Here is a 144,179-nt window from a genome sequence, read left to right as displayed (position 1 = left end):
TGAAAAGAATGACAAGGAGCTGGAGGCAAAACTGAATACTGCATTTTCTAATGTTCTTGATTGGTGTTCTTCAAATTTTATTGCTTTGAATGTATCAAAAACTAATTTCATAATTTACGACAGAAAGTCAAATATCTGCCCTCATATTACCCGAGTTACTTCTTCAAAGTATCTATTATCAATATCTCGTGTGAAAATGATAAAGTACCTTGGACTTGTGATTGACAAAAGCTTATCTTTTAAAACACACATTCAAAATCTACGATTAAAGATTTCAAGGTATGTTGGTTTAATGCAAAGGTTGAAGCTTTGTTTGCCCTACTCTGCTTTACGAAGTATTTATTTTGCTCTGATTCAGACTAATATTAATTATTGTTCTCTAGTATAAAAGCCATATTAAAGCCATATTAAACCAATACAGATTTTACAAAATAAAGCCCTAAAAATCCTTAGACTGTTTATTCCATCACCTATTGAACTTCCAAATAAGTCTTCTACTGCATCTTTATATACTTATCTAGATATACTTCCAGTCTCTCAACAATTTGCTTTTGGAGCAATTCTTTTCAAAATCAATTATGACATTAAGAAATTACCGCCATATTACCTCCATCAAAGTTTGTTCTCCCAATCACAAGATTTAGATAATTATAACACTCGACAAAAAAAAAGGATATCTACATTGACAAGTATAATACTGAGAGATCTAAATTCACTCCGTTTGTGTCAATAGCTCGGTGCTGGGATGCTCACAAGACTCTTATTGATAATTTTTCCTCTATCCATTTAATAAAAAGGAAACTTAAATTTCATTTAGTTCAGGATTATTTTTAATTAAGTATCTTTTTAGTAAGGCAAAGTTTTTGTATGATTCGTTGCTCTGGGTGATTATGGGCCTCTCAGCTATCTTCCAGTATTAATTTATATTTAATAATATGGACATTTTTAATTTCTTCAATAGTATTGAATGATCCTGGGCTAGCTGCTACTTTCATATTATTGTTGTGTTATTGTATCTTTGCCGTCATGTTTATCTTTGTATTGTAGTGTGTTATTATTTTATCTTTGTCTAGGCCTAGTTTTTCAAGCTTGTCTCCCCATAGGCCTATGTCATTTATATATATGTATGTGCGATTAATAAATAAATGAGCTTGAACTTGTCTACAGACAAAAAAGGGATGATATTATGACACATACGCTCCTGAATTCTAACTCTTCCTTAAACAAGCCATTTCAACTTGACCAATCTACCAGAACTAGGGGGCATAGTTGGAAACTATATTAGAAGAGAGCTGCCACTACACTAAGCAGTAACTTCATCACTAATAGAATAGTGAGTTTGTAGAATTCCTCACCAAAGAAATGGTCACTACCCCCAGTACTGCTGCTTTTAGAAGAGCCATTGATGGAGAATGGTTATTGAAGCCATGGTGAACTGAGTGGTATGCCATTGAGATGTCTAATTATCATCATCACTAATAAGCAATTCTATAGGATTGAATCCTTATTTTATGGGACAAAACAATTTAAAGTATAAGGTAGTTGTCTAGAACTTTACCCATAGGATAAACAAATATACTACTAAGAGGAGGATAAGAACATAGGGTAGAATTCAACTTAGCTACTTTTGGCTATCTTGGAAATGGGTTAGGTTGGAAAAATATAACTTCCAGGAATGGGTTTACAGGCTAAAGTATGTCCCAGGAAGGTATTTTGAAGTACCTACTTCTACTTCTTCCCTTTCTAGAGGGTCCTGGCCTTTGGTGACCTATAAATATATGTTTGTTATAAAAGTAAAACCTTGCAAAATAGATCTTTTGCTTAAATAAAGTACAACAAATTGTTTTCAGCTACAATTTTGCTCAATCCCAACTTATGAGGTTTTAACAATATGCAAATACATTTTGAAAAAAAAACAACATTGATATGACTTAAAATTTTACCCAAATAACAGGAAATGCATTTCTAGAACTAAAGCCAGAGAAAAAGAAACTGATAACTGAAAATTAAGGTAAAATGTTGCTTTGTCAAAATTTTAATAGGCATAGACCTGTTATTTAGGTAAATTTCAGGACCCTCCAGAGGGAGAATGAGCAGAGGTAGATAGCCTACTTAAAAAGACCTTCCTAGGACACGCTTTACCCTGCAGACCCATCCCTGGAAGCTTCATTATCCTAACTTAACTCCTTTCCAAGATAGCCAAAAGTAGCAAAAATAGAATTTTACTGGCCATAGAATGTCTGGTAACCCTCATCTAACTGTATCCTAGTCTACTTTTCCTTGTTTTACGTATAAGCATATCCTTTAAAAGTGTCCAACCGTAATATTACCTTAAATTGCAGCTTGAGCAATCTAAGGATTTTTCCTTGTAGAAACTCCAAAGTTGATAATACATGACATATAGTTGAATATGTACACTTGATTAGTGGTTTGATGTTGCTGATTTGAGTGCTTCCCAGTTGTACTTCCATTCTTTTGTTGACTATTTGTTGTCAAGATTCTTCTTAAAGCTGTTTGTGGTTTGGACAGCAATGGTATCTGGCAGTTATTTGTTCTAGAGGTTGGCAACATGGTTGGTAAGAAAATAGGCACATTGCCACTTTGAGGAGAAATGCCTGGATAACTGTAACTCATGTCCCCTTGCATGAGATTCCTGAGATACCAGAGGAAGGAGATCAGGAAGTGCCTTTGAATTAATAAGTTTATGAACCAGAATGGTGGCATCACCCCATCTTTTTCTATAAACCAGAGTTGGGAGTTTCAGCTTGCATAGCCTTGTAGGGTAAGGGAGTTCATGCAGTCCACTCATGCTTATCTTTTGTTTTATTAAGATGTTTCTTTGAATTAATGTAATCTAAAGTATTACCTTGCCTTCTTCTATAGGCCTATATAATTTAGGTGAGCACTAGGTGGATGGACATCCACCATATGGCTAATATAGGGGTAAAGTTAATTTGTGATGCAAATGAATGATAGGCCTATATGTTGATTCAGGATGCAATTCTGGGTACAGCCTATACATACAAATCAGGGGGGGTGAGGGTATATACTCTGTAAATATAGGCTATAGGTTCTAAAAAATTAATGAATTTCTTAAAAAAAACTACAAAACCAGGAAGGAAGTGAAGATAAAGATCCTCCCCCTGCAAAATGTGTTAATTATAATTATTCTGCATATTATAGAGTAGGCCTAAGAATCTTTTTCTCAAGATTCTTTCTTATGTCCAGCTGGGCTTCTAGGCTAATACTGGTTGGCTAATTTAAATAACTGTATGTATATATATATATATATATATATATATATATATATATATATATATATATATATATATATATATATATATATATATATATATATATATATATATATGGTAAAATTCTATTTAATTGACTTCTTGCTATCTTAGAAAGGGTTTAGGTTAGGAAAATGAAACTTTCAGGGATGAATCTAAAGACTAAAGTATGTCCCAGGAAGGTATTTTGAAGCAACTACCTCCACTGCTTCTCCCTCTAGAGGGCCCTGACCTTTGATGACCTTTAAAAATATGTGTGATATAAAAGTGAAACCTTGCATAATAGATCTTGTGCTTAATTGAAGTACAGCAAAATTGTTTTCAGCTTCTTAACTTTGCTCAATCCCATTTTATAAGGTTTTAAAGATATGCAAATACATTTCCTAAATAAAAAAAAAACATTGATATGGCTCAAAATTCTACTCAAATAACAGGAATTGCATTTTCAGAACTAAAGGCAGAGAAAAAGCAGTAAAATTCTAGTTAATTGACTTCTTGTTATCTTGTAGAGGGTTTAGGTTAGGAAAGTGAAACTTTCAGGGATGCGTCTACAGGCTAAAGTATGTCCCGCAAAGGTATTCTAAAGTACCCACCTCTCCCCCTTCTCCCTCTAGAGGGCCCCAAAATTTCCCTACAGGACAGGTGAATACCTATTGAAAATTTGACAAAAGAATATTTTACCTTAATTTTCAGTTACTAGTTGCTTTTTCTCTGCCTTTAGTTCTGAAAATGCAATTCCTGTTATTTGAGTAGAATTTTGAGCCATATCAATGTGTTTTTTTCAAAATTTAGGAAATGTATTTGCATATCTTTAAAACCTTATAAAATGGAATTGAGCAAAGTTATGAAGCTGAAAACAATTTTGTTGTACTTAAATTAAGCAGAAGATCTATTTCGCAAGGTTTCACTTTTAAACGCACATATTTTAAAGGTCATCAAAGGTCAGGGCCCTCTAGAGGGAGAAGGAGTGGAGGTAGTTGCTTCAAAATACCTTCCCAGGACTCACTTTAGTCAGTAGATTCATTCCTGAAAGCTTCATTTTCCTAACCTAAACCCTTACTGAGATAGCAAGAAGTCAATTAACTAGAATTTTACCAAAAAAGCAACTAGTAACTGAAAATTAAGGTAAAATGTTGTTTTGTCAAAATTTTAATAGGTATAGACCTGTCATGTAGGCAAATTTCAAGACCCTTTTGAGGGAGAAGGAGTAGAGGTGGGTACTTTAAAATACCTTCCCATGACATACTTTAGCCTGTAGACCCATCCCTGAAAGTTTCATTTTCCTAACATAAACCCTTTCCGAGATAGCAAGAAGTCAATCAACTAGAATTTGTGGTAGCCTATAGTCTTACCATCTAGCATAGCCTAAACTGCCCTTCTGACTTTCCAGAAAGTAGGCCTAATTAGAGATTAGCCTACTTTTGATGCAGACTTTTCATTAGGCCAAGCCAAATTTAATTTCTTTAAACTTATGCTTACCTTTATTTTTGGACTTAAATCCTAAAAACGAGATAGTCCTCCATCCAAGACAACACTAATTTGAAATAATCCCATTCAAAATGCGATTTCGTTTATTTCTTCTAAAAAAGCATTACAGGAAGTTTTCTTGATTTTGATCTCAATGTCCTTGATCATTCAGGTTTTAGGAGTCAAAAAACTTTTAATAATGCAAATTGTGACGTTAATACAATTTAGAGTAGTTGTGAAATTGAAGCTTATAGCATAAATAAAATACAAGTTATTTAGTTGCTTAGTACGATATTGCGAATTTGGAATATTGGTGACATTGGAAAAATATCCACCCTTAACAAATACAAAGTTCTAAGATGAAAAAATCTATGTACTCCGCCACTTTTTGATCTGATCAGACTGAAAAAATCTGTGGGTGATCATATAAATTTTCCATATAGTAGAGGGATAGTCCTACAACAGTATTTCCAGGAGGTGAATATTCGGAAGCGTTATTTTTGCCGAAAAATCGCTACATTTTTTGTGAATGTTTGTCTTTTTATGTAACTTAGGCCTTTTATGGGAAAACCGTTATTCTGAGCAATAGCAGATCCAAAGTGGGGGTGGGGTTGCTCTCCCTCGGACCTAGGTGTATTTTGGTTTTGTTAAAGTATTGTACACCTTTTTGCGGAGCTATCAACTACCCGAGAGCACCCCCCCCCCTTGGATTTGACCATATTTCTTGCTTAAATTAATACAAGAGTGTCAAACGAAACAAAAGGTTTTTGAAACTCAGCTCTAGTACCTCTAGCTACAAAGATCTCATCAGAATTTTAACCTACGAAACTGTCGAGCGAAAATAATGTTATCAGATCTCTAGATTTTCCAGTTTTTTTACCTTAAATTTACCTTAAATCGCACTGGCCGGCGAATAAGGTTGGGTGAACATCCTGTAGATTCGCCGGTTGAGTGATGGAGGTGGAAGTGCGTTGTCTAGTTCCGTTGAGTAGATCCACTGGCCTCCCAGTGTAGTTTCCACTCCATAATATCGAGCTCCATGAAATTCACAGGGGGAGTAAAAAACTAAGCAACGACCAAAGCTTTAAAACTGTGAGACTTATTTTTGTGAAAGAGTGTGCACGGTAAAAACAAAATCAGTACAACGAAACTTGTGCTCTAAATATTCCTAAAAGCTAGAAAGTGACACCGCTCATTTTGAAAAGGTTTGAGATGTTAGCAAATGAGAAGCTGAAAAACACAGCAGAATAATCTATTTTGCTTACTCAGCATCAAAAGTGGGAGAGGGGCCGTGGATGGGATATGAATATCAATCTGACTTAAAATTAACTATTGCAGTTATTGTACTTCTCTGTAATAGACAGTTCTTCGTTACTGTGAACTGTTCTTTTTTGGTTATCGCGGGCTTCGGGCCCCTTACATCACCATTTGAAGTTAGAATTGTTGAGTTTTAGAGGCCAAAGAGCAGCTTTGTATACTATTTGGATTAGAATAGAAGCAAAAAAAACTTTTAGGGGTTTGGGGTGCAGGGCAAAAATTGAACAATATTTTGCCATAAATGTGTCATTCTTTTTAATTTTCCACGATTTTTCTCTTGTTATGGAGTTTTCTTTCTCCTTGTGAGAGAAGGTCACATACCCTAACAAAGACCCTATCCTCGTAAGCAGTTAAGTATAGGTACCAAAGACTCGTTAAGGAAACATTGAAATGGGCTCACTGAATTGGAAATTTAGCACTGTATTTGCCTTTCGGATGACCGAAAGTGATTCTTGGGCAACCAACCCCTCTGCCTCTGCCACTCCTTTTTCGTTTCTTTGTCACAATGACCCCCACCCCCTCAGCTACGGTATTTAAACTTTGAGATTGTCATTTTGTTCATAACAGTAGAAAGGTACAATAAATATACCTTGGGGGGTGACAACCCCCCCCCCAGCCCCTTGGTTAAAGGCAATAAATTATACAAATCGTCAGTTGTTTACAGATAGGTTTAATAGCGTGAAAAACAGAGCTTGATCTTTAGTGTCCGATCAGCTGAAGATTTTAGAGGTTGTTCCTTTGGCCAAGAGAACGCACAATCTAATGGGAGGAGGTGGATTTTAGGAGGACACGTAATTGGACCAAAAGTTTTCTAACCCTGATCAATTTGGAACTGGTCTTCGGGCAATGAGCAACTTTGTTTACGAGAAATGGTTTGGAGGCGCAAGCCCTAAACGTGGCCAAAAACTCCCTCTTCCCCCGCTATGGGACCAACATTTTCAGATGACCACTTTGTTCATAATAGTCGAAAGGAAAAAAATATACATTTATGTAATTACGCCTTTTGTGTTCTGATCATCTCCAAACTCACACCCTTAGACCCCTGGGCTAATGGCATTGAAATATAGATTCACCTGATAATGGGGCCTGAAATAGGGCACAATTTTTTTTCTGAACGGCTTGAAACTTAAGACTGTGAATTCCTGGACGTAGGGAGCCCTGATGTAAAAAAAAAATATTTAATATGGGGCACGGATCCCTAGAAAATCGGCGACTTGAACTAATAATCTTATTTATTAGGCCTTAGAGACTTAAGGGCCCCTAAGATGTGCCATGTGACGTGGAAATAGTCCAAAGCATTTTCTCTGATTTATTTAAAATTCCTTAGAGTCGTTGTCTCGGCAAAGGGAACCAAAGATTCTGTTAGAAGTGAGAACAGTGCTAGGGGCTCTTAAAATAGGCATACAATTTGAAATCCCTGGTCAGCTAGAAACTCGGAGTTGTCAGTCCCTGGCCGAAAGGATCCTAATCTTCTAGATAAAAACTGTTGGGGACATGACCCCTCAGAATTGCAGTAAAAAAAAAAGTTTTTTTATTGATGTGAAAGTTTCCAGGAATTTTGCCCACGCTTAGAAGACCACGTATTATCGTTCAAAGAGAGGAGGTTAGTGAACTCGAAAACATAAAATTAGCTTTGGCGGCTCCAATTAGTTAAAATTTGCAAATGTAAGGCATCGAACAAAAAGGAACCAAATACAAACAAATTTAACTTGGGGCGGTGCTTCCCCCAAAATGGGGTCCGAAAACCCAAAACTTTTTTCTCATCAATTCGAGCAAGAATACCGTAATGCACAAGAAATAGAAACAAAATATTTTTTTCCTCGAGGAAAGGACAAAGAACACTTGGAAAGCTTTAGGTTCTAGGACTATCTTAGCTCTATGACTATTTACCTTAGTTCTTTTGTCCTAGGAATGACGCATGGACGGATAATAGATAGATTTATCTATTAACAAATGAACTAACATCATTTTTTTTACAATCCTAATAAGGGGGTTAATGCCAGATTTGCCTCTCACTCAATTGGACTATCTGTCTTGGCTTCATTTGGCATCATTGGCTTCATAGATAATTCTATAGTTCATAGGTCGATGAGCCAGTCTCTGGCCAATAGGACCCTATTATTCAAGGGAAAAAATTGTTTTGGAGATGGCCCCTCAAAATTGCAGTCAAAAATAAACTTTTTTTTATTTATGTGAAAGTTTCCAGGAATTTTGCCCAGGCTTGGAAGACCACGCATTTTCTTTCGGAGAGAGGAGGTCTGTGGGCTTGAAAACGGTAAATAAGTTTTGGTGGCTCCGGTTAGTTAAAAATAGCAGCCGCTAGTCCTCGGACCAAAAGGAACCAAATATAAACAAATTTGACATGGGACAGTGCTTCCCCCGAAATGAGGTACGAAAAAAGCCAAAACTTTTTTCACCCGAGGAAAGGACAAAGAACTTTTTTTCGATGAAACTTACACCCTGAAGTTCCTCTGCCAAGTATACTTTAAAGCACAGAAGAATTTTCAAATGGGTGTATAAACCAAAAAAAAAATCGACCAAATCATGTTTTTCCATTGGTTTTAAGCTTATATCTGAAATTCTTGGGTCAAGGAGACTCCAATTCACACACAAAAAAAGAAAGAAAAAAAACTGTCTCATACGAGAATTGAGCCCCGGAGAGGGCCAACAAAGTCTTTCTTTTCTAAACCGAATAAAACTTGCACTTCGAAGAAGTTCAAGTTGGGACAAATTTATAAAGAAATTTTAACTTTGGGGGGGCAGTATCTCTTCTGAGATTGATTATTGAGGCGGAAAAAGGGCCAAAAAAGTTGTTCTAAGAGACCAAATGTTTTGTTGGGAGAAGAAGGTGCTAGGGGGGCGAAAAACGGACCGAAAATCTTATTATTATTTCCAAGTTTTAAATTTACAGGCGCAAGTCCCTAAGCCAACTGAAACATAAAATGTAAAACAAAGTTATTGGGCCAAATCAGCAAAAACGCAATAAAATTCTTCATTGGTGCATAATATAAATCCAAACTGCGATAACCTGTTTCTACTAGTGATGCAAACTGAACCTATTCCTGATTCATGGTCTGAAGTCTTATTGCTAAAAAACGTGATGCAGAAAGCACTTGAGACATAATTTTATTTAAATAAAGAAAACATCCTTTGCAAAGACAAAAATTTGAGACTAATTTTGGCTGTATCGATTCATAACCCCCTAAGATAGGCTTAAGATTTTTTTCGTCTCCGACAGGATTGAAACTTACAGGACAGGTAGATATGGCCAGACAGACCTCAATGAAGAAAGACCATCTGAAGTTTAGTTGGATCGATATGTGACACTTAAAACTGAGACATTTTTTTTTTTTTTATTCGATTTGCTCAAACTTGCAAGGCATGTATACAGGGACGAAGGTACCTTGACGAAGACTAAAACTTTTCAAAACAATTTGTTGTATAAATTTGTGATACTCCAAATAGGTCAAAATATCTTTTGTGTCCGATCGGCTTACAGCTTATTGGGGACATGCATTGGGCAAAACGAACCTAAGAAGGAGATATTGTGAAAGATTGACCGCATCGTCTCAGAGCATTTTGAAATGGGCTAAAGTTTCTTTTCCTCCATCAGTACGAAACTGTCAGGGAAAGTAGACTAGACCAAGGGGACCTTAGTGAGGACAACGAATTTCGGAAGACAATTGGATTGCATCCATTCTTAGCACAACAAAAAGTGCAATTTCAGGAATTTTAGGGCATTTATACAGAGCCAAGCTGACACCCAAAGGCAGAGCCAGAGAATCAGACAGAGAAAGAGCCCCAGATGAAGAATTACCTTTTCCATTGTTTTTTTTACGGCAAGTCGCGTGCCATTGCAAAGCTTTGGCGGGTTGATATTTCTTAACAATATTATTGGTACGCCTATTTTTAGTTGTAGCACGTGCGGTGGAAACCCTGAAAGATCCACAGAATTTAAAAATTAAGATGCATAATTAACCGCCTCATTTGGTTCCAAAACTGTGTCGACTGACTTGTAAAGGACTGCCTGGTCTCGAATCTTGGTCAAAACAATATTGTTGATTTCGTGGACGTCTATATTTTTGGGTGCAAGAATCGCTCTTTCACTTAGCCATTTATTATTTTTATAATTGTTTAGAATATTCGGAAATACTTTTTCAATCAATTCATTTTTGGACGTCACTAAATTACAGAATTCAGCAGGTAGTTGTATACGTCCTGAAATTGAGTTTACTGGGAGCTTTCCGTTTCCAATTGCCAGCAATTGATCTGAAAATTTTTGACCAGAGTCATCGTTTTGCAATCGGACACGCATATTTGTAGTTAATTTTAATGTTTTTACGTGTGCCCATAATTTAGAATTTTTCAGGCAAACACTCATTTCGTCTCCAGGGGTTGATCTAGGTATTATAGGTAATGTTTGCCTGAAATCTCCCGCAAGCAATATTAATGTGCTGCCAAAGGGTTTCGAATTCCCTCGCAAATCTTTCAAACATTGATCCAGAGCCTCGAGCGATTTTTTGTGTGCCATTGTGCACTCGTCCTAAATAATAAGTTTGCATTGCTGCAATACTTTACCCATCCCAGATGAATTGGAAATATTGCACGTGGGAGTTTCTGTAGAATGCCAATTCAGAGGCAATTTCAAAGCGGAATGAGCAGTTCTTCCACCAGGCAGTAACGTTGCGGCTATTCCGGACGACACAATTGCCAACGCTATATCATTTTTTGATCGAATTAATGCCAGAATCAGTTTTATCACAAACGTTTTACCAGTACGTCCTGGCGCATCCAAAAAGAAAATTTCTCCAACGTTGTTGTCGACACAATGCATTATCGTATCATTAATGTCTTTTTGTTCCGACGTTAACTTGGAAATGTTATTTTGTACATACGACAATAGATCACTCGTACTGTAACTTTGCTCACGATCCAATTCTGCACATGTCGAAACAGCAGCGGTACGATTAGGTGAAGGCATTCCCAAATCCTGAAGAGGTTTGTTTGCCATACATACGCACAAATCTTCTATAATAACTCAAGTGTAGTTATAAATTTCTGATGTAAAATCAAAAGTCATATCTGACGTCTCTAACCGTTTTCGATGGAGTATATCTTTGGACATTTTTGATTTATATTTTACCCATAACTCTGTAGGAGCTGATGGAGAGCAAGTTGTTAGTATGATGCCAAACAATGCTTGAATTTGACTTGGGGTTGACGTTTCGCAAGCGTCATTGATGCAGTTATCCCAGTGTTGATCATTCTCCAATAAATTCAGAACTTGGCATGCACTACGGTAAGTGTCATGTATAGTACCGTTTACAGTTCTCAAATACTCAAAGGATGTCGTACCGGGTACATTCACCAAAAGCAGGCGTAGAAAGAAGCATTCATGTTGATTGGGGTGAACGGTGTAGAGTCTTCCTATCGTGGTATCTTTGAAGATGGTAGGTTGGCCATCGACTGACTTATCCTGTTTTCGATGTTCAAATACTTTATTTTTAGTATTCCACGTGTAATACGAAGGCACTTCAGTATACAGCAGTTTTTTTGCAAAAGAATCATTTTTGCATAGCGAAAAGAAAGCAGTTAACTTTGTATCCGGTGGATTCAGGGCTCTTTGTTGCACGTTGGTGTCCGAGAAATAAACACGTTGACCATTCTGTAAATGTATCGCTAAGTGAACAACAGCTGGACTACGTTCATGTATCGGAATTGAAAGAATTCGCCAAACAGTTTCATTACTGCTTATGTATCTTCCAGCCTCATATTGTACGATTTCGTCGATATCTTTGATCTGATTCAGGCGGATATATAGCAAACGTTCTGAATCAATTTTTGCATAAATATCAACGACATATTGGTGGAACAATTGACGGCATTTTAAAATATAATTCTATTTGGAGCGCTGCCACAGGTAGATTTGAACTCAACTCTCGAGATTCGGAGGAGTTCAAACATATCCAATCAGTTGTGGTAACTAATATTATTTAATGTTTGAAAGGTTGTAAGATTGAAAAAAAAATTGAAAAATATGATTGAAAAATTTGTTTCTAAAAAAGAAAACAAATTAACAAAAAGAAAAAACTAAAAAAAAACCTTAAAAAAATAAGAAAAGAAAAAAAGAAAAAAAGAAAAAACTAAAAAAGAAACTATATCTACATACATAAAAATATGTTGTATGTATGTATGCGTGTTTGTTTGTTTGTGGGTTTGCATTTGACGTCGTTATCTATATATATTTATATATAAATAAGCTGTCTGTCCGTTACGCCAGATTATATCTTATCTATATATAAAAATGAAACTAAACTGAAAAGCAAACTGAAACTAGGCTGGATTCATCAATTTAATATTAAAGTGATAGCCGTCGTCTCCATCCCAAAAAATAATAATAAAAAAAAAATAAAAAAAATAATAATCCCAAAAGGTAAAAATTGTAGTTTTTACCTTTTTTTTTTAGTTTGTTTAGTTTTTTTTTACTTATGTCCTGGTCGTCATTTATACTCCCTGTGTCCCGGTCGTCATTTGTGTCCCGGTGCTTTGTTGATGGTGATTGCTAATCGAACACTCCTTGTGTCCCGGTCGCTTTCTCTTTGAGTGTCCCGGTCATCATTTATATTCCCTATGTGCCGGTGTCCCGGTCGTCATTTATGTCCCGATGTCAGGGTCTGTAATTTCGTCAGTCGAAAATATGACGTCAGTCAACACACAAACATGACGTCACCCGACAGACCCACACAAACACAGACAAATTATTTATATATATATATATATATATATATATATATATATATATATATATATATATATATATATATATATATATATATATATATATATATATATATATATATATATATATATATATATATATATATATATATATATATATATATATATATATATATATATATATATATATATATATATATATACTAGCTGTTGGGGTGGCGCTTCGCGCAACCCCAACACCTAGTTGGTGGGGGCGCTTCGCGCCCCCCCCAAGCCCCCCCGCGCGCGTAAGTCGTTACGCGCCATAATAGTTACGCGCCATTGTAGTTGTGTCCCTATGTCCCACCTGTGAATATAGATAGATATATATATATATATATATATATATATATATATATATATATATATGTATATATATATATATATATATATATATATATATATATATATATATATATATATATATATATATATACATATATATATATATATATATATATATATATATATATATATATATATATATATATATATATATATATATATATATATATATATATATATATATATATATATATATATATATATATATATGGTTTTAACTACGTAAAACTTGCGAATATACAACATTCTTTGCTGTCCCATTGTCTTTGGGTTGCCCTGGCCGAGTGGGTTGGTGCGCTGGATTCGGGATCCTGTGTCTGAGAGGACGTGGGTTCGAATCCCGGTGTACCCAATTCTTCAGTTTGGGACGGGGGTCAGTGGCGTGATCCTGTAAGCTTAGCCAGAGTCGACCCAGCTCTAAATGGGTACCTGGAGAAATCTGGGGAAGGTAAACAGGAAGGGTGTGCGAAAGCACAGGTTGGCTGGCCCCCAACCCCCCATTGCACTTCCTGGCTGAAGGGCCAAGAAACGGAGATCAGCACCGCCGGTACGGACTGTAAAGTCTAAATGCCGCATCCTTTACCTTTACCTTACCATTGTCTTTGCATATAAATAGATTGTCAGGTTTACCGACTCTTGAACATGCAACATATAATGGTCCATGGGAAAACAATCTGTATTCAGATCTATACCTCATGATTCTAATGATTGCCCTTGAGCTTTGTTGATGGTGATTGCTAATCGACCATTCCCTGTCCCGGTGTCCCGGTCGTCATTTATATCCCCCTGTTTCCCCCGGTGTCCCCGTTGTAGTTGTGTCCCTGTGTCCCGGTCGTCATTTATATTCCCTGTGTCCCGGTCGTCATTTGTATCCCGGTGTCCCGGTCTGTATATACATTCGTTTTTTAGTTTTGTTTTTCTCCTTTATTTTTTTCCTTTTTTTTCTTTTTTAGTTTATTTAGATTTTTAGATTTTTTAGTTTTTTTATTAGTTTTTAGTTTTTTTTCTTTTTTTTTGTAGTTTTTACCTTCTTTTTAGTTTTGTTAGTTTTTTTTTTACTTATGTCCTGGTCGTCATTTATACTCCCTGTGTCCCGGTGCTTTGTTGATTGCTAATCGAACATTCCTTTTGTCCTGGTCGCTTTCTCTTTGAGTGTCGTCATTTATTTTTTTCTTTTTTAGTTCTTTTAGTTTTTACCTTTTTTAGTTTTTTTAGTTTTTTAGATGAAAAATTTTTTTAGTTTTTTCCTTTTTTTCTTTTTAGTTTTTTATTGGTTTTTACCTTTATTTTAGCTTATTTTTCAGTTTTTTCCTTTTTTTTAGTTTTTTTTATTTTTTATTTTTTTTAGTTTTTTACCTTTTTTTAGTTTTTTTAGTTTTTTTAGTTTTTTAGCTTTTTTACTTTTTTTATTAGTTTTTAGTTTTTTTTGTAGTTTTTGCCTTTTTTTAGTTTTTTCAGTTTTTTTTTTAGTTTTTTATTGGTTTTTACCTTTATTTTAGCTTATTTTTCAGTTTTTTCCTTTTTTTAGTTTTTTTTTAGTTTTTAGTTTTTTTAGTTTTTTACCTTTTTTTAGTTTTTTTAGTTTTTTTAGTTTTTTAGCTTTTTTATTTTTTTTATTAGTTTTTAGTTTTTTTTGTAGTTTTTGCCTTTTTTTAGTTTTTTTAGTTTTTTAGCTTTTTTATTAGTTTTTAGTTTTTTTTGTAGTTTTTGCCTTTTTTTAGTTTTTTAGCTTTTTTATTTTTTTTATTAGTTTTTAGTTTTTTTTTGTAGTTTTTGCCTTTTTTTAGTTTTTTCAGTTTTCAGTTTTGTCACCTGATCCAGTTTTTTCAGGTGACGTCACCTGATCCACAGATCCACACACAGACAACTTATTTTTATATATATAGAAGATATATATATATATATATATATATATATATATATATAGATATATATATATATACTAGCTGTTGGGGTGGCGCTTCGCACCATCCCAACACCTAGTTGTTGGGGCGCTTCGCGCCCCCCCAAGCCCCCCCGCACGCGTAAGTCGTTACTTGCCATATTAGTTACGCGCCATTGTAGTTGTGTCCCTGTGTCCCACCTGTGAATAGAGATAGATATAAATATATGTTTTTAACTACGTAAAACATGCGAATATACAACATTCTTCGCTGTCCCATTGTCTGTGCATATAAAAAGATTGTCAGGTTTACTGACTCTTGAACATGCAACATATAATTGTCCATGGGAAAAACAATCCGTATTCAGATCTATACCTCATTATTCTAATGATGTGTCCCTGTGTCCCGGTCGTCATTTATATTCCCTGTGTCCCGGTCGTGATTTGTGTCCGGGTGTCCCAGTCTGTAATTTCTCTTTGAGGTTCCCGGTCGTCACTTATATTCCCTCTTTCTCGGTCGTCATTTGTGTCCCGGTCTGTAATTTCTTTTTGAGTGTTTTTTCTTTTTAGTTTTTTTTTTTAGTTTTTTACTTTTTTTCTTTTTTCAGTTTTCTTTTTCTTCTTTATTTTTCAGCGTCACTATGAAGTACATATCGACGAACCTTTGTATTTTTAACTTAAATCTGGTAGGCATTGATGACCTTATCCAAGTCAAAATCCCAAACCCAATCATCATCGCTATCATTTTCAGTTTTGATATGTTTTGACTCTCGCTGTCCAGGTGGATTTTCATCTAACTGCGCGGTTTTGCGTTCTTTAGCCGCAAGCCTGTTTTCTTGCTGTTCTTGTGATTCCCCGGCACGCTTTCCTTTCTTACTTTCTCTATCAGCTGCAAGCCTGTTTTCTTGCTGTTCTTGTGATTCCTCGGAACGCTTTCTTTTCTTACTTTCTCTATCAGCAGCAAGTTTTTTGGCATAAACTCTTTGAGCAGCTTCCTCGGCTGTTGCCATTGTAGGTTCTTCAGTCATTTTACAATTAAACATTTTTCCGTGAACAAATGTCTTAAAAACTGTTAATGACGTCACCGTCATAGCAAAAATGACGACAACTAACTTCATGACGTCAGTCGACACAGAAACATGACGTCACCTAACAGACAGACACACAGACAGACAACTTATTTATATATATACTAGCTGTTGGGGTGGCGCTTCGCGCCACCCCAAGCCCCCCCGCGCGCGTAAGTCGTTACGCGCCATATTAGTTACGCGCCATTGTAGTTGTGTCCCTGTGTCCCACCTGTGAATATAGATAGATTTATATATGTGTTTCAAACTACGTAAAAATTGCGAATATACAACATTTTTGGCTTTCCCACTACTGGAAGCTTTCCGTTTCCAATTGCCAGCAATTGATCTGAAAATGTTTGACCAGAATCATCGTTTTGCAATCGGACACGCATATTTGTAGTTAATTTTGATATTTTTACGTGTGCCCATCAATTAGAATTTTTCAGGCAAGCATTCATTTCGTCTGCAGGAGTTAAACTACGTAAAAATTGCGAATATACAACATTCTTGGCTTTCCCATTGTCTGTGCATATACAAAGCCGTATGCACTAATAATGACGTCATATGCAAACGCTCTTTTTACAAACAAACAAACATGCATACACACAACTCGTTTTTATATAGATAGATAGATAGATGGATACAATACAAATTAACTGCGTAAAACTTGCGAATATACAACATTCTTAGCTGTCCAATTGTCGCTGCATATAAATAGATTGTCAGGTTTACCGACCCTCGAACATGCAACGTACAATTGTCCATGGGAAAAACAATCAGTATTAAGATCTATACCACATTTTTCTAATGATTGACCTTGAGCTTTGTTAATGGTGATTGCAAATGCTAATCGAATTGGGAATTGCAATCTTTTAAATTGAAAAGGCAGATCCGTTGGAATCATGGGAATGCGAGGAATAAGAACAGCCTTACCCTCAAAATGCCCTGTCAAGATTGTCGCCTTTATTAGGCTTTCCATTGTTTTTTTTACGGCAAGTCATGTGCCATTGCAAAGCTTTGGTGGGTCGCCTATTTTTAGTTGTAGCACGTGTGGTGGAAACTCTGAAAGATATATGGAATTTAAAAATTCAGATGGATAATTAACCGCTTCATTTGGTTCCAAAACTGTGTCGACTGACTTGCAAAGGACTGCCTGGTCTCGAATCTTGGTCAAAACAATATTGTTGATTTCGTGGACGTCTATATTTTTGGGTGCGAGAATCGCTCTTTCACTTAGCCATTTATTATTTTTATAATTTTTTAGAATATTCGGAAATACTTTTTCAATCAATTCATTTTTGGACGTCACTAAACTACAGAAATCAGCAGGTAGTTGTATACGTCTTGAAATTGAGTCTATCGTATCATAAATGTCTTTTTGTTCCGACGTTAACTTTTAAATGTTATTTTGTGCATACGACAATAGATCACTCGTACTGTAACTTTGTTCACGATCCAATTCTACACATGTCGAAACAGCAGCGATACGGTTAGGTGAAGGCATTCCCAAATCCTGAAGAGGTTTGTTTGCCATACGTACGCACAAATCTTCTATAATAACTAAAAGCCATTTATTATTTTTATAATTTTTTAGAATATTCGGAAATACTTTTTCAATCAATTCATTTTTGGACGTCACTAAACTACAGAAATCAGCAGGTAGTTGTATACGTCCTGAAATTGAGTCTATCGTATCATAAATGTCTTTTTGTTCCGACGTTAACTTGTAAATGTTATTTTGTACATACGACAATAGATCACTCGTACTGTAACTTTGTTCACGATCCAATTCTACACATGTCGAAACAGCAGCGATACGGTTAGGTGAAGGCATTCCCAAATCCTGAAGAGGTTTGTTTGCCATACGTACGCACAAATCTTCTATAATAACTAAAGTGTCGTTATAAATTTCTGATGTAAAATCAAAAGTCATTTCTGACGTCTCTAACTGTTTTCGATGGAGTATATCTTCGGACATTTTTGACTTATATTTTTCCCATAACTCTGTAGGAGCTGATGGAGAGCAAGTGTACGAATTTGACTTGGGGTTGACGTTTCGCACGCGTCATTGATGCAGTTATCCCAGTGTTGGTCATTCTCCAATAAATTCAGAGCTTGGCATGCACTACGGTAAGTGTCATGTATAGTACCGTTTACAGTTCTCAAATACTCAAAGGATGTCGGACCGGGTACATTCACCAAAAGCAGGCGTAGAAAGAAGCATTCATGTTGATTGGGGTGAACGGTGTAGAGTCTTCCTATCGTGGTATCTTTGAAGATGGTAGGTTGGCCGTAAACCCACTGGTTATCTACTTCGATGGTGGTACCGTTGCCATTGTAGGTTTTTCAGTCATTTTACAATTAGAAATTTCTCTTTCAACGGTCTTCTTACAATTAAAAATTTGTCTTTGAACGATATTCTTAAATACCTGTGTCCTGGTCGTCATTTATATTCCCTGTGTCCCGGTCGTCATTTGTGTCCCGGTATCCCAGTCTGTAATTTCTCTTTTTTCTTTTTTCAGTTTTCTTTTTCTTCTTTATTTTTCAGCTTCACTATGAAATACATATCGCCGAACCTTTGTTTTTTTAACTAAAATCTGGTAGTCATTGATGACCTTTTCCAAGTCAAAATCCCAAACCCAATCATCATCGCTATCATTTTCAGTTTTAATATGTTTTGACTCTCGCTGTCCAGGTGGATCTTCATCTAACTGCGCGGTTTTGCGTCCTTTAGCCTCAAGCCTGTTTCCTTGCTGTTCTTTTGATTCCTCGGCACGCTTTCTTTTCTGACTTTCTCTATCACCAGCAAGTTTTTTGGCATAGACTCTTTGAGCATCTTCATCAGTCATTGTAAAGTTAAACATTAATAGAATTCTACGCGAACATATGTCTTATATAACTTGAATGACGTCACCTTCAAAGCAAAAATGATGGCAACTAATTTCATGACGTCAGCCGAAACATGACGTCACCTGATCCACAGATCCACACACAGACAACTTATTTTTATATATATAGATATATATGGATATATATATATATATATATATATATATATATATATATATATATATATATATATATATATATATATATATATATATATATATATATATATATATATATATATATATATATATATATATATGTATATATATATATATATATATATATATATATATATATATATATATATATATATATATATATATATATATATATATAATATATATATATATATATATATATATATATATATATATATATATATATATATATATATATATATATATATATATATATATATATATATATATATACTGCAAATGCTAATCGAATTGGGAATTGCAATCTTTTAAATTGAAAAGGCAGATCCGTTGAATCATCCGTTGAATTCTACGCCAAGCAGGCGTAGAAAGAAGCATTCATGTTGATTGGGTGAACGGTGTAGAGTCTTCCTATCGTGGTATCTTTGAAGATGGTAGGTTCGCCGTCAACTGACTTACCCTGTTTTCGACGTTCAAATACTTTATTTTTAGTATTCCACGTGTAATACGAAGGCAAAACAGTATACAGCAGTTTTTTGCAGAAGAATCATTTTTGCATAGCAAAAAGAAAGCAGTTAATTTTGTATCCGGTGGATTCAGTGCTCTTTGTTGCACGTTGGTGTCCGAGACATAAACACGTTGAACATTCAGTAAATGTACCGCTAAGTGAACAAAAGCTGGACTACGTTCATGTATCCGAAATGAAAGAATTCGCCAAACAGCTTCATTACTGCTTATGTATCTTCCAGCCTGATATTGTACGATTTCGTCGATATCTTTGATCTGATTCAGGCGGATATATAGCAAACGTTCTGAATCAATTTTTGCATAAATATCAACGACATATTGGTGGAACAATTGACGGCATTTTAAAATATAATTCTATTTGGAGCGCTGCCACAGGTGGATTTGAACTCAACTCTCGAGATTCGGAGGAGTTCAAACATATCCAATCAGTTGTGGTAACTAATATTATTTAATGTTTGAAAGGTTGTAAGATTGAAAAAAAAAATTTGAAAAATATGATTGAAAAATTTGTTTCTAAAAAAGAAAACAAATTAACAAAAAGAAGAAACTAAAAAAAAAACCTTAAAAAATAAGAAAAGAAAAAAAGAAAAAAAGAAAAAACTAAAAAAGAAACTATATATACATACATAAAAATATGTTGTATGTATGCGTGTTTGTTTGTTTGTGGGTTTGCATTTGACGTCGTTATCTATAAATATATCTATATATATAAATAAGCTGTCTGTCCGTTACGCCAGATTATATCTTATCTATATATAAAAATGAAACTAAACTGAAAAGCAAACTGAAACTAGGCTGGATTCATCAATCTAATATTAAAGTGATAGCCGTCGGCTCCATCCCAAAAAATAATAATAATAAAAAAAAAAAAAATAATAATCCCAAAAGGTAAAAATTGTAGTTTTTACCTTTTTTTTAGTTTGTTTAGTTTTTTTTACTTATGTCCTGGTCGTCATTTATACTCCCTGTGTTCCGGTCGTCATTTGTGTCCCGGTGCTTTGTTGATGGTGATTGCTAATCGAACGCTCCTTGTGTCCCGGTCGCTTTCTCTTTGAGTGTCCCGGTCATCATTTATATTCCCTATGTGCCGGTGTCCCGGTCGTCATTTGTGTCCCGATGTCAGGGTCTGTAATTTCGTCAGTCGAAAATATGACGTCATTCAACACAAAAACATGTTACGTGCCATATTAGATACGCACCATTGTAGTTGTGTCCCTGTGTCCCACCTGTGAATAGAGATAGATATGAATATATGTTTTTAACTACGTAAAACATGCGAATATACAACATTCTTCGCTGTCCCATTGTCTGTGCATATAAATAGATTGTCAGGTTTACTGACTCTTGAACATGCAACAAATAATTTTCCATGGGAAAAACAATCCGTATTCAGATCTATACCTCATTATTCTAATGATGTGTCCCTGTGTCCCGGTCGTCATTTATATTCCCTGTGTCCCAGTCGTGATTTGTGTCCGGGTGTCCCAGTCTGTAATTTCTCTTTGAGGTTCCCGGTCGTCACTTATATTCCCTCTGTCTCGGTCGTCATTTGTGTCCCGGTCTGTAATTTCTCTTTGAGTGTTTTTTCTTTTTAGTATTTTTTAGTTTTTTACATTTTTTCTTTTTTCAGTTTTCTTTTTCTTCTTTATTTTTCAGCGTCACTATGAAGTACATATCGACGAACCTTTGTTTTTTTTAACTTAAATCTGGTAGGCATTGATGACCTTATCCAAGTCAAAATCCCAAAACCAATCATCATCGCTATCATTTTCAGTTTTGATATGTTTTGACTCTCGCTGTCCAGGTGGATTTTCATCTAACTGCGCGGTTTTGCGTTCTTTAGCCGCAAGCCTGTTTTCTTGCTGTTCTTGTGATTCCCCGGCACGCTTTCTTTTCTTACTTTCTCTATCAGCTGCAAGCCTGTTTTCTTGCTGTTCTTGTGATTCCTCGGAACGCTTTCTTTTCTTACTTTCTCTATCAGCAGCAAGTTTTTTGGCATAAACTCTTTGAGCAGCTTCCTCGGCTGTTGCCATTGTAGGTTCTTCAGTCATTTTACAATTAAACATTTTTCCGTGAACAAATGTCTTAAATACCGTTAATGACGTCACCGTCATAGCAAAAATGACGACAAATAACTTCATGACGTCAGTCGACACAGAAACATGACGTCACCTGACAGACAGACACACAGACAGACAACTTATTTATATATCTTCTATATCTATATATATAAAAATAAGTTGTTTGTGGGTTATGTCTGTCTGTCAGGTGACGTCATGTTTCTGTGTCGACTGACGTCATGAAGTTAGTTGTCGTCATTTTTGCTATGACGGTGACGTCATTAAAGATATTTAAGACATATATGTTCACGTAGAAATCTATTAATGTTTAAGTTTAAAATGACTGATGAACTTACAATGGCAAAAGCCGATGAAGATGCTCAAAGAGTCTATGCCAAAAAACTTGCTGCTGATAGAGAAAGTCAGAAAAGAAAGCGTGCCGAGGAATCAAAAGAACAGCAAGGAAACAGGCTTGAGGCTAAAGAACGCAAAACCGCGCAGTTAGATGAAGATCCACCTGGACAGCGAGAGTCAAAACATATGAAAACTGAAAATGATAGTGATGATGATTGGGTTTAGGATTTTGACTTGGATAAGGTCATCAATGCCTACCAGATTTTAGTTAAAAAAAAACAAAGGTTCGGCGATATGTATTTCATAGTGAAGCTGAAAAATAAAGAAGAAAAAGAAAACTGGAAAAAGAAAAATGTAAAAAACTAAAAAATACTAACAAGAAAAAACACTCAAAGAGAAATTACAGACCGGGACACAAATGACGACCGGGACAGAGGGAATATAAATAACGACCGGGACACTCAAAGAGAAATTACAGACTGGGACACCGGGACACAAATGACGACCGGGACACAGGCAATATAAATGACGACCAGGACACAGGTATTTAAGAATATCGTTCAAAGACAAATTTTTAATTGTAAGAAGACCGTTGAAAGAGAAATTTCTAATTGTAAAATGACTGAAGAACCAACAATGGCAACACCCGAGGAAGCTGCTCAAAACGAATGTATTCAAGCCGAATTAGCTGAGTTGGTAAAGCGTTATGTTTCAGGTTCTAGGTCCGAGAGGCTCCAGGTTTGAACCTTGGCTTTAGCATTAATACAAAAGAAGAAAAAACTAAAAAGAAAATATATATATTTATATATATATCTATACATATAAAAATAAGTTGTCTGTCTGTGGATCTGTCAGGTGACGTCATGTTTCTGTGTCGACTGACGTCATGTTTTCGAGTTGGTGGGGCGCTTCGCGCCCCCCCAAGCCCCCCCGCGCGGGTAAGTCGTTACGCGCCATATTAGTTACGCGCCATTGTAGTTGTGTCCCTGTGTCCCACCTGTGAATATAGATAGATTTATATATGTGTTTCAAACTACGTAAAAATTGCGAATATACAACAATCTTGGCTTTCCCATTGTCTGTCCATATACAAAGCCGTATGTACTAATAATGACGTCATATGCAAACGCTCTTTTTACAAACAAACAAACATGCATACACACAACTCGTTTTTATATAGATAGATAGATAGATAGATACAATACAAATTAACTGCGTAAAACTTGCGAATATACAACATTCTTTGCTGTCCAATTGTCGCTGCATATAAATAAATTGTCAGGTTTACTGACCCTCGAACATGCAACGTACAATTGTCCATGGGAAAAACAATCAGTATTGAGATCTATACCACATTTTTCTAATGATTGACCTTGAGCTTTGTTAATGGTGATTGCAAATGCTAATCGAATTGGGAAGTGCAATCTTTTAAATTGAAAAGGCAGATCCGTTGGAATCATGGGAATGCAAGGAATAAGAACAGCCTCACCCTCAAAAGGCCCTGTCAAGATCGTGGCCTCTATTAGGTTTTCCATTGTTTTTTTTACGGCAAGTCGCGTGCCATTGCAAAGCTTTGGTGGGTTGATATTTCTTAAAAGTATTATTGGTACGCCTATTTTTAGTTGTAGCACGTGTGGTGGAAACCCTGAAAGATCCACGGAATTTAAAAATTCAGATGGATAATTAACCGCTTCATTTGGTTCCAAAACTGTGTCGACTGACTTGTAAAGGACTGCCTGGTCTAGAATCTTGGTCAAAACAATATTGTTGATTTCGTGGACGTCTATATTTTTGGGTGCGAGAATCGCTCTTTCACTTAGCCATTTATTATTTTTATAATTTTTTAGAATATTCGGAAATACTTTTTCAATCAATTCATTTTTGGGCGTCACTAAATTACAGAAATCAGCAGGTAGTTGTATACGTCCTGAAATTGAGTCTACTGGGAGCCTTCCGTTTCCAATTGCCAGCAATTGATCTGAAAATGTTTGACCAGAGTCATCGTTTTGCAATCGGACACGCATATTTGTAGTTAATTTTAATGTTTTTACGTGTGCCCATAAATTAGAATTTTTCAGGCAAGCATTCATTTCGTCTGCAGGAGTTGATCTAGGTATTATAGGTAATGTTTGCCTGAAATCTCCCGCAAGCAATATTAATGTGCTGCCAAAGGGTTTCGACTTCCCTCGCAAATCTTTCAAGCATTGATCCAGAGCCTCGAGCGATTTTTGGTGTGCCATTGTGCACTCATCCCAAATAATAAGTTTGCATTGCTGCAATACTTTACCCATCCCAGATGATTTGGAAATATTGCACGTGGGAGTTTCTGTAGAATGCAAATTCAGAGGCAATTTCAAAGCGGAATGAGCAGTTCTTCCACCAGGCAGCAATGTTGCGGCTATTCCGGACGACGCAATTACCAACGCTATATCATTTTTTGATCGAATTGATGCCAGAATCAGTTTTATCACAAACGTTTTACCAGTACCTCCTGGCGCATCCAAAAAGAAAATTTCTCCAACGTTGTTATCTACACAATGCATTATCGTACCATAAATGTCTTTTTGTTCCGACGTTAACTTGGAAATGTTATTTTGTACATACGACAATAGATCACTCGTACTGTAACTTTGTTCACGATCCAATTCTACACATGTCGAAACAGCAGCGATACGGTTAGGTGAAGGCATTCCCAAATCCTGAAGAGGTTTGTTTGCCATACGTACGCACAAATCTTCTATAATAACTAAAGTGTAGTTATAAATTCCTGATGTAAAATCAAAAGTCATATCTGACGTCTCTAACTGTTTTCGATGGAGTATATCTTCGGACATTTTTGACTTATATTTTTCCCATAACTCTGTAGGAGCTGATGGAGAGCAAGTTGTTAAAATGATGCCAAACAATGCACGAATTTGACTTGGGTTTGACGTTTCGCACGCGTCATTGATGTAGTTATCCCAGTGTTGGTCATTCTCCAATAAATTCAGAGCTTGGCATGCACTACGGTAAGTGTCATGTATAGTACCGTTTACAGTCCTCAAATACTCAAAGGATGTCGGACCGGGCACATTCACCAAAAGCAGGCGTAGAAAGAAGCATTCATGTTGATTGGGGTGAACGGTGTAGAGTCTTCCTATCGTGGTATCTTTGAAGATGGTAGGTTGGCCGTCGACTGACTTACCCTGTTTTCGACGTTCAAATACTTTATTTTTAGTATTCCACGTGTAATACGAAGGAACTTCAGTATACAGCAGCTTCTTTGCAAAAGAATCATTTTTGCAAAGCGAAAAGAAAGCGGTTAACTTTGTATCCGGTGGATTCAGGGCTCTTTGTTGCACGTTGGTTTCCGAGAAATAAACACGTTGACCATTCTGTAAATGTACCGCTAAGTGAACAACAGCTGGACTACGTTCATGTATCGGAAATGAAAGAATTCGCCAAACAGCTTCATTATTGCTTATGTATCTTCCAGCCTGATATTGTACGATTTCGTCGATATCTTTGATTTCGGGCTGCAAGCCAAAAACTGCCATGTCACTGCCTTTGTTGACGTATTTACATATATATTTGACTGCCTTTACGGAGTTACAGTATTCAACGTTTATGTGTGCACTAAATGTTTTTGATAATAATAGGGAATATGGAACAACCCACTGGTTATCTACTTCGATGGTGGTACCGTTACGCTTCTTTATTATTGCTGTTTTACCGCCATCTTCAGTAGATCTTCTTCTATATTGTGGGTAACCATCATTGCCAGTAATTGTGTTGGATACTAAAAGTCGAGGATATTGCTTTGTGCACCTTCCTTTGGCCATGCATGGTGAATTTTCGTTCAGTTCACCGCAAGGTCCATGTATCATATTTTTTACAATAATAGCATGTAACCCCTTATCGACATTTTCATCAGGTATTTCAGCGGAAATCACATCATCAATTTCTTTCTAAGTAATTTTTTTATGTAGCCAGATTAGTATATGTGCGTGTGGCAAACCTCGTTTTTGCCATTCCACTGAGTACATCCAGCATCGCACTGACCCAAACACTTCAAGTTTTACTATGTAGTTTATCAGTGATTTCAACTTTTGCCGGAAGACACGGGCCGTAATGTCATGTCTATGAACCGCCGATTGTCCTTGAAGTAAAAGCTGCAGTATCTCGTCCCAAGATTGATTACATGTAAATGTAATAAATAAATCTGGACGACCATAGAGACGAACATACGCAATAGCATCTTGAGCATATTCATGCATATGACGGGGACTGCCAGCATATGACGAAGGTAAAATTGTTAATCTTCCAACGTTTGTGATATTACCGTCATTTATAACTGCATCTCGCAAATGAATGTATTGTTCAGAGCGGAGCTTGGTCTGATTCAGGCGGATATATAGCAAACGTTCTGATTCAATTTTAGCATACATATCAACGACAAATTGGTGAAACAATTCACGGCATTTTAAGATATAATTTTCTTCATCCTGCCGAATCATTAGTCTATAGGAATAATAATGCATTGCACTGCATTTCTTATTCATTTCTTTGTTAGTGGCTGGATTCATCAATTTAATATTAAAGTGATAGCCGTCGGCTCCATCCCAAAAAATGATAGGATATTGTAGGGCATCGTAGCATCGATGAGTTTGTGATGAGTGATGAAGTACAATTGTAAAAATTTATGATTCTCGCCTGAGAATGGTAGAAGGGACCCTGCTTTATGATAAATTTGCCCTTTTACTTTGAAAGTAGGTATAAATTGATCTGGATTTTCGATTTGGGCTCCAAACGACGTCATTTGGAAACATGAGTTATATTTTCTGATTTGTGACAAAAAACGCTTAGATTCTGACGTAGTTCCAGTAAGGAAAGTCTTCAATGGCTCTGGTGGTGCAGCAAATAGAGGAAGTTTAACTTTTCCTGAGGCGCAACACATTCCCATTGTTTCACCATTGAATTTCAAGGCCTTGCAATAGGGACAAATTTTAGACATAGTCCCGATTTGAACACATCTACTCAAGCTATAATCATCGACTGGGCTGTACCTGAATGCCAGGCGATAATTTTCAGGTTGCTCTGATTCCTCGGCACGCTTTCTTTTGGCATTATCTTTTGAAGCCCCAAGCAGTGTTACGATATTGATTTTTTGAATTGTACTAGACATAGGTCTAAAAATGTACTTCCCGGGAAAAAATGTACCAGACGCAAAAATTTTTTTTTCGCGTGTTGCGCTTCACGCAACACGCGATCTTCTTTCGCGCTACTGTACGAATCTATACAATATCGTTCTTTTCGCTTATTTTTCTCTCTCTTCCCGATGGCTCCCATTTTCTTTTCTAACCTTATTTTTCCGCACCTTCGTGTTTTCTGGAATAGAGCTTGGCTCTAGAGCGTGCTCAGTAGCCAAAGAGCCAAAATGTGCCTATTGAGGTAAATTAGTTCTGCCAAATGAAGGTAACTCAGAGCTGGAAAGTCACGCAAAATCTGCCACAAAGGAAAAGCGGTTGAGTCGCGAAGAAATTCCACTGGATCCACGAACCACGGACCCAGAGATGTCTTTTCCGAAAATCCCTTATTCGTCTTATTTAACCAATTTGAACAACGCTTACGGAAAGCGGCAGTAGCCTAACCTAAGTGATAACCAAAAGGATAGCAATTTTAAGCAGAGTGAAGCGGAAGAAACCGCAGATAACCAAAACAAAAACTCCAAATATGCTTTGTCCATGGAGGACATATGTTATGTCTATGGGCCTGGCTCTAATCGAGAAAGGGGTTGTTGAGTTGTGGAGCTCGGAATGAGCTCAAATTAAAATTACGGCCCATTTTACGGCGTTATTTATCTTTCTTTATGTTAGATCATCGGATACAAAAGTAGGAATGAACAGAAAAACAAGATATTCACTTCTTTTAAAAACTAAAACTTCTTAGGAATTATCACGAGATCATCACGTCTTCAATATCTCTTAGCAGAGACTCAATTTCCTCCTGTTGATCATCTTCTACTTCAACAATTGCCTGTTCTTCAGACCCTTTCTTTTTTTCCCGAGGGTTCCAGGAGACACAAGTACCATGGTCGCGAATATGCTCCCTTGTCCGAATCAAGGAGTAAATGGTGTCAACTGCAAGGCGGTTTCGAGACTTCGTTTTAACCACCGACACTGCACTGAAAATACGTTCGACACAGGCCGATGAGTGTGGAAGGGACATGACAGAAAACATGAATGTACAAAGCTCTGCATACTTTGAAGAGCCAAGACCATTTTTAAGCTCGTTCAGTTTCCCCCAGAACACCTCTGGACTTTTCAAGTATTGGGGTGGCAAATGCTTTGATTCAGCAGGGATTGATCGCCACTGAGAGCTCAATTCTTCTAGAGATTGTCGGTTGACTAAGTTAGGAAACATGACTAGTAATGGTACTAAATCCTCTCGGCCAGAGGCAGCCACAACCGGGTCGATCACTTTCATTTTCTGCAGAACCTTAAAGGTTGAGTTGCAGTAAAAGCGGACATAAAACTCCTTTGCCAACTTCACATAAAACTTCAGACACACTAGTTTGAACGCATGCACTGTTGGGGCAGGAATATTTTTCTCGATAACCTCAGCTTCCACGTTTGCTCCCACATAGATTCGTTCGAGAGGCAAGAAATACTCTCGGTTGGACGGATCATAGGTCCCTAACGGCTTGTTTTCAACTACTTCCGGACGTAGGAAGTTCCTTAGGGTAGTCCCAAATACCGTAGAGACCTCGTTGCAAAGGCAGTGCAGCCTAACCCCCTCAGCTTGAAACAATATGTTCAGCTTGTTGACTTGCGGCAAAATGAAGCCCAGGAACTGCAAGTACAGTTTCGTGTACACATTTTCCATCATTTTCAGGACCTTTTCAGCAGAGGCCGACTTGATGGCCTTGAATTCCTCGTAAAAGTACACTTTCAGAGATCTCCACTGTTCTAAAATTCGCATAACCACGGACTCGAGAGACAGCCAACGGACGTCACAGACTTTCAGCAGTCTATGGTTTTTCGTATCTGTTATCCCCTGAAACTCTGCATATGCTGCAATACGCTTTGGTGAATGCTGTATATAGTTATATACATCACGGACAAACTCATCAAATTCTAGAAGCGAGCAACAACAGCCATAGATTTAACAACAGATTTGTCTGTCGATTCATCCAACAAGATTGAAAACTTGCATTTCTGCAATTTCTCTGAGAGAGCCTGGTCTGCATCAGGTGCCAACTTTTTCACAATGATATTTCGTGTTTTGTCACGGCCGCACGTAATCTTACCTGCGATCACGGAATCAGGGAACACATTTTTTAGGATTTCTGGCAGATGTTCCATAACCCAAAATGGCAGGTTGTGTTCAGCAATAAAGCCGCTGAGCTTCAGCTCTGCATTCTCAACACTCTTCTGCAACATCACACTTTTCTTAAATTCAACGTTACTGGAGCACAAGTTTGCTAGATCAGTTGTATGCTGCTTTGCCTCAAAGTTCTTTACATGGAATTTATTTTTGGAATGTCGAAGAGCATGGGTTTTTCCTCCAATGTAACTTTTGTTGCAAACCAGGCACATAAATCTCGTACTTTCCTTCTCATCCTTCCGAATCCATTTCTGCAGGTCTTTGTCAGAAAGCCAGTCACTGTTAAATTTGTGCTTGTAATGTGTCTTTTTCTTTTTTGGCTTTGCCTTGATATTCATTCTCTCATCAACACATTCGTCATCAGAGTCAGACTCTTCAGATTCACTAGATTCAGTACTGCTGCCGCTTTCTTCACCTAGTGATATCATATCCTGGTCACAGTTTTTGCTGTTCTTATCACTGCCCAAGTTTGCTCGGCTATCAGGGTTTATTCCAGTCTGTACTTCTGTCACCTCGTGCAATTCTTCAGTGGGTTTGTTCGGATTTTCTTGTCTCTTATCTGTCTCATCTGGAGGTCCTGGCTTTTTGAAAAACTGTTGAAGTTTTGATTGCTTCATTTTGTCCTTAAAAACGATATATAGCATACAATTCCGTGTATCTACTAGCTACTCTCTACTACGTATGGTAAATCAAAAAAGAGGATTAAAACTAGCTTTTTTCACGGTAAGAATGACAAGCATACTAGGCTAGATAGTAATTTTACTTTGGGATTTTTTTGTTAGCTTTACCCTTGATCAGGTAAACAGATGCTGACAAAAAACCAGAGATTCCCTTCTACAATCACACAACACAGAAGTACGGATTTCCTAAAGAGATTTCCCTGAAAAACTGTGTTATGTGATAGCAGTAAATAATGCATGGGTGATCGAAATATGTACTGATATTCCAATAAACACGGTGAAAAAGACAGTGAAAACTCTGATCACAAAGATGTGTGCGCCTGTCATCTCTTTAAGAAGAGTAACCATCTGGTAAGCTACTACAAAATTACCCATGGCCATGATAGATATAAAGGAACGCTTATCCTCCACAGAATTTCAGGCTGTGGGATACTTGTCACTGACTTTGTCAGGTACTACCCATGTCAGTAATTATCCTGATTTTGGTAGAGTAGCCTACAGGTTAAAAAAAAATACAATAAAGGTTCCTGCTTTTTTTATTCCAAAACTAGCAATGGTACAGTAGAGGTATGCTTATTTAAACAGTTACCATACTTAAATATAAACAGTGCAGTTTTGGGCTAAATGGTAGAATAAAGATCCAAAATACCTATTCAGGTAGACTATTTTCAGAGACCCCTAATTGCCTACTTTAGCTAATTGATAGTTAACTTTAGTCACAGCAAGTGCATGAAAATGGCAAAGTTCAAAGTCAACAAACATTCAAATAAGTATACCTCTACCCAAGTATGCTGCACATGAAAGGTTCATGAAGGTAGATTTCACCATGGCATATGTCTAGCCGATATGCTCTCCACTACACTCCTAGTCACTCCTACTCTAAGCCTCTTCTATCTGCTTTTCCACAAGTGATCAGTTTAAGAAACATGGGGGCTAATCGCATACAGGTATGGCTCACATAAAACCTATTGTCATTCATACTATAACTGATAGATATTTTGAACAGTCTGAACTTGTAGGTTTGAATGTGCATTTTGTTAGATCACTAAGTTAGTGATCGAGCCTGTAGCAATGTGGATTGCAAGAAGGACTTGTTGCACAAATACCGTACATAATCAATCATCTGAATAAGCCACTACACTACATACTTAGCGTTACTGACATGGCAAATCTGAAGAAGACTTCAGCAGGCTTACCTCACAACTGGAGTTCAGATGATAGCATTTTTAGTTTTTGAAAATCCGCGGCAACTTTCCGTTTTCCGTAACGACTCCAAATTTACCATAGAGTTAACCTCTAAATAAAAGCAGACAGACAAGTCGCGAGAGAATTTGCCATAGCAATGAATGGTAAAGGTTCCGTTTACAAGTAAAAATCGTTCTTTTTTTTAGTTTTGGAGAAAATGTACATAATTTGTACCAGTTCGACGTAAATGTACTGATTTTCTGACTTTAAAAAAAAGTTGTACAGATGTGCAGGTCAGAGAAAAAAGTACTGAATCTGGTACAATTGTACCACCCATCGCAACACTGGCCCCAAGCCTGTTTTCACGTTGCTCTTGTGATTCCTCGTCACGCCTTCTTTTTTCACTTTCTCTTTTAGCAGCAAGTCTGGTTTCGCGTTGCTCTGGTAGTTCCTCGACACGCCTTCGTTGACGGAAATTGAACATTCCTAATGTGGCATTATCTCTTGAAGCCGCAAGCCTGTTTTCACGTTGCTCTTGTGATTCCTCGGCACGCTTTCTGTTCTTACCTTCTCTATCAGCCGCAAGCCTGTTTTCTTGCTGTTCTTGTGATTCCTCGGCACGCTTTCTTCTCTTACTTTCTCTATCAGCCGCAAGCCTGTTTTCTTGCTGTACTTGAGATTCCTCGGCACGCTTTCTTTTCTTACTTTCTCTATCAGCCGCAAGTTTTTTGGCATAGACTCTTTGAGCAGCTCTTTGAGCACTTTCAACATAATTATTCCAAGTAGACATCTTATAATTTTCACTAATTCGAGACGAGTTGAAGTCACGCGGGCTCTTCAGTCATTTTACAATTAAACATTTTTCCGTCCACGATCTTCTTACAATTAAGAATTTGTCTAAGAACGATTTTCTTAAATACTTTTAATGACCTCATCGTCATAACGAACATGACGACAACTAACTTCATTACGACATGACGACACGATGACATGACGTAACACGAAAGTTGTGTGTCTGTTGCCCTTGTAGGTTCTTCAGTCATTTTACGATTAAATATTTTCCGTCCACGATCTTCTTACAATTAAAAATTTGTCTTTGACGATTTTTTTAAATACTTTTAATGACGTCATCGTCATAACAAACATGACAACAACTAACTTTATGACAACATGACGACATGATGACATGACGTCACTCGACAGACAGACATAACCCACAAACAACTTATTTATATATATATATATATATATATATATATATATATATATATATATATATATATATATATATATATATATATATATATATATATATATATATACTAGCTGTTGGGGTGGCGCTTCGCGCCACCCCAACACCTAGTTGGTGGGGGCGCTTCGCGCCCCCCCCCAAGCCCCCCCGCGCGCGTAAGTCGTTACGCGCCATATTAGTTACGCGCCATTGTAGTTGTGTCCCTATGTCCCACCTGTGAATATAGATAGATAGATATATATATATATATATATATATATATATATATATATATATATATATATATATATATATATATATATATATATATATATATATATATATATATATATATATATATATATATGTTTTTAACTACGTAAAACTTGCGAATATACAACATTCTTTGCTGTCCCATTGTCTGTGCATATAAATAGATTGTCAGGTTTACCGACTCTTGAACATGCAACATATAATGGTCCATGGAAAAAATAATCCGTATTCAGATCTATACCTCATGATTCTAATGATTGCCCTTGAGCTTTGTTGATGGTGATTGCTAATCGACCATTCCCTGAGTCGCCATCGTCATTTATATATCCCCCTGTGCACCCCGGCGTCCCCTTTGTAGTTATGTCCCTGTGTCCCGGTCGTCATTTATATTCCCTGTGTCCCGGTCGTCATTTGTGTCCCGGTGTTCCAGTCTGTGATTTCTCTTTGAGTGTCCCGGGCGTCATTTATATTCCTTGTGTCCCCCGGCGTCCCCATTGTAGTTGTGTCCCTGTGTCCCGGTCGTCATTTATATTCCCTGTGTCCCGGTCTGTGCCCCCGGCGTCCCCGTTGTAGTTGTGTCCCTGTGTCCCGGTCGTCATTTATATTCCCTGTGTCCCGGTCGTGATTTGTGTCCGGGTGTCCCAGTCTGTAATTTCTCTTTGAGGTTCCCGGTCGTCACTTATATTCCCTCTGTTTCGGTCGTCATTTGTGTCCCGGTCTGTAATTTCTCTTTGAGTGTTTTTTCTTTTTAGTTTTTTTTTTAGTTTTTTACCTTTTTTCTTTTTTCAGTTTTCTTTTTCTTCTTTATTTTTCAGCGTCACTATGAAGTATATATCGACGATCCTTTGTTTTTTTAACTTAAATCTGGTAGGCATTGATGACCTTATCCAAGTCAAAATCCCAAACCCAATCATCATCGCTATCATTTTCAGTTTTGATATGTTTTGACTCTCGCTGTCCAGGTGGATTTTCATCTAACTGCGCGGTTTTGCGTTCTTTAGCCGCAAGCCTGTTTTCTTGCTGTTCTTGTGATTCCTCGGAGCGCTTTCTTTTCTTACTTATTTCATGACGTCAGTCAACAAAGAAACATGACGTCACCTGATCCACAGACAGACAGACAGACAACTTATTTTTATATATATAGATATATATATATATATATATATATATATATATATATATATATATATATATATATATATATATATATATATATATATATGTTTTTAACTACGTAAAACTTGCGAATATACAACATTCTTTGCTGTCCCATCGTCTGTGCATATAAATAGATTGTCAGGTTTACCGACTCTTGAACATGCAACGCATAATGGTCCATGGGAAAACAATCCGTATTCAGATCTATACCTCATGATTCTATTGATTGCCCTTGAGCTTTGTTGATGGTGATTGCTAATCGACCATTTCCTTTGTTGCCGTCGTCATTTATATATCCCCCTGTGCCCCCCGGCGTCCCCGTTGTAATTGTGTCCCTGTGTCCGGGTCGTCATTTATATTCCCTGTGTCCCCGTCGTCATTTGTGTCCCGGTGTCCCAGTCTGTGATTTCTATTTGAGTGTCCCGGGCGTCATTTATATTCGTCAGGATATTGTAGGGCATCGTAGCATCGATGAGTTTAAGCAATTCTTGTCAACTGATTGTTTCGCCTATAAAGAATATTATCTCGAGGTAAGAACTGATCACCGACCACAACGATTGCCACTTTGTTGATAGTTGCGTATCAGGAGGCATCAATTCGATTGCTGTTTTTAAGCAGAAGCACTAAATTATTATTTTTGTGGAAAAGATGATATATATAAATATATATATATATTTTCTTTTTAGTTTTTTCGTAGTTTTTACCTTTTTTAGTTTTTTTCTTCTTTTGTATTAATGCTAAAGCCAAGGTTCAAACCTGGAGCCTCTCGGACCTAGAACCTGAAACATAACGCTTTACCAACTCAGCTACTTCGGCGTGAATACATTCGTTTTGAGCAGCTTCCTCGGGTGTTGCCATTGTACTGACATAGATCTGAATACGGAATGTTTTCCCATGGACCATTATATGTTTCATGTTCAAGAGTCGGTAAACCTCACAATCTATTTATATGCACAGACAATGGGACAGCAAAGAATGTTGTATATTCACAAGTTTTACGTAGTTAAAAACATATATATATATATATATATATATATATATATATATATATATATATATATATATATATATATATATATATATATATATATATATATATATATATATATATATATATATATATATATATATATATATATATATATATATATATATATCTATATTCACAGGTGGGACATAGGGACACAACTACAATGGCGCGTAACTAATATGGCGCGTAACGACTTACGCGAGCGGGGGGGCTTGGGGGGGGGCGCAAAGTGCCCCCAACAGCTAGGTGTATGGGTGTCTAGGTATATATATATATATATATATATATATATATATATATATATATATATATATATATATATATATATATATATAAATAAGTTGTCTGTCTGTGTCTGTCTGTGGATCAGGTGACGTCATGTTTCTGTTTCGGCTGACGTCATGAAGTTAGTTGTCGTCATTTTTGCTATGACGGTGACGTCATTAAAGATATTTAAGACATATATGTTCACGTAGAAATCTATTAATGTTTAAGTTTAAAATGACTGATGAACTTACAATGGCAAAAGCCGATGAAGATGCTCAAAGAGTCTATGCCAAAAAACTTGCTGCTGATAGAGAAAGTCAGAAAAGAAAGCGTGCCGAGGAATCAAAAGAACAGCAAGGAAACAGGCTTGAGGCTAAAGAACGCAAAACCGCGCAGTTAGATGAAGATCCACCTGGACAGCGAGAGTCAAAACATATCAAAACTGAAAATGATAGCGATGATGATTGGGTTTGGGATTTTGACTCGGATAAGGTCATCAATGCCTACCAGATTTTAGTTAAAAAACAAAGGTTCGGCGATATATATTTCATAGTGAAGCTGAAAAATAAAGAAGAAAAAGAAAACTGAAAAAAGAAAAAATGTAAAAAACTAAAAAATACTAAAAAGAAAAAACACTCAAAGAGAAATTACAGACTGGGACACAAATGACGACCGGGACAGAGGGAATATAAATAACGACCGGGACACTCAAAGAGAAATTACAGACTGGGATACCGGGACACAAATGACGACCGGGACACAGGGAATATAAATGACGACCAGGACACAGGTATTTAAGAATATCGTTCAAAGACAAATTTTTAATTGTAAGAAGACCGTTGAAAGAGAAATTTCTAATTGTAAAATGACTGAAGAACCTACAATGGCAACGGTACCACCATCGAAGTAGATAACCAGTGGGTTGTTCCATATTCCCCATTAGTGCGAAACGTCAACTCCAAGTCAAATTCGTGCATTGTTTGGCATCATTTTAACAACTTGCTCTCCATCAGCTCCTATAGAGTTATGGGAAAAATATAAGTCAAAAATGTCCGAAGATATACTCCATCGAAAACAGTTAGAGACGTCAGATATGACTTTTGATTTTACATCAGAAATTTATAACTACACTTTAGTTATTATAGAAGATTTGTGCGTACGTATGGCAAACAAACCTCTTCAAGATTTGGGAATGCCTTCACCAAACCGTATCGCTGCTGTTTCGACATGTGTAGAATTGGATCGTGAAAAAAGTTACAGTACGAATGATCTATTGTCGTATGTACAAAATAACATTTCCAAGTTAACATCGGAACAAAAAGACATTTATGATACGATAGACTAAATTTCAGGACGTATACAACTACCTGCTGATTTCTGTAATTTAGTGACGTCCAAAAATGAATTGATTGAAAAAGTATTTCCGAATATTCTAAAAAATTATAAAAATAATAAATGGCTAAGTGAAAGAGCGATTCTCGCACCCAAAAATATAGACGTCCACGAAATCAACAATATTGTTTTGACCAAGATTCGAGACCAGGCAGTCCTTTACAAGTCAGTCGACACAGTTTTGGAACCAAATGAAGCGGTTAATTATCCATCTGAATTTTTAAATTCCATAGATCTTTCAGGGTTTCCACCACACGTGCTACAACTAAAAATAGGCGTACCAATAATACTTTTAAGAAATATCAACCCACCAAAGCTTTGCAATGGCACGCGACTTGCCGTAAAAAAAAACAATGGAAAACCTAATAGAGGCCACAATCTTGATAGGGCCTTTTGAGAGTGAGGCTGTTCTTATTCCTCGCATTCCCATGATTCCAACGGATCTGCCTTTTCAATTTAAAAGATTGCAATTCCCAATTCGATTAGCATTTGCAATCACCAGCTCAAGGTCAATCATTAGAAAAATGTGGTATAGATCTTAATACTGATTGTTTTTCCCATGGACAATTGTGCGTTGCATGTTCGGGGGTCGGTAAACCAAAAAATACTAAAAAGAAAAAACACTCAAAGAGAAATTACAGACCGGGACACAAATGACGACCGGGACAGAGGGAATATAAATAACGACCGGGACACTCAAGGAGAAATTACAGACTGGGATACCGGGACACAAATGACGACCGGGACACAGGCAATATAAATGACGACCAGGACAACAATGGCAACACCCGAGGAAGCTGCTCAAAACGAATGTATTCACGCCGAAGTAGCTGAGTTGGTAAAGCGTTATGTTTCAGGTTCTAGTTCCGAGAGGCTCCAGGTTTGAACCTTGGCTTTAGCATTAATACAAAAGAAGAAAAAAAAACTAAAAAAGGTAAAAACTACAAAAAAACTAAAAAGAAAATATATATATATATATTTATATATATCATCTTTTCCACAAAAATAATAATTTAGTGCTTCTGCTTAAAAACAGCAATCGAATTGATGCCTCCTGATACGCAACTATCAACAAAGTGGCAATCGTTGTGGTCGGTGATCAGTTCTTACCTCGAGATAATATTCTTTATAGGCGAAACTGATGACACAAATGACGACGGGGACACAGGGAATATAAATGACGACCCGGACACAGGGACACAACTACAACGGGGACGCCGGGGGGCACAGGGGGATATATAAATGACGACGGCAACAAAGGAAATGGTCGATTAGCAATCACCATCAACAAAGCTCAAGGGCAATCAATAGAATCATGAGGTATAGATCTGAATACGGATTGTTTTCCCATGGACCATTATGCGTTGCATGTTCAAGAGTCGGTAAACCTGACAATCTATTTATATGCACAGACGATGGGACAGCAAAGAATGTTGTATATTCGCAAGTTTTACGTAGTTAAAAACATATATATATATATATATATATATATATATATATATATATATATATATATATATATATATATATATATATATATATATATATATATATATATATATATATATATATATCTATGCCAAAAAACTTGCTGCTGATAGAGAAAGTCAGAAAGAAAGCGTGCCGAGGAATCAAAAGAACAGCAAGGAAACAGGCTTGAGGCTAAAGAACGCAAAACCGCACAGTTAGATGAAGATCCACCTGGACAGCGAGAGTCAAAACATATCAAAACTGAAAATGATAGCGATGATGATTGGGTTTGGGATCTTGACTTGGATAAGGTCATCAATGCCTACCAGATTTTAGTTAAAAAACCAAAGGTTCGGCGATATGTATTTCATAGTGAAGCTGAAAAATAAAGAAGAAAAAGAAAACTGAAAAAAGATAAAATGTAAAAAACTGAAAAATACTAAAAAGAAAAAACACTCAAAGAGAAATTACAGACCGGGACACAAATGACGACCGGGACAGAGGGAATATAAATAACGACCGGGACACTCAAGGAGAAATTACAGACTGGGATACCGGGACACAGGCAATATAAATGACGACCAGGACACAGGTATTTAAGAATATCGTTCAAAGACAAATTTTTAATTGTAAGAAGACCGTTGAAAGAGAAATTTCTAATTGCAAAATGACTGAAGAACCTACAATGGCAACACCCGAGGAAGCTGCTCAAAACGAATGTATTCACGCCGAGGTAGCTGAGTTGGTAAAGCGTTATGTTTCAGGTTCTAGGTCCGAGAGGCTCCAGGTTTGAACCTTGGCTTTAGCATTAATACAAAAGAAGAAAAAAACTAAAAAAGGTAAAAACTACAAAAAAACTAAAAAGAAAATATATATATATATATATATATATATATATATATTTATATATATCATCTTTTCCACAAAAGATGTGGAATTATTGATTTTATATAGCCTATAAAATCAATAAATATATATATATATATATATATATATATATATATATATATATATATATATATAATATATATATATATATATATATATATATTCACAGGTGGGACATAGGGACACAACTACAATGGCGCGTAACTAATATGGCGCGTAACGACTTACGCACGCGGGGGGGGGGGCTTGGAGGGGGGCGCGAAGCGCCCCCACCAACTAGGTGTTGGGGTGGCGCGAAGCGCCACCCCAGCAGCTAGTATATATATATATATATATATATATATATATATATATATATATATATATATATATATATATATATATATATATATATATATATATATATATATATATATATATATATATATATATATATATATATATATATGTATATATATATATATATATATATATATATATATATGGTTTCTTTTTTAGTTTTTCTTTTTTTAGTTTTGCAGCTCTTTTAGTTTTGCAGCTTTATTAGTTTTTTTAGCTTTTTTTTTCTTTTTAGTTTTTTACCTTTTTATGGCACTTGGTATTAACCAAGTGACATATAGCAATCGCAAATTCTGTCGGTCTGTCGGTCAATGTTCATTCTAGCATTGACAGTTGGAAAAATCTTCACGTGCCAAGCATGCTAAAGCTCAACAATTTATGATAAATTTATCAAAAATTTAAATATCTGTTTTAAGGTTTTCGAATTACTTTAATCTATTGTCAAAATATTTTGAAATATTTATGCAATTCCCATTTTTTACATTTTTAGTTTCAGTTTTCTTTTTCTTCTTTATTTTTCAGACGTAAATAGATATCGCCGAACCTTTGTTTTTTTAACTAAAATCTGGTAGGCTTTGATGACCTTATCTAAGTCAAAATCCCAAACCCAATCATCATCACTATCATTTTCAGTTTTGACTCTCGTTGTCCAGGTTGGTCTTCATCTAACTGCGCGGTTTCGCGTTCTTTAGCCACAAGCCTTTTGGCATTAACTCTTCGAGCAGCTTCCTCGGCTGTTTCTTCTGCCATTGTAGGATTTGGTAACATTCTATCTTTTTCAATGTTTTTCAATTTGTTAATGTTCATTCTATAACATTATCCAGGTTGGTCTTCATCTAACTGCGTGGTTTTGCTTTCTTTAGCCGCAAGTCTTTTGTCATTAACCCTTTGAGCAGCTTCCTCGGCTGTTTCTTCTGCCATTGTAGGATTTATACTAAAATTTCTCTTTGAATTAACTATTTGAGCAGCTTCCTCGGCTGTTTCTTCTGTCATTTTAAGATCTATTTCTAAAAATTCCTCTTTACGTGCCAAGCTTGCTAAAGCTCAAAAATTTATAATAAACCTCAAAATTTTAAGTATTTGTTTTAAGGTTTTCGAATTACTTTAATCTATTGTCAAAATATTTCGAAATATTTATGCAATTCCCAGTTTTTACATTTTAGTTTGTTTTCTTTTTCTTCTTTATTTTTCATAATCTGGCGTAACGGACATAAGGAAAAATTCTGGTTGGATTGATTTTTTATTCATGAGCTTTTAAGACAGCAAAATCGACATTTTTTAAGGATTAATTAAAAAAAAGTATTTCAAAAAGGAGATTTTTGAAGAAAAGTAAAGAGCCACAGTCATAAGAACTATGAACTCTTCAGCCATAAGAACTAAAGAGGAACAGAAACAAAGTGATTCAATGATTCAAGCTTAACACGAACAAAAATTATTATCAATGATTAAATGAAACTCAAAACGACCAGAAATTAAAATAAAAAGAGTAAATTAAGCCTATAGCGAAAAAATTTAAAACGAACAACCAAGTCAACTAAAAAAAAAAAGCGAACGGATGATCCGGGCGGTAATCCTTAGTGCACTTGAATTATATGAAATTGAGCCTTCTAAGGACGGTCAGAGCATATAAGGAGGGGGGGGAGGGAAAGGATATTTCTAAAAAAAAAAAATTTTATACTGAAAATACTTTTTATGCTGGTAGTTCTGCTTTTTTCTCGATTTTTTTATGATGATACAAAAAAGGTATATCTCAAAATCAATGGGAAGGGGAGGGGGATGTTTTTCGACTTTTAAAGGAAAATATGAAAAAAGTATTTTTCACAATCTCAGAGAGGCAACTGGTATGCCACTCCTATTTTACCAATAGGAGTGGTAAAAAATGGGGCTGATTTTCATCGATAGAGTGCCTTTTATTTTTGATTTGATTACTCATCTTAATTTTTGTTGGTTTGAGTGTTTACTTTATTATTTCATAGTAGGCTCTGATGGTTTCAAATTTGAATCGTTATATGATTTTATTTATGCTCGTCCTAGGTTTGGATCTTACTGTTTACTTTTCGAAGAAAAACTTTATTTTTGAAAAACGTTATAATAATTCCTGTTCATTTTTAATGTACATGGGTTTTATTATCGGTCAATTTAGGAATTTTTGTGCTGTCCTTCAGTTTTTCTGCTTAAAAGCAAAATTTAGAATCATAATTTACAGGGACTGTTATTCACGTGTACTGTAAATCTGTCTATCTTTTGGTCTTCGACAGGGCCGAATCCGAAGCTATGCTGTTCCCCCTTCCTGTAGATATGCTCAAATGTGTAGGTATGTCAATTCACCATACCGTTAAAAAGGATTCTTATGTTACATAATTTGTAATAACTGTTTGTTTGTTCAAGTGAAGTTCAATTGTTGAATGTCTTTTCCTAAAATTTAGTTGAGTTGTCTACACGGTCCGACGTTTTAAAGCAGATTAGCGTAAATATAATTGAATATTTCGGGCTAACAGTCGCGAAATGGGGAGATGATACATTCTGGCCAGAAAAAGGCGGATGCTCTTGCAAAATCTTTTGAAGAGGTCTCTCAGCTTGATAGCATTCGACCCCCTCCCCCCTTTCCACAACGAATAGACGTGAAAAGCACTGGTGTGAGTACAACCAGTAGCAAGGTTTTTCGAATGCTCCCTCAACTGGGTGTCACCAAATCTTCAGTGCCTGATATGATATCCAATATCATCCTCAAAAGCTGTGCCCCTGAAGTCGATGGTCCTCCCGCCTCTCTGTTTCAAATTTCCTTTGCAGCAAAAAAAATCCGAAAGCCTGGAAAGTTGCTAATTCAATCCATGTCCCTAAGGAGGATGGTGACCCTAATAATGTAGGTTATTATCGGCCAATCAGTCTCCTGCCCTCTATAGGAAAAGTTTATGAGAGTATCATTAACAAGACCCTTTGTTAGTACCTTGAGCCAAACCTTGTTGGCTGATACACAATATGGTTTTCGTAGAAAACAGTCTACGTTAGACTGTCTAATTGCGCAGTACCAAGAGGGGGTCGAGTTCATTTCTTAGTGACATGAAATTCGCCTTCTCTGCTTTAACATTGCAAAAGCCTTTGATAGTGTATGGCACGGGGGCATTCTATGCAGATTAAAAGGCTATGGAGTTGATGGTCGTCTATTTTAGGTGTTTGCTGGTTTCCTTCGCCAGCGATTAACAAGGACCGTCCTTGACAACTTTATTTCAAAAGAATGCCCGGTTTTAGCTGGAGTATCCCAACGAAGTATCCTTAGACCGACTCTTTTCCTGGTGTTCATAAGTAATCACGGGGATAGCCTAGTGAAAAAAATCACACCACTTTGCTGATGACCATCGAAAGATCTCCATCGTGAAAGACGAAGATCCGAGAAATCCCCGTAAGGAGGCCGACCAAAAAAAATTTAGGACTTCGAAGGCACAGAGTGTGAAGGATTATCCCACTTTCATTTTCAAAGGAGAAGCAATAGCAATAGTTGATACACTACGCCTTCTTGGAGTTCATTTCTCGTTGGACCTCCTGTGGTCTGAACACCTCAGCAAATTGTGATTCTCCTGCTTCCGGAAACTTGAAATCACCCTAAGATACAAAAACCTCCCCTCTGACGAGTCCATTTTGACACTATTCACGTCATATTAGATCAGACATGAAACATGCATGTTTTCTCTTTGCTGGAGCCCCAATTAGCCACATTACTCCTTTTCAACGTGTCCAAGACCGAGCAGTTCGCGCAGCAATTTAAAGCAACTGTGATTCTGAAGCTCTGCAGTCAATCCAGGATCGATTTGACGAGGCTTCAATGCCGGCGGTCCACAAATACATGCATTACTCTCCATCTCAGGAGGTATCAAAACTCGTTCCAGATAAAATAGACTTTGCAATCAACTCAACATGACTACCTTGTGTAGGGCACACCCCGCCAAGAATACTTGAAGACAAGTTTCGCTCGATAATCTATCGACGGCCTCCCAGTAGGGGTAATCCCGGCAAATCCTTCTCTTGAGGTGTTCATTAAAAGGTATAATAGACACCCTAAAAGTAAATAGCGTGGTAATTACCAGTGCTAGCGGTATTTCATCACTTATGATGGAGCCGTGAAGCCTGTATAAGAAAAAGCCCTGTGAAAATTTACTGTTCACGTGAGGGTCCTGTTGGTCCATAGTCACATACCCATAGGAATAAATTAATGTTTTGCCTTTTTTACGTTTTCATTAGTACAACAATTTTTATCCAATAGCTTTTACCTTCTTTGAGGTCTCCGTCAGCATGACCTGTAAACCTAAGCTAATCTGAGAATACAAAACTTATTTGTCCAGTTCCCGCTGTAATATAACAACCGATCTTTGAGGTATTTTTTTTTTCCTTGATGTTTACCAGGCCCTTTCCACATGTCATGAAAGTTACAAACCTATCTAGGACGAAAACAATTTTGGGACCATTTTTGGCGACCACAAATCGTAGAGCTTAAATTAGTTTTCAATTTGCTTCCTGCATAGGGACCCATTTGGCCAAGTGATCTATGCATGTTATTCTAAAGCTGATAGGAGAGGAAACTTAAGGTTCTGGTTTTATACGTTCCAAATCTTCTAGTCTTATGATCTTAAGTGATAATAACCTTCAAAGTCAAGTACCTGGGCTAAACAAAAGATATCGAATCCTAGTTGATGGAAAAAAAGTTTTAGACCATTTTCTCACGAAACTGGCCGAAGAAAAATCACGCACAACTTCATCTGGGAAGCTGCCTGTATGCCCACAAGAATATCTCCTAGTTTTGATATCTCTTCTTTGAGTAGTGTGGGACGAAAGAAGATCGTTCATGATTATGTAAACAGCAGGCGAATTAGTGCTGCGACGAGTTAGTAGTAATAGTAGAAGTATTTTTTGCATATACAAAGCCACGAATTATTTGTGAAAGCTGATTATTTAAGGGGATTGTCTCACTTTCAGCTTAGTGACAGCAAGACAGTAAGAGCTATAACCTAGAACACTCACGTCTGGAATATTTTCCAGGACGGTGGAGGGTCCCGTTAAGAAAAAAGGATTTTGAGACAATTGTTATACATTTTTTTTCGAAGACTAGACAGTTTTGTACTTGTGTGTATTCTCAGTCTTCTGGTAGAGGAGGGCAGCATAAACTTTCTCCCATTGAGAACCGTTGGTTATCACCAAAAAGGTAGGTATTAATGACCTATGAGGGAGGCGAGGACTCATAAGAAATATAATAGGCTTTCTAGGACTCAAACAGGTTCTATATCTATGTAATAGCCTAGAAACTGCAAAATAAGGATGAAATACAATGATTAAAACGAAAAGTTTCCCGGCGAAGTTTTGATAATTATTTTAAATGATCTGAAAAAAAAATCCTAATTTGGGCATGAGTTTACGATTTTTATCTGTATATAGCTAACGCAGGAAAGAGGGGGCAGTGCCCGACACCAGAAAATACATTAGCCGCTTTAAGATATTAACAAGCGAGTTTACTCTTGTTTTTTGGTAGAGCAAGCCTTCCTAGTTCAGTTTTCTCTACCCTCCCCTATCAGCACAAAAATATACAAATGCACTTGTGGAGTTTGGTTACAAAGAGTGTGACTAAAGAATATATTAGCAAACAACTATTAGTTTCTAAATTCGTCAAATACCAATTCTAAAATAAAATATGATTATTCCTAAAATCAAAATTGTTTTAGATAAATTTGAGTTATAAACTTCTATTTTGACAGACCTTTCTTGAAAAAAACAAACAAACAAAACCCCACAAATTTAAGAATTAAATTAAGCGTGCTGACACACAATACAAAGGAAAAAAGGGAATAGATGTCCTCTTCATTTGTGTGTTGAAAAGACAGTGTTTAATACGACAGTAAAATTTAACATAGTACAGATCAAACTCTATTCACTATTTATTACCACAGACAAAATGTAAGTAATACATATACTTTTTGTCTGTGTTTATCACTCTGCCCGTACTCGGTGCATCGTTGCCCCCTAAAGATCCCTAATTCTTAGAGATAGAGCATGCTTAGAGAACGGCTAAAATGAGGAAAGAATTACTGCGGAAACAGACAAAAGTTCTAGAACTTATTTATTTTAAATAAGCTGAAGAGTCAGATACGAATCATTTATTTCTTCAATTAATCACTGTAAAAACAATCACATAACTCACTTTAAAATATCATCAAATCCAGATGAGATCTCACAAAAAAAATGCGTCAAGTAAGGTATTAAAGAAAACCCTAACCATCGATTAGTTACTGTACAGACATTTGGCCTACTATGCGATAATACTGTTACGCAAGGTCAAGGGGGCAGAGAGTACGTTACATCAAACGATAAAACAGTCTCAATAAAGGCAGCAGAATATATTTCTTTTGTTTAGTGGTATTGAACATTAATGTTCGTTATTAAATTGAAAGCATTGCTTACTGGATAAAATTGGCAGACAAAAAAAAAAAAAAAAAAAACTTTGTCAAAGTATTTTACAGTAGCGACAACTAACCTAAGTCCAACTTGCCCACAGGTTAGGTCACAGTAAACAAAAATCTGGGTATACTTGCGGGTATAATCAGGCCCAAAAAATTTGCAATCCTCGCAAGGATTTTTCAATATTTGTGTTTGTTCTGCCCATTTCTGGGTAATTTTTCAGCTTCAAAAGTAAATTATTTAAGAGAGAACAGCGTAACTGTTTAAAAACTAATTTTGCAGTGTCCGGACTACAGAGTACATATGATTTAGAACAAAAGCTGAAAATACCACAAAATATTTTGTTAGATTTGTACACCACTTATTTTTTTTTTTTTTTTTCATCCTTTAAAAGGTAAGAATGGACCGTATGATGATTCATGTCCCCCAATAACAATGGTTGTTACTAAATTAAGATTCTTCCAGGAAATTAGATTAGGACAAGATCAACTAGTTTTAAGATGGGTAGGTTGGGTTACTTCTCTAAAAATCAAAGAAATCTTTTTATCTTATCTTAATGTGAAATAAGAGTAGGTTCAGAGTTTAACAATAAATATCCCATCAGACTAAAAGCCCCCAAAGTAAAAAATGGTAAATAAATACAAAAATAAAATATACACCTAAAGTAAATAAATAAAAACTTTTTTATATTGGCCATGCATTCCCTCAAGAACCCAATGCCTACTGCGACCTTTCTTCCAAACGCCAATCGAACGGACTGAACCAATATATATTTCTCTACGTTGTCCGCGAAACCTGTTCCTAGTGTACCTTACAGTCGCAACTGCATGCTATGAACAATCTTACAATTTGTTGTCAAGGTGGAGTCACTTCAAAGAGACAAGGTTTTTATTGGTCAGTTCCATCATTCTAGGTTCCTATTCACTAATTTAATTACGACCAAAATGAAAACAGGCAGTTTTATCGAAAATATGTGGCGGGTAATCTGGACAATATGCTACTAACTGCGGTGATGAAGCATGGAACAAAGCCCTTTCTTATATAATTGAATTTGGAGGGACCACTCACGACAACTAACGGAAAACAGATACCTGTGGACAAGAGGTCTTAGGGTTTAGTCAGACGAATATTATACGAAAGTCCAATTACCTACAGTAAAGCTATTCCTCAGACTACCGGATTATGAACGTAGTCAGACTTATCTTAAGAAAATAATCTATATAAATAAGAAAAATCCGTTACAGAAAAAGTAGAATAGAAAATAGCAAGAATGCTATATTTTTGTCTTTTGGTTCCACCAGAAACTTCAAACACTACATTTAGTGAATGATGTTATCCGCGAAAAAGCGATCCTCCCTATTGGCATAGCCACAGGGATTTTGAGAGTAAGATCATTTTGGAAAAATAGAAATGTAAAGTCATTTCATCACTCTAATTTAGAATTCCTTATGAATATTTACGCCATTGATTTTTTGAAAGTCAACATCTAACTTCAGCACCCCTTCCCCTTCTCCAGTACTAAACTGAACTTATGCTTATGAACCTTACTTATTAGTCAGTCCTGGGTGTAACTATGATCTCGCAAGTTTGAAAAAGCATCTTCTGTTGCCCACTACTGCCCCCTCCCTTCTCATTCTTTTTCTTTGTTCTTTCTTTAAAACATTTATTAAAGCGTACTGTTATTATTAATGCACTTCTGCTTTTGAAAAAAAATATATTCTCTTCTTCGAACAAATTTTAAATGAAATAACGCCCTCTCAAAGCGGACTCAAACAAAATCATAAAAGAACGTATTGAAACAGCTGCTGAAATAAAGATAATACTTCTTTTTATTACGTTCAAACAGATTTTGCACTCCTAAATTAAAAAAATGACAATACGACAAAAAGAAAATAAAACTTTATTGGTCATATTTTTTGTTTGTCCTCTCAACTGATTGAAATTATGAGACTACCTTTAAACACAACTCCTTATTATTGAAATGATTTAACCCTGTTGACCATATGTACCATGAAAGTGCGTTAAAAGTATCTTGTGTGTGTTTCCTCTGTTTTTATTTAAATGATGAGTGTTTGCAAGTGTTTTGGACTCAGACAACTTAATGCCATGATAGAAGGCGGGGATACTATTCCATGGTGGAGGGGTGCAAAGGGAAACCATAATCTTGGGACAAGTATCCCTTGTTTTTTCCTTTCGGGTAATGGGGAATTTACGAGAAGTACACAATAATAACGCGAAACTGAATTGACTTGCAATTAGAGAAGGAGCAGACATAAGAGATTCAAACGCCTCCCCACAACCTAGTTCGGACTTTAAATTTATTCTTTGAGGTTCGATTTGCTTGGTACACAAATTTTACAAGTTTGTGAGAATTCACCATCCTGGTGTGAGACAAATTAGCACAGCGATTTTCCACATTAGCACAAAATAGATTCTAAAAATGGTTCATAAAACGAATTTATCAGCTGAATCACCCAGGTATGCCATTTCCCCCAGCACCATGATGTAGAAAAGGAGGAGGGATTAAACCTTGGCATGAAATCACCTCCTATCTCACTAAAACAACTCTTCTGAGGGTCTCTTTTCATCTATTGAAGAACAGAGAGAACAATGTTCTCCCTGTTCTTCTTCAGAACATTGTCCCAAATCACTTAATTACAAATCAAGGGAAAGTGTGATTAAATTACAAAAATTTCAAACCACATTAAGTACTTTTACACAAGTCAGAACATAAGCAAACATAATAAAAAAAAGTTAGTCATAACAACCTAAGATCTTAAATAAGAATTTTTGTTATCAGAAGTCATTTAAAGTATTATTTAAACATACATTCAAGTGAATGAATCTTATAGTTTAATTACGATTCGTTCGGAAGTCAAAATTCATTCAAGTCCTTTTTTTTAGGCTTTAGCATCCACGCAGCTGATAGATCTCATAATTGTGAAGTTTCACAAGGAAAATTCATAGACTTAATTACTAATGAGAGAAAATAATACTACTACTAATAATAAAGTGCTAAATAGGTTCTCTTTAAACCATGACAAACTTCATACAAAATTGCACTTTAGCAAAATCTCAACGCACGAAATCAGAAGTAAAAAAAAAAAAAAAAAAACACACAATTCCTGGTCTCATTTTCATCAAACTATTAGCACATTAAAATCGAATCTCATTTTTGCACTTTTTGTATTCTTCGTTTTAAAGACCTAATCAATTTGACTTCTAAACGGCTCATATAGAAGATGCAACATCTATAATCTTGGAGCATCAACAATGGGAAGTAACTGTTTAGGTTCTCTTAACAGTAAAAATACTTGTTTATGTCTAAAACCGAGCTCCAATTATTAGCTGATAGCTTTTCTTTTTTATAAATAGAATTGGTTCAGACATGGATGTTCCCTCTAAAACAAGTGATTTTGCGACAAGCCTGCAGCTGTAACTTGCACTGAAAAGGACAAGATACTTGTATTATGTATTCACTAGCCTGAAATATGTTCATTCATTGAGCCGGAATTACTATATTAGTTGGACTTTTTCTTAGAGAAAGACCTAAACTTGCTTAAAAATAGAAAAATTGTCCTTTCTTTCAGCGACTTACAACCAATTTTCGATGTATTTTTTATCTATAAAACCCCCAGGGTTCCGAATTTTAAAATTTGATTTGGTAGATGGATAGAACTGAACCATAGCTACAGATTATTGGGAAAAATTTCGTATTTCGTTGATTTATTAAAACCGTAGAGGAGCAGAAAAACAACATACCGAAACTTGCAAGGTAAAGGTAAAGAAAAGATAATGGGAAAGGTAACGATCCCTACTGACGGTTCTAATCTCCCTTTCATGGCCCTTCAGCCAGGAGGTGCAATAGGGGGGGAGGGGGCGCAGCCGTCTTGTGATTTCACACTCACCCTTCTGCTTACCTTCCCTAGCTTTCTCCAGATACCCATTTAGAGCTGGGTCGACTTTGGCTGGGCTTACAGAGTCACTCTACTGACTCTTGTTCAAACCAAATAACCAGTGACAAAGGGACTCAAACCTCTGTCTTCACGGACATAGGGCCTCAAGTCTAGCACAATGAAAATTGCAATAAAAATAATAAAAAAAGTCATCTTTTTAGACAAAACATTTTCAGTCCAAAGTTTTCTCATGATGCTGTGATAAATTTTGGATACAACCGACCGATGCAGGCGACAGGAGTAGAAACAATTGACATTGATTTATTGAAATTACTTGAAAACTTCAATTTAAACATGAATTAAAATTTGAACTTATACATTCATATAGTTTTTCCAGCAAAAAACAACAAAGTATTTAAAAAATAGTATTTCTTAAGCAACCAAGTATTTTGAGGACACAAACTATCGACAAGGTATTTAGAGGTTTTCTGAATTGTCTTGTTCCCAATTTCCATTAAAAACCACAGGTAATTTAAAACATGTTTAATAAAAGGAAAGACTCAGCTAATAACCTTTTTATCATGTTATATTTTATACCTTAACAAATTACTCATATAGCATAAACGTATCAAAAACCCAAGGGATTTAATTTTGGAGCTGCATTCTATGATCATAGCTTAGTCTGAAATGACAACTTTAAAAGTTCTTGTAAGTGACTATGATGCTTTTATTATACGATTAATACTTTTATTATATTAATTTATTAAATACGTTATTGAATTAAATAGTTTATTTTACATATTTTTTCTAATAAAATATTATATTACTTTATATTTATTTAAATTACTTCACTTTCATTACTTTATTATTACTTTACTTTATTGTTACTTTATACTTGTAAAATAAATTATTTTATATCAACTACTTTATCATTTAATTAATAAGGAAAATATTTAATATATCACTTTGTTGTATTAATTTATTTAATATTGTTTGGACTATAATACAAAGCTTCATTCTCTTAAGAACTAAAGTTAGATTTACACGAATCAAGCATTTGAAAAACATACGACCCTATCTTGGCTGAAAAACCTCTTCACCTATGAAAGTGGTCCTTTTGAAAAAGGACCACTTTCATAAGTGGGATGGTTTTCAATCATGGCATATGTCTTACCTAAACCTGAGATGTTTTCCCCTTTTGCACCCTTGAATCTACTCTTATTGCGAATCACGATCTATTTTGGTTGTTTTGGTGATTTTTACTGAGCAGAATGAATTTCAATTTTCAAAGTATTTGCTACTTTAATAATGAAGCTAGTAATTGGCAAAAAACTCCAGAAAAGTTTACGTTTGATTACAATTGGCGTACAAAACAATAGAAATTGCATCTCCACTTAATAGAGATTAAAGATATAAGACAAAGAAATATAACAATAAAGAGTCTCACCAGAAGAAAATGAAGATAAAAATGCACAAAATCTATAAAACGTGCTAAGTCCAGAGTTTCACTTATGTTTATTTTTTTATCACATTGAGGAAAATTCACAGACTACAACGTAATATTAAGCTCCTACAGAACTAAACTGTGGAAATTTCTTTTATTATTGCTAAGTATTTCTATCTTCTAGCATTTGAGCAACACAATTGGTTTATTTAATTGAAGTCTCCAACTAGGAATGGTCTGTATCACTTTCTATGTCTATCTTTTCCACTTTGCCTAGAAGTACTGGGTTGATTCCCTCCAGATATATGACCCAGTGATGGTGGCATCATTTCCATTAATATTTGTCGTTGTAATTCAGCAAGCGCTGCAGGATTCATACCTGGCATTTGTGGTTGATGACTACTTTTGGCACCTTGAACTTGATGGGCGGCACTGGCAGCTAATGCAAGTTGGTAGGGGTATAGTAGCGGATTGAAAGGATTGAGCAATGGGTTAGCGGCTGCCTGAGCTTGTAACTGCTGGGGAGAGCCTGGAAAAAGTACTAAATCATGGAACAGCAAGTATGAAATACATAGTGCACATAATATTTATATTTTAAGCTTAATATGTTGTCGTGTTTAGCATAAAAAGCGTAGTGTGATGATACAAATTCAGAAAAAAAACTTAATATAGGAAAAACGCAATATAAATTTAAATCTATTTTCTAAAGACACCTTAATCTAATATTTTTAAACCTTGGAATAAAAACTTGAATAAAAGAAACTTTTAGACTAATCTCTGGTCCCGCTTTCTGAAAGTTAAGAATACATTGATACAATCTAACAGATTGACAGAAAAAAAACATCAATCTTGTATTAGGCGCAAGGTATCATAGCCCATTTACTCGAACTTTCCAATAAATAAAATGATTCAGCAAAGTAGGAGGACTCTAACCAAGACTACATCTATAGGAGGGGAAGGGGTACCGGAATCCCCGGTAACCAAGTTTCTGTTCGAATCATAAAAACGTAACAAAATGCGTTAAAATTTTTTTGATGCGTTTTTTAAGGTTTTTCGTACCCCCCCCCCCCCCCGAAAAAATAGCCCCTTCTCCACAACAAACCCTAGATGCACCCTTGGCTCTGACCTCATGCGAAGCGCATTAACTAATAACTAAACTATCAACAGCTTATCAGATCTCATGACGGCCGGAGACCAGCATAGTTCAAACTGTCTCGAAAAAATGACAATATGCATGTCAAACGTTGTCACTCCTTGCGAGAGGATACTTTACATGAGTACTAAATTTCTAAAAATATGTTTGTTTATTTTAGAAAGACAGTATGGTCTACGGAGCCATTAATAATTTTGGTATTGTAAATCTTCCATCAACCATCTTCCTGAAATGGATTCTTATTTAGAAATAACGTAAAAAATACTATTAAAACAAGGCACATATCTTAATTACAGCCATAAACGATTTTTTGAAAATAAAAGACAAGATTTAGCTTTTTTGCTTAGCATAGCAAAAAAGGTGCATGTAACAGGTAGGAGAAACTTTGAGCCCGTCCTAACTACAAATCATTCAAGTTTTTACTATCCTCGCTTTAGTTTTCCACATTTGTCATGCAATTTGCCTTTAGTTTTTTTGGTTTTTTCACAATCGCCCTGGTGCGATGCTCATTATAACTTTCTGAATATATACTGCCATCAACATCATAAGAAACATATTTATTTTTTTTTTTCGTAAACAAAGTAGGAGAAAAATTTGCGGCTCTATAGTGCCCATATAAACTTTATCTTACCTAGTCCCATACCGGCTCTGAGTATCATCTGCTGTGCTGCTTGGAGGGCCGCCATAGTCTGATGGTTGAACATTTTCGTAGGATCTACTAGCTTGCTAAAGTCATTGGGACTCCCTAAGTGATGATCCATCATGCTTCGACTTCTTTCTCGAGACTCTCGCTCCCTGTAGTACACAGTGATAATAAATATATGCAATGTTGAGGCTAATTACATACAGCTAAAGGTATTAAGTAACATAATAAAAAAAGCGATCCAGGTATGGTTTTATATATTGATTAAAATCGATAATTTTTTCAGTCTCAGATTCCCTTAATTCATTGCGGCTATCGATTCTATTAACTGTTACTAATGGAAGCACTGGAAACAGTTCTAGGAAACACATGCAAACATTAAAACAGTAAAATTGGAATTTATTCAAAGATTCTGATTATAAAATTTACGATTAGAACTAAGACCAGCTGCGGTAAAAACAAAGATGACTAGAAATTTTTTTGTTTTAAACAAGGATTCATATCCTTGTTCTATCCATACAAATTGGATCCATACAAATCCATACAAATTGGACATACTGGATAGACTTAGCTTATCCGTAATGGCCTGTTTCATTAATTGTCCAAAATATTTAGAGATTTTTCCAAAATATACCATCTACCCTTTTTTGCTTGCAAAAATTTTGGAAAATGAACGTTTTGGCATGGCATAAGCCTTTTTGTCAGGATTCAAAAGCCATAAAAACCATTTTAAAACAAACATACTGCTTAAAAATTGATTCTTCGAGAATGGCTACATGGCCACGAGAATAGATTTTGGTCACGTTAGATACCTGACTAAGACTATTGCTTAAAATACCATCATAATTTGTTGACAATAGGAGATATTTAATAAAAGCGAGTAGAAAACAAAAATATTATTACATTCGAAGAGAAAAACGGTATAAACACCATGAAAGGACTGTCCACAAAACATGCATGCATGCACCAAAAATCAATGGACATATCTTATAGATCTTTAAAATAGGGGGCACGTGAAGTGAGGGGGAACGTACTCTCTGGATTGAAAAAATACATTTTTTTTTTGCGGTATTTCCATTGGAAAATCCCCTTTTTGCTATTTCTATTTTTTTTTCTAATGAAAGAGACAAATTAATCCCCTAGATTTTGAAACGTGCATCTTTCCCCCTTGCCTGCTGAATTTCCATGAATTGGCAGCATTGGCTCTTAGTGACCTTAATAATGGTCTTAGTCTAGTATAATGGTCATGTTTATATAGGAATGTTAACCTCATAAAAGGGTAAGTAATGTTAGGTCATTTTTAGTTAATTATTCAGTATGTATATACTTTTTTTATATTGGGCGAACTCTGACTGAAACCATCATCTCCATTGCTCTCGGGTAGCTGGAGAATTGATAGCTGGAGAATTGAAAGAAAATATTATTTCCTCAAAGGGAGCAAAATTCCGTCTGAAAAAAAAAAGCCCTGTGAAATTGAGAATTTTGTAAAAAGCATAAAGTCGTAACTTGTGCCGAAAGGAAACAGATACTTACATCACTGGATTCATTACTTTATGATCCGCAATTCTGATATTACTTCAACATTTTCTTAGAAAATTATATAAACTCGCGTAAAAATTAAGAAAAATAAACTATTTTTGCATGTGAAACATACCAAAATGACATACATAAGGCTTAATATAAAATAATAATATTCCGTAAAATTAGCTAGTGCGTCTTCATTACAGTCAGTAAAATGATGGTGGCAATACTACTGACCCCGTCAACACCTTTTCCATCTGAATAAAAATTCACACTTATGTAAATTGCAGATACTAGTGACTTTATCTTAATAAAAGTCACATATTGTGATCACATTGAGCAAGGAATTATAGTCATACGATAGATTTTCCCTAATGTTCTAAAACTGAACTTTAGACATCTTAGAAACTTAGGCTCGTAACAAGCTGTTGTCATTGTTGTCAACGGATGTTGTCATGGTTGTCAACAGACGGTTGTCATTGAGTTATCACTCAATGACAACCCCGCTGACATTTGCTGTTATGAAAATAAAGGCCATCGCCTCTTTAGTATATCTTATTTTAGAGCAATAGCCTTCTGAATTTGTCTAAAAATAAACTTTCCAATGTTTTTCAACAAGAATTTTATTGCCTAGGTAAGCAAAAAACATAAGGACAGAATAGTATTTTCTTAAAAGAGGTTTATTAGAAAACGCATTCACAACATAAATTTGCCACTCTAAAGCACATTGTTTGTCCAAAAACTAAAATGTGCATACACCGGAATTAGATATAAAAATCAACGCATGGGTGAAATCGATTGATGCCCTTTATCATCTTGCATCGGCGTATCCTTGTCAAACGGGACACACTTCTATCCGTAACGGTCTGGAGGTAGGCCAACTAGTTATTCTTTCTTTCTAGTTTTTCTAGGTATAGTTCCGACAGAGTAGTTTTTTATGGTATTCCGAACGGCGAATTCTCCAAGATCAAGAGTTGCGCAAAAGAACTTGAAGCAAACTTTCTGTTTCAGACCTTGGACATCTGGCAAATAATAATGAAGAGAATTTTTTCTTCTAGTTTCCTTGTTCTTCGTAAGCACCGCTACAGGTTCACTATGAGCATGCGCACGAAGCCAATCTCGTTGCTTTCCAGGATCACATAAGCCCCAGTACTGATCAAATATCTTTTTCCTTTGTTCGTCACTAAAATCCTTGCAGGACCTACAGCGTCTTGTAGCTTGAAGACAAGGGTTGGGTCCCATTAATCTTGCCCTAACAACTTGACCAGTATTTTTTTCATATTCTTTTCCGGAGCATCTAGCCATCTTCCTTTCAACCCTTTTACTCAGCTTCTTCGTGCTCTGGTACCCATTTGTCGTGCTATCTGACTCTCCATAATTGATTGTCGCTGATGAATCGTCGCTATTTTCTGCTAGTTCCTTAGTTTGCAGTAGAAAATGAAAAAGAGAATTATTTGAAACTGGAAGTTCTTGGTTGCTGCAATTTTTCATACAAATAACCTCGGGTATTTCTGTTGAGCCTCTTTCTGATAAGCCAAAGATAAAATCTGAGAGCATTAGAGGTTGCTTGTTTGGTATATCTTTTAAAAAGATACATTCTGTATGGGCTGGGGATTCTTTGCTCCGACTTTCTACAGAAGCATAGCCAAGGCTACATTTTGGTTCCCAGGTGGTTGGTACTTCACAATTGTTAAGTCCCAAAAATAGATCTGATGAGTTGGAATATCTGGGGGATTGCTCTTTAAAATCTCCACACGAGAAGTGTTGTCTTGATTGTATCGTTTTCCTAAAAAAGGAACGAATAAATAGAAAAGACATGTCTTGGGAAAAGCTGTTAAGCCTATAGTTTTTATAGCTAACCAGAGACGGTCCGGGTGGTTTTGATCTGTAAATATTAAGAATCTAATGTTTAAAATACACCTTGACGCTCTTATATTAAATGAGTCTATTTTAGAGAATAAATATACATCCTTTCAGCGATTTTGCAAATTATTGAGTTACATCTATTTATCAGAAAGTTTTGTTTTTGTTGCATAACTTGTTATAGCTTAAATCTATTCATTTAAAAAAAAAAAAAAACAACGCTAGATCAAAATTTCGATTTATTTCACGGCTTCTGAACAAATAAAACTAACAAGTTGACTTGAGAATATGGACCGTTTAAGCTTGTACATAATATTATTTCTTAATCATACATTTATTGCGTTAGTGAGTAATCTTTCCCATAATTATCGTTTTTGTCACAAAAAAGCATACCTCATTACGCATAGGCTAAAAGCTGATTAATAATAAACTTTATTTAGATTAAGCATTAACTTTGATTTTTTTTTTTTTAAAGTACTCAGTAGAATAAGGATATGGTATTAAACAGTCGTTTCTCGATTACAAAATTCCTAAATAACGACCTACAATAACATTTGCGCAGTTGAACCCCCCTTTTTTTTCCGTTCCAATCTTGGACACGGCCTTAGTGCCCTCTTCTCCAATAGAAATGCAAGATATTTTGGACTAGAATTTGACGCTTTTTTGCGAGCGATAATTTGGACCGATCTACATATCCCCACCCCACCCTCCTCTTGTAGGTACAAATTTAGATTATAGTGGAACCACACTTTTTACTTTAGTGAACAAACAGAATCATATTCATATGAATTCCGAGTATGATTAACAGTCTTAAAGCAAATTCACTTACTGAATACAGAATTGACCAGAAAAACTATAGTTTTTAGATTTTGACTAGCAAATTTGACCAATAGAGTCAATAATCAAATATCTTTGATAAGATTTCTGTATGAAAAGACATTAAATTGATTTAATATCAAAAAACTAGTAATTGCAAAAAATATTTATATATATTTTAACATGAGATGACAACAATTCAAAGGGCTTAAAAAAGAAAATCAGTAGTTCGAAGCTTAGTAGACGTATCTTTACAAGTAAGGATAGTTGTGTGCATATATGTATGTATGCATTTTTTTCTCGAAAACGGCTCCAAATTTTTTCGGAAAAATTTTCGGGAAACAACATAATTTTTAGTTTCAAAGTCAAAATGGATTTATGTAAAATTTCTACTGGATTAACTGTGTTACGACTACGTCACACCGTTAGATTTTCGATTTTTTCAGTTTTTCACTTCTGATTAAAATTTGGTTTATATAATAAACTCTGTTCGTATAAGCGCACATACGAACAAAAAATTCGTATAAATGCAATGGTTGAAGGGAACCAAATGATATTCTTTATTGGCACCAGCTTTAATTTGAGTGCCTACTAATATTTATGTGTGACTTTTCTTTCATTCCTTCGTATTTTCGATACTCCACTATTATCTTCTCTAGATGGCGGGTTATCAAATGACATTGTTATTATTAAACTATTTTACTATTTTAAGTAAAATACTACTTACTATTTACGATTTTAACTATTTTAAGACATTGTTATTATTACAGAGATCAATTGCATACAGATGACATTAACACTTCAGATTGGATTTAAATTTAGAATAGCTAGATCAGAATAAAAACAAACTGCAAATTATCAAGTGGATTTAACTCTCCTTACTAAATTAAGATACGTTCAGTATTAAATTGTCATTTATAATATTTAGAAGAAAGAAATTAGAAGATAGAATTTATATATAAATTGCACATAAATGTGTAACTTTCTTTCGTTTTAAGGTACTAACGTGAGTGTATTGAATTGGTTGAGTGGAAACTTACAGACCCATGCAAGCCTGAAAATAAAACTAAGAAGAACCGGCTGTTCATTTTTACTGGATAAGACCTCCATAAGCAGTTATAAAGTTTTTGGTAGTAGTCAGAGTCATACTTAAAAGAAAGATATGTAAAAAAATCAGCAAACGATAAGCTAAATATGGCACCAAGAGGTTTCGCAATTGTCTTCGGGGATCAGCATATTGTTCCAGTTGGAATTTTTATGGATGAAAAGTGTTGCCAAACTAAACTGACAAGTTTACTTATTTATTTTAACAGTTCAACATGGCGAAACAGACAAAAATGTAACATTGCTCTAAAAACATCCTAATTTTAAAACAACCAAAAGAAAAATCTAAGAAAATCACGGTCTTTACGCATGAATATATCTAAGATGGATAGTTCTAAGCTAAGCAAATGGACAGAGCCGTTCCTGGAGAGAAGGGCATCGGGAGCAGTTGCCACAAGCCCCGCGGCTGGGGAATTGCACACTTTGATCCAATTTTTCACTTTGATTTGACTTTTTTTGCTTATATTTGAGTCACGAGGAAAACGAAATAATAAATTTTGTCGTGGGCACCATTAGCCCTAGGCACGGCTCTGCAAATGAGTTAGAGAAGACTTTTCAGCATCTACTTGTATAAAAACATCTTTTCGTATTAGCTTCTCTGAGCTGTGTTAATAAGAAAGAAAAAGAAATCAAATCTTTGTTGCACAAATTAAGGACTTGGACACTTATCGCTTCTCATCCATCTTTCTTTTTAAGCCTTTTATCGGTTGGTAGAATTTTTTTTTTGTGGGTTTGGTTTGAGGGAAAATAAAAGGAGGAAAGAAAAACTTCTGTGTGTGTGTGTGTGTATTTTGGAACGAGGAATTATATCATTTCATAATTAAAAGTGGCGTTTGTTAGGTGGATATATGAAATGAGTTCCCTAACAAGCTTGTGCTTCAGAAGCAACTATTTTTATTTTTGTTTTGATTTTGTGTACCAATTTATGAGTAAAGAATAAAACATACCAGCTCAACAACACTACTCTAAACAAATTAATCTTTCCTTCCCTTTTTATTAGTAAGAGAATCGCGACGACGATTGGGAAATCCGTTGATAGTTTCAAATAGTAGCAAGGTTGTGAGATACAGAAAAACAAAGAAAAAAACAACCTTATTCCAGATTGCGATTTTTTTCGTACTTGTTTATTCTACATTACAAATTCATTTTTAAATTTGACCTCAAATAAAAATAAATATAGAGTTTTTAATTAAAGTGCAAGACAGTTTTGGTAAAATTAGCTAACCATTTTAAATTTGAAGTCAAATTTTGAACACTGGAAATCCCTTATGGTGACGATACAAGTAGTAATGTAATCAATCTGCAAAAGTATACCGACCTGTTATCATTTATTACTTTATGCTTTACAATCTTAAATGTTACACATTTGCTATTTTTGTGCAAATTTGACAATTCATTGTTCTATCAGAGTTTTTATGAGGCTGAACAAGTTACAAGAGTAAGACGCTAAGAATCAAAATTAAAAAACAAGAAACAAAATATTTGAATTCCACCATATAAACGTTTTTCAAATGTGAAATTCGTCCAAGAGAAAAATAAAAAATTGTGGTATGAAATATACATTTTCTTTTTTTTTTTTTAACCCTCCTCTCCATACAGAAAAAATTCAATAATACCACCTACGATTTGAACTTGTATGCATATATGCATAAAGCTTAAAGAATGTAACTAGATCCTTGGCCTCAAAGCCTAATTTACCTTCTTCTCCAGTGTTACTAGAATTGTTTACATGTTTAAATTTATTGTCGTAAGCACAATTAAAACGAAAACATACTAAAAACAGTAAAAAAATAGAATAATTTAGAATTCTTCAAAATTTTAAAGTTCTTTAAAATTTATTATTATCTGGTAAAATTTTACTCGTTTTAATATACGTCCAGTTGAATTGTAAATGAAAAGGGAGTGTGGTTTAAGAAAGTACTGATGTAAGAGCAAATTCAGTTTAAACAGCTTGTTAAAGGTATCTTGAGCAAATTTCATTTTAATTTCATTTCCAAAATTTCATATTGACAGACATCTTCAATTGGACACACTTTTTACCAAGTAATACTTGTACTGCAGTTAAATAATATTACATATTTTAACCACACAGAGAACACTACTTTGAATCGCACAAGCTTCAGAAAGTAAAAAAAAAAAACAACAAGAACAAAAAACAGCTGACAATGATACACCAGGGTTCGAAAATTCCTGTTAAAACACTCTACAAGAAAAACATAAGGGTCAAAGTCAACTGGGGGGGGGGGTCTAGGGTTGGAGCCATCTTGTCAAAATAGAAAAATATTGCTGATATTCCTTCGTTTAATACAGTTATTAACGAAAAGCTTTAGAGTAAGTATGATTTTTTTTAGGTAATGGCAGATAGGGATAAACCCCAGGCGATAATAATGTTATAATATTATGTTTGGCGAGATGTATAGGTTTTTGGTACCGATTAAAAATGATTCTGGTGACAACGATAAATCAGTGTCCGAACTGTGACTAGTTTTTTTCTTTTTTTTAGGATTGGGTAAATAAAATTGAGCCACAAAGGATGATTATAAAATTATACTAGAATAAATTGTTTAAATGTACGTTTCGTGATGGCGATTGGGAGATGTGATTTGGAGGGTTATATCGTTTTACTATACTAGCTTGTTTCGCCCCCCCCCCCTTTCTCGGAAAATTTATTTTTTACTTCTTGGGATACTCATTCAACTCGTCATTTTATTTTGTATTTAAAACATTTCTGTTTCAGTCTAAGCATTTTTTCAGTTTAGTAATTTTGTCAAGATTAGGGAAAGTATTTTTCAAAGAATTATTTGTATTAAAATGGAACATTACCACGGAGCTAAGTTTTGAAACGAATGAGATTAGAAAATCAACATACAAAACTTCCAACATAAAAAAACGTAACAAAAAAAACATTATCGTACACTATCAAGTAATTTATGTTTTTTACAATTTTCATTTTGATTATTTTTTTAATTAGGGATATAATTTTTGACAACACACCTGAAACGTGAAACGCTATCTCTAATGTTTAGATCATAGAAACTCAACGGTTTTCCATGAGGCATGATGTCTGTTATCCATTAATACTTCTTCAGTTATTACTCCTTTTTCTCTTTTACTAGTCCTTTTTCTGTTATTCATTAATTTTTACTTAAATTTGTTTACCATTTATGTTGCGAAATTTGCGCAATGGTAATGTACTGTGAACCCTTTGTTTCTTGAGTAGACCCTTGTTTTCCCTTGCACTATCAGTATCACTGGGTGTTTTAGTTCCCATTTTAAAGCACAAAAATCTCCTCCTATTCAGTTTTCACTGATGAATAGACTCTGGAAGACTGAGTCAACTCTACGTTTCCCAGTGGGGATTCCATTTACATCTGGATGCTGGATTAAGAATAAGCTAAGACATATAGAGGTCCTATGATCAGTTAGAAAAAGAAATTGAGTCATCTATCTTTTTTAATGATAGATGGCCTTCCTTCTTCACATATCAATTAAATCTGTTATGAAATTTGAAAGAAGCCAAATTCTTTAGATTTCGAGATTCTGCTGACTTTTCCATTTTCTAACAGAGGCAAAACTAAGTAATATATTTCTAATAGCTAGACTTTTTTTAATACTAAGACTGAAAAAGGATATTTAATTTGAAGTATCACCACTTCAATATAACCAAAGCTTAGGCCCTTATGCCTTTTACTAAAAGAATAAGAAAATATCAAAGAACTTGAAAAAAAACACAGGGTAAAAACTGGTCTATACAATTTCATAAAAAACATACAGTAACTTAAAATAAAGAACTCACCTGATATTCAGCACAAGCCTAAAGATCTTGTTGAAATCCTGCTTTAAAAAAAAAGGAGAAAAAAGTAGTCCTTAAAAACGGACAAGACGACCTAGTTGGCAGTTGCTGCCTCTTATGTAACAAAAATTGAAACACGAATTATGCAGAATTAAGTAATTTTACACGACAAGACTGCCTTATACAGGCTCCAGCACAACAGTCAACTGAATTCAATATTTGTCATTTAGATGTGCGTGAAATTCCTATTTTATACCTCAGCTGAGGTATCAGCGCTATGGATATGCCAGAGTATTGACTAGGTCCACTTTAAAACTGAGCCCTCGACATCAAGCTCATCATCATCGACATCATTTTCAACTACTTAGAAATTAATGCCGTGAATTTAATTTCTGATTTTCATAAGAAAAAAGAAGGTTAAAGTCCCCTATGTATAAATAAAAACAAACTATAATTCTCGACAACTGAAGTCCAAAATATAATCTGTTTCACTTTACAAAAATAAAGTAGGAAAAAACTAGCATACATTTTTTTGTAAGGACAAGAGAGAAAATACTTTGCACCTTTTTTTTTAAACACAAAATTATAGGTCTCTTTATCCTCCACAAAAAAAAATCAACTATTCCTGAAAGTTTCAACTCAATCCCTTCACACTAAGACAAAACATAGCATACTCTCTTCAGACGACTGGCGACCAACTGGAATTTGACTGTAAAAGTACTCTGTGTTGAAATGTCAGCTTCAACTACCCGTTCTAACCATAGTGACTAGCCAAGTACTACGGTTTCTTCCAAAATATATATATATATATATATATATATATATATATATATATATATATATATATATATATATATATATATGTATATGGAATTATTTCCATGTTTTGTTTTTGAAAATTGTCACCCTGGTATTTTCTGGCCTGAAAGAACTATCTAAAAAGGTCACGAGTTTGAAATAAAAGGCATGGAACAAGAAACAACAAAAATTACATTGAATTGGTAACGAAAATGTAGCACAATGAAATTTGTACTTAGAAGACAAAGCAAAATTACATGAAATGAAGGATGGTGTTAGTTCAGTATGTGTGTCTGTGAAGGATAAACAGGAAAGATCAATTGATTTATAGTATCTATGATCCATGGAAAATCACAAAATATGAGTCCGAACAGTTAAAGAAAAAGGCAAGGAACAAGAAACATCAAAAATCATATTGAATTGAAACCAAAAATATGACTTCAAAGCTAAAAAAAAATGAAACGATAATTATGCAATTGCGGAACTTTGGAATAATGTTCGAGGTAAAGATGCACGAAAACGAAGAGCAATGAGATATGTGATTAGATGACATGCGACAACATGCACCACAACGAATCGCAAAATGAAAATAACAGACAAAGAAATCTACGGCTAGAATATATCACAGGATGATCACATCGAACCGTAAATGAAATCTGCAGTTAGTAGAGAAGCCACAGTGAGAATAACAACGAGTCCCAAGAGAAAATAAATCCTATAAAATCACATAAAGTCCTATGAAATGATTTTTTGATTTTCTATGCAGTAACAGGAAGGAGGAATTCAATTCACGTCGTAATTTCTTAATACCAATTGAAATTGCTGCCGTGACACATCATGAGCTAGAACTAAGCAATAACGCGATGATTATGCTAATGATTATTCTATGATACGCATGATTATGCGTAAACAGAGGATCAAATATATAGAAGCCTGCCACAAGCCAAGTGTCGAGGCCTGGACTCCTGGTAATAGGTATTCCATACACCCGTTAACAAGTTTGACCTTCCTGCCCCCCCCCCACAAAAAAAAGAACAGCAAAATTCTCCAGCTCGCAAAAAGTAACAAAATGCGTATAACAAATTCTTGATACGTTTCGTGTTTTTTTAACAACGCTCCCCCCCCCCTGCCCAGCCAAAATCCTGGATACACCCTTCATCCCAGTTGTTCACGAGCGTGGCTGTATATACTAAGATGTCACAACGTCATGATTTTAAATATTTGCATTTTACATGGAAATGGATACGAGAGATAACTAGTTCGTCTTTGAAAAAATTGATGTTGTATAATATTACTAAACAGGATCATAGAACTACTTATAGCATATATACTTAAATGGAAATACTACCAAATTTCTTTTAATTGAAGACAAATTTCGACATTGCTAAAAGAAAACGTATGATTGTACATCTTTAAGTCGTGAAGTCCTTGAAAGACACAGAATTGAACCTTAGTCCACGGATACAGGAAATAGTTCGTCTCTGAGAAAAAAAAATACCGATGTTGCCTAATATTACCAAGCAATATCATAGAGTAAATATAGTATATACACGTAACGCCAATATTATCGATTTTTCCAAAGTACTACTATATTTGATATTTGAAAAAAAAATTGCCAATCAAATGCACCGAAGGTTTTTTCCTTGCGACACGGAGATTTGAACCTCAGTTCCGTTTGCTCCGGGATCTGGCTTTAACGATTCCGCTGTCACAAGGTAACTAATCAGATATTTAGATAATACATTAAATGGACACGGAAGATAAGCAGCTCATCTCTGAGTAAAAAATAAATATGTATATTATATAAGAAAAAGCGTTCTGCTTTTTCTTAAAAAAAATGTCTAGTAGCTAAAAATAAAGAGCGAAATAAAACCTGATAAAGAACTGAAAACAATCCTGTATACAAGGGGTGGGGCGGGATAGAATAAGATTCTTAGTGTGCATATAGTACTTCTAAAATTCCATTATTTAAAGTTTTGAATATTATTATCATGGGATGCCATGCATAGCTTGCTATCGCGAACTATTAATTCTAAACTCACCTGATTCTAAACTACCTGACTTCACTGGGGCAGTAACAGAATGGAACACAAAATATAATATGAAATAATGTGAAACGTAAGAGTTGGCACTAAATACTAAAAAAAATTTGGGGCCCTAACAACAGATTAATTGAATTGAATTTATTTATAACCCGTTATAATACACATGAAAAACGGAGTATAATGTGAATAAAAGAAAAGAGGAAAAAGAAAATGACCTAAAAAACTACACAAAAAACTTAGCAACACTTCACCTTACTTAAAAACAATTAAAACATGCAAAAGCCAAACATTCGTTGAATCAAAATAGCGCTCCATGAGTGCCGACCAATTCTACTATTATAAGCTTCTATGCTTTTTCTGATAGAAGCATTCGGGTCTATGATGCCGTATCTTTTAATGACCCAGGAGTTGCTTGACCATGGTGGAAGGGCAAGCAGGTATTTGGCATACCGGAAACAGATTCGCCGAAGCTCCTTCGTCTCGGTTATCGTAAACGTACGCCAAAAAGGTGCAAGGTATAGGAAATTCGGGAGTGCAGAAGCATTGTAAAGTTTCGCTAGCAGTTTGCGGTTGAGTCGAAGTTTGTTTGCTACCAAGCTTCCGTATGCAGTTGCTGTTCGACGTTGGAAATGAAGGATCAAGAGCCTTCTAGTTGCTTTAAGAGTGTCACCGATAGGAAGCCCTAAATATTTCATTTGTGATTTTGGGGAAACTGGCGCGCCGTCGAGATTAATAGTAAATCCTACTCGAGTTTCAACCCAGTTGAACAGAACCACGTCCGATTTTTCTCTATTGAATGTAAGGTTAATCTTAGCATATTCTTTACTTAAAATAGCAAAATTTCTTTCGAACGACTGTACTGTTCGGCTGGGGTTAAAAATATCATCTGCATACGCGATTAGTGACACATTAATCCTTTTTAAAATACACGAAGGAACTGCGCTGGATTGGGTGTTCAGGATACAGTTATTAAAGGGAACTGGAGAGGTAAGGGCACCCTGTCTGATGCCTCGACGGACTGGAATAACGAAACGTGTTATGGTCCCATCAGGTAGCTTGATTACAACAGCAAGACGGTTATACATATCGTACAAAGCACGAATGGCAGACGTGTCAACTCCCCGTTTATATAGCTCAAGGAGAATTTATGCGTGAATCAGAGAGTCGAAAGCATGGCTTACATCACGACTCCCTAGGACGAGCGAATCACCAGACTTATCAGCATCTATAAGTATTGACGATAGTGCAGTAAGCGCGTGGGCACACCCTAGGCCTTTTTGGAAGCCAAACTGATATGACGGCATGTAGCATTCATCTGTAAGTTCTGACTTTACGAGTGATTCAAAAATCTTGCAGAAAGTAGTAGCAACTGTAATAGTGCGATATGGAGAACACTCATTCAGCGATTTATTTTTTTTGGAACAGGAGTAAGACGACCAGAAGAGAACGAGGTTAGAACTATTCCAGTTGTGAACACCATTTGGAACATGAGATCAAGGTGACAAAGTAGTAGGGGACTTCCAAGAAGAATGTGTTTAGCACAAATATTATCTGTACCCCTCGAAAAAGGTTTCTTAATTTTTGGCGCAGAATTCATAATATCAGACAATGAAACAATAAACGTGGGTACAGTCTTTTTTTACAGTATCCGATTGAGATCACATTTAAGGGGATATTCTACTTTGGAATCAGGTTCTAAAAATTCTTTCAAAAAATGCTGTTGCCAGGCCTCAGCAGAGATATGAGCTGACGGAGCGTTTCTTTCACTCTGGTTGCGGGTCAAACTTTTCCACAGAAGCGTCGGATTACTCATTATCTTTTCTGAAAAATCAGAACGAATAGCGGCTCTATGTTTTTGCAGTTCTTTGGAAAAATGGCGCTTTGTGGAAATCCGTATTTGGTTCACTATGCCGTTCTTGGGTTTCCCGCATTCTATCCATATGCCTAGCCAAAATATTCTTTGAAATAATGACGCACTGGAAAATTTAACAAAATATGCTTCTGAGTTTATTTCCTGGCAACTGGGCCAACTTCAGACCCTTTGACACCCGGCTGATAAAATTACTGGATCTTCTGAATATAACCAGAATCTAGTTCACTCACACCCAACTTGGAAATAATTTTCACGATATCTTTTTGCAAAATATGCTTAGATTGGATTAGTTTTACAATGTCTCAAAAAATCCACTGTCGAAACAACACTGTCATTTTTACAACCCTTTACATCAAGTAACGGGGCTCAACCAAAAGGAGTAAAACTAGAAGCTGTTATCTCAAGTAAGCGTCGAGAGCAGGGGCCATTCCTTAAATCAAGCCCTACGTATCCAGGGAATCAAATTTTAAAATTACTTCTTTTTTTAGGTTAGTGAATTATTCAATGACTCAATGTATTATTTTATTATATTCAATTTACGAAAAAAAAAATAAAATCTAGGAGTAGGTCCCTTAAACACAGGCCCCTAGGCAGCAGCCAATACTAGCCTGCGGGGCAGGGGGCAATTTCCTCTCGATGGCAGCCCACCTCCGATTTTTTTTTGTATATCCTATACTAGATTTACATCTAGAAGCCTAGAATTAGCCATTCATACTATCAAAGCACAAACTCACATTAGCCAAATAAACACTGCTGTCTAAATCCCAAGTCAATATCCTGTCATTGGGTTCCATACCCAGAGGGGTTATCCTGAAGTCAAGAGCCACCACTTTAGGGCGAATCTTTATTCACACTGGGTGTAAATATGTCTAAAGTCAAACAAATTTCCCACGGAGTATCTAGAAGGGTTTCCTTTTACAGTATCATTCATCTAAAACAACACAGCTTCATTAACTTACCAGAAATTTTCGAACCCCAGTCCATTTCAGCTACAATTTAAGCTAAAAATGTCCGAGTGAAATGTACACAGCTCTTTTTTTACTTTTTTCCAATAATCTTTCTAACTGATGGCTGGCTTTGAGAAAAACGAAATAAAAAACTACTTACATTTTCTCTTTGTGGCGTTCTTCTCTTGCCTTTTCCCTCATTTCTCGCTCTCTCATTCTTTCTCGTTCTCTATTGACAGTGGCCACACTATGTGATGGTGAGGCCAATGGACTTGGCCTAGAGGGAGGTGGCAGGTGATGCTCCTTGACTGGAGGTGGAGGTGCAGGTGATGGTGCAGGGGGTTTCTCAGTTCGAGAAGAATGCTGCTCAAGTTCTTGTTCTTGCTGTAAAGCTCGCATGAAAGCAGACTTGAGTCTGGCAGTATGCTCTGCTCTTAGTGCTCGCTTTACTGTGGAACTCACGCATTGCTCACACATCACAGATTCTCGGCTGTCTAAAGCTGGAATAATAATAAAAAGAAAATACACATTTTGAAATGTAACTTCACTAGCGAAAGTATCTATAACATATAAGCAGTGTTTAATTTTCTTTCCTTTTTTTTAGTTAACAAAATAAGAGCATATAAGGCCGATTCGGGATCTATGTTTAGCAACTTGACAGTAACACATTCCAGAGAATAATAGGCTTGAGATTAACATTAAACCATATTTGTATACTTGAAAACAAAATGGAAAATAAATAATGGATGGAAGGAGAGAGAGGGGAAAGAACAGAGGAATAGAGATAGATAAAGAGAGAAGAGAAAATGAGAACAACAGAAGGGGGGAGGGAGAAGACAGGGAAAGAAGGAATAGGAGAGACATAATTACAAAGAGAAGTAAGAGAGAGAAAGAGAAGAGAAGGACGGAGAGGAAGAAACAGAATGTGCAGGAAACATATTTCCCGACAGCGAGACAGGTAAGGTAAAAAGTGATCGACTTTAGCAGACAATAGTTTAAGGCGGAATATAAGAGCCAATTTCTATCCAAAAGACCAATAAGACAGGAAATCCAACTTGAACAAAGGTAGAATAAAAACCAGTTTATACAAGTGATATAGGAATAAAGAATGTTATAAATGACAGAAAATTCAAGGAATAAGACTAGTATGTTTTTACAATTAATTCAATTTCATAATGTTATCAATTTATCACAAAACATGTCACACAAAAAGGCACAAAGAAATAGAATAAAACAAGAAAAAAAGACAACTGAAACAGAACACACGATATTAGTGACAATAGAAAATAAACTCAATAACGACTAAATCTGTTTGGCTGACCCAGAATCAATAAGCAAAAATGCTTGGCATCAGAACAGTTTCTAGTTTGAAGCCATATAATCTAAGACGGAGATGGAATATAGCATTTGTTAGGAAAGAGAAGCACAAACAGATTACAGAGTGAAGGCATGAATGTCATAGGTCAAAAACAGGTACACTAGGTTCAACCTTCCCCTTATTAAGGATGTTCTAATTTTATCATAAATCAAACTATGCGCAACTAAACATAAGGTCGGTTGAGAAGAGGATTGAAATAAAAGAGAAAAACTTGAAACGTTTGAAAAAATACATCTCTTTTTGACTACTGGCTGAGTTCCTCGCCATGAGGTAGCGTTAACGACAAATTTATACTTTATTGAATGATGTTGGAATTCCAAATCCCACCCAATCTTCTTTTCTTCTTTCTTTTTTTTTAGCTTTGTTTTGCAGCAAGTATTCTACCAGCAACCGCTCCTTAACAATAAAATACAGTGTTCAGTTCAAAAAGAAAGATAAAACTTGGATAAACCTATAGCAATATTTTTTGTTTTACCCTAACAAATGTTAAAAACAATAAGAAAGAAGTTTTTGAACTACTTAAGCCATGATTAAGCCATGAACTACTTAAGCCTTAAGCCCATAAATCAAAGTATAATTCCTTTCGACGTAAATAATAATTAAATTAAGTGTATATTTCGGTCTAGAGCCTCCGAAGTAGTGACTCCAGTCCCATTTTTTGGCCGTTCACTAAAATTTTTTTTACCCACAGATAAATCATGCATATTAAAAACTTCTATAGTAACCTAAGGTTTTTTCTGAAGCAGGATTCAACTTCTACATTACATACTCAACATCAATAAATCCACCAAGGGTAATGGCTAAGGAAATTTCCGCGAAGGAACTACTTCATTGTTCTATAAACGTCTTAAATATTTTCTTTCCCTTAGCTTTTATTTTGAAACAACTGAAACACCTTGATAGATAGTTTTGGTCGGTTCCACTGCTTTACTTTTTTTTTTATCGCGGTTCTTAATTTTTCCAAGTGAATTTTATTTTTGAGAGCCTAGTTTATTGAATTAACCCTAATAGCTGTCAAAGATCTAAAAAAATTTCCCAGGACAAAAAAAAAAAAAAAAAAAAAAAAAAAAAAAAAAAAAAAAAAAAAAAAAAAAAAAAAACGAAGATCAACTCACATGTCGCCTTTTTTTCCCATTTCCAGACAGGAGAGAAGTCCGTTTTACACTGTGAACAAATAAAAGGAGCCGGTGGAGGAGGTGGCTTATCCTGTTTCCGGTTTCCAGGGAGTAAGGAATCAACTACTGTTTCCAGACCAAGGAGGTACACAAATTCGGTGTTGTTTGGGTTCGGGATGAAGTGCATCTCAGGAGGGGGTGGCTTGGGTGGTGGAATCTGAAAAAAGAAACAATCCTTACTTGATCTGGAATAGAGTTATTGCAAAACATTAAATTTTATAATGACCCTTATTTTTATTATCATCCTAATATACATAGAGTAAGTTTTATCATCACCCTAGATACATAAACCTTTATATTACAATATTACACAGTAATTTGTGAATTGTAATCGACAATCCACAACGTCCTTCGATACAACTTGTAGTGGGAAAAGACGAATTAAGTAAGCAAAATTCAATTCAAACTTTATGCTACGAAGAATAACGAAAAGAAATAAAAGAAAAGAAGAATCCTTACGCTTACGCAACTTGTTAAATAATTGCTAATTATACAGGGACAAAAATAATAAATTAGATATGAAAGGTTAAAATTAAAAATAGGTAAAACATAGAAACAACCCCTCTCCCGCCAAAAAAATAAAATAAACCATCTTAATGAAAAGTACACCATCAAATTTAGCATACAGGAGACCCATGAAACAGACAATTCAAACCCCTATTTACAAATAGGAAATTTCCCAGTCAACACGCTAGCATGGACTAAGAAAAGAACGATGTGTTTTCAATGTGTTTTTCTTTCGGCCATTACTTGTAGAAATAGTGGTGGTAGAAATTTAGGAAGGGAATCAATTGATCAGAAATTAAAAGATCCAGGTGTCACTGATAATAATTGAATGTGATTGGAGAGCAACCAGTCCCCCGAGGGGCCGTTTTTGGGCACCATTTAAAAATGCACAAAAATACGTCTTAAAAAGCAATTCTTCATTACATTGAAAAATAAAAAATTACTGTAACTTCGAGAATTTTTTTTTAATGCACGATTAAATTTTAAACAATAAACCTAGTGTCATTGGGCATGTAGCAACACCTGTGGATTATTGTTTTCATTTTTTTGTATATTGACATGCTCCTGTTATCTTCAAGCTATTGAAGCGAATAAAGATATTTTATTATATATACAGACCATAAAAATGAACAGTTATCATAAACAATTATTTGAAGCTTTGTATGACTCAGTTGATTCATTTGAGCAATTAAGGCTTAGTAATGCATATTTATACACCGTCTATTTGGGGGTATACTGAGAGTGCAATATGTCTGCTGCAAAGGTAAAGCCCCCCCCCCCCTCACTTATATGGTGGATATTTTAATCTAAAACGAAATACTACATTCACAAGTTTACTCACAGAGATGTGGTACCACCTATCCCCTTCCTCTTCATTCTCATAAATTGGCGCCCCTGACCAGAGCAATTCGTCGTGACCTTGCTCACGCCAATTACCTTCAGCAAGATGAAAACTTCATCAAACTATATCGAGTGATCATCCAAGTGAAAACATCTCCTAGCAGAAATAATCCCCCAAGAGTCTTTCAGCACCTTCAAGAGGAGTTTCAATCGTTTTAAAAATGGTAACTGTCATGGTCAAGACTAGCATCAGTATAAAGTTATTGTTAGTGAAGAAAACATTTCAGCAAAAATTAACAAAAGAAAATAATAGCAAAAAAGCAAAATAAAAAACAACATCTGAAATGCAGCAACTAAAGCTCGCTTTTGAATCTACCTGAAGTAGTGTTTTCTCCAGTTGCTTCCTGAGTGCTAGTTTGGCGGCAGCTTGTCGCTGGGCGATTGATTGAGGGTCCTCAGCTTTGGGCACAGGGGACTGCTGCAAAGCAGGTGTTGAAAATTTGTTCAGCTTTTCCTCACTAGGTGTAACCGGTGGCGTAACACGAGCGCTTCTTGACCCACTACTAACAGCACTCGGACCTAAATGACAAATGTGCTTCTAAACATTCTGTTCTACAGGATACAACTATTCATAGTGGGGGTGACTGGAGCAGAAATTTGGTACGGAGAAATCACTAACTCAAATAAAAAAAAACAGTTTTTTCTTTAATTGGACACCTGTTTTTATGGCACTTGCTATCTACCAAGTGACATATAGCGATCGCAAATTCTGTCGGTCGATCTGTCGGTCCCGGTTTTACTAGTTTAGGCACTTCCAGGTAAGCTAGGACGATAAAACTTGGCAGGCGTATCTGGAACCAGACCAGATTAAATTAGAAGTTGTCGTATCCCCGATTCGACCATCTGGTGGGGAGTGGGGGACGGTTAAATCAGAAAAATTAAAAAAACTGAGGTATTTTTAACTTACGAACGGGCGATCAGATCTTAATGAAATTTGATATTTAGAAGAATATCGTGTCTCAGAGCTCATATTTTAAATCCCGACCAGATCCGGTTACACAGTTGGGGAGGGACCTAAAATCTTTGAAAAAGCTTAGAGTGGAGGGATCGGGATGAAACTTGGCGGGAAAAACAAGCACAAATTTCATATTTGGAAGGATCTCGTCAATCAGATCTCTTATTTTGAATCCTGACCAGATCCAGCGTCATTGGGGGGAGATAGAGGGGGAAACCGGAAATCTTGGAAAACGCTTAGAGCGAAGAAATCGGAATGAAACGTGTTGGTTAGAATAAGTAAATGTCGTAAATACGTGATTGGCGTAACCGTACTGAATCCGCTCTCTTTGGGGGAATTAGGGCGTGGGGTTCAGTTCGTTGGCGAGTTTGGTGCTTCTGGATGTGCTAGGACGATGAAAATTAGTAGGCGTGTCAGGGAGCTGCACAAATTGACTTGATAAAGCCGTTTTCCTCGATTCGACCATCTGGGGGCTGAAGGGAGAGGAACAATAAGAAAAAATGAGGTATTTATGACTTACGACTGGGTGATCGGATCTTAATGAAATCCCGACCGGCATTAAGCCTCTGATTTTCCTTTTAAATCAATTTATTGATTCTTAGAATTTTGCTAGAGCTCATACCATATGAGCTCTTGGCTCTTCTGGCCTTGTCACAAGTGCCATATGAGCTCTTAGCTCTTGTTTTTAAGTGGTACGTCTAGAAACCAACGTTTTTATTTATTTTATTATTATTATTATTATTATGCTGCTGATATTTTCAAACACTCATCTATTTTTTTCATCTAAAACAAATGAATAAATAAACGAAAAAAAAACTGGGTAAGGCACTGCATATTATTCTCGTAAAAAATTAGGTATATTGTTCGTTAATGAGCTATTTTAATCTCATCTTTCGTAAAATATAGTGGATGGCATTGAGCGGTTTATAGAAGGGGACAGCCCCCAATGCCAAAAATAGCCTCCAACTATCATCTTTTTGGTTACATAATGGCTAGAAAAGGACCTCTTCTATGGTTGGACCGCTTCCGGGACAAAATCTTGGCTCTACCCCAGGGAAGGTATCACACAAAGCTAGAAAACTTAAGGTTAATTGTTGACATATCTTTACCAACTATATGGGCACGGCTGGACAGAAACAACCGAAAAAAATTCAGGGGAGAGCTGAAAAAACGAGGAACACGAAACCAGTTATATGAAACGCATAAGAAATTAGAACAGATATCGCAATTATTGGGGAGATGTAGCATCTATGCGAAGGGTTGTGTGGGCGCAATTTCACAGTTTAGTATCCCAATAGGAAGAGTAAAGGCACGGGAAAGGGCTCAATTTCAATCATAAAGGGAGGGTGGAAATTCAAACCAGTTGATCAACTCTTTTCAAATGACTTAACATTACAACTAACATACATTTCGGTACTGTTCTGTGGATGCGAATAACTTATCCAATTAATCAGCGATACTTTGGAGTTTGTGGTCAGCAAACTTATCTAATCAAAAAATATCCTATCAAAGAGCATTTCTCTTCACTGCCTCTTTTAGAATGAATTCATACCAAAATTATAATTAAAAAATATAGCCACCATCACTGTAATGTCATATTGTAAGTATTGCACAGTAAAAATTTCGTAAAACTTGTATCAATTGCGTGCCGATTTTTTGACACAAATTTTGCTGATTTGTATGGTCGATTCAACTCAAATATTCTTTTTTTCTTGGTTACAAGGACTAACCACTAAAAACTAAAGCTTAACTGTATCATAGAGCATAAAGTAAGCATTGGTTGTTTTTGCAGCATTGGAACTAAAGTATCTAACAATACTCGAAGCTCGAATCACGCAAGATTGAGAATTGTCAAGGGTAGGGACAAGGGCATGTTAGATTTAAAATCCTTGGTTTGGGTAGCAAGGTTCTCAGCCCTCCTTACTCAGAAGACATCATGTATGCAATGCAGGTTGAAGTTCTTAGGTTACATGCGACATGAGAGTGAATATTAATATTTTTTGGACTTTACCAATCGAAGATCAGTATCGGTAGCATATAGAATGTGCACTTGTCCAAGTTTTTGTTTTATTATCATACAAAACATAGGGAGAGGTGTTCCAGCACTCAAAAGCCTTAATTTCCAAGTCAAGTCAATCAGCCTTCTGCAGAAACATGTCTAACTTTCTTGTTGAAGAATAATCGTCAATTAACGAGCTAATTACTTTTAAACTGAATAATCTTTAAATAAAGCTTGTTTAAAATCCAGCAACGCAACCAATTTATAATGCAATAGAATATTTCTCACGGCAACACATTCTCACCTTGAAAGCGTAATTAGTTTTTTTTAGTCATCAATAATAAATACCAAATGCAAAAGACAAGAATAAAAATACCGTTAGTCCTTCAATTCAACGTCGGATTCTAATTATAAATCGCAAAGTTAAATGTTTTTTTTCTTAATTCAAAGACACCTTCACATTTATACAAAAAGAAACAAAAATGAATATTTTCGATAAAATAGGAAGTACTCAAGTTGGAGGTATTCTCACCTGTGTGGGAAGGAGGGAACCAATCAGCCAGCACAAAAATAAAGAATTATAATATACGAAAAATGCAGACTAGAGGCTACAGGTCGATTTCGACGTAGGAAAGACTGATTAGTGGCACGATTACAAAGGAACAAATTAGGAATATTTAAAACCGTGAAAATAAGGAAGGATAGTAGCCTATGGGTATATTTCGAAAGAAACCTCTGCTCAATCCTTGAACAAAAGAACTTTCGGACTTATTGAAGACTTTTATCATGTACTCTCTAGTCATTATTTCCTTTTGCATTGAGGACGGTTGAGTAGATGTTCCACCGGAGTGTGTGCATACTATTCTTCTTTTTTCATTGGCTAAATTGTAAATTCTAGATTATAATTATAAATTGCAAAGTTAAATATGTTTTCTTTATTCATTTACACCTTCACATTGACACAAGGAGAAACAAAAATGAATATTTTCAGTAAAACTATGAGCATTCAAATTGAAGGTATTCTCACCTGTGTGGTAGGGGGAATCGATTCAATGTCACAGAACTGGAGAATTACAATATACAAAAAATGCAAATTAGAGTCAAAGCTAAGTGGTTTTGTTGTGGTATATAATACAAATGATTAAGTTAGGTGGTTTTTGATCACATAGGCATTTAAGCAGAAATTTAATTCGGGGTTTGGTCAACATTTTGGGGCTCTGAACTTGAAAAAAAAAAATCCAAGTGGTGAATTGCATAAAAAATATAAGATATTACTGAACATGCTGTAAATTTCTATATTTGGAGGCATATAAGCTCGAAAAAAAAAATACAACTGGCTAAGCAGTGTAAAACGAAAGAAATCTTGCAATGAAGCGAAAACATAGATATTTCTTGCTAGTGAAAAAAGAAGAATAGTCTTTGGTGGAAACCTCCACTTACTCAGTGCAAAAAAAGGCCTTTTGAACTTTTATCTATACTTTTTACTTTTATAAAAAAGAACTTTTATCCATACTTTTTACGCATTATTTCCTTTTATGTGTCGAGGACGGTTGAACTCAGATCTCTATCAAAATACAAACTCAATTTTCTTCTTTTTTCCACTGGTTACAATAAGCCTCCTTTTTTTCGTTAAGATTTTTTTTTTCAGTTAGAGAAAGAGAAATATAAATGAATATTCTTGATAAAACGGGAAGAACTTCAATTAAAAGTACTAAATTTCTTACTAGTCTCTCCTCTGTGGAGAAGGGGAAACGATTCATCAGTCCAAAATAAGAGCATTATAAAATATGACAAATACAAATTAGAAGCTAAACATCAATTTTTCACGTGAAAAGACATATTGTTGGCCTTTAAAGTTAAAATTCAAATTTACATACTAAGTCTAATAGGTGACCTGCCATACTTGCTATAGAGGGCAATATATTGTATTGCTCATTTCTCCTTCATACAAATTTAAGACACAAAGGTGGAAATTGATATTCTACTTCTTCAGAAAATATTCAACAGTTTGAGAAAATCAGACTACCTTTTGCGGTGATTGAAAGACCATGGGGTAAATCCTCTTTATATCCATAAGACGCCAAGGGAGATGGTATGCTTGGAGCCCTACTTGGTGGTGTTGACGACCTAACTGCTATTTTTGATAAATTAGTTGTCAAAGGAGACGGCATCGGCAATCCCGGCTTACCCAGGAAAGTAGAGTTTTTCATTGGGACGGGACTAATTTCAACAGATCCAATACGAGTGGTCCCTGAGACTCCCATTGAGCTTCCGCTTTGTTGATAACTCTGCGAACTGGGAACGGCAAAAGGGGCCTAAAATCAAAATAATTATAATAACAATAAGTGAAGTATTAGTGGCATCGGCTAGAGCAGTTCAGGGGGCGTTATTATACACACCATTATTTTCACACTTATATAAATTACAACTGAACTTGAGACACACTTACAACAAAAGAATGCCCTTTAGTTCCTACATATTTCTTTTATCGAAATTTGTACTTACTACTTACAACCTTGGTAACCCTCGACCATTCTGAGGAAATTGCTGGCTTTTAGTTTTTTTTTTTCTTGGTACTGCACAATCACGTAAGGATAAAAGGTAAAGGTAAAGAACATGGCTTTGGACATTAAGAGTCCCTACCGACGGTGCTGATGTCTGTTTCATAGTCCTTCAGCCAGGAAGTGCAATGGGGGATTGGTGGCCAGCCTTCCTGTCCTTTCGCACACCCTTCCTGTTTACCTTCCCTAGGTTTCTTCAGGTGCCCATTTACAGCTGGGTCAACTCTGACTAAGCTTGAGAGTATCACGCCACTGACCTCCGTTCCAAACCAAATAAACGGTAACACCAGTACTCGATCCCCCGTGGTCACGGACAAAGAATTTCAAATTTAGGATACAGGCCACTCGGCTAGGACGACCATATAAGGATAGGAACATATTAATGTATAGATTTGTTGCAATATCAATAAATGAATCACTTTTCTCTCCTTTTGGATTGTTCTTTACTTTATTTCTACAATTAGATTTGTTTTCTCTTATTTCCCTATTTTAGAATTAATTTTTGTTTCGTTTCTCCTCAGATCTTGGCAATCCCTGTCAAACAAAACAAAAATTAGGGACAAGGCACGAAACTCCTGATTAACACTTTACAAAGCAGGAGGCTATAATTTTTTATCTCTACATGCGCCCCATGTAATTCCCACATTTTCAAACATTAAAAATGAACAGAAGCTTTGTTGTGAATTTTTTTGCTAATGGGCTAATCTACTACTTGCAAAGACTTCGTTCAAGGCATGCGCTCTTTCTGTAAATTTTAGTATGTTACTTTCCTGCAATCCTACGGTATTAATGTTTCAACGAAAGACGACAATTTTGGTATCGTTTGATGACTCGGATCCATCTTTATTCGTGTAGTGAATTACATTTTTGAAATATGCTTTGTATTTCTGTGAATTCAAAGATATGTTGAAAACATGTGAAGCAAGTTTAGATCATTCTCTAAGAAGAAATCTCAGGAACATCAATAATTCCGACTCAGTCAATTGATAGATCTGAAATTAATGAATCCAGTGATACAAATATCATATCATATCGGTACAAAATTACAGCTGTAGGTTTGTCAAAAGTTTTAAAAGGGAACATTAACCTTAATAAAATCTGTGCCTATATAATACATTTGTACTGACCTTACAGTCTTTGCTAACAGGGACATCTTTTACAGTTTCTGTCGTGGAAGGTGGTACCGATTGAGATTTTTTGAGCATGTGCAACAGGTATAAAAGTACTTCTTCTTGTCTCAGCTCAGCTTTAAGTCTCCTCACTCGCCTTTCCCTCAAACGATATTCTTCAGGGGATAGTTCCTGAAAATACATTTCAAATCATTGGCCATCACATTTGAGCACAGTGCCATCTAGGTTACTGAAGATTAGACCCAGAAAGTATATATTTAAGATAAATTCAAACACTCTAGATAAAAGAGTCTCAAGGCCTTCAAAAGCGATACATGACCTGAAATAACTTTTCTGTTCATACTTTTTTTTTACGTAAATAAGTTTTGGAGACTAATTTTCAAGCCTTTTCTAAAATGAAGGAAGAAGTTTTTTCCATGCAGAAAACATAAAAATAACAAAACAAAAATAAGGTGGGGGCTACTGTTGTCATCCAAGATTCTAATGGACTTGTTTTACTAGCCTGCCTGAACCTTACCATTATTATTTGATGCAGCTATAGAATGTGTATTTTGGCTACACCATCTTCATTTTTGTGCCAATTTCGGTTCAGTGGCTCAATATTTGCAAGTTTTTCCCCTTTATAGTCTTTTCCAATATTATATTTGTTCACACAATTTTATGAGATAATGGCGACTTAGCAGAAGATGGGTTTTTAGCGTTATTAATGGGCCGACAGTAACTTTTGACTAGTGCTCTTTACAGAAAATGGATGGATCTGCCCTACCAAAGCAGATGTACTATCTTCTTATATGCAGAATATTCTGGGAGTTAAGACCATCTCCATCCTCATTCCAACTAGTTTACAAGATGTGTTTAACCGTTCAAAATAAATTAACTTATACTGTGAATTTACTTAATTACCAAATTCAGTATAAGAAGAAAATTAAACGAAAGTGTAATATTTTAAATTAACTATTCTAATAGTTAGGTTCCTTGTGTAGGTTTTTGATATGTTATCTTTCTGCAGCCTTACGGTGTTAATTTATCAATACAAGATGAAAATTTTTTAATCATTCTATAGCTGAGATACAGTCCAGGCAGGTCCACAGTATTTGTGTTCGGAGTGAGGGGCAGTAATAAAAACAAGAAGCGGGGGGGGGGGAATAAAAATTCTGTTTGGTAATTTGCATAAGAAGTACCTAAGAATTTAAGAAAAATATAGGATTTTAGGGGTGAAGTGGTGACTGGGCACCGAGGCTACTCTTCCCTGCTTACGTCCTTGATTCAGCTATGTCAATCTATCAAATCACATTTCTTAAATTTACTTTGAATTTTATTTTTCATGTTGAAAAACACGTTGAATAGATTTCAAAAACATGAAAAAATGGAGACTTCTTAGAGTTTCTAAGGAAACTAAATAATTCTCTAAGAAGAAATCTAAGTAAAATTACATCTCTGGCTCGGTGGAACTATTGAACCCAATTTTATATTTACATCCGTTTTTAATTGTGTCTTAAGTCTTGAAGCGTTACTTTCGTTTATAGAAGTACTTTGAGTTACTACACTAATTCACGACTGAATGGTCGCATTCAGCAAAAAGTGTCGCAACTTGAAACAAATATTCCCGTTGGGAACAGTGGATGTGATCAAATCACGGTGTAGGTGATCAAAGCACATGATACTACCCCACAAACACTGCGTTTCTTTAAAGATTACACATAGATACTAAGATCACATCGGCTAGACATGATAGACGAAAAAAAAAAACGTACAGAAGAAAATCCCAAACAAGGAAACTTTTCTTTTTCGGATTCAGTCACCTTTTTGCTTACAGTTAATAAGGTGGCTCGACTTTTCTTTGTGCTACTATTTCCGAGGGGTAGCCGACTTTCAAAAATGAAATACACCAGGTGGTACATTCCAAGCGTGGCAGAACTGTACCAGGTATTGCAAGGACTGTACCACGCGCGATGGAACTGTGTGGAACGCTTTGCTCACCGACAGGTGGCTGAAGTGGAAACCCCTTGACTATTTCAATATCTTCTCTTGGATGGTTAATCTTTTATTAGTATTAGCTCTGAGGATAGGTTACCGTAGTTTCTTGCCAAAATATCTGGTTTTTTTTCGGTCGCCTTACCATTTTATTGACTGAAGATTACCCTTGTTCGGCTTTCTTTTTCTTTTCTATGACATCTGTCAACCCAGTTTCAGCTTATTCGAAAAATGAAAAAAGCAAGCTTTTATCTTCGGAATTATCAGTCATATTTGATTTCACTTTTTTCTCTAGCATTAAAAAGAGTTTGTTTTCCTTTAAGACCGTAGCCAGAATTTTTGATTGGGGGTAGAAAATTTTTGGGGGCTGTGGGGGAGGGGTACAAAAAACTTTAAAAAACACATCGAAATTTGTTTATATCCTTTTTGTTATGTCTTTACGAGTCGGACAAACATTTCGGGGAGGGAGAGTTCAAACCCCCTACTCCCCATCCCCCTTTGATGCGGCCTTACTCATCGTTTTGTTTTCATTCTTTTCTTTGGAATACATGGCTGAAAGCCACTGCTGAATGTTCTACTGGATCCAGAATAACCGACTCGTGCGTCTTCAACATTAATTTAAATCAGCTATGTAGAACAACATCAGGCCAAAAATTAATCTCCAACCCCTGCCCCTGAAGTGATACCCGCAGGTATAAAGGTAATTGAAGCAGGAGGAGTTTGGTATGAAATTTTTAACAAAAGAGTTGTGATTGTTGTAGCATAAATGATCAATGCATATCTCAACGACTGAATACAAAGCAACCCGAAAACTTGTTCAACAAGTCCTATGTAAAGTACAAAGCATTTCATGAGTTTCTTCCGATTCCAGACTAGAAGCTACCTACTTATCATATAATGTCAAGAGTATCAATGATGCCTTAGTAACTACTTTCAATCTACATATCATTATGTCTGCTAGCGTAATCACAAGGAAAAAACACGAAGATAAAGGAGTCTTTGAGCACGGGCAAAATATATAACCGAAACATTAGTTTTTTCATTAACGAACTTGGGAGGCGCAAAAGAAGAATTTTTCTTGAATTTTCAAGAATTTCAGATAATATTAATTTACCCAAGTGTGAAAAGTGAAAAGATAAGAAACTTTAAAACGGCTATTACGGGAACCATTAAAGGTTTCCCGCAGGGTTACGAAGAGATTTGATGACATTCTACGAAAATCTAAGCTTGTAAGACAAACGTACCATTTGAGCAGCATTATTGAATTATAAAAGTTGACCCCAAATGCCTAGGCAAGACTGTAAATTTACCTAAACCAAAAAACAGTTCACTAAATTTTTTAGATTTAAAGCTAGGAAGAATCTCCCTTGAAGAAAAACTTTTTATTTTCTACGATTATGGTTTATTGAAATTTATTAGTTCCTGACTTACCTCTAAGGCCGTATCCATAGAGGATTGCCCTCCAAGTTTTTGTCCTACTCGAAAGAACGAAACAAAAATACATATACACAAGTTTTGAATGCGTTTTTTAAGGTTTTTGTAGCCCCCCAGAGCAAAAATTATGGATACGGTCTTGCTTACCTCTATTTAAAATTTGTCTATTGTTCATGACAATATCTTTTTTATTATCTTGAAGGGTGTTCGAGAAGACATGATCATTATTGATGTTTTTTCTCATTCTAATCTGCTTCTGCTTGCATTTTTTTTTCTATTTCATAATTTTATCTATATTTGTTTTTATCTGTCGTTTTTTTTATGATTTTGATAAGATTTAAAGCTGGTTTTTACTACTGTTAAACCAATTTCTATTTTGATTTAGTTTTATTAGTCTTGTTTGATGTATACAAAGTGAAAAAATATGTTTGATATATGTGAAAAAAAATATTACTACCCTGTAGTAGTACAGTGGATTAATACTCTGCGTGGCGATACTAGCAGGCCAGAATTTGCCAATAGGCCCAGTCCTAGGGGTGGACAATACCAGGGAGCGCAAAAAATTACCACTGAGTTTTCTTTTAACAAAAACTGGAGTGACTGATTGTCGAAGTGCCGGGTGAATTCCACCTATTCACAGAAAAGTGATTTTACAACAACACAGGAATTCCATGGTCACTTATAAACTGTCAGATGTCTCTCAGGAATGGCAGCTACGAGTTCAGTATCGCCTCTCTCTTTCATTACTTTTGGCTCATCAGTTGCGTTCGGTGCAGTGCTTCTACTATCCCCAAACTTTCGGGGATTTCCCCAAGAATCTCGCAAAAACGGAGCGGCAAAAACACTTGGGCATAGAAGCGGTGAAGTTTTAAATCCGGCTCTGGATATTGGACGGCCCAAGGTTGTATTTGAGCTGCTCTTAGGTTGGGACACAAACTTGCAAACTGTCCCTGTAAAAAGACGCAGCAACTGAAACGTCCATTCGAGAAGTTTTAAATCCGGCTCTGGATATTGGACGGCCCAAGGTTGTATTTGAGCTGCTCTTAGGTTGGGACACAATCTTGCAAACTGTCAATGTAAAAAGACGCAGCAACTGAAACGTCCATCCGAGAAGTTTTAAATCCGGCTCTGGATATTAGGCCCAAGGTTGAATTTGAGCTGCTCTCAGGTTGGGCAACAAACTTGCAAACTGTCCCTATAAGAAGACGCAGCAACTGAAACGCCCATTCGGTGCCCTACTAGAAATCGATGTCCCTCTAGGATCTGTAACTTTTTATTCCTATCTATTACTGCTACAATGGAATAAACTTTAATTTTTGAAAAAAAAACAAGCTGATACCCAATCTATCCCAAAATCTGCCTACCTCTAGCCCTGAAATAGGGTTTAGAGCCTGAATTGGCAGTTTAGTTGAGATTATGTCACAGCCAATTTGAAGTTTTTGATCTGATTTTAAAACAGCTCATCAGAAAACCAAGTTTTTTGGACACAGGAGAGTTTCATTCTATCGGGACGATATATCTTATTATCAAATAAGAATACACTAGTATTAGATATTCAGACACCTCTCAGCGGCTTGAAATATATCCTTGACAAATAAAGCCAAAAAAAAGGTTAGGTATTTCTACAAAAATACATACCTTCGGTAATGGTAATAGAGGCAATGGTTTTGAATCATCATCATCGCTGTCACTAGCAACACCGTTTGTATAGCCTCCGTTCAAAGCATACACTTCGTCAGGTAGTAAGGGAATGGGACTAACGTTATATTTGACCTCAGATCGAGGCCTAAGGGACCTTCGCCTTTCTGGAGAGTCCGGGTCATGAACAGGTACTCCAGATTTATATTCAAGTTCAGAGATAATAGGTTTCCGATCAGGTTCGGGAACAGACTTCTGGTCTAGATCAGAATCACTTAGTTTTCTATCGAAGTCCGAGGTAACACACTTTCGTTCGGATTCCGGTATACTGGACCTTCGCTCGGGTTTTTTTATAGTCCGGTCTCCATTCATAACAAGATGCATTGGTTTATCACAGTTTTTCATCATATTCAATCCAGCTAAATGAGCAGGAAATCCAAAATTGGGTAAACGGAGGGGATCAAAAGAAGGCATGAAATATGGGATTCCCCTCGAGCTTAAGTCTTGAGGAACTTCGTGACCAGGCAGGTTGATGTGTAAAGGAGGGCCATAAGAATTCGAAACTGGACTACGAGGCAAGTGTTTCCTAAAAAAGAAACGGAAAAAATAAACAGAGCTAATTAAAGAAACTGATTAAAAATCAATCTTACACACTTTAAATTTTCCTTCAAACTATGGAGCTGTAAAATAATGCTGCTGCAACGAAAATTATTACTTACTTTAGTTAAATATGCATGAAGTTCGATTTCCGAAAAGTATTTGAGAGCTTGGAACAAAACAAAAGGTTTTAGCTTTTGTCCCGTTTTTTTTTTTTTTTTCTATACCGCCGATGTCGGCTTATTCCTGGAAACTGGTAAGGGTCTAACCTGTGCGGTTTTTACAGAAAGTGTGGACCTCAGGCCGGATTGATGAATATGGCATTATATTTTGGAAAGCTCCGCAGAACTCTTGCCTGGGGCCAAAAAGGATGGTTTTTGCTTGTTTACGAGCCAGAGCCTATGGTATGTGAAGTGAAGTGGAGTTATGTAGTCTATGTAAGAGAGGAGTATCTGAAGTTGTGCAGTCAAGCTTTCGTTTCATCAAACCATGTTTCTGCTTTCGAGTGGAAAGCTCCGTTCTAGCAGGCAAGCAGGCAGGCACCACTTTCAAATTGAAGATGGACTAAAATCTATAAGTGTTAAATATATGCGGCAGTTACCCGGCCCTACAGCCAATATATCTTCTTTGAGTGATAAATAGAAAAATTTACAGAAGCAAAAAAAGCGGCATTTTCCCACGGATCCGAAAGTGCTGCCGTGATTTTCGCTGGGTTTATCATTTGTTTTTTCGGACTTGGGATTGAGGTAGAGAAATGTTATCAGACGTACCTCTAAAACTTCAAAAGTTCTGTCATTGCTAAACAAATTGGAGCTTATCCTTTGCTCCTTTCTAAGTGGTGACGTTAGAAAGCTGGCCTACGGCAAAAAAATCAACTTTTGAACTAAGACACATAAAGTTTCTTTTCGACGGCAATCCATAGCTCTTGATGAGCTGATCAAATTATATTTCATCCATTTTTTGATACAAAAATTCCTTCATGAGATATACTAGTTCGAAAGTTTCAAGGGGTTGACAACTTTAGTAGCAGGGTACGCACTGAAACCAAAAATAAGCCGATACCAATTGTGAGACATGTAGGAGACTTGTAAGGAAAGGTCAGCTGTTAGCTCATAATCATCTTCGGCGGTGAGGGGTTTGCAAATTTTGCTATTTGGTGTACCTATTATTTGTTTCCAGCGTATTTGATGATAAGACCGAGTTGGTTCCAGTGGTAAGACATGTAGGGGACTTGTAAGTAATAATCGTCAGTTAGACTACAATCATCTTTAGTGAAGAGGGGTTTGTAACTTTTGCTAGTTGGTGTAGCCTACCCATACTCACTGTAACCTAGAATTAAGTGTTTACGCAACGGGTACAAACGATAACGTAAAACAACGAGGCAGTTTCGTAATAATTAATAGAGTGTCATCTATGGTATTTTGATCCTGAAAAGTTACGGATAGCTTTATAATACCAACTAGATTATATAAGATATTGTTCCAAGTCTTGATCCGTCACGATGTCTACGATTGAAAAGGATAAAGTTCAACTGGCTGCAAAGTCAATTTAGTCCCTCCTTTCGATATTCTTTTGTTATTGTTGTTTTTTCAACGCTGAGGAATAGCCTTTGATCATGTGATTACCGATCGCGTTCTTCTTTGAACATAACGTTTTAAAAGCCTCGATAGGCTGACAACTTCAGCGTTTAACCGATAGCAAAGAAACAAAACCAAAGTATTGCTCTCGCAACACTTTATTCGGCGAAGCTGGACAAAAGTTGCCCCAACACTTTAGGTTGCTCGGGCACAGTAGGTCTAGTTTTTTTAAACCCATTTCTGAGATTTATAACCTAATGTAACATATCCTAACCTAACTTTAATTTTCACAGTCAAACTTTGCATAAGACTGACAAGGTTGACTGAGTCAAAGCAGGGAAAATGGGATTTCGGTCATTCACTGGCAAATGTCGACATTTACCAGATTTCAGTCTTTCACCGTACCATATACATAACAAACATGTGCAACATTTCGTCTTAGTGTCGGTAATGGGTAGTATTTGTCCCATTTGTCCAATAGTATTGGTAGTAATTGTCCGTAAAAGCGCAGTACATTGCAATAGAATACGCAATCGAATGAGCCTTTCCCTGATTTTCCGTGACAATCGGTTCAACACGACGATTCCTCGAGAAATAAATAATTACACTGGAGACATATCGTAATTTACTAGGAAACTATGACCAAAGCCGTTAGTAGGGATGGTGGCGCCCAAGGAAAAAATAATCAGGGAGCCCCACACTCGACTCAAATATAAGCAAAAAAACCAAATCAAGGTGAAAATTCTGATTAAGTGAACAATCTCCCAGCCGCGGCATCACGGCTGTTGCTCCCGGGGTAGCTGAACCAATCCCCCCCCTTGAACGGACGGCTCTGACTATGGCTTTTCAACCTATTCTAGGTCACTTTGTGGTTGATTCATTCCAATTTTGCGCACAAGTTTCAGCCTGGTAAAAGTATACTATAAAAAGAAAAAATTACAATCGAATCCTCTTACGGTTCTTTACGGTTCACACCCTTTAGGAAAGTGACAAATAAAATAACCCTGTTTGTCTCTGTGGTGATGAGTTTGACCAGCCAACCAGATTCGTGGACTCCAGAAGTAAATTCCTGTGTTCTTTAGAATTGAAAATACCAACTTTGAATTCGGTTCGTGCCTGTTTTCGGATTACTGCGACTAGGCCCATACGCTGGAACTTTTTTGAGGTCTACTGACCTGGTTAGACAAGGCATGCCACTGCCTCCTCCCTGTATAGATGGCCGGATGCAACGTTTCATGGAAGTAACTTGCTCTGGGCACTCTTCTGAGGGTATACAATGTTACGTACTAGCTGGTTGCAACCCCATCTTTCTTGCTTCCGCTTTTAATAGTCTGAGACACACATGCTAGACCAACCATTTTGAATCGTAATTAGAAAGCATTCTCCCCCTTACAGAGGAGAGATGACAAACAATAAGACAGCTGCGGTCGTTACACGCGATAAAAATGTCGCGATACGAGAAAGGTAAAAAGCCGCCCCTGTTTAGGGGTTTTCGGCAAGAAAGATTTACAAACATTTAAGTTGGAATTTACAATTCAGCGGTGATTTCTCTGGTGTTTTCCAGATAAGCTTTTTGAGCCTTTTGAAGCTAATAGTCAAACGACTGTTAGCCCTATAAAAGACTGAGCAACAGAAAAAGTTAAAACAAACTTAATCTCGTTGATTTAAAAATGGCAATTCGTAGCAATAATAGCCTACGTCGTTTCCTGTTTTAGGGCCACCAAGCTTTTGCAAATTTCGTAAATAACTTAGAGATAGGTACACCCATTTCAAACCCTTTGGTGGGGATGGGAGGAAGTGGATCTCGGATTTTGGGAAAGAGAGGGAAGGGGTATTAGCATAAATTTCAGACCTTCAGTTTTTGCTCGACTGATTCGAAGACTAAAATTTACTAAGTTTTCGCCTCAATTACGCAATAATTCAGTAAGATTTAATTTTTAAAGTATAACTAATCTGCTTTCGATGCATCTACTTTGGTAATTTCAGGCGATTTACTTGACTTGACGGAAAAAAGACATTTAATAAACGATTGATTGATCATTGCATCAACCCATATTAAACAAATGATATATCATCAAGGGTTTACCCAGGATTTTTTTCCGGGGGGGGGGCATAAAAATTTAAAAACGCACCAAAAATTGTCTAGAAGCATTTTGGTAACTTTAGCAGATCGGACAAAAATTTCGGGAGGGGAGAGGGAACAAACGCCGTACCCCCTGGATACGGCCCTAGCTGTGATAAATTTTTCTGCTTTTTCTTAAATTTCTTAAACTATTGTATTACCGTAAAGGATGCGCAAAATTTTATACCACTTGTTAAGTTTCCTATTTTGATCTTGGAGACAAAATAGCGGAACAGAGAACAAAACATCAAATCTCGTGGAACCAGAGACTCGAGAGCATACAAGAGCTAAGACTAGAGAAAAAAATAGAGCTAACTGAAGAGCGGTCCTAGTCACTTACTTGACAGACAAGTCGACGACAGGAGAATCATTTCTACAATCCATCTTTTGACTCACTGGAGGCCACCCTGTTGCAAAAACCTGAGAAAAAAGAGATACGATGATTATACTAAAAAGAAACTACTGACCAATACATCTGCTTAAAATCCCCCTTTTCGGATTATCAACACAGTCCATCTGCCAAGAGCTGGCACCTACAAGTTTTTCAATATTAGTCAACTCAGCGAACAGGAATTGTATTCCTATCGCTAAGCAGTTACGACTTGACATTGAGTTCATACCTTCTTCTAATTTTATTTTTTTCTTTCTTGCGCGGTACCAGTAAAAGAATGAGATTAAAAAAAAGAATCCTGTATAAAACATGAAACAGGAAGGAAAGTTCCTCTGAAGTTTAAAAAAGCTTTAGTAATTTTAATAATATACAATTTTTCAATGTTTAATGAAAAATATAGGTGGTTTAAAGGTTTATTTTCGACATAATCAAAATCGAGTTTTTTCAGCTTAAATATTTAGCGCGGTTAGTTTGTTATTTTTAATTTTTTTTTTTTTTCATTCGAAACATAAATTCAAGATTAATAAGTCTCTTTTTCTAGAGCTATTTTGTATAGCTAACAAACTGTTATTTCGACCCAGAGCAGAAATTACGCACAATAATAAAAACAATTTTGTTTTTTGTCATTACTTTGTAGTACGCTGAAACCTAATTAGCTAGACTTGACATTTGTTTGAGCCCTTAGATAAGACTAAACTTATCGATTGATTTGAATAAAATGCAAATCCAACTAATAGACAACAATTATAGAAATAAATGCATAGCTGAATAAAATAAAGTAATTTAAGAAACTGGATTAAGGTTGATATAACTTGTCTGATCAAAATATATCAGAATGCCAGTTTTTTTGTCGTCAGCTTTATTTATTTATACATATGGATTACATACACACTTACGGGTTGGTATTCAAGGGTCAACCCGGTCCCTCTCAATATCTGTAATTTAATGCACATTCTGGTAACTTAATGCCTAAAAAGGCCTTTACATAAAATTTATTCTTACAACTTATGGCCTGAGTAAAAATCTGAGGGAATGTATACTTTCTTGCATATACTATTGAACAAGCGATTGGTGATCGCATGAGACTGATCGTACGATAAAGGAGACTGAGATCATACACTGTACCAGGGAATAGCGGTGACACCCTTCCCGTGATGCCTCTAGATTATACACTTTACCAGCAGTGACAGCCTTCCCGTGATGACCCTATAAAAGTATTAGGCACAAGCAGGGGCCCAATACCGTTAATTCTCAGTCACCTCCAGCCCCCGAATGTCCTGCCCAGCGTCTGAACATGAAGCAGGTTATTTTTAAAATACACTACCACGATTGGATGGGTCAAAGGAGAAGTGGCTGCCAGAGTCCTAGCTGGGGGGGGGGGTCAATTCTGGTGGCAAGCTAGTGGTGGTTGACTCTTTCCTCTCTTTTGAGGGATGAGAGGCCGGTCTGAATCTGGCACAGGCGGGGGGGAGGAAAAACAAAAGGCCCTTCCACGAAGGAGAAAAAAGATATCAGCAAGCCCTATGACGAACTAAAACACCCGTGGGCCACCAATAGTCCAAAAACTATAGGTGCTATGCTTTTGGTGTGGCCTTTGTCGCAGGAACCATTTCTTAGTCTTGTGAATCTACATATAATGAAGCTAATATAGTGTACTACTAGATTCAAGATTTTTATTTAAACTAAATACAGAATTATTGCACAGCTAAGTCTTTAAGTTTTTCCAACTTCTTTAAAAACTCAAATAAGTTTTTCTTTAACAAATCTACGCTTTAGGATTGGCTGCAACAACCCAGATCTCAGTCATACCGTCTCCAAAGACGCTTTGAACATCTGAATGCCAACAAGATATCTAATCGTCACCTGACAGTGAAAGGCGAATATTCACGAGCAGGCAAGTGAAGCGAGCTTGGCATTCGTGACCTGGGTAGAATCAGCCAGAATTAGAAAGCGAATCCAGGCTACACGAGGAGAGTGTTTCTGGTTAATGGTTTTAGCACCAAATTCAAACTACTACCCTCAAGACTTTAAAACAACCTATGAATTTCACTATTTTCTTTATTTTATAACTCGCAAATTCATAATTGAATAGTATTTTTTTTAAACATGGAGAACCATAAATGAGATCCAATTACTCATGCCAGTTTATAGATAGTACCTGTAAAAGCACCTTAAATCCACATTAATTACTTTATTACTTTGTCCATATTAATTACTTTTTCCATAACATATAGGCCAGCATAAACAAAACGAGGATCACTTTGCCAATTCCAAGACAGCAAACGAGGAAACTTTCTTTTTTCTCTGCTTATTGATTCTGCACGGAGATTTAGACAAAAGAGTTTTGTATCAACTGGGAAGACTTTCGATTTCCAAGATGGGAGGAAACATCAACAAATTAAAATGAGATAGCTTTCCACTGGAAACAGGAGGCCCCAACTCAAGAAAATCAATCGATTTAAGTAACTCCATCCCACCCTCCCCTCATATCACCTATTCTCCATAGCTCGAAATATGGAATTTAGAGACAAAGAAATTGCCTCAGTGCTTTTGACAAACAATAATGAATCCCGGAGAATATGTCTATCTTGGTAAATGCAAAAGCCTTTATGGGAGTCAACGTCATTTCAACTGAATTTGATATACTTCAACAAAATTTAACAGTAAATTTACAGAAAACGCACAATAAAATGTTGGCTTTTAGAATCAAACAAAAGTTTAAGTAGATTTTAGGATTGGATCAGTTTCCACGCAACGAATGTCTTTTTTAACGATGTAAAATGAAGATGGCCCAAATACGTCTCACTAACAACTGTGGTCCGTGTAAATATTTTGGTTCATCTTTCTTTCCAACACAATTAATATATCCTGCCAAATAAATAATAAACATTCATAACGCTAATTAATGTCTTGCAGCTCTACGAGATGTTTTCTTATCGGAATATGGCTAGTCTTGATAAAGGATATATATGAATATTTCTAGACGTGGGTGTTTACGTAATTTCCAAGCTTCTAAAATCCCAGATCTTCCCTAAACCAGCTTTAGAACCGTGCAGGGATCAATACTTGCCTAAGGGTTGCTTTTATTACAACCACGTAGTGAATAAAATAGACAACATTGAATTAATCAGGTTGAACTATTTTAATTAAACTGAATTAATCAAGTTAAATTAATCATTGAACTATACATGAACGAGTTATTATAACTGCAACAAAACTACCGAAACACTTTCTTCTTACTAATTTTTAGCACCCTTTTTGAGACGTGTATGAGGTTATCAGAGGTAATCAGAGGTTGCCTCTGTTGACCTTCGACCTAGTCAATGTAGAAGCAAATACGACAGAAAAAAAACCAGGATCGGCTTTCCCTGGTATATGTGTAACTTAACCTACTGATTGTGGTCGCAATTATCATAACTCATTTGTTTCCAGCGGACATATAAAAAGCTCTAGGGTTCCAGGGACCCCCTTTTTATGAGAATTCTCGTGCTGAAAGAGATAGATTAACTGAGGAAGACAGATCGAAAAATAGAGGGAGGGAGGAAAGAATAGTTAACGAGGCTAGTGGAAAAGTAAAATTAAAATAAGAAAGAGGTTCTCCGAGACGAATTCCTCAAGACAGGATCTCTTCAGAAAGAGCCGAATTAAGATATGGATGCCTGAAGAGTCTTTTATATGGGACGGGGAACCTACACATTCCTCCCCACGAGGTAAGGAGGGGAGCAGGCACATTCTCCTCCGTGAGGCAGGGAGGGGGCAGATATTTGAAAATTTGTTTTCGTAAATGTTATACATGTATTTCTATTAAATTTTACAGAACGTCGAGCCTTTTATATGTCAATTTCTTCCGTAGTCAGTCAAATTCCCCCCTCCTTTCTAAACAGCATTACCATAAAAAATTGAGGAAGGAAAAGAAAGTAATGACAATAATGAATTCCATTTCTTTTCAAAGAAAAAACAAAATGTAAGATTTGTACCGAGTCAAGAACGAGTAACACCACATCAAAATCCCTTAGAACCCAAACCAATGTAGAAACTCATTAACACCCTGAAATTTCCACTATTAAACTTTTACTGGCTTTATTTTCGGTAAAATACTCATGACAATGGTTTTAATTAGATTAAAACAAGCAAATTAACATCAAACAATCAATCTTAAATTGTGTATTTTTTTTCACAAATAATGCTTATATCGATTATAAGGCTGCTTCATTTTCATTTAGGCTACCAATAAATAGGTTGGAGGAGGAACGTGCGTAGCTGTGTTGGTCTCAGGCGGCTTGATGCTGCAGTGAGTTATTAGTAGTAGTAGTAGTAGTATTCTCAGGCATCCAGTACCAAGCACGTACACAGCGTTGAAGGGGGAGGGGTCGCTCTATATCATTTATATGATCCCTGTTTTGTTTTGTTTGTTTATATTTCTTCTAACTTTGCCCCGTGACACCACTTCTTACGTAAATGCCGGGCGTTATCTGCAAGGGCGTTACCAAGTCTATAACAGTAGGGGAGGGGGATCTGGACCTAATTGAAAAAATCCAAATGGATAAATCATTCTGATCAAAATAACTAATATTCCTCATTACTGTCTGACTGGCGGCTTTTGAGAGCAAACATACGCTCTTGCAGAGCTTGCGTTTTTATGCAGCATTTTTATGTTTACGCTATACATGACTAACTTAATTTGTAGTTATTACAACCCCTTATCAGACCAAAATGAATTTGAGTTTATCATTCTTGGAATCTAAAAAAAATCATTTTTTTTTTCATTTTAAGAATATAAACAGAATGCTACTCCTTAAATAAGAGCTCTATGTGCATTTTAAGGTACTGGGACACGGATTTATTACATTTGATGTCCTGTTCTCGAAATTGTACGCCGTAACAAAATGACGAACTATTTTAGTCGAAATGAGGGTAGGTGCATCGATTGATGAGAAGATAATATCTCCTTTTGGTACTTATCGGTTATGTAATAGACACTATAAAATTTCGATTGGAAATGATGCGAGCATGACACAGGAAGCTGGTCAAGCAACTTCTTTATACCACAGAATTAGCTTTGGTCTGGTTGCAAATAAATTGTAGCTATATTTTATTCAAGTATTTAGTTTGTATTTTGGTTTGCCTTGGTTTTTGCAAATAAATTTGGGCTATATATTTGCACATTAGCGGGTGTGGGGGTAAAGCATAGCATATATTTAATACAGCAATGGTTAGTTTACGTATTTAATATATGTTCTGCTTTACCCCCCCCCCCTGATGTGCAAATATACAGCCCAAATTTGTTTCTAAACTATTATATATTCATCATATTTTGTTTCATTTCATCAGCATTAATCGAACTTCACTTCCCGAGTGTCTATTATATAGCATCTAAATACCCTCCTTTTTCTAAGCCAGCCTCAATCTCTCAAAAGAAGGTAAGTCAAGGTCCATTGACATTTCCAGGCTTCGATAATGAAATGTTTTTTTAAGGTCTATTTAATCATTAAGTACCGGAAAGAACCTATTCTAACAAATATTTCTCACTTGTAGAAGCAGATCCAAATGTCATACCCCCTATATATACCCTATACCCAAATGCTATACCCTATACCCCCTCCCTGATAGATGTTTTGCAAGATAGAAATAAAGGAGTAACACCACTTCCATTCTATATGTATATAAATTCCAGTCTCAAGCCCTGCCGTTGGTTATATATGCACCATATCCGGTACAAATAATACAACTTCGGCATTAAAAGAAATGCACTATTATCGGTTGGACTAATTGTCTTTTCCAATTAGCCTACTATTCTTTTTCTGTAAATTAACTACTTTCAAGTAAGAATGACATTTCTATATAGTGTAACAGAAAATGCGAAATCTGCAATATAGCAAATGAAAATAAACAAAAAGAATAAGCAGCTGAAAAACAATTTTGTTAAAAATACATGACACACAATACCCGTCTGATCCATACGTGTAATAATGACCCTTAGGAGAGTCCTACCCTCCGGCAATTTAGATAATTTAAATCTCCTATCCATCGTTTTGCGTGGTTTATTACTCGGCCATTTTGTATTAAACCCGAAAGAGATTTTAACTCGCCCGCAAATTCCGTCTCAAATGAGACTTGAATAACTAAGCTAAAACAGACATTATTATGACAGGCAATACTTTCTTTTTAAATGTCTTATATTTTGTTATAAGAATAAATTCCCAGTTGCTAAAGCTAGAATATAAACATAGCTTAATAAATTCTGACAAAAATACTATCTAAATTAGTTTAGAAAAACATAAGATTACAAAGGACACGCAGGTAATGACTGTATGTCTCGTAGGTAATGAAATGGGCATAAGGTGATAGAGAATATACATCCCTGCCAATAAGCGACAATCTCAACATGTCTGGTTATATTTTTTTTTTCAACTCGCCTTCCATATTCTGAGATGTCGCTCACGAAAAAAATAAGTTCCAAATAATGGCATAAATGCCTGAAAAATAAACGAATTCAGGAATAAATGCCTAAGTAAGAATTTATTAAAAATTTTAAAGTGGCGTTCAGATATAATACCTAGAGTTATTTTTTGAGAAACAGAATATAAATGATTCATTGCATTAGATTTATATTTAATTAAGATTATAGCATTCGCTTGTCCAAAACCAAAACAAATCATCTTCTTTTTTAGCAATTACTGTTTCAAGTTACGGGTTAGACAAAAAATGAACGTAATTAGAGACCTTCGAACAAGAGTAATTAAAGGAGATAATTTCATACGCGTCACCAATCGATACAGCATGGTTGACTGCTATAACATTGAATCTAACTTAAAACGACCCCTACATTTGGGTCTCTATGCTACTATCCCAGTCAAAACCTTGAGACCTTTGTGATTATCAAACAATTTCTGAATTTTTCTAATGTCATATTTGTTTACGAAAGCATTCTCCCTCCTCAAACAAATTCTCACGGATGTTCGATCCGGCATTTAGAAGATCCTAGTCAGCGCAATACCACTAACTTGGTAAAGATAATGTTTCTCCCATATATTATTTGTTTAATGATACGAGATCAGGGTTGTGCCCAGAAGAGCCTCTAACCCCCCCCCCCCCCCCAAGAAAAAAGAAAAAAATAAACAGAAAAAACTTAATGTCAGCAACGAGGGACTTCCCCATGAAAAACAAAATGCTAATTGGTTACTACAAAGCAAACATTGAAATGCATGCAATTTTGACAAAATAAACCCATAACAATATAGTTTTGGCTTCAATCCAAACCGTATGTTTGAGGAAGCTGATACTCAAGCACTTTTCTGGCAGTCCGGAACTGCACGGTAATTGCGATCTTAAGTTTGTACCAAGCATTTTATAAGTTGGTCATAATAATAATAAAAAATAAACAAAAGGGTTCAATTGTAACCAGATTCAGATACGGGGGAATTCGGTTTTCAAAAAATAATAGGATAAAAAAGGAATGAATTAAGTAGAAGAAGAAATGTCACGCTCCCCGCACCATTTTTTCTGATACGTTACGTTTTCTGGGATCTTCGGTCTTCAATATTTTAGGTCTTTAGTAAAGGGGGGGGGACTCCATCCTTTGACAGGTTGAAGATTCCTCCCGGAGACAATTTTTTGTTATGAAAGACTATGAGACTGTAGTTCAATGCCTTCCCTTTTTTTTACATTTATATAAAATATGGCTCAAGCTAAATAGAGATTTAAAATTTTATACGTATATTGGACTCGTGTCATGTTTGTTTTTTTTAGCAACGGAGGGCTTTTAACTATAAGAAGAAATTTTGTAAATAGTGATGATGGACTTTTGTTGGTGCTAAGTTCCATATCTTCGAAATACATTGCAGTTTTGGTGATTTCAAATGTAAGTGAACAAATTGGAAAATAAAAAATAAATATTAAATTGAATAGAAAAATTAAGTAATAATATCCAGTGTCTAGGTTTTGTTTATATTATGTTTGGTTCCAGCATCTTTTGTCTTGAATATCACTGATAAGCTTAAAAAAAAATAAAAAATAAATATTAAATTATATTTCAAGGTGATTGAGAATAATATTTAGGGAAACGAGAGGGTGGTGATGTTGTCAGGGGCAGCATTTAAGGGTCACTTGAGCCATTGCTCCATTCCATGTAAGGAAAAGGGATCTTATCCATTATACCTATACCACTGTTTACTCGTGCTTTAAGTTACAATCATTAAGTCGAAGCAAAAGAGTGACGAACGGCAAAATGCATGGGAAAAATATAATCTCGGCTATATATTTGCACAGATGGGGGAGGGTAATTTAAAGAGAGTCACTTTTAGGAATGATACAAGTAATCCTAAAAAAAAACAAAAAACTAAAATACTCACCAAGACTCAACAGTCTTGAATAAAGTCTGTTATATATATCTCAAAGGAATAAAATTTTGATGCTGAGTCAAAATTATATAAGCTTTATTAAGTTTAATGTTGCCCATCAAAAGTTACGAGCCAGAGAAAATTCTCTCAATTTTTGAAAAAGGGGATAGACACCCCCAAAACATCAAGTGATCTTAATGAAAATCACACCATCAGATTCAGTATATTAGAGAACCCTACTTGAAGATGTTTCAAGCTTCTATATACAGTTCTATTATCCTTTTTTCAGTGACCAAAAAGATTGGAGGGCTACTAGCCTCCTTACACGCCCAATTTTTCTCCAAAGTCGTCCGATCAAAATTTTGAGACAGCCATTTTGTTTAGCATAGTTGAAAAGTTTAATAATTATGCCTTTAGGGATAATATGACCCCCGCATCCCTAGGGGAAAGGGCTGTAAGTTACAAAATTTACCAATTGTTTAAGTAAATTTTTCAGCGATGATCGAACTGTCAGGGGTAAAATTTATGAGGGGAGAGGGATATTTTCCATGGAAGGAACTTTCCCTGGAGGAGTTCTCCGCGAAAGGAGGGAATTTTTCTTGAAGGGAGGAACTTGATGTACCAGCATTATTTTAAAAAGATCAGAAATTAAATTCAAAATATAAGTTTTTTCAACTGAAAGTAAGGAGTAACATTAAAACTCAAAATGAACAGAAATGATTCCGTAGGCTATATGAAAGGGTTGTCCCCTTCCTCAATACCCTGCTCCTTACGCTAAGTCTGTAATAGATAAATCAAATTCAGATATTGAGTCAAAATTATATAAACTTCACCAAGTTTAATTTTCCCCGTCAAAAGTTACGAGCCAGAGAAAATTCTTTCAATTTTTAAAAAAGAGGACAAACACCCCAAAACATCAATTGATCTTATTGAAAATCACACCATCAGATTCAACATATTAGAGAACCCTGCTGAAGATCAAGCTTCTATATACAGTTCTATTGCCCTTTTTCAGTGACCAAAAAGATAGGAGGGCAGCTAGCCCCTTCCCATGCCAATTTTTCCCTAAAGTCGTCCGATCAAAATTTTGAGACAAACATTTTTTTCAGCATAGTTGAAAGGTTCAATAGCTATGCCTTTGGAGATTTAATGACCCCCACATCACTGAAAGGACTGTAAGTTACACAATTTACCCACTGTTTAAGTATACTTTTTCAGCGGAGATAGGATTGTCAAGGAGGAATTTTACGGGAGGGGGCTATCTTCCATGGGATGAACTTTCCCGGAGGAGTTTCCCGCAAGCGGAGGGAATTTTTCATAAAGACGGGAGCCTGAAGTACCGGCATTACTTCAAAACGATCAGAAATTAAATTAAAAAAAACAACAAGTTTTTCCAACTGAAAGTAAAGAGTAACATTGAAAATAAAGGAACATAAACGATTCCGTAGGTTATATAAAGGGGTTGGCCTCTTCCTCAATACCTTGCTCCTTACGCTGAAGTTTGTCCCAATTTTTTAAGAATGACTTTTGAAGCACAAGGGCAGTTCAGCTAGAATAAGAAGCATTTTAAAAAGTGCTAGAAAAATTTAGCGTGAAGAGCAAGGTATTGAGTGGGAGGGCAGCCCCTTCATATGTGGAATCATTTTAGTTCGTTTTGAGTTTTAATGCTACACCTTACTTTGAGTTGAAAAAACTTTTTTATTGATTTAATCATTCCTAAAAGCACTTAATTTTACTTTAATCCCCCCCCTAATGTGCAAATATATAGCCAAAATTATGTATTTCCCAAGTACTTATATCATATATCACTTATGTTTGAACTTAATACCCGTATGGTATAACGGAAAAGATCCTAAATACAGTGGCCTGGAAGTCTGGAAAACATGCCAGATTTACAAAAAAATAAACAGCTTCAGGTCAAACCCTAGCCTTTTCCCTTCCTAGGCATTCGTGTTAAAATGCCCTTAAATAACATCACAGGTATGGTCAAGGTCACATGAAAACCCAAGAAAAAGATAAATGCTCAATATGCCTTGCACTTTACCGTTGATATTCTATAGTTATATTATTTATAAAAAGTCATGCCCGAAGTGACATTTAGATGCGGCCTCTTTTTTATGCGAAAGCCCGAGATTGGTGAATCCAATATTTCCTAATGGTGAATCCTAGAAAAGATCGAAACAAAAGTGGCAAAAGTCTGAAAAGCACAAATAAATGATTCCTTTCCAGGTTTTAATAAGTCCTTTATTAAATCCTAGCATTCACTAAGACTATGGACCACATAGACAGGGGGAATTATCCCCCCTTCTTCTGAGGAAGAAAAAGATATTGAGAGGTATAGCTAACTGAAATTTTTCAAAGTTGCATAAAAATAATTAATTTCACTCATTGGTGATAGTCTATCATCCATCCTAGGGCAAGGTACTAAGGTAGATAGACATAGAGTAAGAGTAATTCAAATAGTCTATCAGTTCGGAGAGGCATTTGGAGGCCTACCTACTTAGTAAACTGTATCCTTTCAACTTTGCATGAATAAAGAGAAAGTATGGCTATTGTGCCTTTAAATTAATTGCAAATTTTGAACTTTTAACCATATGAGTAAGCAAATGGTTTGGTGATACCCCAAAACATAATTACTTCCTAAATTTGTGGGGGTTAGCTTTATCCATGCTCATGTAAATCCTAGGATTTACTGGTTGAATTTAGGAATCAACAATCTTCTAGCTTTTTGCTAACAAATGATAATCAACAATAGTTTATCAGTATTAACCTTACTAAGTTCTAGTGATAACGTTTATTCTTTGGGCACTTTAACTACGTTCAAATCAAACATTTCGCATAACCATGTTCAGTATGACCACATGATCAGCAGACCATATTGCAACACCAGCAAAACCAGAACAAATGAAATAATAGATAGAGATTGGAAATGGCAACAAATGATTAAGTGTATATCAACAGCCTTATTGTGAAGGCTGACTATTTTAAGTTTTTCAATGAGAGGTTATCCAAGACCAGAGACTACTTAGGAAAGGCTTCCATGTCCCAAGAATCACAACATCTACCCAATTTTTCATAAAATTTATCTTTTTTTTTGAATCGATTCAAATTCGTCAAATCGTCAAAATAAAATTAAACGTACGCGCTTTAGACGAAAAATTGATGCATATGTAAATTTTAGTACTGTCATTTGCCTAAGTGATTAAAGGGATTGTGTTGTATTAAAGCACATTTGTCAAACCCCCATCGAAAGTGAGCACTATTGCATAAGTGCTGAAGTCTACATCTCGGATATTCGAAACGCTGAATTAAATTAAGAAGTTTTGGCTCCTACAAAATTGGGCCTCCAATGTAAAAAGTGAATAGCCGAGGGGTCATCGGCTTTCAGAAATCCCGTACACCAGGTAGCAGACTTCAAGCTCGGCGGAATTGTGCCAAGCATTGCGAGGACTTTGCAACGCGTGGCGGCAAATATGGCGCTGGAGATGTAGACTAGGTAAAGGAAAGTGGGTAAGCCCTCGCAAATAATTGTTCAGTCCATTCAATCTGCTACAGTACAGCGATATGTTCCTCTGTGTTAAGATAAAAACGAAAACATATCTCTGACCAGAACAGAAAGATCTCGGTATTCTGGCAGTAAAAAAAGCAAACTTTATTCGTCATCTTCTTACATGGAAAATATCAAAATACAATAGTAGCATATTGCCAAACATACTTGTCTTAACAGTTAAATCTATTTTACAATGACTAAAATGTTACTCAATACAAATAAAAATATTTAAAAATTGTAGTAATCAATGATAGTGAGAACATTACAATAGTAAAATGGTCCTTTTGGATTTTATATGTCTGTAACACCGATTTAATAATAACTCATCTTGGAATACAAAAATAAAAAATAAACGCTAGAAGCTTAGCCTACTACCTCTCGATCTGTGATAAAAGTAATTTAACGCTCCCAAAGTAAAAAGTACATTGTATATTGTGTCACAAAATACTCACTAAAGTGTAAAGTTCAGAAAGAAATATTGCAAGTTTTTTCTTGACGTTTGAATAAAAATTGCTTCGGCCTAAACCATATTGTGGTACATGTCTCTTTAAAAATTAGTAGAATAATAGGGTAGCTTTAAAATGAGAGGAATCTCAATTCAAGTGCCCTTTTCTAATCTTGAGCATATTCAATCATTTCTTGTTTTTTTTAAATTTGGATTCTCCAAAGGTACTCCAAGGAAATACAGTTAAGTCCGCAATTTTCCAGGGTCTCTTTTACATTTCAGAAGAATAAAGTATTTCACGACTTTAGCCTAGACCCTGCTTTCCTTGGACTTTAGGCGGTAAGGCGATTCTAAGGAGTTGAGCCGATTCAAACTTCCGATTTTATTAGAATTTTTCAAGCCTTGCACATGGGAAGAGAATATAGATATGAAGTTGAAAATACCTTTCCGATCTCATATTTCGGATCTCGAATTCTGAGTTTTATTGGCTCAGCGCAAAGCTCTTCCAAGTTGATGAAATTCAATACCTTGGAGGGGGGAAGGATTAACGTAGATATTTGAAAATCCCTTGCCAGACCATAATTTGAGCACTTAGCTCAAAAGTTTTCCAAAAAAGTACAAAACGGCTCAGCTAGTCTTACCAATTGCTTTCATATTAAAATTGTCCTTGTCATGACTTCTTTCATTCAAGATAAAAACATCTTTTAAAAACATCATCTTTTCAATCATTTTAGCTGATTGTGCCTATCCAAATTAAAAAAAAAAAAATAAAAATCAAGAAGCTGATAATGCGCGACGATAAAGGCTAAAAACATGGGCAAGATTATAATAAGAATAAAGAAAAATACTCGGCTCCCCGGAAACACACAACTTTTCAAGGATCGGTATTATTCTTGATCAAATTGAGCGATTGGCTGGAAACATCTGCCAAATATATAGATTCCCTCCTTTTACCACCCATCCCAGCGGACTCGCTTGAAAACAGTCTTTCCCTCAAATTTCTCATCATGTCACATACGCTAATCAACCCGTTTAAAAATCAAGCAACAAAAGAATGAGCTTCCACAATCTATAAACCAAATCCTCACTGTTAATATTGTTGTAAGTTACAGGGCGTTCCACGAAGAAAAAGAAGATTTCGAAAATTAATTTCTGAAATGAGTTTTTTATAACAATAGCTTGTCTTTATTATTGATAAAAGATAAGTTTTATTTTAAAAAATAATATTTAGTGGAAAAAAGCAACGTTTTTGATCACAATACCAAACACAGGCCCACATATTCCAGATTCCAAGCAAAAGTGGAGTTAGCGAAGAGTGTATGGGGGAGGAGGAGGAAGAGCCTGCTTAATATGAAAATCAGCTGAAAATACCCACTTGGTGTTTGCGCAACGGATATAAAGACGATTTTGCATACGACCGACTCCGGGGCCTGAATCCCCCTCCATCAAATCTTTACTCGACACGTAAAAACGTAATGAAAATGCATATAAAAAATTCTTGATTCTTTTTTAGGGTTTTTGCGACCCCACCCCCTAGAAAAAATCCTGGATGTGCCCTTGATTTGCATCGAACGCGATATTACATAGGTGGATCAAAATTTGATCGAAATCATAATTACAAGACTTTAACTAATTTAACAAAAAAATAATAAATAAAAGAAAACGCAACAACGAAGGAGATGGTTCCCGTAGGTTAATTATTATATACAGAGTCACAATCAAAATATATCTTAAAATCTTTAACAGGCAATTAGAAAGCATTACAAAACTTCCTTATCACCGACAACTAGGACTAATCAAAGAAGAACTATCTACAATCTAAACCTTTCTATTAGTTCTAAGATAAGCCATTCTAAAAAAAAAACAAACTGTTGCAATTTCTTTCAAAAGGGACTTAAGTTTACGATTCAGTGAATTTTTTTATATTGAAATAAAACATAATTACTGGAGATCTTGATTTCGCCACAGATTAAAATTTCTTTTATATTTAGAAAAGATAGTCTCGTCTATAGTTTTTAGCATCGTATCTTCAAAGTTCTGTAATTACGTCTAAAAACAAATCAAACATATATTTTTCAGATTCAATACTTGGAATCCATTGAAATAAAGGGTAATTTAAATAATGTGTTAAATTACTACGAAAGATAAATGAAGAAATGACAGTGGTTGTCAGACGTATTAGAAAATGGCAACATTCTCACACAAAATTCTTATATAAATGAAAATGTTTTTATATAGCCAATCCATTTTTCACGAGTCTAGTTTTTAGTTTTTGAGAAGATAAGTACCCTTTGGACCATAAAAAGAACTCCTACACCAAAACTAAATAAATGATTTTATAACCCCAAAAAACACTTAACCCTAATTGTAAACGAGCTCTTAGTTTTGCAGTCCCCATCCCATCCCACAAAGTAACAGCTAATATATACAATAATTCCTTGCATCGCAATATTCGAGACAAATATGACGCTTTTTCTGGCAAAATTTTTTTTCTTCCTTTTTAAACTTTTACCTCTCCAAAGAAATTTTTTAGAGGCTAGCTCCCAAACCCTGAATATGGGTGACCTTGCCTATTTGATCTATATCCATCAGTAATATTTTTTTTTCTCTCCTAGAATACACTTTCTACAGAATAGAAAACCTATCCGTAAAAAAAAGAAAAAATCAAACAGCAAAATATGAATTTCTACGGTTAGTAACTCTTGGACACAAACGATCAGCCAAAATGAATTTGAAGGTTTTAGTTCAGCCGTAAGGCATGTACAAGAGCCAGATTTGCAATGTAAATCACGCAAGGAGAACTGTTTTGCTAACCGAAAATAAACAGTAAGCTTTTCGTTGCAAAGTATTATTGCAATCGAACACGTGGCATGCAGGTGCGCTGAAGTCCCACAAAACTTGGGTTTTTATATAAACCCTTACTTTAGATATAAAAAGCATTTTCCATCACCCTTTAGATCCCACCCCAAACTTAAGGATTAGATTTGCAAAACCAAATTTTATTAGACTTATTTACAAGTGTTCGCAGAAGTTATAGTATAACTCCAGTCCTAACTAACGAAATTGTCTCCATAAATTCTCCAAATTCTTATAAATTTTTTTAATAATCATTTTTACGGAAACATAGTGTTTTATCCTCTGATAAGAACAGGTTTTTCTTACAGTAAAAATTACTTTTTATTCTTTCTTCGCTGTTTTCAATTGGCAATATCCCAATCCTTGTGCCAGAGATTCAAATTAAGATACTTGAGAAATCTGCAAATCACCTGCCAGTTACGCCACTGGTCTATTAAGATCATCCAGATTATAAAAAAAAAAAATGTTTAAAGTGTCCAAAAACTTATCTGATTCAATTTGGATTTCCTTATTTATTCATTCTGGCAAAATTTACAAATTCCAACAAGACCTAACCGAATTGTTACCGTATACAAAAGTTAAGTAAATAAATAGATATTAGGCAAAGTCAACATTATCCTGATCAACTGGATAATATCATAGGGTGCTGCTAAGGCAATTACAGATGGGATAATGGGTGTCCGGTGCCGCATACAACTCCTTTTTTCACTTTTTTAATCTACGGATCCCACATAAAAAAAAAATAATCATATCACATGGATGGAATTGGTATCGGACCTACCGGCCGCACAACGCCTCCAACCATCCAGATGTAAAAGTAGATATATAGGAATATTGCTATTTTTAGACATATTAGAATTGCTATACTAAAAGAATAGGATGAACCGAATGATATGTGAATGGATTCTAGCCTGGTTACGAACAGATTAATATATATATATATATATATATATATATATATATATATATATATATATATATATATATATATATATATATATATATATATATATATATATATATATATATATATATACAATTTGTGAAGTTGCTGATGGTGTCCTAGGGAAGAGTGCTAAGACTACAATTAGGAATATTTATACAACTAGTGAAAATAATATATTATGAAATATATTTTCATAATAATATAATATTATGATTATGATATATTATGTTATGATATTACATATATTATATTATATGATATTTATATTATGATATTACATAGAAAATAATATAAATAATATATTTAGAAAATAATATAATATTATGCAACTAGTGGAAAAGCTTTTGGTTTAATAGAGAGTAGAAAGGGTTTGTATAAGAATTATCTGAGTGATAGGTCGTATGAAAACAAAAGGAATGTAAAGAAAGTGGAGAAAGCATTAAAATATGAACTAAGGAGATGTGAAGTGGAGGCGATGGATAAAATTGCTGAGGATCTAGAAGATGCGGCTAGACGGCATAATAGTAAAATATTATACTGGCATGTTAATAAATTGAAAGGGAGTAGCCAATCCGGACTAGTCCCGGTTAAAGATAGAAATGGGGCCACAATTAGTGATAAGGAAAAAGTTAAAGAAAGATGGGTGGAACATTTTGAGAATGTGCTAAACCGAGATACAGTTGCAGGAAAAGATATAGATGAAAATGAAAAAGTTCGTGATACCTTGGATGTGAAGGGAGATTTGTTTAGTGAGGAAGAATTAGCGACAGTACTAAAAGGATTAAAAAATAATAAGACCCCAGGTGCTGATAGTATGATTAATGAGTTTCTTAAATATGGAGGTTAGGAATAAGCTACTGAAGATTATGAACATGATTTTTGAAAAAGGGGAAGTACCCAATGATTTTAGGAAAACCTTAATTAAACCACTGTATAAGAAAGGTGACAAGAGTGAGTGTCGTAATTATCGAGGCATTAGTCTGGTCTCTGTAGGTAGCAAATTACTGAGTAATATGATACTTTTTAGACTGAGACATGCTGTAGACAAAGTTTTAAGGGAAGAACAATGCGGTTTTAGAAAAGGTAGAGGATGTGTCGACCATGTTTTCACTCTTAGGTTAATAATTGAGAAGTCCCTTCGTTATCAAACACCTTTGGTCCTTAGTTTTATCGATTATGAGCAAGCTTTCGATTCTGTTGATAGAACAGCGTTAACAAAGATCTTATCGTTACATGGTATACCAGAAAAATACATTAAAGTGATTTGCGCTATTTACGAGAATAATACTGCTGCGGTTAAGGTAGGAAATGAGGTTAGCAACTGGTTTTGTATTAAATCAGGAGTTAAGCAGGGTTGTGTTCTATCCCCCTTTATATGGATCATTTTGATGGACTTCGTCTTAAGGAGCACAGGAAAGGCAATTGGAGACCATGGAATCAAATGGGGAGGAAGAACGCTCCTGGACTTAGATTATGCTGATGATTTAAGCATATTAGATGAAAGTGTGAGCAAAATGAATGAATTTTTAGAGGTTTTACGAGTTCAGGGTGCTAAAATAGGCTTGAAAATTAATGTTAAGAAGACTAAGTCACTAAGGCTAGGAATAAGTGAAGATGAACAGGTGACATTAGGCAACGAAAAGATTGATCAGGTTGGGAGCTTCAGTTACCTTGGTAGTATTATTAGTAAAGATGGTGGGAGCAGTGAAGATGTTAAAAGTAGAATAGCTAAAGCTCAGGGTGTTTTTTCACAGTTAAAAAAAGTTTGGAAGAATAGAAAGATAAGTCTACATACCAAGATTAGAATATGGAAGCTACAGTGATGACAGTGGTCAAATATGGCTCTGAAGCACGGGCACTCCGAAAAGCAGATGAAAATTTACTAGATGTTTTCCAGAGAAATTGCCTACGGATTGTTCTGGGTACCCGGCTGACTGACCGTATTTCAAATAGTAGGTTGTACGAAAAGTGTGGTTCAATCCCGCTTTCTGGGGCTATAATGAAAGAAAGGTTGAGATGGATAGGCCACGTTCTATGGATGAAGGATGACAGATTACCGAAGATTGTCCTTTTTGGCCAACCGTCTAGGGCTACACGGAAAGCAGGTCGTCCTTGTCTGGGTTGGGAGGATGTCATAAATAAAGATTTAAAGGAAATGGGAACTTCCTGGGAGGGTGTAAAGAGGGAGGCTTTAAATAGATTAGGTTGGAGGAGGAGCGTGCGTGGCTGTGTTGGCCTCAGGCGGCTTGGTGCTGCAGTGAGTTATTAGTAGTAGTAGTAGTAGTAGTAGTAGTAGTAGTAGTAGTAGTAGTAGTAGTAGTAGTAGTAGTAGTAGTAGTAGTAGTAGTAGTAGTAGTAGTAGTAGTAGTAGTAGTAGTAGTAGTAGTAGTAGTAGTAGTAGTAGTAGTAGTAGTAGTAGTAGTAGTAGTAGTAGTAGTAGTAGTAGTAGTAGTATATATATATATATATATATATATATATATATATATATATATATATATATATATATATATATATATATATATATATATATACAGAGCAAGGTTGAAAGTTGTAACAAGCAAACATAATTGTTTCGCAGATTGCGCAAGACATATACTACAAAACAAGCTAAATAAAGTAACTCGTGATATTTCCCAACATTTCTAGAATTCTAAGAGCAAGCACTTTAAAGTATACATCTGATCAACTCGTTTGATTGAAGAATAAATTCAGAATAATACATTTCATTTCTGCTAAATCAAATAGGGGGTGCCACTTCATGACGTTATGCACATAGGAACTTACTTGAAGGGGGGGGGGAGTATAAAATTTGACAAAAACTCAAGCGACAGAAGTAACAAATAAAATTTAACGGAGAATTGCAGGATAAATAGAAGAAAATGAAGATTTCTAGGGTGCACGGGCCAAACACCTCCCTCCCTCTCTACGTTCGACCACGATTGTCCGCAGGAGTCGATTTCAGGAAGGGAAAAACGGATAAAATAAACAAAAAATACAGTGAATTATTTGAAAAATCTTGATACCATTGAAAAATCTAGGTAGACTCCCCTAAACAAACACAACTTAGGAAAAATAGGGAAATTTTTTTATGACAATGGAATTCAATTCTGTGAAAATTTCAGCCCTATGTCCAAAGGCCGTCTTCAGCACAACACCAGAAATATATATATATATATATATATATATATATATATATATATATATATATATATATATATATATATATATATATATATATATATATATATATATATATATATGTGTATATATATATATATATATATATATATATATATATATATATATATATATATATATATATATATATATATATATATATATATATATATATATATATATATACATTCTGGAGTTGTGCTGAAGACGGCCCTTCGACATAGGGCTGAAATATTCACTGAATTCAATTCCTCTGTCTTGAAAATTTTTCCTATTGTTTCTAAGTTGTGTTTGTTTGATATGGAAAGGTAGTGTGGTCTTCGTCGCTATTTACGTCTATCCTATGGGGAGAATTGACTTATGATTTATTTTATTAGTTTAGGTAAAAAAAAAAAATAATAAAAAAAAGTCCTGGTTGAACTTCGTGGAAGTAAGGATGCTATTGTTCCCAAGTTGTGTTTGTTAGATATGGAAAGGCAGTGTGGTCTTCGTCGCTATTTAAGACTCCCCCCCCCCAGACAGTTCGTGGTCTCCTTTTACGTCAACTCTGATTTTTAGAAATCAGGCGGAAGCTTTAACTGGCGGAAACTGGCGGAAGCTTTAGCCATGATTTGTACGATTGGGAATAAACTTGACTTCACCATTGGAAAGCTGCTATCTAGCCGAAACCTAGCCGTTTCTTTCTCTAGTTTTTTTTTCTTTTATTTGTTTTTTCTTTATTTGCCTTTCTTGTAGTCAATTTCTGTTTCGTATTAGAAATCTGATCATTTAACTGGCGTGTTCCGAAGAATGTTAACATGAATAAAAACACGTGATAAAAAGCAGAGACACAAAAGGTTTATTTGAAGTTTGCCAACGTCTCAAAAGTAAAATTTCTACACACCATATTTTTCACGCTGATCACCCCTAAAAGTAAACTGTCAGGCCTGAAAAGCCTTGGGCTGCAGCCTAATATATTTTTCATAAAGCAGCAAAAAAAAATCCAGAGTTAATTTTAGTTGAAAGTATTTTTTATGTGTAGGGAGAAATCACAAATAACTTTTCTCATCCACTAGACCTATAGCCAGTATTTTTCTATGGGGACGGGGACAGTAGCGTCAGTTTGCGAAAATTTAGCAGGGGAGGTGAAGTTTTCGAAATCTAGAGGTGGCAAATTTGTGAATATTTTCAATGAAAGTACCAAAAAAAACACATTGTTCAATGAAAACAACCCCCAAAAAAGGCATTTTTCAGAATTCAGAGGGCGAAAAATGAATGGGGCACATGACCTCTCAACTGACGCCACTGGAGGGGGGTCATCTTCAGTAAATATATTTTCTATGGCTTATTTATCCATTAAATGATAGAAGTGTGTATTTTTAAGCAGGGTAATTACTTTTCATTTCAAAGGAGGGCAGCTCAAATCGAGAAATAAGTACGGAACTACAGGTGTTCTTAGGCTCAGTCCAAAAGAAAGAGAGAGATTATCTATCATTTATTTCCATGTTAAAGTGCTTTAATTTCATTGGCTTATTTCTGAGACGGATTTTCATAGGCCAATCCCATTGTTCTTTATTTTCAGAAAGACATATAAGTGATAGTTGGACTGAGCTCTGTTAGAAGCCAGCAAAAAAAAATCACAAAACGAAAGATATCGGAATTAGTAACCAAAGGAAAACTGTTCTTACTAGATTTGGTTAGATTATACCAATGTTCGCTATTTGTACTCTTTGTGCAAGATACCTCGTCTGGACTAGCAACAACACCAATAAAAGAGAAAAACCATTTAAAGTTATTCCTAAATATAATATTTGGCACCGCAGCACTTACGTCCCTACCATAATCCCCATCTATATAGCCCCAATTATAGTTCTCGGCTACATAGCCTTCAAAAGTATACTAGTTTCTTTGTTAATTTTTTTTTTTTAATTACATTGTGATCAAAGAATTTAAACATGTTACAGATTGCAGGCAATACTAAGATCTATCCGCAAGTTAGATTAGTTTATAAAAAACAGAGAAAATAATTGAAACGTGTGTGTAGCCTAACTCATCCCCGGTTTAACTGAACCACCACATTTCACCCAAACTATTTAGCTTAACCCTCGTTTGACTCAACCCCCAGGCAACTCATACCGCGTTTAACTCAACCCCATTCAAGCTAATATAACCTAACCTAGTGTGTTGCCGGGATGAAATGAATTGGGGGTGAGGTTAGTGGGATGGTATGAGGGGTAGAATAGGGGCTGAGCTAAACGGGGGTGTAGTTAAATGGATTTGACTTGAATAAGGGTTGTATTTAACAAGGAGGTTGACTTAAATGGAAGTTGAATTAAACGGGGTTTTAGTTGAATGAGTGTTTTGTTTAACAGGACTGCGTTGAGTTACATAGAAACCAATACTATAGACTAAGGGAATCAAATTCCTTGTGACAAAGGCTAGGCTGGAATAAAACATTCTGGAACAAGTTTAATGCTATTGCCTAAGGAATGTCTAACCTACACAGACATAAGGTATGCCTATTACCGGTAAAATTCTAGTTGATTGACTTTTGGCTATCTCGGAAAGGGGTTAGTTTAGGAAACTGAAGCTTTCAGGGATGGGTCTAAAGGCTAAAGTATGTTCCGGGAAGGTATTTTGAAGTACCCACCTCTACCCCTTCCCCCTCAAGAGGGTCTGAAATTCGCTTACATGAAAGGTCTGCACCTATTGAAATTTTGACAAAACATCATTTTACCTTAATTTTTAGTTACCATTTGCCTTTTCTCTTCCTATAGTTCTGAAAATGCAATTCCTGTCATTTGAATAGAATTCTGAGCCATATCAATGTTTTGTTGTTTTTTTCAAAATTTAGGAAATGTATTTGCATATCTTTAAAACCTTATAAATTAGGATTGAGCAAAGTTGTGAAGCTGAAAACAATTTTGTTGTACTTCATTCAAGCAGAAGATCTATTTTGCATGGTTTCACTTTTATAACACACATATTTTTAAGGGTCATCAAAGGTCAGGGCCCTCTAGAGGGAGAAGGAGTGGAGGTAGGTATTTCAAAATACCTTCCCGGGACATACTTTAGCCTGTAGACTCATCCCTGAAAGTTTCATTTTCCTAACCTAACCCCTTTCTGAGATAGTAAGAAGTCCTTCAACTAGAATTTTACCATATTTAAGTAGACAATGCCTTGTCGTCCAGATAATAGATCAATGCCTAAAAAATGTTTTGATCCGATTAAGATCCATTTAAATATCCAGGGTTACTCGCTGATTGAAAACATACGAAGTAAAATAAAACTTTTCTCACACAAAATGCCCAAGAGTAGCCTATACTCAGTCTACAAGAAATATAACAGGCTAATAAATGAAACAGCCAACTTCTTAACCTATGGTTTCGATAAATAGATTATATGATCTCTAAAACGAAAAGTATGATGTTAAATGTACATCAATAAAAGAAGAGAAAAAAATAGCATACCTTGGGTTAACGGAATCCCAATTTAATCGAAACCACTTCTGTAATTTAATCTATCTTACAGATTAATATCCTTGCTCAGAATCACAATTTTCAGGTCACTCAATATATCCCAAAATTCACAACTTATTCACACACGCATTCACACTGCAAACAGATCGGAAGTCGGAAGAGACAGCCAAAAACGCATCCCAGTTAATCGAATTGGTTGACATTGATGATGTGGTGTCGGCTCAACTGTTTCGAAAAGCGAGATGGGAATTTTCGAGTTTTGTTCTCCCATTTTGCCTGCGGAACAGGAGGTGAATTTAGTGGGAGGCAGGTGGGGTGCTCCGATGGGTGGACAATCTCCTGTAAAGAATGTTTTCAAGTAATACCTCAAACAGCTCGCCTAATTATAAACGACTCGATAATACATCTCTGTCTCAAATCTATCTTATCCTTCTCATTATTATTACATACTGCGTGATTATTATATTTGATTATTTTTAATCGTATAAATCCGAAATTTAACTCGTTGATTGTTTCGAGACATGATAAGCTTTTTTAGATTTAGTCTAGGCAATGGCAAAATAAATAGAATCAGACACTTGTGGGAGTGCTTTGGGGTAGCATTTCGTGCAGGAGGGGGTTAGACAAATTAAAAAAAAAATAACAATGAGGTGAATGGCATGGGAAGTAAGAGATGTTTGGTAAAGATTACGAAAAAAAACTTCATAAATCTTGTACATTCTTATACAATAAAAATCTTATTTTTATTGCGTTAAAAATCTTAGTATTTTAAAATAATGTCATAAATCTCAAATTTGTCTAATATTTTAGTTAGGATAAAAATTAAATCAAATAGTCGAAAATATATACGACTATAATTGTAGAAATAGAATACCAGTTTTGATTAACTATCTGATAATATACTTTCATTGATATATTACAAGTTAAACCAATCTGACAAATTATAAATGACTGGAGAATATATATATTTTTCAAATTTCTCTAATCGTTCTGACTTGTATGGGTTTTTATGTAATTGTGCAGGCATATTATATCGCATTATTTTCTCAATATTCCGAAACGTTCTCTCGGTACTGTATGCATTTTCATTTCTTTTTTTTTTTGGAGGGTTGCTGAAGGATTTTCTGTAAGTATATGCGGGCTAAAAGGTTTATTGCCAGACCGAGAGCTATAATTTTGATATTGGATCACAGCATCAAGGGTATCAAGTTGAAGCTTTCAGAGATTGTAGCGGAGGGGGGGGGGGCTAAAAAGCCTCAGATTTGGACTTGGGAGAGGAGTAGAGGGGGGCTAATTTTTTCGATCCATCTAAACGCTTTGCACTATAAGCCTCTTTGGGACCTGTAGTCTATTCACCGTTGAATGTCAAAACAAATAAGAGAGTTCCCAGGAGACGAAAAGTGTTTCGCTAAAACCTGGTAGCAGTTTTGAGGATCAAGTTGAAACTTCCAGCAAGTGTGTGAGAAAGGGGATGCAGGCCTCAAACCTTAAATTTTGATTCAGGGGGAGGGTGCAAAAAGAAAGAATCTATAGATTTTGGGTTATAATCTGTTTAAAATTTTAGACACCACGCCCCTTGTCGGACAAGGATCTATGCTCGGTGAAATAGCGATGTAAAGCAAACGTGATCATGGCTCCATATGTTAACAAAATACCGTAACTACATTATCTCAGGTATAGTAAGGGAGATCGAGTTGACATTTTCAAACGACAGTGGAGGGCCAAGTGGAGTGGATCAGAGGGATCATTATGCACAAAAAAACTCAAAAAAGCTTTGTTTTTGTCAAAAATGGGCCCGAAGTTTTGTCTTGATCACCTAAAACTCGTGATACTTGTGTTCAGCCCAATTAGTTAACTCGGAATCTTTTATTTAATAACAAAAGACCTAGATACTTGAAGATTCGAGGTGTACAAAAACGGAGTCTTAAATTTTGCCGCTCCAATGGATTGTTTGTAAAGGAAAAAAAAAACATCAAAACGGGGTTTTTGAGGCCGAACAAGAATAGTGAAAAAAAAACACACAAAGCGAATATTTCAAGAGGACAATCACCTTTCTTATTCAGGGCGAACAAAATAATATATAAAAGGAAAATGCCGAAGAAAAAACCAACGAAAGAAACGCGGAAAGTCAAAATAAATAAAATTCAAAAAAAGCCAAAAACTATAAGAATTAGAACCAAAAATTTAACTAATTTTCATTTTTAATACTTTTGGCTTGTATTGAATTTTATTTGTCTTAATTTTTTTTTTTTTTTCTTCGGCATTTTCCTTGTATATATTATTTTGTTCGCGATGAAGAAGAGAGGCGGTTCCTCTCTCGAAATATTCGCTTTGTGAGTTTTTTCAGTATTCTCGTTTGGTCTAAAAACCCTACTTTTGATCATTTTCTTTCTTTATACTATGGTAGGCCAATATGGTTTAAGAAACTATCTTTTATAAGTTTCTTGGCTAGCTGGACCCCTATACAGAAAACAAATTTGAAACTAAATTTAGCAGCATCTGTTCGTGACGCCCAGAAACGGGCCCAAACATTGTTTCGTCTCTGATAGGCTTTTAACTTAAAGAACAGGTAGACAGGGCCAGATAAACTTCATCAGAAAAAAAAATTGAAGATTGGTTGTATTGATACGTGACACCTGAAACAGGCCGAACAATTTTTTTTCTCCGATTGGCTTGGAGTTCAGTGCAAGTAGACAGAGACAAAGAATCCTAAATGAAGACAAAAGCCATGGAGGGAATGTTGCTTTGATTGAAAACGTCCAATATAGGACAGAATTCGTTTTGCCTAAGATCGGCTACTAAATGGGCATTTATAGTCGACCAGATGAGGCCAAGCGAAAAAAAAAATGAAAACTACATGTTCCTTGAACAGTCTTGAAAAGTACAAGTAAAATCAAACTGAATGTTTGTTATATATTGACATTAATTTCTGAAAGATCACCAGTTCAAGGTTTTATTTCACTGTAATTTCATTTTCCTTTTCAAAGCTGCAATGACTGGAAAAGAAAACATTTGTAATATCATTCGTTTTCAGTGAAGCACCAATGTCGTAGTAGACTTTAGACTTTTACAGTTAGGAAAGGGGGAAGTATCCAAACTCTTGTTTGCAGTGGAGCTATATTTGTCTTGAACAGTCTTGCAAAGGACTAATAAAATTAAACGAAATATTTTATATATGATATTAATTGCTGAAAGCTCATCCGTTCAAAATTTAATTTACTGTAATTTTTATGTTTATTTTAAATGTTGTAATAAGTACAAAAGAAAATATTTGTAATATAATTCGATTTCAGTAAAGCGCCAATGACACAGTAGGTTTTAGACTTATACAGTGAAAGAAGGAGGCAAAAACCAAACTTCGGAGAGTTTTTTGTTCGTTTCAAGCTGGATTTCCAAATTCATCTTAAGTTTCACTCATTTTAAGATTTATTTACTCATTTATATTAGTAACTATTGTTTGTTTGTTTGCTGCGATTGTTTATATAATTGTCTGTTCGTTTTGGGTTTCATTTATGCCTCAATAGCAAAATATTTTGTTCGTTTTATGCTTCATTTGCATATTCAACTTAAGCTTTACTCATTTTCAGATTTACTTATTCATTTATATTAGCACCTGTTGAATGTTTTTTGCTATGATGGTTTATTTAATTTCTATTCGTTTCGGGTTTCATTTATTCTTTAAAAGTAATTTCTGGTTGTTTTAAGTTTGAGTTATTGTAGGTTTCTATTTCTTCTGACCTTAAGTTTAATATGGCCTTTACTTTTCTTCAAAAAACTTCTTTTTCGAAAAGCTTTTTTTAAATGAATTTCAGTTCGTTTTTGATTGCCAAATTTTAAGTTTTTCAAAATTCCCTATTTTTTTCTTTTTTTAATCCAAATAAATTAACAGTTTTGGTAAGAACTAATAAATTAAACTGAATATTGGATATATATTGATATTAATTGCTGAAAGCTGGCCAGCTCAAGATTTTGTTTTACCCAGGCCGGATTTAAAGCTTTGACGCCTCTAGACCCAAGCGTTTTCGCCACTCCGTTTTTGCAATTTATTTTCTATGTTGTAATAAGAACAAAAAAAAAATATTTCTAAATATTATTCCTTTTAGTAGAGTCAAATACACAGTAGGCTTTCTACTTTACGGTTAGAGAAACGGACAGTAGCCATACTATTATTTGTAGTGAAGACACCATTCAGTAGAAGTACATACCTCCTACTCCCTGGAAACGACTGTGGTCCAACAAGAATCCTTAATCCAATTCTCACTTGTGTCTGAATTCTTTTCTCTCAATTATTATAATAAAAAAAGGTAAGTTATTTTGCAGAACTTTCTAGCCACGTAAGTAAGAGAATTAGTTATTTAAGTAAGAGAATGATAATTTTACCGTTAGGGAAACGGGCAGTAGCCATACTCTTTTTTTGTAGGGAAGACACCATTCATTTGAAATGCATAACCCAAATTCTTTTGGAAAGAATTGGGGGGGGGAACTTTCGGAAAGTTTTTGTATTAATTTTTGTTCGTTTTCTTTATCACTTTCGATTCTTAAGAACTTCAAAACTTACATAAGTTACAATTCTTGCCCCAGTCCGGTTGCTATGGAGGATTTCTAAGCCCTGATTTATAGTAATTTGAATTTCGGACTATTTTAAACAAAATGGCAATCTCAAAATTTTTATCGATTGTATTTAGGGAAAACACGTGGCGGGGGGATAACGTGGTGGGTGGGCCGATGAATCTTAAATAGGTAACTAGAGCTTTCACTTTCCTATCAAACGAGCCATCACTGAAGTTTATACGACCACCCCTTACACAAAACCTTATATGACCTCGGGACATACCTTACAACACTTCCCCTCGGGATCTGTGGGAATGTGTCAACCTCGAAGTTTTTGTTATTCGGTCTTTAAACTATTTTGAACAAAACAGCTATCTCAAAATTTTGATGCGATACAGTTGGCGAAAAAGGGCACTATACATTCTGATTTACAATAGAATAAGCCCCCTCCGAAATTTATACGACCATCGCTTATATACCCCAAGGGCACATTTTATAACACTTGCTCCTTGGTTCTTGGGAAGAGGGGCTGTTTTATTCCTGGAGTTTTTATTATATTATCTTTGGTCTATTTTGAATAAAATGGCTATATAAAAAATTCGATTGGACGCATTTGGGGAAAAGAAGGTTCGGAAGGGGAGGGCTCGTCACCATCGGATTACTTTTGATTCTTAGAAGGTGAATTGGAACTACTAATTTCTAATCATTTGAGTCCCCTCTAAAGTTTATACGACCACCTTTTCTATGAAAATCTTATATGCCCCCGCGGCATAAGTTACAACCCTATTTCAAACAAACTAGATATCTCGAAATTTTTATTTGATACATTTGGGGAAAAGAGGGTGATTGTGTCACGGGAGGATAGATACCCTCTGTCAACTTTTGACTCATAAAAAGTTAACTAGAACTTTCGATTTCCAATCAAATGAGCCCCCTTCAAAGTTTTTACGACCATCCCTTACATAAAAACCTCATACGCCTCCGGGGCACAACTTGAAACACTTGCCCCCTGGGCTCTGGGGGTCATGTCGACCCGGAGTTTTTGTTATCTGGTGTTTGAACAATTAAAAAAAATGGCTATCTCAAAATTTGTATCAGATGGATTTGGGGAAAAAACAGTCAGGAAGCTAGTTGCGCTCGGATCTCTTTTGCCTCTTAAAAAGTGAACTAGAAATTTCGATTTCCAATCCAATGACCCACCTTCAAAGTTTAAACGACCACCCCTTACATATAAAACCCTGTAAGCGCGCAAAACCTCTGTAAACCTCTAGCGCACAACTTAAAACACTTACCCCCATGCTCTAAGGAGTTGTGTTCAAATGAGCCCTCTCCGAAGTTTATACGAGAATCCCTTCTATAAGAACCATATATGCCCCCAGAGCATAATTTACAACGCCTACTCCGGGACCTAGGGGGTTGCGTCGACACCGGAATTTTTCTTACCTGGTTTAATCAGATGGGTTTGGGGGAAAAAAGGGCGTGGAGGGGCTAGTTGGCCTCGGATCTCTTTTGAATCTTAAAGCGTGAACTAGAACTTTCAGTTTCCAATCAAATGAGCCCTATCTGAAGTTCATACGAGACTGCCTTTCATAAGAACCATATATGTCCCATGGACACAAATTACAACGCCTGCCCCCAGGCACTTGGGGGTTGTGTCAACACGAGAGTTTTTGTTATCTGACCTTTGAACTATTTTTAAAAAATGACCATCTCAAAATTTGTATCGATGGTTTTGGAGAAAAAAGGGCATGGGGGGACTATTTTCCCTTTGATCTCGTTTGACTCTTACAAAGTGAACTAGAACTTTCAATTTCCAAGCAAACGAGCCCTCTCAGAGCTTTTACGAGCATCCCTTCAATAAGAACCATGTATACCCCAGGACATAACTTACAACGCCTGCCCTCAGGCCTTGGGGGTTGCGTCGACACAAGAGTTTTTCTTATCTGATTTTTGAACTATTTTTGACAAAATGGATATCTGAAAATTTTCATCGGATGGGATTGGGGAAAAAAGGGCGCGGGGGTGGCTAGCTTCCCTCAGATCTCGTTTGACTCTTACAAAGTGAACTAGAACTTTCAATTTCCAAGCAAACGAGCTCTCTCTGAAGTTTATACGAGCATCCCTTTCATAAGAACCATAGATGTCCCCAGGGAATAGCTTACAACACCTGCCCCCCGGATCCTGGGGGTTAATGTCGACACCTTAGTTTTGTTATCTGACCTTTGAACTATTTTTAACAAAATGACTATCTCAAAATTTTATCAGATGCATTTTGGGAAAAAAGGGCGTGGGGGATTTAGTTCCCTCCAATCTCTTTTGACTCTCAAAAACTGAACTAGAACTTTCAATTTCCAATAAAAATGAGCCTTCTCTGAAGCTTATACAAGCATTTCTTCCATTAAAACCACATATGCCCCAGGGCATAACTTACAACTCCTGTTCCCAGGCTCTGGGGGGTTGTGTCGACATCGGAGTTATCGTTATATGATCTTTGGGCTATTTTTGACAAAATGGCTATTTCAAATTTTTTATTGGGTGTATTTTGGAAAAAAGGACATGGCAGGTAGTTACCCTCCGATTACAGTTGACTCTTAAAAGTGGCCCTAGAACTTCCGATTTCCAATCGAATGAGCCCCCTCCGAGGTTTATGCGACGACCCCTTCCATATGAAGTGCCTCTAGAAAAAAAATAAATAAGTGATAAAACATTGGAGCCGTATAGCCTTTCCTATAGGCAACGCTATAGCGTTGTCTCTGAAAGGGGGTAAAAACTCCTCAAAAAGGAAAGTAATCTTGACGGAAACTGTAGAGGAAATCCCACTGTAGAGGTTTCATGGTCCTGTCTAAAAAAATGCAGAATTTTTCCTAGAAGAAAGATCACGGATGCGAGTTTGTTGTTATTTATTCATTTTATTTAATTTTTTACCAGGGTTGGTTATATTGAGCCAATGGTCCTTGAGCGTTGGGAGAGGGCTCATTAGAAAGGAAATTATAAGTTACATGGCCCCTTTTAAGTGACCGGAAAGACGGTTCGGTACTTGTATGATATACCCACTACCTAATATTCTTCTAATATATTTCTCTGACGCTAAATCTTGATGAAATACAACAAAGTAAGATAAAAATATAATACTTTAGAAACAAATTTGGACTGTATGTTTGCACATTAGGTGGGGGTGGGGGGTAATGTACAGCGGTTCTGCATGCCTAATGTGTTAGGTGCAATTATTCCTCATATTATGTAGTAAGAATTGCTTTGTAACTTCACACAGTCCAAAAACTATACCCAATGCTTGTCGCTACTCTGTCTTGTCTCACGCTAAGCTGAAAGAAACTAACGAAACAAGAGCCAATTCATATGGCACTTGTAACGAGGTCGGAAGAGCCAAGAGTTTCTTTCCATCAAGTTTTATAACAATCTCTCCACTCTAAGCGTTTTCAAAGATTTCTGGTTTCCCCCTCCAACTCCCCCCAATGTCACCAGATCCGGCTGGGATTTAAAATAAGAGCTCTCAGACACGAGATCCAATAACCCGTTTGTAAATTAAAAATACCCCATTTTTTCTAATTTTTCCAAATCAACCGTCCTCCCCCCCCAGATGGTCAAATCGGGGAAGTAACTATTTCTACTTTAATCTGGTCGGGTCCCTGATATGCCTGCCAACTTTCAGTGATCGCTATATTGATCACGCGTCTAGTTTCGGATCTTCTTCGTGTAAAATTTGGGATGGTTCGAGATTCGAGCTTGAGACCTCTCGCACTCTAAGCGAAAATCATACCCCTAGACCACAAGCCATACTTAAGAAGAACAAATATTTGTTTTACCGGCAAATAAAATTCTTTTCAACTATCTTGTTGGCTCGCTCCCCCTCAGATGGTCGAATCGAGAAAAAGACCATTTCTGATTTAATCTAGTCTGGTCCTTGATACGCCTGCTAACTTTCATCGTCCTAGCTTATCTGGAAGGGCCCAAACTAGAACCCCCTCCCAACTCCCCCAAAGAGACCGGATCCAGTCCGGTTGTCTCAATAAAGTATCTAGGACATGTTTCCTACCTTATTCTTCCCACCAAGTTTCATCCCGATCTCTACACTTTAAGCGTTTTCCAAGATTTCCGGTTTCCCCTCCAACTACCCCCCCCCTGTCACCGCATCTTGTTGCGATTTAAAATAAGAGCTTCACCAAATATCAAATTTAATTAAGATCTGATCACCTGTTCGTAAGTTAAAAATACCTCATTTTTTCTAATTTTTCCAAATTAACCCTCCGCCCAACTCACCCAAAGAGAGCCAATCCGGTCTGGTTATGTCAATCACGTATCTAGGACTTGTGCTTATTCTTCCCACCAAGTTTCATCACTATCTCTCCACTCTAAGCATTTTCCAAGATTTCGGGTTTCCCCCTCCAACTCCCCCGAATGTCGCCGGATCCGGTCGGGATTTAAAATAAGAGCTCTGAGACACGGTATCCTTGTAAATATCAAATTTCATTAGGATCCAATCAACCGTTCGTATTTTAAAAATACCGCATTTTTTCTATTTTTACCGAATTAACCGTCCCCCCACTCCCTCCCAAATGGTCGAATCAGGAAAAAGACTTTCTAATTTCATCTGGTCTGATCCCTGATACGCCTGCCAAATTTCATCGTCCAAGCTTATCTGGAAGTGCCCAAACTAGCAAAACCGGGACCAACAGACGGATCGACAGAAATTGCAATCGCTATATGTCAATTGGTAAATACCAAGGGACATAAAATACAGTTCTATAATGCGTGTACCGACGGTTCAATGGGAAAGTTGGGTTTTCTGCCATTTTGTACCTCCAAAATTTCAAGCGACCTTAATAAAAATCATACACTAGCTGATTCACTATATCAGAGAAACCTAGTGCAGAGGTTTCAACTTCCTATATACAAAAATATGGAATTTTGCATATTTTGCCACAAGAAAGTTTTTTTTTCAAAAGTGATCGTATCGAACCAATGATTCTAGAAGATCGGGAGAGGGCCCATTTCGTTGAAAAACCAAAGTTATAGTGGCTTTTTAAAGTGACCAAAAAGATTGGAGGCTACCATAACTACCTCACCCCTTTTCCCCAAAGTCGTCGGATCAAAGCTTTGAGATAGCCATTTTTTTCAACATCTTTGGGGATAAGACCCAACACAGCCCCTGGGAAAAGGGGCCAAAATTCCTAGATGAAATTCTTTTTATTTGTCTTACTTTGTCTTTGCCGACAAAATTTAATATATGGAGTTCTAGCGAAACATTTTCAGCGGGATTGAAGTTATCTGACGAATTTTTCCATGGGGGAATTTCTGCAGGATAAATTCTCCATGGGCGAATTCCCCGGGGGACAACTTTACACTAGGGATGAGATTTCCAGGAAAAAATTTCCGAGGAGGGGGGATTTCCTACATGGTTCGTTTTCTCAATCATGTCGAAAGTACTTCCTCTGTGGAGTAATTCACGTTTTTGGAGTAATTTCAATTCGCTTTCGTTTCATTTATTCATTAACGATAATTTCTGTTCTTTTTAAGTAGGCTATGCGTTATTTTATGATTTTATTTCTGTTCATCTTAGGTTTTGGCGTAGTTCTTTACTTTTCTTAGAAAAACTTTTTTTATGGAAACGATTTTAAAGTAAAATTGAAAAAAATATTCTTTTTAAATTCTAAATACGCGCCATTTATCTATTTTTAAGCTACCAAAAGACCTGTGTAAAAAGATTAGCACACAGCCCTCTGTTCTCGAAGGAGTTCATTTTATACAAATATTTATTGAACTATAGCCACTTAGCCTAATAAAACAGAAATAATTAAAGCAATCACTGAAAAAATACTTTTCACCATTAAAAAAAAGAAAAAAGAAAAAAGACAACTTTAGCCATTCTTCAAGGAACTTTCCGAACTGCTATTTTTAATTCAAGCGGTGAGGTAGTTCCCTTTTGCCTCCCTATGGTTTACAGAAATCGGCTTTCCTTTGCCAAAACCTAGTATCTACTGAAAAATGCAACTTTGAGGTAAGGATGTACCTCCTCTAACCTTGACAGGGCAAGTCGAATGAGGCAGTCAGAATTTTAAGATCTATAAAAATTCCTGAAATACGAACTAGTATCTGCAGGGGGTAAAAACGGATACAGGCACACTCAAGTGACGAAACGTATCCACGTCAAACAGAATGTTACCCGCAAAGACGAGAAACAAACAGATTATGGAAAATATATTGAAATTCTTTATCTTTATTCATTTGTTCCACTCCAAAAAAAGAAAAATCATCGTTTTGCAGTTTTCTTGGAAACTGGGGAAATGCAAATGCTCGGTTTGGTAGTAAAGGACAGTTGCAGTTGTCTTCCATACAAAATGAACAATTTATCCGGATAGATAAGCCGTCATTCCGATTTTGTTGAAAGATTGGCGGCCATCAGGCGTCCACGCATGAATTTAGTTCAGAGATGACGGGAGGGGGGGTGGCCTTAAGAAAACGAGACGAATTGCATGTAAAACATAGCAAATAATACGAAAAATAACAATAATCTTGGGGATTAGGTAAGGATAAAGTACCCGAACCCAACCCCATCCACACGTACCAACAATTTCGGTAATTACATATTAGTAGCTGCATGAGGAGTCAGCACATTCGGCAAATAAGATTCATCCAAAAAAAAGGAATATTTTAACTATTAATCATTGTCTTTATCTTACCAGTGTAGATTATATGAAAAATCTCATATTTTACTTTTGAAACTGGAATAGATTACCCATTTAATTCTAAATATGTAACATTTATTAAGTTATAAATTACGAGCTAAAACAACTGTTTAGGAACAAATAGTGCGCAATTCCTGTTCTCAAAGAAGTTCTCAAGGTATCTCCTCAAGCCTCCTCCTTATGTATTACACACGTTATTTTGCAATATGAGCACCTAATTAGTACAGAGAACGGGCCATTTCTATTCTGTTGCAAGGCTGGTGACTTTAGTAATTAATTGATGATATCGCAATAGGCATACGCGTAGGTAGGTTGTTCAGAGGGGGGAAACTTACAGAAAAACACTCAAATTGATTCTGAGGAGGCACATGTTCCCAAAGCCACAGCTCTAACCATACACCTGTATATCACAATCTTGGTAAACAGATAATTAAATGCGGAATAAAATAATTTTTCCAGAGGAGGTAAGCATAAAACATTTTTGGGGGGAGGAGGGGTAATACAATTTCATATATTAGAACAGCAGAATGTGGTTTTTTTCCGAACATTAAAACAATCTAGCATCTCTTAAGCTCTCTTCGTCTTCTATGGGGGGGCGGGTAAATATCCACTAATAAATATTATCTGTGTGCGGCCAAATCGCTAGGTAAGAACTAGAAGATTGCATCTATATTTTAGGTCATTTTGGGAAGGTCTTAGTAGTTTAAGTTGTTTTCCTAATGATTTGCGTTTGTCTTTTTACAAAAAATTGCGACAAAAAGTCAAACTTTATTCCATGTTAACTGTAAACAAAGAAGTTCGGTAACTTCCACAATTCTTCACTGTCCACAAAAAAAAAAATTATAAGACAAACCATACTATTTGAAAAACCACCTAAAAGAAACTTAGCTTAATCCCATTGTTTCTAGACTATTGATTAGTATTTAAGTTTGTTGCTAGTCGCCAAACCAAAGGAATATTTCCGAGTGAAAAATTTTGTAAAATCATCTTGCGGGTGGAAACCAAACTGTACTTTCCTCTGATCTTACTCGCCTGGGAACAAGAGTGCAGTAGGTGAAGAAAGGGGTACTTGGGGAGAGACATATACTAAGGGATTCACAGAATAATTCAAGACCGAAGGACCAAATGAGATCAATAGGTTTCATGTCACTCCTCTCTCTCTCTTTTCCTCAAATGAGAGAATTCAGCTCGGATCAACTAATGACTTGAGGCTGTCAAACATTATTTCTGATAACAAATAAAAAAAATTTAACAATGAACGAATAAATTTTCAAACGGGGATAAACCTATTTATTTAGACAGTAAAAAAAAGGGTACAAAATTCCAGATATTTCGATCACATATACAACAATTGTCACCAGTAGAATAACTAAAATAATATAATTAAAGCTAGCTCATACACAAAAAAATAAATAACTTTTCTGGTCATTCACAAAATAATCAACTTCCGAATTATTCACTAGATTATTTTCAGAGAGAGTTCACTTAAAATTTAAAAGTTTTGATGTAAATTTCCTTCTTCAATCTTGCCCATAAGTAAAACGAATTTCCAATGAGGGTGACAAAGCCTTCCGTGTCTTCTAATTACAAACGAAATTCTGAGTTTATAGTTGTTCACTTAGTTTATCTGTTTATAAGTTGTTCAATTTATTTGTTCGTCATAGAACAAATGGCATCAAGTCATGGCTAATAATAGAAAAAGCCAAGACAGATAGTCCAATTGAATGAGAAGCAAACCTGGTATTAACCCCCCCCCCTTTATTAGGATTGTATAAAAAAAATGATGCTAGTTTATTTTTTAATAGATATGTCTATCTATTATCCGTCCATACATCATTGCTAGGGCAGTAGAACCAAGGTAGATAGTTATCGAGCTAAGATAGTGATAGAACCTATAGTTTTCCAAGTGCCAAGAAAAGGATACCCAATTTAAGGCGTAACATCGAAAATTTAAGAATAAAACTATTATCGTGTCACTGCCCTTTTACTCTTAGGTCCAATGTTTCTTCTTTTTTGCGAGATTTTAATCATGAAAAATACGGAAGCCGTGAAAGAATTAAATAAATTCAATATAAATTGACAAGATAAAATGCACTGACGCTGCCTGTTGGGACATATTTACACGGATAACACAACACTTTAATGTCAGACGACGTCCCATAGATTTCGGTACTTCCGAACTCTGATTGACATTTCCAAACTGTTATCTTTCACTCACATCAAAATCTTCACTTTTCTTTCTTTTCTAAGCACATAAAAATATACTTCTCTTTGTGTTAGTTTCCGTTTTCAGGGTGTTACTACATGTCTTTCCCAAGTTGCCAGTGAAATTAGGAAATAAAGCTTGGGAATTTTTTGGGAGGGACTGGAAAACGAAGAGATTGTTGGGGGTGGCATTATAATAGAGAAGTTCCACTTCGTTTTGAAGAAGCTTTCGCCTTTGACACAAAATTCGACGATTTCAATATTTATTTTCCTACTTACCCAATATTGTACATGTAATTTGTTTTAATTTTTGAGAATCTACTCCCCCCCCCTGCAAGATAAAACACAGAAACTAATGCGTGTCTGCCTGTCCAGCAAACCAAGGCTTCGCAAAACCTTGTATATCTGTTTTAATCCTTTCTGAACTCGAATTCTGGCTAAGGGTGCAGCCAGAATTATAATTTAAAGTCATAATCTGGTCCTAAAACTACATTTCGTGCAGACATTTGAAGCAGATGGGTATACGAGAATTTCTTTTTGGGGACAGCATTTCGCAGGAGAAACAAATTAGATAAAGCAGAAAAGTGGTGAATTATGTGGTGAATATATTGGAAAAAGTGTTAAAATTTGAAGATTTCGAGAAATGGTACCCTGCGCGCAAGTCTGATTCAAAGATATGCGAATGCAACAATGACTTTTCATTTACACTTTTAGTTTATTGTATTTTTTACCTCTTTCTTTAAGATTACATCAATGTTCACTTCAATGTGGTCCCAAAACTTAACAGTATTCTCGCTTTTAATTTTAAATTCTTCTTTCAGATTTTATTGAATTTATTTCTGTATAGTAGAATTTTAACATCAATGTCACTACTTAAGCGGAGATTCTAGAAGAAATTTGAAAATAACAGGACTAAAATAACACAAAATGTCAAATTAGGGTACGATTGTTCCCAATAAGATTTGAGTGCTTTCCTATCTAGCTTTTAACTCTCCACTTGAACTCAGGCCCGAAGAAAGGATGTACCCGGGGGAGAGGATGTCCCAGAACCTGATCCTTAAAGATACAGATTCCAAAGTTTTATTCGTGTCCGGAATCCACGGTAATGAATTATTTATCTTCTGATTTAAACTACCCTAAATGTTTTCAAGCTTATTAGAACTTATTTTTCCATTTAACAGAAAATAAAAAATCACTGCAACAAAAAGAAGCATAATTTTTTCATTATTCCTATGAATTCCACATAATTAGCTTATATTCGCCGTTCAGAAGAAGTTAGTGTTCAACAAAGTATTGAGGAGTCCACAAGAAACTCTTCAGAGGTCCGCAAACCACATAGTAAAATTCACATATGCGCCTGGAACCATAATGCTATACTTGTTTAGTTAGTGACTTAGGTAAAGGTAAAGAATACGCCATAGGACTTTACAGTCCCTACTGGCGGTGCTGTTCTTCGTCTTTTGGCCCTTCAGTCAGGAAGTGCAATGGAGGGTTGGGGGCCAACCATTCTGTGCTTCCGCACACCCTTCCTGTTTACCTTCCCCAGGTTTCTCCAGGTATCCATTTAGAGGTGGGTCGACTCTGGCTAAGCTTACAGAGTCACGCCACTGACCCCCGTCACGAACCATATAATTGGGTACAGTAAGATTCAAACCCTCGCCCTCTCGGACAAAGGATCATAAATACAGCGCACCAGAGACTTAGGGCCTACAAGCTAAATTGGAAATCGAAAGGAGCCTGTAGCCTAAAAGTCCTAATAGACCCTACACCATGGCATACAGCCTAAAATCTAAAAACTGAAGAAGAGGATCGGGGTTTTCAAACAGTTCGTGGTAACGAACTGTAGTAAGGAGCGACCCGGCTCAATAGTAACCAAAACTCTAAAAAAAATGGAATTTTGATACCAATAGCTACATCAAAAGAATCGCATTTTAATGCTGATTTTAGATATATAAGTTTCATCAAGTTTAGTCTTACCCATCAAAAGTTACGAGCCTGAGAAAATTTGCCTTATTTTAGAAAATAGGGGGAAACACCCCATCAAAGTCATAGAATCTTAAAGAAAATCACACCATTAGATTCAGCGTATCAGAGAACCCTGTTATAGAAGTTTCAAGCTCCTATCTACAAAAATGTGGAGTTTTGTATTTTTTTTTGCAAGATGGCAGATCACGGATGCGTGTTTATTTGTTTGTTTGTTTTTTTTCCCCAGGGGTGATCGTATCGACCCAGTGATCCTATAATGTTGCGAGGGGGCTCATTCTAACGGAAATGAAAAGTTCTAGTGCCCTTTTTAAGTGACCAAAAAGTTGGAGGGCTCCTAGGCCCTCCAACTTAAAACGAACAGAAATTACTTCGTATATGAAAGGGGCTGCTTCCTCATAAACGCCCCGCTCTTTACGCTAAAGTTTTTTACTGTTTTAAAAAGAAGAGTTGAGAGAAAGAGTCAAACTTTAGCGTAAAGAGCGGGGCGTTGATGAGGAAGCAGCCCCTTTCATATACGAAGTAATTTCTGTTCGTTTTAAGTTTTAATGTCGCTCCTTACTTTCAGTTAAAAAAACTTGTTTTTTTTATTTGAATCGTAAGAAAAGTACAGCTTTCGATGTTGCCAATTGCAGTGCCTTTGTTCTATTTTCTACAAAAAAAAAGCTACATGACAAGAGGGACAGCCTTACTTCCCAAGTCCTTAGCCAATGCTATAACGAGTCACCTTTATTTGAATTTGTGTATTACTAAATAAAAATCCGGAATTTGAAATTGAGTAACTATGATCATGCAAGGACCTGTTATTTGTCATTAAACATTTAGAAAATTGTTAGTAAATACTTAGTAATCGCCCAAATATTTTTAAATTCAGTGAAGATTAAAAAATCGTTAAACCTGATCATTTATAAAGTAATACGAGGGACAAAAGAAAAATTGTAAATTAGAATTTTCTATGCTCAATCCATTAATCTTTATCCCTCTATGAAGAAATTTATACGACCCCCTTAAATTTGAAACGAAGCAGAAAACAGTTGTAGAAAAAACTCAAAAGCATTTTATGTTATTTTAATTAAATTTCTAACCCTAAAAAAAGCAAGTACTAACTCTTTGCTTTTCTAACCTTTTCTAGGACTTGGAAAAAAAAAATCTTCCTGGCTTTTCCATATTTGTAAAGTATGCGCATGCCATGAGATATTCTTTTTTACAAAAGAGACGGAGACCACAAGACTTCTCCACAGCAGAAATGGATCTAATTATGGCTTTCAAGACTTTATTACTGGTAGGAACTAGAAACAAACATATCCCACGAAATAGGAATTTTTTTTTTTACGACCCTGCAGACTATTCGACGGAGATAGTTTCACGCAGTTGTGAAGAAATAATTGAACTCGAATCCATTTTCAATAATAAAAATGAAATTTGAAGAAAACAACAGTACAATCAACCATACATGTTTATCACGTTCAAGCACATATACAGAAAGGCAAGAAGAAAAGAGGCTAAACACGTACCCCTCTATCTTCAATATCAAAGTTTGATCGTATAATTCGCACATTTTCAAAGTTTTTTTTATACATCTTTTTACCTTTTAATCGAGTCTCGAATTGACAACATGAACTGTTTCTTATTATTATAATAAGGAACTTAAATGGAACAAGAGCCATGGCACTTTTGACGAGGTCGGAAGAACCAAGAACCAAGAGCCTTCAGCCCCCCAGATGGTCGAATCGGGGGAAACGACTGTTATCAAGTCAATTTGTGCAGGTCCCTGAAACACCTACCAATTTTATCGTCCTAGCATGTCCAGAGCACACGAAACTCGCCAAAGCACTGGACCCCCCCCCCCCCCAACTCCCCCAAAGAGAGTGGATGCAGTCCAGTTATGTCAATCACGCATCTAGAGCTTGTGCTTATTCTCGAACACGCAAAAGCACTAGAAATCCCCCCACTCCCCCAAAGAGATCAGATCAGGTCTAGTTATGTCAATAAATTATCTAGAACTTGTGCCTATTCTTCCCATCAAGTTTCATTCCGATCTCCCCACTCTTAAGCGTTTTCCAAAACTTCCAGTTTCCAAGATTTGCGTCCCCCCACCCCCAAGTGTCCCTGGATCTGATCCGAATTGAAAATGAAGCATCTGAGACATGACATCTTTCTATACATCAAGTTCATTAAGATCCGATCACCCATTTGCGAGATAAACATTCCTCATTTTTCACGATTTTCCCTCCCTCCAGCCCCCCCCCAGATGGTCGAATCGGGGAAACGACTGATCTAGCCAACTTGAGCAGGTCCTGGACACGCCTACCAATTTTTATCATCCTAGCACGTCCAGAAGCACCGAACTCGCTAAAGCACTGGAAATCCCCCAACTCCCCCAAAGAGAGCGGATCCGGTCCGGTTATGTCAATCACGTATCTAGGACTTATGCTTATTCTTCCTACCAAGTTCCATCCCGATCTCTCCACTTTAAGCGTTTCCCAAGATTTCCGGTTTCCCCTCCAATCCCCCCCAATGTCACCAGATCCGGTCGGGATTTGAAATAACAGCTCTGAGACACGAGATCCTTCTAAATATCAAATTTCGTTAAGACCTGATCACCCGTTCGTAAGTCAAAAATACCTCATTTTTTCCGACTTTTCCGAATCAACCGTCCTTCCACTCCCCCCTCCCCCTAGATCGTCGAATCAGGGAGGCGACTATTTCTAATTTGATCTGGTCAGGTCCATGACAAGCTTGCCAACTTTCATCGTCCTAGATTATCTGGAAACGGCCGAACTAGCAAAACCGGGACCGACAGACAGACAGACAGAAACTGCGATCGCTATATGTCACTTGGTAAATATCAAGTGCCATAAAAAAAGAAGTCCAATTTGTGTCCTCCCTTTTTTGCATAAAACACTGGTATAGCAATGGATGTTTAAGAATGGGCACACTATTTTTAACAGTGAAAGCAAATTAACTTTTTTTGCAATCGGCCGATTTTCCAAAGATTCGTGAAACAAAAACAATACATTAAATTTTGTGTCTCTTATCGGCTTGACCAGTAAATCAAAGTTTCCAATGAGCTAAGTGGACCCCGAAGCTGAAAGAATAGAAACCAATTTTAGGTGTAACAATTTCTGATGCTTAAAACTGGGTTAAAATTTCTTTGCCTCTGATTAGCTTAAACTAGGAAGGTATGTAGCGACAAACCAAGTGAGATTTGTTGATGGTTTGATCCAGTGGATGAAAATAAAACGTGACGAGAGAATTTTGAAACAAGTTTTTTTTTCTGCTTGGATTCAAACTAAGAAAGGAACCTCAATGAAGACACAATAAAAATATCGAAAAAATTTGGTTTATTTTATATTTTTCAATAAACATTATTTTAGGTGCAAACAATTTGTAACACCTAATTTAGGCTCCATTTGTTTACCTCAAAATGTTGTTTACTTATTTTTTTAATTATTTTAGTTGTTAAGAATTTGTGACACCTACAATAGCCTCAGTGTGTTTCCCTCCAATTGGCTTACAACTTACTGGGAAAGCTAGGCAAAACGAACCTCAGCATAGACACAACATTGTATAAAAATTCAGTCGTATCAATTCGTGACTCTCCAAATTGGACCAATTTTTTTTTTTCTGTGATTTGATTGAAACTTTAAGGATATGCAGTCTAGACCAAAGGGACATCAATAAGAATTTAAAAAAAAAAATTATTCAAAAATAATTATCTTGGCACAAAAGCTTTGATTTATTTTGCTGATTGGTTTGAAGCTTTGATAGTACTGGTACCAAACAGTTTTGGTAACAAACTTCAAGGAGCAACTCAGGCCAATTTTAACCGAAACTCTAAATTAACATATCAAAAGAATTGGCGTTCTACACTGATTCCAAATATGCCAATTATTTAAAATTAACGTCACCTATCAAAAGCTATAAGCCTGAGAAAACTTGCCTGATTTTTGAAAAGACAGTAATATCTCCAAAACGGCAAACATTCTTAATGGAAGTCACGCAATTAGATTCAGCTTATCAGAGAAACTCACTGTAGAGTTTTCAGGCCCCTACCTATAAAAACGCGGAATTCTGTATTCTTTTTCCAAGAAGAAAGATCGTATTTACTGTAGTTTACCAGGTTTGGTGTATCAAGCCAATGGTCCTTGACCATTGGGAGAGGGCTCATTAGAATGGAAATTAAAAGTTTTAGGGTGCTTTTTAAATGACCAAAAAGACTTTTCAATGGGAAAGTTGCGTTTTCTTCCATTTTGTGGCACCAAAGTATGTTGCACCAAAGAGAATCAAGTTACTATCGATTGAAAATTCTGAAATAGACAAACGATTTAAAAGTATCAAAGATCTATGTATTAGGCTTCCCAGTTGCAGAGGAAATAATGTTACATGGTGGCGCATTCGTTCCTGAAAAGTCCCGAAGTATATGCAAGACTAGGCCTAATATAAACATTTATACTAATACCTGATTTAACTAAGTTGATTTACTAGATTTTTCATAAGACTTTATTCAGTGATGTATAACTGCATTGGCTATTATAAAAGAAGGATGGTGGGTCATTATGCAGGCGGGGAGAGGTGATGCCAGTCAAGAAAGGGTCTGGAGGATTTAGGAACTCTATAAGAGGCAGTGAATAGTGAGGTCCTCAACATAGTAGGATGGAGGAGCAAAATGTGCAGCATTGTTGACTTCAGGCACCAGGCACCTTAGTGCTTCAATGAATTGTTATTAGCAGAAAGAGTTTCACCTTAATACAATATACACACATACACACACATACATATATATATATATATATATATATATATATATATATATATATATATATATATATATATATATATATATATATATATATATACAATTATAAAAGCTGATTGGAGTTTTTCTAAACAAAAACAAACCCCACAAGTAGTGTGTTTTGTAAGTTTATGCTTATAAATTTCTATTTTGAATAGATTGACAGCTAGAACACTACATACTAATGATGTTATCTTAGGCTAAACAATTGAATTTTATACACAACTGCATTCTGAACATCAATACATTGTTAAAAAAAAACCTTAAAATTGATTTTATGGCAGTATTTTTTTAAAATATTTTCTTAAAGGGAAAACTTCCAGTGATTTATTTCAAACCAAGCATTAAATTTTCTTTCAAGTATTGTCTGATGAATTAATTTATTGAAAGTTTTGGAGGTGGATTTTAGTGGTTGTTAGAGACTATAGTACTTGTCTTAAGAGACTATATTTGGTAATGGTCTTATGAATGTTTTTTTTTCTGAATTAAAAAGTATAATAGCAAAAGAGCAGCACAATTTCATTCCCTGTTCAACAGTGTTTCCAAATATAATTGCTACTACCCTGAGAATTGCATTTCAGCCCTCTCCCCCAATCAGAGCCAGATAAAGCTCTTGACTATATAAACTTTTCTGATTTTTTTTTTTTTTCAATTGATATTGTTTTTTTTTTATTATGAGCTAAAATAATGCAAACCAACAATCAGCTATATTTTGTTTATAACCTAGGCTGTTTCTCAGACCATTAAGGGTCATGAGATGAAAATGTCATGGTTGCAATCATTACATTCAGAAATAATACTGAATAGGAAACAAATGGTCCTAATTTTTGGTTTTATAGAGCATAGTTTAGAAGAGGCCTAGTACAGGTGTATTATCCTGTTTTACATTATCTTTCTTTGGCTTGTTGTTGAGTAGGCCAGTAAATTCTGATTTTTTCTGTTACTTGGCTAGGTAAAAGATAAACACAGCACCAGAAATGGTGCTGTCATACTAATACCAATCATACCAATCATATTAATAGCTTCCTTCGCAAATTTTATTTTGAGCCCTTAAAGTTAAACCTTGTTTTTTTTATTAGAAAATGGCAGATGGAAGTCCTGAAATCTATCTCAAAAAGTCACCAATACTTACTTATCCCATTTTGAAAAGTATATTGCTTCACTTTACCCCATCAACCCCTTGATGGATAAGTACATAGTCCACTCTATACACTCAAGCAACATTTCTCAAAAGTGTAACTCTTTTCTTCTTTATTATTTTACAGTGAATGATAATCAATTGGTGGGAATAAAAGTCATGCTATTCAAAAAAATAGTGTGGATATTTATAGTGAGCTGTATATCTATTCATCAGAGGGGAGGGGCAAAGCAAAGCCCTTTTATTACCAAGATAAGCAAGTGTAATGATTATCCTAAAGTAGTTTTCTGAATTTTTGGTACCCATTTTAAACCAGCAAATAAATAAAGATCAATTTGTCACCTTAAGGGCTCAAAATAAAATCTGAGGAAGCAATTGGTATTCTTAAATAGCATAAAAGAATAATGTATCCAGTAGTGCTTTCCAATTCTACTTAGTTAATCAATAAAAAAAAATAGTGAAAAATCAAAATTTACAGCTAGGTCTATGCATATTATTAAGTAGTGTCATGGGACCAACCTTAGCTTGACAAAAATGAAGGTGGTCTTTTTGATATCTTTTATAAGAGAACTTTCATTTTATGTGCTGTAGAAAGTAAAACCATAGCCTACAAATAGTTTGGAGTACCCATTTGACTGACCATATTTCAAACAGTAATCTGTACCAAAAATTAGGTTCTATCCTACTTTTCAGAGGCTATGATTAGACAAATGTTCCAGTTCCAGATCCAAAAATTATAGAGAGGTATAATGACTATCATCAAGTCCTTTAACCTCTTTGACTCCTTCATCAGAAAAACTAGCCACTGGAAGCACTATTATCCTCCAGACAGCAAACAATGAGTGCACACTATTATATACATAATTATTGATTATGGGAAGTGTAGGTACCTAAGGTGCATGTCCCCAGTAATTTAAGGCCACATGGCCAGCCGGCTGAGATGACTAGGATGCATTTTAAACATGAGGAATGGTATATTGCCAAAGATCCTCTTTTTGGCTATCCATCTAAGGCAAAACAAAAGGCAAATTATGCTAAATTACCTCAAATTGTCCCTGAATGGATTAGATACAGCCATAAGAAAGGATTCAAAGGTAACTGGAGCTTCTTGTGAGTGTACAAAGAAGGAGGTTTAGAATAAATTGGGATGGTGGAGTGTGTGCAGCTGTGTTGAACTCAGGTGACTTTGTGTTGTAGTGAGTTGTCAGTAGTAATTTCTGCCACTGAATTCTCAACACTTCTGCAGTATGAATTTGCCTGTCAAGGTGTGTATAGCTACATGAATTTTTGCATAAGAAGACTCAATAATAACAATAAAAATTTTATTTAACAATTCAAAAGAAATTAGGATTTTTCTCCTGTATATGTGTCTCTCTTCTGTCATGTATTATTTCCAAAGTTGTTAACAAAAATATTTACTCAGGTATTGTCTGATCTGTGTTACCTGATGCCCTCTCCATGGGTTGGCATTACTATTTATAAGAATAAAAATGGACTAGTGCCTAAGATTTGTTATTCATTATGAATAAATATTATCAGATTCTCATGTGTACCAAGAAAAATAAGAATATACATTTTTAATTTATTTCAGCAGCTCTACGTTTGCATTAATTATTACTTAGTTTTGCTGCTGAAATATCAACCAGAAATTGCTTTTGGAATTAAGAACAAGCAGCCCTGTAAAGGACAAGTATTAAGCTTATCAGATAAACATGCAAAAAACTTGAAACTTTTTGTCTTTAATCATGTTTCTGATAGTTGGAAGAGTTAACATTCACTAGCCCTAGCAATCAATTGTCCTGATACAAACTCTGAATCAATTGATACAAATATGAATCAATTGATACAGCTTGATAGTTGCATCAGTCAGTTAGGGAGAAACAAATTTTCCAAAGTCATGACCTATCCAGATTGTGATAAAATTCTAGTTAATTGACTTCTTGCTATCTTGGAAAGGGTTTAGGTTAGGAAAATGAAACTTTCAGGGACAGGTTTACAGGCTAAAGTATGTCTCGGGAAGGTATTTTAAAGTACCCACCTCTACTCCTTCTCCCTCTAGAGGGCCCTGAAATTTGTCTACATGACAGGTCTATGCCTATTGAAATTTTGACAAAACGTCATTTTACCTTAATTTTCAGTTACTAGTTGCTTTTTCTCTGCCTTTAGTTCTGAAAATGCAATTCCTGTTATTCGAGTAGAATTTTTAGCCATATCAATGTTTTTTTTCAAAATTTAGGAAATGTATTTGCATATCTTTAAAACTTCATAAAATGGAATTGAGCAAAGCTATGAAGCTGAAAACAATTTTGTTGTACTTCAATTAAGCAGAAGATCTATTTTGCAAGGTTTCACTTTTATAACACACATATTTTTAAAGGTCATCAAAGGTCAGGGCCCTCTAGAGGGAGAAGGAGTGGATGTAGTTGCTTCAAAATACTTTCCCAGGACATACTTTAGTCTGTAGATTCATCCCTGAAAGTTTCATTTTCCTAACCTAAACCCTTTCTGAGATAACAAGAAGTCAATTAACTAGAATTTTACCCAGATTGTTTTTTCAAACCAAAAAATAATAGGATACCAATTTTTCTCCTTAGAAGCAAACATGATAAAAATCTGTAAGCACTTGTTAAAAATTCTAAAATACTTACTTATTTCATTACTAAAATTGCTTGACTTTACTTTACCTTTACTAATAAGATGCAAATATAACCTTAAGCCCAAATTATATATATATATATATATATATATATATATATGTTTGTTTTTGTTTTGCAGTTTTCTATAGATTATTCTAATCTTCTAATATTTTTAGTAGCAAAGAAGGAATAGCCTACCACCAGAATCAAGAAATGAAAAAATGTATGGAAAATATACAATTTTGACTAGGCTATATAATTGTATGGTAGCAGGGAGAGGGAGTAATTTGAGTGCTTTTAGGAATGATGTAGCCGTCGTTGTGGTCGTCAAATTAAGGTCCTTTCTGCTTCTTCTTGAGCCTCAGGACCTGAATGATGTAGCCTCAATACATATTTTAGTTTTTTGTATGTTTTTCCAGACTTTGATAATGTTTTCTTCTGAAGAAAAGTAATTGTACACTAGCACCTTATTTGTTCCAAAATGTAGGCAAGATGAAAGAGCATAGGTTTCTTTCCAAAAAGTGATTATTTGCCCTAGCCCTCCTACAGAGACAAATGAGGCCCTACCTCTCAGGGAACCTGATAAAGAATTAGAATCTAAAAGAGCATAAAACTTCTCAACAAGATTTTAGAAACTAAAAACTTAGGTTTTAACACAGTTGTAAGCAAGCTATGAAAAAGAGCAACCACTCTCATCAGAGCTATTCACATGGGGCCGGCTGCCCTGGCTTGAGGGGTACATAATTTTTATATACCTAAGTAGTGCCAGAATGTAATGAAAATAGAGAATATATACAAGAAATAAGTACCATGCCTCAATATTTAAAAAGATTCTTGTCATAAACCTAGGTTCTAATGACGCATCCTCCAATTTTAAATTCACTACTAATTCGAAAAGTTAGATGGCGAAGAAACTGAGTACAGAGCAAACTAAAATTCTAGGTCGAGTTAAAATTTTCAACTCCAGAATCCTCTCGCCCTTTAAGGATTTCACCAAAATCCTACGTGTCTGGACTTACCATTAGACTACGTATATAATGAGAAGTAGAAAATTGAATTTCATTTTAAAATATTAGTCATTGATACTTTAAACAAGAATTCATCTTTGACCTTATGTAACCGGCCCCAACAATGGGGAGGGGAGGGACTTACATAAATTAATTTTGATCACACTTTTATCTAGAATGCTTAATTCATCAGCATAATCTAACTTAGTCATATCTACTGAGTCTACTCAGTAGATAAGTAGATCTACTAGGTAGATTATTACATAATCTACTTAGATTATGCTGATGATTTAGGCATTCTAGATGAAAGTGAGATCAAAATAAATGAACTTTAGAGGTTTTCCAAATTAAGGGTGCTAGAATAGGTTTTAAAATTAATTTTAAGAAGACTAAGCATAGGAATAAGTGAAGACGAAAATGTAACGTTTGATAACAAAAGACTAATCAGCTGGACAGCTTCACTTACCTTGGTAGCATTATTAGCAAAAACGGTGGGAGCAGTGAAAATGTTAAGAGTAGAATATCCAAAAATCAGGGTGTTTTTTTCACAGTTAAAAAGAGTTTGGAACAATAGGAAAATAAGTCTGCAAGCCAAGATTAGAATATTGGACACTACAGTGATGACAGTGATGACAGTGATCAAATATGGCTGTGAAGCATTGGTGCTCCGAAAAGCGGATGAAGATTTATTAGATGTTTTCCAGAGAAATTGCCTACAGATTAATCTGGGTACCTGGCTGACTGACCGTATTTCAAACAGCAGGCTCACTTAAAATGTAGTTCAATCCCGCTTTCAAGCGCTATAACGAGAAAAAGGTTAAGATGGCTAGGGCACATTCTGTGGATGGAGTATGACAGATTACCAAAGATTGTCCTTTTTGGCCAACCGTCTAGGGCTGAACAGAAAGTAGGTCGTCCGTGGCTGGGGTGATAGGATGTTATAAAGAAAGATTTTAAGGAATGGAACTAGCTGGGAGGATGTAAAGAGGGAGACTTTGAATAGAATGAGATCGAGGAGGAACATGCGTAGCTGTGTTGGCCTCTGGCAGCTTGGTTCTGTGGTGAGTTGTTGTTAGTAGTAGTAGTAGTATCCCTCAGTTTTCAGTATGCAAAATTTGAAAAAAATCAAAAGTAATTTGGCTTGTTCAATACAAGCATAGATCTAAGCAGTTCAAACTTTTTGTTGATGCGTGACAAATTGACGTTGTTTTGTGAAGGTAGAACATTTTACGGAAAGAACACCTTGTAATCCCCTAAATTAAAAATATTTTACCGCTTCACTGCAAACTAAGTCACTTGAAAGACAGAAGCTGGCAATCCTTAATCCCAAGATTATAATTAAATAAAAACGTAAATTTTGCAACAAAATTTGTTGGAAACTAGAGTGCATTGATGAAATGACTTGGGAATGACGATTTACGGCTCATGACTTGAGAAAGATCTTATAAACAATTTTAATAGATGTATAAAGCAAAATAAGATCTTTTATAATTTTTATTCTAAATCTAAGAAAATCATTGCTGTGAACAACTTCAAATAAATTATCAAACTATGCTACAAGAAAGCAACAGGACTGCTACAAGTGAAAAATAAGCTGCTTAATAAAATCTTGTAAATCTATCTATTTTTATTACATTATGGCACTACTTAGGGCATATAGAAATTATGTACCCCTCAAGCCAGGGTAGCCTGCCCCAGTAACCCCCCCCCCATGCGAACAGCTCTGATGAGAATGGTTGTTCTTTTTCATAGCTTGCTTACAACTGTGTTAAAGCGTAATTTTTTAGTTTCTGAAACCTTGTTGAAAAGTTTTATGCTCTTTTAGATTATAATTCTTTATCAGGTTCCCTGAAAGGTAGGGCCACATTTGTCTCCATATGAGGGCTAGGGTAAGTAATCACTTTTTGGACAGTAACCTATGTTCTTTATCTAGCCTACATTTTGAAACAAACAAGGTACTAGTTTACAATTACTTTTCTTCAGAAGAAAACATTATCAAATTCTGGCAACAACTTAAGAAAAATTCTAATATTGAAATAGGTGCCACTCAGGCGGAAGTTAAGAAAAGTAACCATTGAACTTGGCTAAAATTGTCAGCAATGAGCTTCCACAGACGACAGTAGTATAGCGTAAACAGGCTTTCGGTGGGTGAAATCAAACATCGTATACACGGCGTTTTTTTTAGCCAGATTCATTACTAATGCTGCACTACGTATCCCCCATCCGCTTGCCCAAACCCCCATGCCCAGCACAGGAAGCTCAATATCATAATTGAACCAAATTCTATCCTAGTAGCCCCGGGTATCGCGCTGTTCATTTGTTCGTAATTTTGAATGGATTTTGACTGTAAGATTTAATTTGTTGTACTAAACTTTAAATATATATGATTAACTGAAATATTAATTATTATTTTTTATTCAATTGATTTGTTTGTGGGTTCACCGATTTATAATTATGCATAGCATTTATGTAAGTGGGTCACATAAAACCGAAACAAAAATCATAAGGCAGCGCAATTTCAACCCTGGTCATACTCCTTGGTTCTTTACGTGTATTCTTTCATTTACTCCAGCTAAGTGTTTGCTCTACAAAAAGTAATTATGAACTTAATCATTACTACAACCACATTGTGTGGTATTTAAAACATGATGAGGAGGTTGCCGTCCCTCTGGAGCTAGTGAGAAGAAGAACAAGGAAACCAATATGGTCGTTTGACCCTAAAATGAAAATCGTAAAAATAAAGCCAAATTGTATCTGCGGATATGGATTTATAATGGTTGACCGCTATCCAGAAATTTATTCGAAATAAAACAAAAAACTAAGCGTGTGTTTAAAAAACGTCTGTGATCTAGCCGTTATAAAGGGTTAGAATGTCCTACCAACAAGAATGAATAGGACAAAGTGATTAATTCATCTAAATTAGATAAATTAGCAAATCTTAATTGCCCCATCTCGCCAGCTGCGTTGGTCTGACCACTATTCAGTTATATTTTCAAAAGTGAATTATGCAGTGCACGCATTTTACTCAAAATTGCTTGATTCGGTTCTCCCGTCCTCCTTGACTCAGGCACAAGTTCTACCCGTTTCTGTTGGTGCTTTAATTGCATCTGTTAAGAAATTGAAATCAAACAGTTCGTGGTAACGAACTGTAGTAAGGAGCGACCCGGCTCAATAGTAACCAAAACTCTAAAAAATGGAATTTTGATACCAATAGCTACATCAAAAGAATCGCATTTTATGCTGGTTTTAAATATATAAGTTTCATCAAGTTTAGTCTTACCCATCAAAAGTTACGAGCCTGAGAAAATTTGCGTTATTTTAGAAAATAGGGGGAAACGCCCCCTAAAAGTCATAGAATCTTAACGAAAATCACACCATCAGATTCAGCGTATCAGAGAACCCTACTGTAGAAGTTTCGAGCTCCTATCTACAAAAATGTGGAATTTTGCATTTTTTGCCAGAAGGCAGATCACGGATGCGTGTTTATTTGTTTTTTTGTTTTTTTTTCCCCAGGGGTGATCGTATCGACCCAGTTGTCCTAGAATGTTGCAAGAGGGCTCATTCTAACGGAAATGAAAAGTTCTAGTGCCCTTTTTAAGTGACCAAAAAAATTGGAGGGCACCTAGGCCCCCTCCCACGCTAATTATTTTCCCTAAGTCAACGGATCAAAATTCTGAGATAGCCATTTTATTCAGCGTAGTCGAAAAACCTTATAAGTATGTCTTTGGGGACGACTTACTCCCCCACAGTCCCCGTGGGAGGGGCAACAAGTTACAAACTTTGACCTGTGCTTACATATAGTATTGGTTATTGGGAAGTATACAGGCGTTTTCAGGAGGATTTTTTTGGTTGGGGGGAGGGGTTGAGAAGAGGGGGATATGCTGGGAGAAGTTTCCATCGAGAATTTGTCATGGGAGAAGAAAACTTCCATGAAGGGAGATCAGGATTTACTAGCATTATTTAAAAAAAAAAATAAAAAATAAATGTGAAAAAGCTTTTTCAGCTGGAAGTAAGGAACAGCAATAAAACTTAAAACAAACAGAAATTATTACCCATATAAGGGGCTCACCTCCTTATGATACCTAGCTCTTTACACTAAAGTATTTTTAGTAATTTCAACTATTTATTCTACGGCTTTTGTGATTTAGGGGTCATTCTTAATAAATTGGGATAAAATTTAAGCTTTAGTGTAAAGAGCGAGGTACTGACGATGGGGCGAATCCCCTCATATATGTAATAAAAACATGAGAATACAAAAGTTCTTTACGTAAGCTAATTTATAAGTTACGTAAATCTTTTACCAATAAAAAGATTCGTAAAAAATTAAAAGTTCTAGTTGCCTTTTTAATTAACCAAAAAATCGGAGGGCAACTAGGCTTCGCCCCCGCTCTTTTTTTCTCAAAATCATTCGATCAAAATTATGAGAAAGCCATTTAGCCCCCCCCCCAAAAAAAAAATATGCAAATTTCGTTTTGATTATTCCTCTGCGGAGAGCCAAAATCAAAACATGCACTGATTCAAAAACGTTCAGAAATTAAATTAAAAAAACGAGTTTTTTTAACTGAAAGTAAGGAGCGACATTAAAACTTAAAACGCACAGAAATTACTTCGTATATGAAAGAGGCTGCTTCCTCATCAACGCCCCGCTCTTTACGCTAAAGTTTTTTACTGCTTTAAAAAGAAGAATTGAGAGAAAGAGTCAAACTTTAGCGTAAAGAGCGGGGCGTTGATGAGGAAGCAGCCTCTTTCATATACGAAGTAATTTCTGTGCGTTTTAAGTTTTAATGTCGCTCCTTACTTTCAGTTAAAAAAACTCGTTTTTTTAATTTAATCAAGCTCTATTGATGTTGACAGAATTGGTGTTTATCATCTTAAAGTAAATTGCCCGTCTTTGTTTTTCCATTTACAATTGCTTTACCAAATGTGTATGTGTTGTTCTTTTGTTCCTGATAGCTTTTTGTGTGGAACTGTTACGTTCTTAAGCGAGATAAGACTGCATTGAACTGTTCCTTTTACAGGCCAATCACGGTTACTTGCAATCTTAGTAAAAAGTAAATTTTCAAGTAATTTAACCCGTAGTCAACCTGCGTGTGTTCCCCAGCGAGAACCTCCAACAGAGGTACAACTCTAGTTTGGCATTTGTGAAGGGACACACATGCACGGAAAGGTGTAGCATAAATGGCAGACAGTAACAACGGCAATCAAACGGATAAAATTAACCCTTGACTGGGCTGCCCACTTAATTCAACAATCTGTCATACCGTTGATTTATATATATATATATATATATATATATATATATATATATATATATATATATATATATATATATATATATATATATATATATATATATATATATATAGTACTTCCTTTCATTGCTTTGAATGCTAATTTTGGGGAGAACAGCTCAGTTTTCAGTCTGGTATCGGTTGCTAGCAAGCTCACCATGCTCTGGCTTGTCTTTTTAAAGCTGCTTCTGCTAAAAGGTATGGTCTTCATATTTGTGCCCTTGATCTTTTTAAGGCTTTCGATAGTATTGTACACAGTCAGGCTCTTAATTCTCTTCAGTCACGGCATTAACCTTTTGCTGATTTTTCTTCTTAAGTTTTGGTATAGCAAATCCTATCTTCGAATTAAAACTAATGGCGTCCTTTCGTCTTTTATTGTCCCTGTTCGTCGGGGTGTAAGGTAGGGCGGAGCATTACCTTCAAGCAATTTTCAATTTTGTATTTCAAGTATTCTCAAGAATATTACTTCTATGTGTTCTGTTGGGTTAACTGATATTCCATACCTTGTTTATCCTGATGATATTCTTCTAATTAGCCGGTCTAAACTCGGATTATTGCAGATGGTTCACAAAGTTTCTTATTTATTTAATATAATCGGTCTTTCGCTTAATGTTGGTAAATGTGAGTATCTTTCTTTCAATTTTCCATCCCCTCCTGAACCTCTAAGCTCTAATTTTTTTTCCATTCCTCATGTAGATTCAATGCGATGGCTGGGTATTACACTTACCAAAAATTAAAAAATGTTTCCGTGAGCGTGCCGCCCGGGATGCTAGAACAAAGATCCAGATTAGTTACTCTAAAATTGTAACCAATTGAGGCAAATATAATCGTATTGGCATTGGAAAGCTATATTCTACTTTTTTAGTTCATTCTGTTCTTCACCTTTCTGGGCTTTATCCTATTCATAGGAAAAAGAAATTTAGTGATATTTGGGAGGCCTATTTCCATTTCTGTAAATATCTTCTATATCTTTCTCTTTGGAATAGGAACTGAAAAATAACAAGTAAATTTTACCTTCCGAATATTACTGAAAAGCTGACTGGTTTACACGAAAAGCTTTCGAAAACTGCGTATCGGAGTTTGTCGCCTCATCTTGGTTTAATTCGTTTATTTTTTGTAGTTTTGTTTATTTAAGGTTATTGTTGTTTAATTGTTTTTGGTGATTTATTGTTTTTTTATGTAATATTACTGTTGATTTTTGTGTGTTTACTCAACTATTTTTTTTATGTAGGTGGGTTATAAATAAATATTATTATTATTATAGCACTAAGTAAAGAAACAGGATAGGTCAGAGTACTACCACAGATCGCGTAACATTATATTGTGACACATTCCCCAAATTTAAATAGTGACCGCATTTCAAATTTGAAAGTATTCGAAAAATATAGTTAGAATTATTTACTTATCCGTTGGGAATTGCTTTACAAAGAAAATCCAGAAAATCTGAATAATTATTGACATCATTGCGGCAGAAACCTTAAATTAATTAAAAATAGCCAGGTATGCCAATTGAAAGGGAGTATTGACTCCTAGAGTTTAAGAATTACCTTCTCATTTGTATCTTTGTTTAAAAAAAACGAATCTCTAAAAAATGCACAAAAGTTTTTCCTGCGTAAGTCAGGGTGTGGGACGTACATATTTCCAAAATACGGTTACGTTGAATTTTGTTTTTATGTTTATAATTCCCTCAACAAGCAAAGCTCGGTCTTGTAGTGCTGCACGACAAAACTAATAACAATAGAAGAAAAAGAACGGGTTGGTACCGCTTACATGTGCACACAAATTTATAAATTGTGAGAAAAATATGCATATTTTGTCCAAACTAACTTTATTCTATTCTCAGAAGGCATTTCGTACAGCATGCTGATGCAGAGATAAATGTACAACGAGCAGTGCTGGCGTTGTGTGAAATACGACTTATTGTAATCATAATTCTTAGCACATTTGTCTTTTTAGAGCTGATTAATAGAAATATTTAGAAAAGCGAAAATAGCAAGAAATCAGCATGGAATTATACATATAGGTAGTTCTACAATTGCGGGATACTATGTGAGCCTGAAACGTAAGGAATAGGACGTTATCAACACTTATTAGGTAATTCAATTAGAAATATAAGAATTTGGAGCTACATTGGATTTTCAGTTGGATACTGAAAATAAACATCAAAACAATTAAATGATTCCAAGAGCGAATTCCCTCTACCAATTTCCATAATGAAACTACAACCGATTTTACTTATCTAGTTATAGGGCAAATTTCATCATAAAAACCACAAGTCTTATTTTCATTTTCAATGATTTCTTTTTTATTCAGGAACTTATATTCACTCTATAACTACCTTCTTATTCTTCAGTGATTCCATTTCTATCCTATTTGCAGATTTAGAGGGTGTATTCATTTCCACTTTTGAAAGTTTTAAAACGAGAAAATCTAATCCTGAACTGATAGATTTTAGGAATTAGAGACTCTTGAAATCTCAGTGAAAAATTTAACCTGAGCAAATGTCGTGAAACAGGACGCCTCGAAAATTTTTTAATTTTTTCATTAACTTGGGTCACATTTCTACTTGATGATAAGGTTTCAAAGGCAGTATATTCAGAAAAATGTTAATACGGAACATATTATGAAGTCTAATTGACACCTATTTTTTTCGTTTTCCCTATGTTAAAATGGGCATGGGTTAGCTTAAAAGAAATTATCTAATCAAATAAGCTACAGTTTTAAAGTACTAAATAAATACTTTTTAGTAAATAAAGTACTAAAATAAATTGTTTTGTTATCAGATTATTGGGGTGGGACAACTGACCCTTCTTACCCCCCCCCCCCCTCAACAACGCGACTGATTTCGATGGATAATACATAACTTGTGATGGGTAACATCAAACTTGATAAAGTGTATATATATTGAACAAGCCTCATTTATATATATATATATATATATATATATATATATATATATATATATATATATATATATATATATATATATATATATATAT

The 144,179-nt window shown here is 35.6% G+C and overlaps 2 protein-coding genes across 6 annotated transcripts in view; both read right to left on the bottom strand.

Annotated features, from left to right (window-relative positions):
* LOC136030326 (BTB/POZ domain-containing protein 3-like) overlaps window positions 1–4,910 on the bottom strand; it is a 51,065-nt gene extending 46,155 nt beyond the window's left edge. Inside the window, exon 1 of one of the 2 annotated variants that reach the window (XM_065709233.1) lies at window positions 4,773–4,910. The gene's annotated coding sequence lies outside the window, so the exon portion shown is untranslated. The remainder of the gene's footprint in view (window positions 1–4,772) is intronic. The other variant, XM_065709234.1, reaches the window with a different exon arrangement.
* A 46,343-nt stretch (window positions 4,911–51,253) lies between these two features.
* Window positions 51,254–135,769, bottom strand: LOC136030324 (transcription factor dcp-66-like). Of its 4 annotated transcripts, XM_065709227.1 has the most exons (12): window positions 135,692–135,769; window positions 110,859–111,206; window positions 106,025–106,223; window positions 88,043–88,122; window positions 83,407–83,992; window positions 78,358–78,531; window positions 76,696–76,984; window positions 72,032–72,234; window positions 70,249–70,465; window positions 67,916–68,255; window positions 52,984–53,147; window positions 51,254–51,728 (listed from the first exon to the last, which is right to left on the bottom strand). In XM_065709227.1, the coding sequence occupies exons 4-12, from the start codon at window positions 88,084–88,086 to the stop codon at window positions 51,442–51,444; spliced, it is 2,304 nt and encodes a 767-aa protein (XP_065565299.1). In that variant the 5' UTR covers window positions 88,087–88,122; window positions 106,025–106,223; window positions 110,859–111,206; window positions 135,692–135,769; the 3' UTR covers window positions 51,254–51,441. The 4 variants fall into 4 exon arrangements, with proteins under 4 accessions (XP_065565299.1, XP_065565297.1, XP_065565296.1 ...); XM_065709224.1 differs by lacking the exons at window positions 51,254–51,728; window positions 52,984–53,147 and adding an exon at window positions 55,179–56,302; XM_065709225.1 differs by lacking the exons at window positions 106,025–106,223; window positions 135,692–135,769 and having other exon boundaries at window positions 110,859–111,086.
* Between the last annotated feature and the right edge of the window lie 8,410 nt (window positions 135,770–144,179).

The sequence above is a fragment of the Artemia franciscana genome, chromosome 8, assembly GCF_032884065.1.
Source record: "Artemia franciscana chromosome 8, ASM3288406v1, whole genome shotgun sequence".
In the NCBI taxonomy this organism is placed as follows: Eukaryota; Metazoa; Arthropoda; class Branchiopoda; order Anostraca; family Artemiidae; genus Artemia; species Artemia franciscana.
The sequence above is the reverse complement of the archived record's forward strand: the minus strand, read 5'-3'. Positions and strand labels throughout refer to the sequence as shown.

Bases quoted from the DNA above. Each gene is read 5' to 3' on its own strand.
- LOC136030324 (XM_065709224.1), bottom strand. From the start codon at position 88,086: ATGGATTGTAGAAATGATTCTCCTGTCGTCGACTTGTCTGTCAA. The intron at 70,466-72,031 runs GTAGATTCAAAA...TTCTTTTTTCAG, and splicing joins TGGAGAAAACACTACTTCAG to ATTCCACCACCCAAGCCACC. The intron at 56,303-67,915 runs GTAAGTAGTTTT...TTCCTTTTTTAG, and splicing joins GAACGCCACAAAGAGAAAAT to GAAAACGATACAATCAAGAC.